The sequence below is a fragment of the Pseudorasbora parva genome, chromosome 17, assembly GCF_024679245.1.
Source record: "Pseudorasbora parva isolate DD20220531a chromosome 17, ASM2467924v1, whole genome shotgun sequence".
Lineage (NCBI taxonomy): Eukaryota > Metazoa > Chordata > Actinopteri > Cypriniformes > Gobionidae > Pseudorasbora > Pseudorasbora parva.
Genome location: NC_090188.1, coordinates 41,221,809 through 41,357,861, shown reverse-complemented (window position 1 = coordinate 41,357,861; position 136,053 = coordinate 41,221,809). Strand labels below are relative to the sequence as shown.

The 136,053-nt window shown below is 41.4% G+C and overlaps 1 protein-coding gene and 1 long non-coding RNA gene across 2 annotated transcripts; both read left to right on the top strand.

The window, feature by feature from the left end:
* The first annotated feature begins 14,018 nt into the window (after positions 1-14,018).
* On the top strand, positions 14,019-16,009 carry LOC137045223 (uncharacterized). The gene is made up of 4 exons (XR_010898720.1): positions 14,019-14,431; positions 14,651-14,804; positions 15,055-15,140; positions 15,821-16,009. It is a non-coding gene; the product is annotated as an uncharacterized lncRNA (long non-coding RNA).
* A 42,297-nt stretch (positions 16,010-58,306) lies between these two features.
* pkdcca (protein kinase domain containing, cytoplasmic a) lies at positions 58,307-113,291 on the top strand. The gene is made up of 7 exons (XM_067421872.1): positions 58,307-59,786; positions 75,739-75,861; positions 89,937-90,211; positions 90,595-90,674; positions 92,184-92,291; positions 105,019-105,192; positions 112,294-113,291. The coding sequence occupies exons 1-7, from the start codon at positions 59,061-59,063 to the stop codon at positions 112,386-112,388; spliced, it is 1,581 nt and encodes a 526-aa protein (XP_067277973.1). The 5' UTR covers positions 58,307-59,060; the 3' UTR covers positions 112,389-113,291.
* The last annotated feature ends 22,762 nt before the right edge of the window (positions 113,292-136,053 follow it).

Here is a 136,053-nt window from a genome sequence, read left to right as displayed (position 1 = left end):
CAGGCAGGTCCACCATCCGATCCGGACAGGGCCCAGATCCGGGATAAACCTCGGGATAAACAGAGAGACTAACATTAGCGTAGATGCCACTCTTTTTATGATGTAACGAGTACATCAGGTGTTATGGGAAGTGTTCCCGGTTCCGGCTGACCTAGTTAATGCAGCCTAACAATCAGTCAATTGAATTGAATAATGAAAGTTAAAAATGTTCTATGTGTATGCCATAGTAAAGAGATGTGTTTTTAGTCTAGATTTAAACTGACAGAGTGTGTCTGCTTCCCGAACAATGCTAGGAAGACTATTCCACAATTTAGGAGCTAAATAGGAAAATGATCGACCGCCTGCAGTTGATTTAGATATTCTAGGTATTATCAACTGGCCAGAGATATACTAGTAAACATATACTAGTAAACTTCCCTAAGCACTTCCCCTCGGGGGAATCCCTGCCACCATTTTGAAGTGTATTCAACTTTGTTAAGTGGGCAAGATAAGTTTATTAAGACTATCGACCCCTCAATTGGAGAAAAAAAAAAAAAAAAAAAAATATATATATATATATATATATATATATATGATATATTTTTTTTTTTTTTTTTTTTTTTTTTCTCCAACAGCCCAAGCATACATACTGGCCTATAAAATGGTGTGTAAAACAAATTCATAGGGAAAAAAGCGAAATAATAAATCAGCTCCATTGCGGATTGCAAGTGAAGAGGGGCTTAGTGCATTCCATTTAAACACATTTGAAGGGTTCTTCCAGTAATGGGCATTTGTGCAACGTAAGCAATGGCGTACTCCGTAATCTGAGTGAATGAGCCAGAGGGAATTTAGGATAGGCATAAAATTTGACTTTAATGCAGCCTTGCTATGAAGCACACTCCTCAGTCCTCACTTCACTTACATCTACTGAATCATCAAACTGCTGGTCCAGTCAGTGAGTACTATTTCTCCATACCCAATCGAATACGTGTTTCCCAGCATGCCATTCTCTCTCTCTTCTCTGTCTGCCAAATTGGACTTGGCAATGTCAGAGGCAGTTTGAGTCGTCGCACAGATCACAAACACACACACATGCTTTCACTCTCATGTGCTTCCAGACTCTTTAGTCAAACTAAGCCTTTGCGACACATAGGAAATTGGACTGTGACGCCCACAGATTTTATGCATACCATTCAAATTCTCACCAGTTAGTCTGTTAGGTTCTCAACTGGTTTAGCTTCAGGACCCAGATTTTTTACATTGGTGGTACCAAAATTGTTTATTGTTCTTTAAACTTGAAACCCGAACCGCTCTAACCTTTTGTTTTGATTTCCATTTAGGAGGTTCAAGCCTTAAATAGGGATATCAATCCACATAATTTGCACTTTGTCCACATAAATGCCATATCAATTCCATAAGTCCATAGTGATGATTTAGCATAAATGTCCTCAAGCAGATCCTTATACAGATGGATGAGTGGTGAGTTAGTTGGCTTGACTGTGGACAATGACTGGCGTGGTCTCAGAAGCCCCTCAGTGCTCTCACAGACATGCTTCATAAACACTCGCAGGAACTGGATGAATCACTGTTTGCTTTGGGTTTTCTTTTCTGTTTGCTTGCCACTGCTCAAATCTCTATATAGTCATAACAATGATAAACTAATGAACAAATGCACTGGAACTGTGGAAAAGAAATAGTGTAATTTTTCAATCCATTCTGTTTTAATCTCTGCCCCTGATCTCCTTTCTGTTTTTGTTTTTTTAGAAAAGTGACCAATTATTTAACAAACAACAAGAACAACAACAAAAACATCATTGATGCAAGTTATTTAATTTAGCTTGTTTTTAGTCTGCCTCCATCTAAAGTGCAGCGAACCAGCAGGTGAAGGGTTCCCAGGCCAAACAAGGCGAGCGCTGATAATGCTGGTGGAGGAAACATTGGATGAAATTGAGGAAAGTTTAAAAGAGGAGAGTATGCAGAGTGCTTTAATGAACTTCTGTGTTTCACCGAGTCCCTTAAGAAACCAACTGAACTCCAAGCATCACCAGTAACCCATTTTGAGATAGAGAAGCTAAAAAAAGAGTATGCAGAACTAGAACATACACATGCAAATCTTCGCAGCGCATTAGAGGGACAGATCGGGCTACTAGAGAAAAAACTTTAGGGAGGAAGAGCTGAAACAAAGGATAAAGAGCAAGCCACACATCACAATTGAAGACCTCAGAGCAAACATCATGGAAATTACTAAAGTGTTCAGAGAGACAATGGAAGCGAACAGATCATAGTTTCATCCACCTGTGACTCCACTACGAACTGAAAGGAGGCCTAAAGGCTGCTGTTCATGCCACAGAGGCCCAGAGAGGTCAAGCATGCAGGCACTGTTATCGCTGCGGACAAGATGGACATCTGTCATGAGGCTGTCGACAACAGAGGCCAGCATCGGGAAACGAGAGGTGATTGCTGAACTGGACCTCCCAGTAGTCCATTCTGTCATTTGGTCCCAAGTGAGCTTAGAAGTGCAACAGACATCCAGAACTGTCAGAGGAAAGCAAGGGAGTAAAGAAAATAACACCCAACCTATTATTCTTACTGATGGAACGAACCACTTTTGTTGACAAGTCACTGTCCCTAACCCCGCCTGAACTCTTGAACATCATTGGAAAAAGGTGCCTGGTCCACTGTCAGCTCAATGATGGCACAATTGAAGCCTTATGGGACACAGGAACCCAAGACAGTATTATCAACGCTGACTGGATAAAAAGCTACTTACCACATGTCACCGTCAGGCCGACTAAGGAGCTCCGGGGGCAAGGAACATTGACAGGACTGGCTGCCAATCACACAGAGATCCCTTTTGATTGCTGGGTGGAAGTGAGTTTCCGACTGAGTGATGATACAGACACAGAAGGGACCCTGCAAGTACCTATGCTCGTGGCAAGTGATGCTGGTGTGGCTGAAAACCCTATCATCGGTTATAATATTATTGAAGAGATAATCACCAGGTGGGAAGAACAGAAACCAGAATACTGTACCGTCTGTAAGGTAAGCAAAGCTTTCTCTATATCAATAAATAAGGCAAAATCAATGCTTAACCCTCTAGGCGCCACAGTCGAGTTTGAAATATTGCAGTAAACTAGCTTGTGTCAAACACGCTCGTCTGCACACTAACGCTGTGTGCGTTTACCCCTGTGGACTTGCTCACTGGCTTGCGCCGTGGGTACTCTACGTAGGTTGCGCCCACTACACAGTGCCCACCACTGCACATTATTTACAACGACACACAAAAGAGATTTTTCTATGTAGGAAATGTGCCCACTTTACTGTCACGGTTGGTAAATCCGCTGTCTCATTCTAGTCTTGTGTGTGTGTATGTGGTGCAGGTGTATGTTGTGTGGGTGTGTCTCGTTACGTTGTTTGTTCTGAGGGGCGTGGTCACTGGTTGGCCTGATCAGCGGCAGCTGTTCATGATCATCACAGCCTACTTAATGTCTTCTCTCCCTCTCCATGTTGTCAGATCGTTGTTTGAGTTCCCCGTGTCGCGTGCCTGTCCCATGTTCCTCGTGTTTCCTGTGCACCGGACTCTGGACTCTTCTATTGTCGATCTCACCAACTCACCATGGACTTATCCTCACTTTGCACACAGTCATCAGGATCCCATCTCAGTCCCTGCGTCACGATCTCCTGCTGTCTGTGTTCCCGCTCTACGGCTTCATCACAGAAGGATCTGTGCAACGATCTTCCATCACTTTACTGAGTATCTGTTCAATAAACATTGTCTTTTGCATTGCAATTGCTTCCGTCCTGTTTATCATTACAGAACGATCTGACCAATCATGGAAGCAGCAAGTGCATCTGCCTTGAAGGATTTCGTGGAGCATAGCATTGCCAGGATGGATCAGCAGCAGGAGAGCATTTCTTCCACCGGACGCGCTGTCCAAGCGCTCGTGACGCAGGTGTCCGGGCTCACCCAGCAGATCCAACGCCTGAGCGCTCCCACTGTGCCACCCACACCGGCCGTTTCCCCCGTCATACCAGAGAGGAGCCATCATCCTGAACCACGCCTACCCGTTCCTGAGAGTTACTCTGGTGAGCCTGAGTTTTGTAGAGCGTTTCTAACCAAATGTTCTATGAATTTTTCGCTACAGCCTATGACATTCGAGAGAGAGGAGTCTAAAGTGGCATTCGTCCTGACTTTACTTAAGGGTAAAGCGGCTCTGTGGGGAACGGCGGTGTGGGAGAATAAGGAACCATGCTGCGCCTCGTTCCATGCACTAGCCGCCGAAATGAAGAGAGTGTTCGACCGGAAGGTAGCGGGCAAAGAAGCGGCGAGAAGACTCGCCGACCTTAAACAGGGAAGCTCCTCAGTGGCCGACTACTCTATCGAGTTTCGCACTCTGGTGGCTGAGTGCAAATGGAACGAGGAGGCACAGTGGGATATGTTCCTGCATGGGCTGGCCGACCGTGTTCAACAAGAGATTTACATGCTGGATCTGCCTCCTCAACTCAACGACCTCATCGATCTGGCACTGCGGGTGGACGCTCGCATTAGCCGACTGGGCCGACACGTTCAATCGACCCACGACCACGGAGGCGCCAGAGGTCGCGGCAGCTTGGAGGAGAACACGGTCGGTCCCATCGATCACGAGCCCATGCAGGTAGGGAGAGCCCGGCTTTCCCGGGAGGAGAGAGAGAGGCGGCAGTCCCAAGGACTATGTTTGTACTGTGCAGGCCGGGGACATTTTCTACACTCATGCCCGGTAAAAGATCAAGCCCGGTAGTAAAGTTGAGGCTACTATCGGGTGGGATCTCCGCCGGGAAGACCTCACCATCCACTCTCCTTCCGGTAAGACTGAGATGGGGGAACAACAAGACTCACGACGCACGGGCACTGGTGGATTCCGGAGCTGAGGGCAACTTTTTGGACATTCGACTGGCGCACGAGTTACATCTTCCCATCTCATCTCTTCCTCACCAGATCTCGGTCAGTGCACTCAACGGACAACCACTTCCCAACATCTCCCTTTCCACTGGACCCATAACCCTCATCACCTCTGGCAACCATACTGAGACCATCTCCTTCCTCCTCATGCACTCACCCGTCGCACCCATTGTGTTAGGACACCCCTGGCTGGTTAAGCACAATCCCCGGGTGGACTGGGGCTCCGATTCTGTGTCCATGTGGAGCGAGTCCTGCCACGGCTCTTGTCTTGTCTCTGCTTGTTCTTCTGTTTCTGTTTCTGTGTTTCAGGAGAAGGCGACGGATTTGTCAAACGTGCCCGCGGAGTACCGGGACCTGAAGGAGGTGTTCAGTAAGTCTCGAGCTGCTTCTCTTCCTCCGCATCGTCCCTATGACTGTGCTATAGACTTAGTGCCAGGTAAATCTCCGCCTAAGGGCAAACTTTACTCTCTTTCTGTTCCTGAGAGGGAGGCCATGGAGAAATATATTTCTGATTCTCTAGCGGCCGGGTTCATCCAACCTTCCTCTTCTCCAGCGGGGGCGGGGTTCTTTTTTGTGGGTAAGAAGGATGGTTCTCTGCGACCTTGTATTGATTACCGAGAGCTGAACAACATCACGGTAAAGAATACATATCCTTTGCCGCTGATGTCTTCAGCTTTTGAGAGGTTCCAGGGAGCATCCATATTCACAAAATTGGATTTACGCAATGCATATCATTTGGTTCGCATCAGGAAGGGGGATGAATGGAAGACCGCGTTTAACACCCCCAGGGGGCACTTTGAATACTTGGTCATGCCTTTCGGCCTTTCCAACTCCCCAGCGGTCTTCCAGGCACTCGTCAATGACGTGTTGAGAGACATGGTTGACCAGTTCATATATGTTTACCTGGATGACATATTGATTTTTTCTTCGTCTCTCCAGGAACATGTGCAACATGTCAGACAAGTGCTTCAGAGGCTATTACAGAATGGGCTTTTTGTCAAGGCGGAGAAATGCGATTTTCATGCACAGTCTGTTTCCTTCCTAGGTTACATCGTCTCTTCCGAGGGAGTGCGCATGGACCCTGACAAAGTGAAGGCTGTGATAGATTGGCCAAGTCCAGATTCCCGTAAGGCCCTACAGCGGTTTCTGGGATTCGCCAACTTCTATCGGCGTTTCATTCGCAACTTCAGCCAACTAGCCGCACCTCTGACTGCCTTGACCTCCCCCAGAACGACGTTCAGGTGGTCGAATACAGCTGAGGCTGTATTCTCCAACCTCAAAGGCCGCTTCGTTTCGGCTCCCATCTTAGTCGCCCCTGATCCCACACGTCAGTTCGTGGTGGAGGTCGACGCGTCAGAGGTGGGGGTAGGTGCAGTTCTCTCCCAGCGCGCTTCCTCGGATGACAAGATGCACCCCTGCGCGTTTTTTTCCCATCGTTTATCACCCGCCGAACGTAACTATGACATTGGTAACAGAGAGTTGTTGGCCGTCAAATTAGCGTTGGAGGAGTGGCGTCATTGGTTAGAAGGGTCGGGGGTACCTTTTATCGTCTGGACCGATCATAAGAACCTTGAATATATTAGATCTGCCAAAAGACTCAACTCCAGGCAGGCTCGGTGGGCACTTTTTTTCGGACGTTTTGACTTTACTCTCTCGTACCGCCCGGGTTCCAAGAACATCAAACCCGATGCTTTATCTCGTATTTTTGATCCATCCGAGCGCCCGGTTACTCCCGAGTGTATTTTACCGGAGAAAGTAGTTATCTCCACACTCGTATGGGAGGTCGAATCGAGGGTCAAGACGGCCCTAGAAGGGGTAACGCCTCCGCCCGGTTGCCCACCGAATCGTTTGTTTGTTCCGGAGGGGTTACGGTCCGACGTTATCCGATGGGGTCATTGCTCCAACGTGGCCTGTCATCCAGGGATAAGTCGCACTAAGCACTTAGTAAAGCAACGGTTTTGGTGGCCATTAATGGCTCGCGATGTCCATGATTTTGTTTTGGCTTGCTCTGTTTGCGCGGTTGGTAAGACGTCTAACCGACCTCCAGATGGGTTACTCCAACCGCTGTCAGTCCCTTCGAGACCCTGGTCCCACATTGCGCTAGATTTTGTCACCGCCCTCCCACCCTCTAAGGGTATGACGGTTGTTTTGACTGTTGTGGACCGATTCTCGAAGGCGGCTCATTTCATCCCCTTGCCCAAATTACCTTCAGCCAAGGAGACAGCGGTCACCGTCATTGATCACGTCTTTCGGTTACATGGCCTCCCGATGGACGTGGTTTCTGACAGAGGTCCCCAGTTTGTGTCCAAATTTTGGACTGAGTTTTGTAGATTATTAGGAGCTACAGTCAGTCTGTCTTCGGGTTACCATCCCCAGACCAACGGTCAGTCTGAGCGAGCCAACCAAGATCTTGAAAGGGTGTTGCGATGTTTGGTTTCCAAGAACCCTTCTTCCTGGAGTCAACAACTTTCTATGGTTGAGTACGCTCATAACTCGTTACCAGTGTCATCTACGGGCCTTTCCCCGTTTAAGTGTAGTTTAGGGTACCAACCACCAATTTTTCCTAGCCTGGAATCCAAGGTCGCGGTCTCCTCCGCCCACGCCTTCGTCCAGAGGTGTCGCCGCGCATGGACTAGAGCCCGCGAGACTCTACTCCAAGTGGGGGCGCGCACCAAGGCTAAAGCCGACCGCCACCGGTCTAAGCCACCCGTATACGTCGTGGGTCAAAAAGTGTGGCTTTCTACCAAGAACATTCCACTCCGCTCCGTCTCTAATAAACTTGCTCCCAAATTTATTGGCCCATTCACTGTTACCAAGATCATTAGTCCGGTGACAGTCCGCCTCAACCTTCCTCCGGCGTACAGGAGAATTCATTCCGCCTTTCATGTTTCCAAGATCAAGCCCGTGTTTCATTCACATCTTAATCCGCCTGTCCCGGTTCCCCCACCGCCGCGACTCGTAGATGGGGAACCTACTTATTCGGTACATCGTATTCTGGACTCGAGACGGAGGGGACGCGGATTCCAGTATTTGGTGGATTGGGAGGGTTACGGTCCAGAGGAGAGGAGTTGGGTGCCTGCTCGAGACATACTGGATCACTCCCTTATCGATGATTACCGTCGGCAGGTAGGGTCGTCTGGGAACGGCAGGAGGCGTTCCTAGGGGAGAGGGTACTGTCACGGTTGGTAAATCCGCTGTCTCATTCTAGTCTTGTGTGTGTGTATGTGGTGCAGGTGTATGTTGTGTGGGTGTGTCTCGTTACGTTGTTTGTTCTGAGGGGCGTGGTCACTGGTTAGCCTGATCAGCGGCAGCTGTTCATGATCATCACAGCCTACTTAATGTCTTCTCTCCCTCTCCATGTTGTCAGATCGTTGTTTGAGTTCCCCGTGTCGCGTGCCTGTCCCATGTTCCTCGTGTTTCCTGTGCACCGGACTCTGGACTCTTCTATTGTCGATCTCACCAACTCACCACGGACTTATCCTCACTTTGCACACAGTCATCAGGATCCCATCTCAGTCCCTGCGTCACGATCTCCTGCTGTCTGTGTTCCCGCTCTACGGCTTCATCACAGAAGGATCTGTGCAACGATCTTCCATCACTTTACTGAGTATCTGTTCAATAAACATTGTCTTTTGCATTGCAATTGCTTCCGTCCTGTTTATCATTACATTTACAGTCTGCACTCCTGCACCCAAGTACTTTTCACAAAGCGTACTCGCGCCACGAGCACTATAAATGTGAGGCGCGCTCCCACTGCAAAGCCTGCGCTGCCAAAACCTAAACATTATCCCCACAGTGTTACAAGTTCACATTGTTACAGCACAAGCAACCGGGTTACCAGGTCCCTATTACTAAGCAGCCCACCCCTGAATCTAAATTAACCTCTAGCTTCGCGAGCCCAGGCCTGGCAGGCCATTCCTGGTATATCAAATTGGTTGTTGAACATATAAAACGAGGTTACTCGCTACATTTTTGCTCACAGACCCCCGCGATTCACGCCGTGGTCGAGCCCTCAGTGAGAAGCCTTGTCAGTTACGTGCTTCTCGCTGAGGTGTTAAAACTGTAAAGGAGATAGCGTTGGAAACAGTGCACCCGACGCTAGCGAGTCCGGTTTTTACTGTCGCTAATTCCTCGTCAAAGCACTTATGACATGCTCGTTCAAAATGCTGACGGTGAAACAAATCCTCATGCACATTCGCCTCGAGGATTGGTTTTTCACAATAGATCTGAAAAATGCATACTTTCTCGTTCAGATAGCCCCCACTACAGGCCATTCTTGAGATTCACCTTCGAGGGGCAGGCTTATCAGTACAGTATCTTTCTGGGCACTGTCATAGACTCAAGACTCATGAATGAGCGACTTATGTCATAAAGAACCAGCAGGTCTTGGTAACGTACATAAAATCGCCAGGGCGGCCGAGATCAGACTCTCTTCACCGCATGGCTAAGTATCTCCTTTTATGGGCAGAGCACAATCTGAGCTCCCTAAGGGCAGCTCACGTGCCAGGTATTCTGAATCAGGGTCCGGATATGTTATCCAGAATGGTCTCTTCACCCGCAAACGATTCAGTTAATTTGGAACACCTTTGACAGAGCGGAAGTAGACCTCTTCGCCTCAGAAGACAACACTCGCTGCCCAAAATTTTTCTCCAAACGCAGGGATGCCCTGGCCCATTTTTGGCCCAGACTCCCTCTATATGCTGCCTCCGATTGCGATGCTGCCGCAAACCATCAAAAAAGATCAGGGAGATAGTATCCACAGTTCTTTTAATAGCCCCACTATGGAAGAACTGCACTTGGTTCTGCGAACTGCTTCAGCTGTCAGACACAGCCCCATGGCCCGTTCTGCTGAGGAAATAACTCCTCAGGCAGGCGAAAGGGAAGATCTGGCATCCCAATCCCGAGCTATGGGCCCTCCACATATGGCCAATCAATGGGTATCCGGAAACCTCTCTGACAAGTTATGAACACTATTTCGGAAGCTAGAGCGCCCGCTATCAGGCGGCTCTGCTTTGAAGTGGTCACTGATTTTCTAATCAGTGTGCTGCGCGAAACATCGACGCACACTCATGCGAACTGGCGGAACTGCTTGCTTTTCTCCAAGAGCTAATGGACACGGGTCGTTCCCCCTCCACACTCAAAGTTTATGTTGCCACCGTAGCAGCTAACCACAACTCAGATCGTGGGACATTCACTAGGAAAAAGTGATCTTATTGTACGTTTTCTTAAAGGAGCCAGGAGATTAAACCCGCCTCGCTCTTCCTCAGTCTCTTTTTGGGACCTCGCCGCTCCGCCCCCTTCAGGCAGTCGGATCAGCTCTTCATTGCTTCGGTTGCCGCACTAAAGGTTGTGCTGTCCTGAAACAAAGACTCTCACACTGGATAGTGGATGCGATCTCACTAGCATATAGGTCTAGAACCACAGGCATTAAAGCCCACTCCACTAGAGGCATGGCCTTGTCTTGGGCTTGGTCATGTGGCACGTCCATGGAAGATATCTGTGCAGCGGCAGGCTGGCCTCTCCGCCCACTTTTATTAGATTCTACAATTTGGAGGTCCCAGCTTTACAAGCAGTGCTTTTCTCTGTCTAAGGGCTCTATCTGCAGCCCTGGCAACACAATTACTTATATTGCGTTCCGCTTATACACAATCGTTCATAAGCACCATTACCCTCTACCATAGATCCCGGTCAGGTGTTCAAACGAACCTACTCTTCCGGTTCTTTTCATTCCCCTTATGAAGCCCGCCTGTGTTGGTCTCTTTAGAGGTTTTTTGACTTTCCCTCATTTAGTTGGGGATTTTGGGTCAGTCAGCACGCATGGCATTTTCCATTGTGTTCCCATACGCATTATGAGAGACCTCTTGATAGGCAACGTACTCGGTTACTTTTGTAACCTCGGTTCCCTGAGAGAGGGAACGAGTATTGCATTCCGCGCCGTGCTTGTGCTTCTCAGGTGTCGCTTCAGTCGATTTTTAAAACCTAATACCTATGGCGAAGCAGGGTCCTATATAGCTTCCAGTATGCTAATTTTAGTCCCTTTTTCGGCGGTCTCTCTAGAGCGCCCCCATTCGCTCGCTCTCCTCAGCCACCTCTCCATAGGTTCCTGCAGTTGCCGCAGCTCGGCCATTCAGAGCGCTCCTCGCGCCGTGCTATTGCCATGCAGCTGCACTGCGCTTTACATAGATACCTTTATATAATAAAGTTTTGCTTCATATTCTCGAGAAAAGGAGCTTTTCCCATACGCAATACTTGTTCCCTCTCTCAGGGAACCGAGGTTACGAAAGTAACCAAGTACGTTTTCTTTGTTGGTTGATTGTTTCTATTTTACTATATTTTTACTTGTTATTAATTTTTTTGTTATTTTTTTCCTTTGTTGCACTTTGAGATTCTTTGGAATGAAAAGTGCATTATAAATAAAATCTATTATTATTATTATTATTATTATTATTATTATTATTATTATTATTATTATTATTAAGTGTTGGGTCTTCTATTTGCGGACCCTGATTCTGAAGGTAAATATTTGCCTTCAGAAGATGAAGGTGATTCTGAAAGTGAAAGTATGGTGAATCCTTTGCCCAATGTCGATGGTTCTTTGCCCAATGTCAGTGGTGGGAACAATGTTTTCTGGGGTCAATGTGTTCATCGCGAAGTTAGCAGGCGTGTTAGTGCTGTGGGGAATGAGGCGGCCGCAGAAGATTTTTACCACGCCAGCCTGAAGCTTTTTTTTCTGAACGTTTGCCTCTCCGCAATCGCAGCGACAATACTGTGTCGGAACATTCCAATCAATTGCGGGTGGATGAGAGATAAATCATTATGTTTGTTTGATAATGCCGTTTTTTTCAAGCCCTGTGGGTGATTCATTCTGGTTGCCTTTTGTAACTGTTCGTAGATATAGGAAGGAAAGTGGCGGGAACTGGCGAACATTTAAAAAACTTTAATCAAATAAACAAACTGAAAGTAACGCGGGCAGCCCCTCATGGACAACTGCAGCGCAAACACATAATAAAACATAAACAAAACACTATGTAAAGTCGAGGCCTGGTGATCTCTCGTTCTTCACTGGTGATCCCGGGGGGTAATTAATAATGAGATGGTTATATCGATGTCTACGTGTATCCAATACACTTCTGTGAGGTCCGGCATGACTGTCGGGCTTAAATAATCCTGTTTTAGATCATGTTAGTTTTGCTAATGAATGTTATGCATGACATTTGGACTCCGGCAGAGAGAGACACAATGTTATCGGCCTGCATGATAATGGCTCATTAATATCAGGAGAGTCGCGTCAACATCACCCCCACTGAAACAAAACCTATAGCTACATTTACATTACTGTCTCTTTTATCAACTTTTTCATTATTTTATTTTATTTTATCATTTATGTTTATTTTATTTATAAGAATATGGATGGGGGGGGTAATAATTTGGTAAATTTTATAACAAATTCTATAATAACTTTTGTTAAAAATAGTAAATTGCTCAGAAGTACAACAGAAGTTGTAATACAAGTTATAGTAGCCTAAATGTGTGTTTATAATAAACTATTATTTGTATAATCGATAGGGAGAACAGGGCACAATCTAACGCTTTTTGACTTTCTCAGTTTGTGTAAATCCACTTGTGGTTAAGAGTATTTATTTTTTCCCACATTAATTTCACACGTCTAGTAAAAATGTGTGTTTTTTTTTTCATTAATGCAGTGTATCCTTTTTTTTCTTGATTTAACCTGAAAGAATGGAAGTTAAATGTGACAACATGCCCCATGGGTTCATGATAACATGACCAAATGACAGCTTAAAATGTTACCTGATATAATCAAAGAAATATCCAAGACAAACTAAAATATTTTGTAAATAAAATACAATTATTAACTTTTTCAAATCAAATTATGGAATTTATTAATAATTAAAAATTAACACATGTTTGGATTTGACAACTAAACATAAAACCTAAAAATACATACAGCATAGTTTGTTAGGTTGTGCCCCGCGCTCTTCTAGTAGAGGATTTCAGTTAAATACAAATATAAAGTTATGAAACTATGCCAAACTTAGCCCAATCGGTTTGCTCTGGAACAAGTAATAGATTAATAAGACCAAAGATTGCCTGTTTGTTATACCCAAAATGAATTATACCTGTTTACCTGACATTGTCTCTGAAAATGTCTAAACAATTTGTCAAATAAGCGCCGTTATATTTGTCACATATTTGCAGATCTAAATAACCGCATAAAAAAAATTCTGTTTTATCACACAACAACATTAGCATTTGTACAATCTTGGTGGCTTTGCTCGTCTGCTGTGACACTCTCTGTGAGAGAAAACTGTAATGGTTCCAGTGGTGATACTGGTAGAAAGTCACATGAAAAGGCTCTCAGCCAGTTCGAATCGAGAGCCAGTACAAACTGTATTCAATGTTTTGAGTTACTGTTGATAGTTCAAGGAAATGTCTCAAGTATAGTGCTAAATTCAGAAAATAACTGTTCTCCCTTTAATGATTTGGTTCAGTAAGTGGTAAATAGTGTGTTTCTGCTCAGCCAGAACAAATTAGAAATCAGAATGGTAACAAAAGTAGGTCTAATTCTTACACACTTTAGTTGAACTACACTGTAAAAAGTAATTCAGGGTGTTGTCTGTAGGAATTTATTTTAAAAAGTATATTTATTCCAATAAATTGATTTTCTTTTATTTTTGAATTAATTTAAGTTTTACATAAGTAAAAAGTGTGAATGTTTTTGCAACTTATTATTACCTATCAAAAAAATGATTTCCCTGACCTTCACAATAAATTGTTTCTACAAAACTCTATTTAAGTGTTTATATCTGAAGTAAAACGTCACGACACGCCCACATGCTGCAGCAGAACAACGAACGAGATCGTTGCGCGTTGTCACCTGGCTGTACCGGACCAGTTTCGGGTTTCTGTGGAGTTTTTGAGGATCTTACAACGCGCAACCGATGTAAGTATAGCTATTTACATTGCAAGTTAGGTTTTAGCCGAATGAGCACGCATTTTTTAACTAAAATGTAAAAGCGTCGCCTGTTTCAGACAGCATTAAGTGTGTCAGTTTTGCTGGCGCCGCATGAGGCCTACCGAAGGTCGTGAAATTAACAATAAAAGTTACGTTAACTGTTAGGTTTGTAGTTACTGTTATCCCCGCATGGCTGAAAAATATGAGGACATGACATAATATATTCCTGGTGTCTCTCTGCAACGTGGTATCATGAAAATTCGTAAATGTGTTGTTGTGTTGCAAAGCAGCTGTTTATGGACCTAACGTTAGTCCGCTTCAACATTGTTTAATCAGTTTTTAAATGCTTTAACTTAATCTGTTGATATATTTGTCTGAAATATTTTGAAACCATTTGATCTAGTAAAAAGATTATATATTTATTTTGCGTTGCATTAACATCAATGATCCTGATATTTTCCTAAATAAACTTTTGTTTCATCTGTGTTGCTTCTTTAGAAGACCATCAAATCTATTGGGAGGAAAAGTTCATGGAGTAGGTAAGCTTTTTAGTAGGTTGAATTGAGATAAATGTTTCAGAGGTTTATTGTTATCTGTCATTTAAAGGAATTAAGGTAACCAAAAGTCAGTTATTGAGTGTCAGGAAAAAAGGAACGGAAAAAAAAGTATCATCCCTTTCTGATTTTTGGATTGCATTAAAATGAAAGGTTGTCAATTCTTGTGTTCCAAATAACAGTTAAACAATTGATGTATTACAGGTAAATGAAGAATTCCGAAGGTGTGCTGCAGTTCCACTAGAATCAGTGTTTATGTCCCAGCTGGACAAGTACTCCAAAACTTCTCGACCTGTTTAGTGCGAAGGGTGGAGCGGTTGGTCAACGCATCAATAACTTGTTAATGGAACTGATACAGGTGAGGCGAAAGTGGTAACAATGTTGCAGGGGCATATTCATACAATAAGTACTTTATTCTCTTGTCTTGCCTATAGATGAATATTGCAAAAAACATTTTTGTTTACAGCTGCTAATTAATTTTAAATATAAAAGAAAGAAATATGCCGGTAAGCTCTGTTAAATAGGTAGTACAGACCCACACTGATAATTGCATTGTAGTTATATTGCCTGCAAGATTCAGTTTTTCATTATTCATTTGCCAACTATAGGATCCAAGTACCTCTGTGGTGAATGAGAGACTCTGAGATGTGAAAACATGGGAGAGAGTGGGCAAGAGCTCATCTCTGACTACTATGTAAGTATTGTTTAAAAAGCATAGTTTTAATTTTTTTGGGGGGGAAGCATTTATTCCTCAGATATCAATCTTATGTCTGTCTGAGTTTAATACGGAGCTGGAGTTGAGGATTGGTTAGCTTGTCTAAGAACAAATACTATAATTGGGTGGAAATGGCTTGTCTGATGGCTCAGTCAAAAGTTCAAAAACACACCTACAAACAACCAAATGTCTGCACAGGAACCAGTTATCAAAATTAATCTTTTGGTCTTCCAGTGGCTAGTAAACTTGATTTAAAATATACTGTCATATTTTTCAACTGCAGCTTCACAGAAGTAAAATCCTTGTTTACATGAATGCAGGAGTCATTATTTATCTGCTGATATAACTGTAAGAGTGGCATTTTCAGATACTTTTACTTAACCACACCTATGTGTTACCAGCTGAACCCCTCTCCCCTTTAAGGATTTAGGCCTTGGAGGTGACTTGTGTATGTGATTTAGTCTCGCAGGTTTGTTGTGTCAAGTGAGACTGTACTGAAAGTTGTACTATGAAGCCAGTTCAACAGGCCAGGCTTACTGTGCAGGAGCTGGCTCGTCCAAACTTAAAACCTATTGTGAACTTTTAATGTGTGATTTTATTGAAGGCTTTTGAAGATTGTTCTCTGTTGCCATTTATTGTTCTGTTTATGTCTCATACAGGGAAAAACAGAGAGCAGTGTGCACAAGGACTTGCGCAATATGCAGATATATGTCTGTCGTGAACCAGATGCAGTGGGCATCATCGTTGAGGGAATCCTAGGGCATGTTGCCTGCTTCTGGGTATGACATATGCTCTGAACCTGCAGTATCCACCACAACTCTGCAAAACATCTGAGATGTTCCAAAGACTTTTTGTGGGAACCTTCCTCTTGATTCATGACATTAAAAAACAAACTTCTGATTTAGTTGGTCAAATGCCAGCCTCACACTCATAAATGGCAATCTTGTGTTTTTCAGAAGATTGTTCTGAATGTTTAATTGTTAATTGGCTAGTAGAATATGGCACAGATTGTACTTAAAATGTGTTCTTGTATTAATTTATTATGTTTTAATAAATATGAAAAGGTAATGTACTGTACATTTTATGTATCGCTCAGGTGAAGAGTCACTGTATTTTAATGTCAGTGTTAAGAGTACACAGATTGAACTTTGAAGGTGTTCAATGCTGCACTTAAAGATGAGGTCAGAAGTTTCTGTAATTTTTTATGTTACAAATGTTTACATTACCATTATTGTTACATTAAAATTGATTACAGAAAATGTACCCAATTGTTTATGACAGCTGTTATAGAGCAATAAACGTTGGAAACGAATACATCGCTTTCCTTATTTATTAAAGTTATGGCAATGGTAACTAATTATTTAAAGTGGATTAAGAAATAATTTGTCTAAATTAATAATAATAATAATAAATTAATTAATTTGAGTAAATTAATTAATTAAAATAAAAACAATTTTTATTTTAAATTTTACTTATTTTAACTAAGTATGATTTGGTAAATTAATTAATTAAAATAAAAACAATTTTTATTTTAAAATTTACTTATTTTAACTAAGTATGATTTGGTCGATATGCTGCTCATTAACACAATGGTTAAACTCAAATGTTTTACTTTATCTTGTAGACTCTACTTAATTTTTTAGCATACAGTAAAATAGATAATACTGATTTTTACCAACTCAAAAAACCAAGAAGTTCACTAAACTTACAAAAAGTAGTTGGAAAATGTTGCCTTAATTTTTTTGAGTTTTATTTAAGTAACAGTTTTTACAGTGTACATTCTTTCTTATTCTGTCTGTCTCCATCCCTCACACACAGATGAGGCATGTGCTGTCCGGAGTCAAAGGAGGGCAGTGTGGTGTCAGTAGGGTGAGAATCAGACGGCTACTGTGTGTTTACTCACTCATAGTTTCCCAGCAATACTTCCTCACTGCAGTCGGCCACAGGAATGCAGAAAATAAGTGATTCTCCAGCGTTCACACACTCCTGTCTTTAAACACACACATGTACGAGTCTAAATGCCACAGCATACATTGGAAAACACACTAGTCTCGCGAGATACAGACTTGATAGGTCAATCGTTCAAGGAGAACGCCTGGCAATATTTACACAGAAACCCAGTTGTTAGTTGTATGTTAGTTGCCATTATAGAACCTAGTGAAACATCAACAGAGCTGAGATAAATCGACAAATTAAATTGACAAGAAAAACTTTTCATATTGTCATTATGGGGTATTGTTTGTAGAATTTAATTTAATCCATTTTAATAATAAGTGAAGCATGATTACTTTCCAGATGCACTGTGCCTAAGCATTGCTGAGACCATGTTCAGCCTTTCATGGAAACGGTATTCTGGTGGCTGTGGCTCTTCCAGCAGGATAATGCTCCTGACATAAAGCACAAATGCTTCAGGAATGGTTTGAGGAGCACAACGAGTTTGAGCCGTTGACTCGGCCTCTAAACTCCCCAGATCTCAATCCAATCGAGCATCTGTGAGATGTGCTGAACAAACAAGTCCGATCCATGGAGGCCCAACCTCACAACTTACAGGACTTAAAGGATATGCTGCTAACATCTTGGTGCCAGATACCACAGCACACCTTCAGGGGTCTAGTGGAGTCCATGCCTCGACGGGTCAGGGCTGTTATGGCAGCAAAAGAGGGACCAACACAATATTAGGTCATAATGTCATGTCTGAGCAGTATATAGTGCAGTGGTCCAATAACAACTTGATCAACTAAATTAATAATCAGTTACAACTTTATGAAACATTTGCAAAACATAAAACTGCGTGTTGCATTATAGCTTTGAGTATATATATATGAACTCCAGCTCATCATCAGAATCACTGCTGACACTTCGACATGTAACAGATGGTCTGTTGGACATTTATAGGAGGATCCGCTGGAGGGACTATCCAAATAAAATGCTTCCACATCACAGTGTTATGAGACCGGCCCGTGGACACACACACACACACACACACACACACACACACACACACACACACACACACACACACACACACACACACACACACACACACACACACACACACACACACACACACACACACACACGCACACAAGGATCTCGTATAATCAGGCTTACCCCAGGTCAGCTGGCAGTGCTGATTATTGCATTCTGATGTGGTGGTGAAAGAGATCCTTCATGTCTTGTTATATAGAAAACTAAAATTAAACACATCTGCAATGTTAATCAGATGCTCAGCTCATACAAGTCCTGAGCCAAACACACTCTATCACTCATGAATACACAAAAATACTCCTCTTTAAAACACACTAGCAGGACTCTGGGGTTTTATTCACAGGCATATGGAGTGTGTGTTCGTGTTGACTGAACTTTAAGTGTGTTTCCACTTATCCAGCCTGGAGGAGACTTCGAGATGAGTCCTGTCAGATCAGACCGCTTACTGCAGTCAGTGTGTAATGATGTGAGCCAGCGAGAGATCTTACAGCAAATCACGAGGAACCTAAAAAAACCACCTTCATATTCATATGCATTTTTTCAACTTGAAATGAAAAACTGCATATGAAAAGCTTTACAAATTCAACTTCAAATGAAACAGAATCTGCAGAATATCCAATTAAGTATGTCAACACAATGACTACGTTTACATGAACAACAATACTCCGATATTAATCTGATTAAGACAATACTCTGATTAAGAGGCTAGCATGTAGACAGCGATTTCTAATTACCTTAATCTGATTAAAGTCATAATCTAACTACACATAAATCGGATTAAGACATGTGGAGTATGCCTATTTTAGTCGCATTATCAGAGACATGTACACACCTTAATCTAACTATTAATGTCATGTCGGAGATTTCACCGCATTTTGTGTCAGGACACATAACGTTTCGCACAACAGGGGAGTGCAGAGGGGAGGCTTTGTGGGTTCGAGCCTCTGCCCTTTTTGAAAATTAATCAAAAGTGCCCCTTTCAACAATCATCGATAATATTGTGGCCAATAAAACAAAATTGGAATTATACTTAATATAACAACTTGTACCTACAAAACAGTAACAAATGGTGGAAAAGTCGCGTTTATCTTTTACGGATCTGTCAGTCTGAAAAGTCGTTGCCATAAACGTCGTTGCTATGGGCGGTGTGTGTTTTACTTGACTGTTCATTGTGAACACTGCGTCCTCTCTCTCTATTTTTATTTTTGTTGTAATTATTATGCTCATTGTAAAAGTAAAATACAATAAGTTTGTATCTGTAATCGCAAACCAGATGGGTCATTCAGTGAACGCCTGTGGCTCGACGGCAGGAAAAACAATCCAAAGAGTCATGATTTTTAAACCTTTTTCATAATTAATCAAAGCTATTATTCTAAATGTATTCTGTCAATAAGGAGGAAAGAGGGGCAGTGTCTCTTCAAAAAAAAACAAAAAGGGGCAATACATAATATTAAAAAAATAAATCAACGTAAATGTAGATATAAAACATTATAAAAAACGCATGTTTTATACTTCTTAATGTAAAGTAACACTGTCCAACAGCGACACCCGCAGGTGAAGTTAGCGGGTTTACTGAGCCCATAAAATTAACACACCTGCCAAAGTCACGCTATGATTGGATGTTGGAGAACATAGCGTGTCATGGGGACGTAATGACGTGCCATAATCGATCTATGTTCTATCACATGTAAAACGGGAACATGAACGGAGTACTCTAAAAGCAACTCATGTAAACACCTTAATCAGAATATTGTCTTATTTAGAATAAGGTCAATAATTAGATTACTGCTGTCCATGTAAACGTAGTCAATGACATGACTCTCATAACCCAGTTAAGCCAATATTCTGGTTTCTGAAATCTATAAAAGATAATTAGCATATAAGTTATATGTCTTAAAAATTTACTGACCTACCAAATTCAGGGAATCTAGTACTGTAAAAAAATCCCCCTACTGTATTTCAACTTAAAAACTTAAAGGTACAATGTGTAATTTCCGCCACTAGAGGTCACTAATTCAAAACAAAGGCGTAGCTTGATGACTCCATGATTTCACAAAATCCTGGGAGTTTTTGTCTTCACCTCAAAAGAATCTGACGGGACTCGGGCAGCAATCATATTCATGCATGTTATTTTTTTAAAGATGTATTAACGTTACTGTAGTGTAAAGCCGGCGGAGCAGAACGAGGAGAGCAATTGCTAATGAGACATAAGCCCAACACACACAGAGCTAGAGCTTTTATTCTGCTGCAGTCGAGCGCTTCTTCTTCTGCTCATGCGTATATGTGGGGTAGCACAGCTCTGTTTTACCATATTTCATACATTTGAGTGTGTTGAAAGTAAGTTATAATGCTACTCTTGGCGTTTGCTCAGCTACTTAATGAGACACTTGTTCACAATGCAGTGAGAGATCCATATTAGGCATGGAAAAAATTAGCCTGACAAGCCAGACCCACATCAAGATGTTTGGTCTGGAAACTCACCATTGGCAGCTCAATCCGAGGGGCGGATAAACGGCTGTCTTTCAAACTCCTTCTGCACGCGATAGGATAGCGCTACACCCACCAGAGCAACGAAGGTGAAGCAGAGCTTGTTAATAAATTAAATATTCGCCGTATCCGGTCAGCAAAACTTAGAACACATCTTCCCTTTTTAAGAATGACCTCAGTGCCGTTCTTTGTTCTCTTCTCAGAGAAAAGCTTAACTCCAAGTCTTCCAGAGTCGCGGTCAAAGCTGATTCGAAAGACCGCCGTTCTCCAGTTTCTGTGTTTATTAGAAGCACGCAAACGCAACTCAGCTTCATTATGTTAAGCCCCGCCCACCGACTCAATACACGATGTGATTGGCCTGACAAGAGTTTGGTTTCTACAGCTTGCAAGTATATGGAGATTTGCTAGACTACACTCGCTGCAGATTAGATTTGCTGCCGTTAGGGTACATATAGATTTCTAAGCTAAAACATGGTACTCGTGGTAAATCGAGAACTCCAGATTTAGTCACTCAGACTAACTGTGTTGAGCTGGACAACAACGATTAGTTTTCTGTCCATCGATGATCCAAACAGTGGCTCACCTGTCTAATAAAACACATCATATATTAAAGCGGCTTTAGTGTTTCTGTGGTTTCTACAAAATAAAACCGGAAATTGAGGGTAACGCGGGTATGATGTCATTGATGGGTCATAGATGTCCTGGTTAAAATCACTTATTTCTCTGGATTTAAACATTCTTGGAAACGTGTGGGATTATTTAAGTACACAAGACAACAAAATATATTGAACACTGTTCTAGCAGTGATGTTAAATGATATATTGTGTTGAATCTCATATATCTTATAAATAAAAAAGGTAAATTTGCTTAGAATTTTTTGATAAATTGAAAGTTGGCACGATTTACTGATCTTATGATATGCTGCTTTCACCTTTATTCTTTAAACTGTATGATATTCACTATTTTGCTAAAAAAAAAATATATATATATATATACAGTCTTGTTCAAAATAATAGCAGTACAATGTGACTAACCAGAATAATCAAGGTTTTTAGTATATTTTTTATTGCTACGTGGCAAACAAGTTACCAGTAGGTTCAGTAGATTGTCAGAAAACAAACAAGACCCAGCATTCATGATATGCACGCTCTTAAGGCTGTGCAATTGGGCAATTAGTTGAAAGGGGTGTGTTCAAAAAAATAGCAGTGTCTACCTTTGACTGTACAAACTCAAAACTATTTTGTACAAACATTTTTTTTTTTCTGGGATTTAGCAATCCTGTGAATCACTAAACTAATATTTAGCTGTGACCACAGTTTTTTAAAACTGCTTGACATCTGTGTGGCATGGAGTCAACCAACTTGTGGCACCTCTCAGCTGTTATTCCACTCCATGATTCTTTAACAACATTCCACAATTCATTCCCATTTCTTGGTTTTGCTTCAGAAACAGCATTTTTGATATCACCCCACAAGTTCTCAATTGGATTAAGGTCTGGAGATTGGGCTGGCCACTCCATAACATTAATTTTGTTGGTTTGGAACCAAGACTTTGCCCGTTTACTAGTGTGTTTTGGGTCATTGTCTTGTTGAAACAACCGTTTCAAGGGCATGTCCTCTTCAGCATAGGGCAACATGACCTCTTCGAGTATTTTAACATATGCAAACTGATCCATGATCCCTGGTATGCAATAAATAGGCCCAACACCATAGTAGGAGAAACATGCCCATATCATGATGCTTGCACCTCCATGCTTCACTGTCTTCACTGTGTACTGTGGCTTGAATTCAGAGTTTGGGGGTCGTCTCACAAACTGCCTGTGGCCCTTGGACCCAAAAAGAACAATTTTACTCTCATCAGTCCACAAAATGTTCCTCCATTTCTCTTTAGGCCAGTTGATGTGTTCTTTGGCAAATTGTAACCTCTTCTGCACATGCCTTTTTTTTAACAGAGGGACTTTGCGGGGGATTCTTGAAAATAGATTAGCTTCACACAGACGTCTTCTAACTGTCACAGTACTTACAGGTAACTCCAGACTGTCTTTGATCATCCTGGAGGTGATCATTGGCTGAGCCTTTGCCATTCTGGTTATTCTTCTATCCATTTTGATGGTTGTCTTCCGTTTTCTTCCACGTCTCTCTGGTTTTGCTCTCCATTTTAAGGCATTGGAGATCATTTTAGCTGAACAGCCTATCATTTTTTGCACCTCTTTATAGGTTTTCCCCTCTCTAATCAACTTTTTAATCAAAGTACGCTGTTCTTCTGAACAATGTCTTGAACGACCCATTTTCCTCAGCTTTCAAATGCATGCTCAACAAGTGTTGGCTTCATCCTTAAATAGGGGCCACCTGATTCACACCTGTTTCTTCACAAAATTGATGACCTCAGTGATTGAAAGCCACACTGCTATTTTTTTGAACACACCCCTTTCAACTAATTCAACTAATTGCCCAATTGCACAGCCTTAAGAACGTGCATATCATGAATGCTGGGTCTCATTTGTTTTCTGAGAATCTACTGAACCTACTGGTAACTTGTTTGCCACGTAGCAATAAAAAATATACGAAAAACCTTGATTATTCTGGTTAGTCACATTGTACTGCTATTATTTTGAACAAGACTGTATATGCATGCTCGTTATAGCCAAAACCAAATTAAGACCAACACATTTCTATAAACCAGAGATGTTCTAAATGCTTTTAAAGATATTTCATATCCATATTTTTATCAGGAAAAAATAAATAATATAAATTATAATTTTAAATTAAATTTGAAGCAGATTTGTTACATGACATGAATATCCGTCATCTCTCAAATTATTGCAGGGCTAAGACTGATGTTGCAGCATGTGTGTAAGGCACCAATAAAATTAGGAGGTAATTATTCCATCACAAATAAATCTCTCAAACAAGTGGTCTATAGTATTATACACTTTTTATTCAAATTATAATATGTTTAAATACATTATTATTATTATTATTATTATTATTATTATTATTATTATTATTATTATTATTATTATTTAACAGATTATTATTTAACAGCTGGGACAGATTTGAATTATCATCTCAAAATGCAATCTAATCCTGATATAAGCCGCTCCCGAGCAGGCTTAAGTTTAAGGACCTGTTGCTATGACAACAAGTCCAGGATGAGCGTTGAAGAACCAAACAATCTAAAATCATGCCAAATCGTCAACAATCAAATCCAGCTAACTGAGTTAGCGACTTTTCCACTCAGCAAAACAAACTGGGTCAGATATCATATATTATACCCAACCTAAAAAGCCTCATCATCCATCTAAAAAATAAAAAAGCACATTAAAACGCAGATAAATCAACTCAATTTTCAGTGTGTAAGATTCCTCGCCTTCCATTGTCAACTAAGGAGGAGGAGGCGGGGGAAACAATATTTGAATTTGGACTGCAGTACCCATTTCAACCAATAGCTGTCATTCTTACCAGCACCTTTAACGTAGTGAAGAAAGAATACACAAACATGGATGTCTTTTTTCGATTTCTATAGCAGCATTTAGGCATTTTATTTTATATTGCATTTTTATTAATCTTGATTTCTCACAACTTGCTTTTTCTGGGTCGGTCGGAGTGAACTGTGGCAGTAATGGAGTCTAATAAACGTGAACGTGCACAGAAGACCAACGGCCAAGGGCATATTTTTGGATTTACGACATATGTTGCATGGGATCATTCTGTGATATTTTTGCATTTTTAAAAGCTTGATGCTGACCGCTGTCAGTGTTGGGTGTAACTTATTAATAAGTAAGGGATTACTCTTAATTTTTCTGTATTTTAATTGCAGTTACTTGTGAGAGTTACTATGCTGTTTAGACTAAACAATTCTATATAAATCATTTTTTAATGTCTAGTGTTAAATGTATGTTTTTAAGAGCCCGATCAGTCAATATTATGAGTGTGCAATGTCATGGAATGTATACGCCAAAATGAGTTTTGGCGTGCATATGCTACCCAGTTTTTTACATGCATATGATATGCACTTTTTGGCATATTATATGTACGAACGCTCCATCCCCATCCTACACGCAATAAAGTGCGTATCATATGAATGCGAAAAACTCTGTAACAAATGCATGGCAAAACTCATTTTGCCGTATACATTCTATGACATTGCACACTTGTACTATTGATACGCATTCACATGTGATTGGGCCTTCTTCCTTCAAATACTTTAGTCAGTTTAAGAATAATGTATGCAATTTTATATTCTTTATTTGACAGAATTAAAAGTGCAGTTTCATGTCTAATTGGTAAAACAATACTTTTAAGAGAGAGTAATTAGAACATTAATACTCGACACTTGTCCTTATTCAGTGCCACTAAATAGACAAGCATGATTAAAGATGGCGCTGGTGTATCTGGCATGCAGTCTAGCTGCTCTGTATTTGTTCTGTCACTGCTTGTGATATTCTGTCTCACAAAACATATGTCCTCGTTGTGTATTTATGATCGGACTCAGCTTATAACCTTTCAAGCGACTGTGGAGGCTGTTTTAAACAATGGTTTTAAAGGATCTGGTTTTATCCCTCCACACCTGTGCACCTGTGACGCTGTAGGAAGCGTGGAGGCATCATTGAATGTAAAACTGAAACAGGCTATGGGTGGCAGAAAACTCCATGCCATACTTCTACAGAAAAATCTATGGGCATTTCACAAAGGGCCTGTGTGGCTGGATTCACCCGGTACTTTCCCATAGGGTCAGTCCCGTGTCTGTAAGAGAGGCATTGATGTGTGAAATCTCCACTCCATTCGCTGGAGAATTTGATTAAAGAGGATGTCGTGATGAAAATAGCGCCGCTCAACGTTCATTCTGTAGCAAAAGAAAACGTCTCGGGTTACGTGTGTAACCCATGTTCCCTGAGAGGGAACGAGACACTGCGTCGTCGAGTGACGACACTCTGGGGAATGCCCCCAGCGTGTCGGCTCTGAAGTATGAATGAAATCAGTCACCAATCCGGTTGGTGCAACGTCATGACGTAGTAGGTGACGGCGTACACGGAAGCTATTAGAAGGCGCCGTCTCATACAACAGACAGCCTTTGCGATGAAGCTAGCGCTCTGCGTGAAGGTGTGGCGACGAGACGCAGTGTCTCGGTCCCTCTCAGGGAACAAGGGTTACACACGTAACCCGAGACATTCCCTTTATCGAGGGAACTCGCACTGCGTCGTCGAGTGACGACACTCTGGGGAACGAATACCCACTAGGCCACACCGAAACACGTCCGTCCTGGTGTGAAGCTGACACTTCAGGCACACTCAGGACACAAGCACCCTAGCACCATAGACCCAGGTCCATCTTATAAAACCTGATAAAGGTGTGAGGATTAGCCCAGCCTGCTGCCTCACAAATCTCGATAAGTAAAGCTCCCGAAAGGAGGGCCACTGAGGAGGCTAAGCCCCTCGTAGAGTGAGCCCTCACGGCTATGGGTGAAGGCAAATTACGCACCCGATAAGCCGTGGCTATAGCCGGACGATCCAATTACTGATAGTCTGTTTCGCCGCAGGCAACCCTTTCTTGGGGGGGCCAAAGCACACCAAAAGCTGGTCCGACTTCCTCCATTGGGCTGACCTGTCCATATAAATCCTCAATGCCCTAACAGGGCAGAGCAGGTGCAGCCTAGCTTCCTCAGCCGTCGCGTGTGGCGGAGGATGAAATGCCTGAAGAAAAACTGACCTCATCCCCGTAGATGGAACCTTGGGCACGTGACCGCCAAGGCCTGGAGGTCCCCCCCTCTCCTCAGAGAAGTGATAGCGAGGAGAAAAGCTACCTTAAGGGTCAGGTTTCTCGCCTCGGCCGACTCCAATGGTTCGAAGGGGGCCTCGACCAGCCCTTCAAGAACCACTGCCAGATCCCAATCCGGGACTCTGGGATGAGCCTCAGGCCTCAACCTCCTAGCCCCACGAAGAAACCGTACATCCAAGTGGTGCCTACCCAGCGGACCCCCATCTAAAGGCAAGTGGAAAGCCCCTATGGCAGCCACATACACCTTCAGTGTGGATGGGCTCAGACCGGCGGAGAAAGGGTCTTGGAGGAACTCCAGCACTGAGGCCACGGCGCAGTTAACTGGGTCCACCCTCCGTTCTCTACACCAGCTAGAGAAGACATTCCACTTAAGGCTATACAGTTTCCTCTTAGAGAGAGCCCTAGAGCTGAGAATGGTCTCTACAACCTCTTGTGGCAGGCCATCCTCTAGGTACTGCGCCCCCTCAAGGCACAGACCCAGAGGTCCCACAGCTCGGACCTGGGGTGGAATATCATTCCCCCTGTCTGAGACAGCAGATCCCTCCTCAGAGGGACCTGCCACGGGGGGCCGTCCAGAAGTGCCACAATGTCGGAGAACCAAACCCGAGTCGGCCACCGGGGTGCTACTAATAGGAGGCTGATGCCCTCCCGGCAGACCCGCTCTAGAACTCCCGGGAGCAGAACGATCGGGGGAAATACGCAAAGACGCCGCCTCGGCCACGTATGTGTCATGGTCCCTGTGTCCCTAGCGGGGCCGGATGCCTGAGGGAGAACCACAGCGGACAGTGGGTCGTTTCTAGTGATGCAAACAGATCCACTTCCACCGGGCCGAACCTCTTGCACATGGCCTCCACCACCTTGGGGTGGAGCTGCCACTCCCGGGCCTCAGCCCCTGCCTCGACAGGACGTCCACTCCCTGGTTCTGGTCCCCTGGGACATACATCGCTCTGTGAGACGAAAGTTTCCCCTGGGACCACAGGAGGATCTGATGCGCCAACCTGCACAGTGGGCGCTACCTCAGACCCTCCTGGTGATTCAGATACGATACTACTGACATGTTGTCGGATCGTATCAGGACATGGTGGCCGTGGAGGTCCGGGAGAAAGCTCCTCAGAGCTTTCTAAACCGCCAACATTTCTAGGCAATTTATATGCCAAGAGGAATGCTGGGGTCCCCACAGACCTCTCGTAAACCGGCCTTCCATGACCGCGCCCCAGCCCGTGAGGGAGGCATCTGTTGAAAGGATCTTCCTGCAACATGACGCTCCTAACACTTGCCCTTGGGACAGGAACCTAGGATTTTTCCATATGACAAGGGAACGAAGGCATTTGCGCGTTACTCTGATCATACGAAAAGGTTTTCCCCTCGAGGAGAACCCCCTGGTCCCCAGCCACCACTGGAGGGGCCTCATGTATAACAGGCCGAACAGAATCACGTTGGACGCTGCTGCCATGAGGCCTAGCAGTCTCTGAAACTGCTTCACAGTGCGGCTGTGGCCTAGCTTGATACCTGAGACCTCCGCCAGTATGGTCTCGACCCGCGAGGGAGACATGCCCGCCCGCATCGTGGTCGAATCCAATACCACTCCGAGGAATGTAGTCCTCTGGGTGGGTACTAACACGCTTTTGCTCGTGTTTAGTCTCAGCCCCAAGCACCTGAGATGGGCCAAAACGACATCTCGATGCCGAATCGCCAGCTCGCGCGACTGAGCCATTATGAGCCAGTCGTCGATGTAATTCAGTACACGGATGCCCTGGAGCCTCATCGGGGCCAGAGCTGCATCCATGCACTTGGTAAAGGTGCGAGGGGAAAGAGCTAGACCGAAAGGAAGAACCCGATATTGGTACGCTTCGCCCCCGAAAGCGAACCTCAGGAACTTCCTGTGGGCAGGAAGGATGGAGACATGAAAATATGCGTCTTTTAGATCTATCGTGACGAACCAGTCCTCGAATTGGATCAGAGTCACTATAGCTTGAATTGTGAGCATCTTGAACCTGAATCTCCTCAGAGACCGGTTCAAGTGCCTCAGATCTAATATTGGATGCAAGCCCCCACCCTTTTTGGCAACTATAAAGTAGTGGCTGTAAAGCCCCGACTCCCTGTCTGGCTAAGGAACTCGTTCTATAGCCTCCTTGACCAGCAGATAGTGCACTTCCTGTTCCATAACCTGCCTCTGGGCCAGGGGGACCACGGTCCAGACCACACCGTTGAACTTCGATGATGGAGCTCTGAACTGCAGTCTGTACCCCACTGTACTCAGGACCCAAGCAGAGATATTCGGGAGGCATGACCATGCGCATATATATTCTACTAGGGGAACCAGCTTCTCGAGGTCTCTGGTACCCACCGAACCTCCTGCCCTGCTGGCTACAGGAGGCCCCGGGCGGCGAGGGAGATACTGCCGGAAAGCCGCCGACTGCTTCCTCAGCTCCTGGAATCTCTCGACGACACTATTCACTGCGTCGCCGAAGAAACCCACAGGGGCTATTGGGGAATCTAGGAGGAAGGATTTCTCCTTCTGCTTTTTGAAGAAGCGTCCATCCAACCTGCTCACAGGCTGAACTTCCACCTCTTCCTGTGGCCAGTCGATGTTGAGTTTGGCCACAGCGCGTGTCAGCACATCCACAAGCTCTGTTTGAGCAGGGAAGTGAAGAGGTGAATTCACCTGCACTCTGCCCGCCTCCAGGCTGAACTGGTCTGATCCCTTGGAATCAGACAGCATCAGCACTGGGTTATCGACCTCGTGGGAAGATGCCGCAGCACGGGCTTCCTCACAAGGCGGAAGAGCTTCTGAATCCTCGGATGAGGAGTGGGAAGATGCCTCAGCATGCCCGCCTCCCGTTGCGAGATCCAGTTGTGAGCCCCAAGATCTACGCCGCCGCGCTGCCTCAACAGACGCGGGACCGGATCCACGGGGCTCGCGAGCCTGGCCGATCTCGGTGAGCACGGCCAGCTGTGAGCGCAGCACCCGGAGCGGCAGGCTCTCACACTCACTGCAGGCGGCACCCTCAAGCGCCGCCTGAGCGTGCTGCGCCCCGAGACACTGCACACACAGCTGGTGTGTGTCCGAGCCCGTAATGAAGTGCGGGCATGGGTGCACACACACCGTCTAAACTGCTCGCTTGCCATGCTTTTTAAAGATATTGGTGACAGACAGTTTTACAGTAAATAGACAAACAATATCACACAGAGCGCCTCGCTGAAGAGCAAAGACTGTCTGTTGTATGAGACGGCGCCTTCTTATAGCTTCCGCGTACGCCGTCACCTACTACGTCATGACGTTGCACCAACCGGATTGGTGGCTGATTTAATTCATACTTCAGAGCCGTCACGCTGGGGGCGTTCCCCAGAGTGTCGTCACTCGACGATGCAGTGCGAGTTCCCTCAATAAAGGGAACTCATAATTTCAATGATGACGAACAACAAGTTGGATTTCTTCTTCCAACTTGTGGCTGAACTTCTACCACGGCGTTACTCCTATTTTAACTCCCCACGGTTAACTGGTCGAGGTGGAGGTCATCAATTTTTAAATATAACATTGGATGTCGGACAATATCTTGAACAGTTTTGAATTACAGACTTTTCAGATAATGCAGTCTAATCATGTGCTGGTTGCACTTGTGTGACAGAACAATCCATCTCAGACTCGCGGTAAAAACCCTCTTCATAGAAACACACTTGCAGGAATGTTTGGCTCCGAAGTAGGGTTAGAGGATGTGGTATTCCACTTCCGTATTTATACCCGCACGGCGGGCAAGCTAAAAGAGACCATTTAAAAGATAACTTCTCGGTTACGTATGTAACCCTCGTTCCCTGAAGGAGGGAACGGAGATGTACGTCCCGTCGCCAGGTGCTGTGCTTTCGATGAAGAACAGAGTCACTAGTTCGGTTCCTTGGCAGAAAAGCAAGGATGCAGTGTTCCACTTACGTACTTACACCTGCACGGCAGGGAGAACTTGTACAACTTGCAAATGTCATTGGCTCGCTTTTAAATACTCAAAGTAGATTGGTCTCTGAAAAAAAAAAAAAATATATAATAATAAAAATTATATATATATATATATATATATATATATATATATATATATATATATATATATATATATATATATATATATATATATATATATTTTTTTTTTTAGTTTTTAGTTTGTGATTGGGAATCACTTTGAGCAACCTGTGTTGTTTTAAACTGTGCTATAAAAACAAATAAACATTAGCGGGACATTTTTTAAATATTTCCTTTTGTGGTCTGAAAAAGAAAGAATGACATACTGGATTATAACAAATCCAATGTGAGTAAATAATGACTTCATTTTCATTTTAGGGTGTACTAACCCTTTAACTGGAGTACGGACCGTAAAATGCACATATAAACTTGCTTAGTGTCTGTCTATGTAATGAAGGTAATCATGTGTAACGACGCCATGTATAGCATGTATTGAGCCCTGAGCTACTGTGGTTTTCATCTGACAGACGTGACCCCTGTCTGGGTCAGTGGTTATCCATCACTGCTCACCCCAGCACTGAGGCACTGTACCCAGTCAGAGCATGTAATTTCACCCCTCTGGGTTGTGGATGCAGGGGACAGTGTAATTGAGCCCCTTACAGAGTCTAACAGAGCCACTAATCCTCCTTTTCTGAAGCCCGTCTTCACCTTCCCCTCTCCAGCTGTGTCACATCCATCTATGTCCACTGGCCCATCACATGCCACCTTCTTGTGTCCAGCAACTGTCTGGGAGTCCTGTCCACAGATGTCCAGATGTATCCTTTCCTCACATCTTACGGTAAGGCTTGTAACATGCATGCCTTCACTTCCGAAAAGATAATTTTTTGTCTTGCATCTCATAAAAAACTCAAACAAGCTCAGTGCCGGCTTATTTTCCATCAGTTCTTTTTTTGTGAATTGGAATGTGTGCAAAGTATTGTGGGTGATTTAATAATGCAAAGGATACATTTGATGCATTCTTCAAAATGAGCTGAATGAAGGATGCGAAACAAAGCCTACCTTCCAAGGATCCTTCATATCCAGACAGCCTTCAGCTGTGCTTGATGACGTGGCAGCTGAAATATGCAGCCTTCCATTTGAGAAGCACCCTAATTCTCTGGAGCCGTCACTGGGCTACGGTCAGGGGCTGGAGCCGTCACTGGGCTCCGGTCAGGGGCTGGAGCCATCACTGGGCTCCGGTCAGGGGCTGGAGCCGTCACTGGGCTCCGGTCAGGGGCTGGAGCCGTCACTGGGCTCCGGTCAGGGGCTGGAGCCATCACTGGGCTCCGGTCAGGGGCTAGAGCTGTCACTTGGCTCCGGTCAGGGGCTGGAGCTGTCACTGGGCTCCGGTCAGGGACTGGAGCCATCACTAGACTCCGGTCAGGGGTTGGTGCCGTCACTGGGCTCCGGTCAGGGGCTGGAGCTGTCACTGGGCTCCGGTCAGAGGCTGGAGCCGTCACTGGACTACGGTCAGGGGCTGGAGCCGTCACTGGGCTCCGGTCAGAGGCTGGAGCCATCACTGGACACTGGTCTGGGGCTAGAGCCATCACTAGACTCCGGTCAGGGGCTGTGGACTCTGGTCAGGGGCTGGAGCCATCACTGGACTCTGGTCAGGGACTGGAGCCATCACTGGACACTGGTCTGGGGCTAGAGCCATCACTGGACTCTGGTCAGGGCCTGTGGCCATCACTGGACCCTGGTCAGGGGCTGGATCCATCACTGGAATCTGGTCAGGGGCTGGAGCCATCACTGGACTATGGTCAGGGGCTGGAGCCATCACTGGACTCCGGTCAGGGGCTGGAGCAGTCACTGGACTCTGGTCAGGGGCTGGAGCCGACACTGGAATATGGTCAGGGGCTGGAGCCGACACTGGACTCTGGTCAGGGGCTGGAGCCGTCACTGGACTCTGGTCAGGGGCTGGAGCCGTCACTGGACTCTGGACGGAGACAGGAGATGGTTCTGTCCAGAAGTCTATTAGCCAGTTTTCTCCCACTGGATGGGGACTGGAGATGTCACAAGACTCTGGATGCGGACAGGAGACATCATGGGACACTGGATTGGGAATAGCTGTATTCAAGATCGGGACGCAATGCTCTCAAGGCCTCGAATGACAGCTTTTCTTCAGTTTAGTCCAGAGCTGGGAGGTCGAAAGGGTGATACATAATATTTCCCAGATCTGGAACAGGGTCTTTAATGTCTCGTCATACAAGGAGCTGGTGACAGCCAAACAAATTAAGTTTTTAACAAAATAAAAAAGGTTATGGCTCTCCAGAGCCAGGATGATTTTTTATCCCTATCATCCATTTCAGGCGGTCTATTCATCTTTCATGGGGTGGTGTAGGCAGAAGAAGACTTAAGTTCAAAAACATGTACTTTTACTCAAATATCCAAAAACGGGTAGAAGGTACACTCACAGGGTACACAACGTAGAACAGACAAAGACTGACTGAAGAGACGGAACTTAAATGCAATTGTTCGATTTCAGGCAGTAATGCGCAGACTGATTGGCGACTGACTTGAATGGTTTGGAACAATATGAGGGTGAATAATTAATGACAGAATTTTGGGTGAACTAACCCATAAAAAATCACATTGTTTTAGTAGTTCACATTTTTATATAAAGTATTAGAAAAGGAAGGATGAAAAATTAAAATAATACAATGGACGTTTTTGGTGATAAAATAATAAGTTTGACCAATACATCCAAAACCATAGTTGACCAGTGGATTTCATTGCACTGGATACTAGTTTTCCCATAAATCAGAACTCCACCCCTCCACCTGTTGTCTCTACAACTCCACTGTCTTCCTCGTCTCTCCAGCTCCACCTTGGTCAGTTATGTGTACAGGGTGTACAGCAAATCCGTAAATTTTCTGAAATGGTGATGTCATCACACTACGCCCAGCACGGTAAAAGAGTTGAGGGATACAACTGCGGGCTCTGGGCATGCGCACATCCATATCGTGTCATTTAATTACCGTATTTGCATTATTGTAAGGGTAGGTTTAGGGTTGGGGTAGGTGTAGGTGTAGACATTAATAAAACCTATCTGTTCAGTAGAAAATGTATTTATTGTTATTTTATCGTGAGATTTTTCTTCACCTCATACCACTGCTATACCCCTTCTAGCCACAACTCTTCTTCTCCATTTTTAGTGTATTTCTGTGGGAGAATTACAGCGCCACACATTGGCCTGGCGTGTATACTACATTGTTTTGAGTTGGTTTCGGTGATCTTGTGTGGACACAGATATTTCTTGAAATGAGAAAAAAAAAAAAAAGATTAGATTGGGAAAGCTCTGGCTTCGTGTAGACGGAGTCTTAGTTCATTGCTAAATTCGACACTGCTGCGCTTAGATCCATTTCTCCTCATTTACTTTCAACCCAGCCGTGATAGGACTTCAAATAGAAAACAGCTATTTTAATTTGTAATAATATGTCACAATATTATCAAATGCAGCATTTGTGAGACTTTATTTAAAAAACCGTAACAATTATTCCAGAAATCGGTATGGTGTACATATACATTTATCACATATTTAATAAACACTCTGCCCTTATCATGTAACAAACAAGTCAGATAATCTAATCACACATTCAAGGATAGTCCAGTGCCAGATACAGAAGGGGCTCTATCCAAGATCCATTGTAAAAGTTTTCTGGAACAGGAAGTAAGCATACTAAAAAGCTTTTTCTTGTGCCTGCTAAGACCTATGGAAGGAGGTATTCCCAGTAGATAAGACACTAGATCTGGACCAGCCTCTTTGTTAAACTTTAGCTCTTTGTGGAACATGTAGTGGAAATGGGAATGGGAAATATCGAGTAGCCTAAATGAGTGTGTGTTTGTGGACATAATGTGTGGATTCTGATCATCTGTCATCGAATGTGTTTATGTTAGTGTGAACATGTGTGTCATGAGCGCTGTCTGTGCATCTGTGTGACTTCGCAGTCTGTGGCGCCGGCCGATATGGCAGGGGAGCCCCGCAGCAGGGAGCCTTCATCACGTGCACTTAGGGAGAGAGTGAGTGAGCAGCCGTAGAGTAAACTGAGCTTAGCTCTGGCACCAGACGTGTATAATGCCCAGAGCAGGATGATCACTCTGTGCTTAGGATGGCTTAACAGTGGGCATGATGGAACTTGGGGGTGAGGGGGAGAGGAGTATGACAGTTTATTGACTTAGTCTCATCTGTACTGCATGTTGTAGCCAGATGTTCAGATTGGCCAGATTGTAGCATCAGATACAGATTCAATTTGAAGAGGCCCATACCCACTGAAGTGAAGCATGATGTGGCCTGATCTCTTTCATTTAGATTTGACTGCTTCAACAAACCATATTGCCAATAGCAAACCAATAGGACACAGGTGAAGAAAGTTCAACACTCTTCTGCATTATTTTTTGTGTGCTAATTTCTATGGTTGAATATGATCATTAATCGTTAGTGTTAGTGTTAAATTAATGTCAGGGTCAAAGATTTTGGTTCATAAAGTGATATTTAATTATATTTGTGTTATAATTATATATAATTGCATTATATAATCATGCATTTTATTTATATAGGTGCATTTCTCTGTTTTTATTAATTTTGAGGAATACTGAATCTGTTTTTGTGCAAGTGAGATGAGTAAATGCTCACATTTATTCTAAAACTACAATAAGCATTATGTTCACAGACCGTTCCTACGCTTTGCTTCGCAGGTCAAGCATATCAATACAAGGTTCTCCCATTTGGGCTGTCCCTGTTTCCCTATGTCTTTACCAAAGTCACGGATGCTGCTCTTTTCCCGCTAATGAACGTGGGCATTCACATCCCCAACTATCTCGATTTGGCCTATTACTTAGATCAATTATGCAAACACGGGCACCTCAGCCTTCTGGGCCTTTGGGTCAACTGGGAATAGAGCAACCTCTCCCCTTTGCAGGACATCTCTTTTCTCTGTGTGGAGTAGGACTCTGTCAACATGACAGTGCATCAACGGACATGCTCAGTCAGTGCTGAAATGAAAGTTCTAACGTAAAGTTCTACCAGGAAGATTCAATGTTGTGTCACTCATCACATTCAGACCTAACCAATCATGTCCTAATTCTCAGAATATAAAAGATGGTCACTTACACATGTCTGAGTTTGCAGATGCTGATGCCAGCATTTACCTCCATTCTCCCCCCTCCACCACCAGGATGGTCCCCGCCTATATCTCCCAGGGGGCTGGCTATGCCCCTGCCTTCATATTCAAGGCAAGGCAAGGCAAGGCAAGGCAAGTTTATTTGTATAGCTCATTTCATACCCAATGGCAATTCAAAGTGCTTTACATAGAAATTAATTAAAACAGTGGTAACAAATGAATGAGAAAAAAGAATACCATATGGAGGAATAAAAAAAATTAAAACAAGCATAGTTAACACAGTTGTAAAGATAAAATAATAATAATAATAATAATAATAATAATAATATTCAGGCAGGAAATGCAGAGTCCATTACCCTCGAGACGAGAGCTATGGACGGGACCTATTCCAAATAACCTCTAATTATAATACTTGCTGGTCTGTTAACAAACTTGTTACTTTATTGTACTTCATCTGGACTCCCATTATTTTTGGTAGAACTGCCTGAATACCACTGAAGCAATTTCAGAAGCTCCTGGGGTATATTGCATCTGGAGCCACAGTCACGCCACTCAGATTGATACATATGAGACCGCTTCAGCTCTGACAACCCAGCCCCGAGATGGGTATGGCACCAACGCTCACTTGATGTGGCCATTACACCAAGCTGTGGCCAAACATTCAGGCCATGGTTGGACCTTGCCTATCTACAGGCTGGAGTGATCCTAGAATCCTAGAAGTGTCCAGGCATGTTGTTGTCACAACAGATGCCTCCACCATTGGCTGGGGAACCGTAATCAAAGGGCATGCTGCCTCAGGCTCCTGGACAGGACCTTGACTGCAGTGGCATATCAATTAGTTAGGGAGGATAGCAGGTTTTGTTAGTTGCGCCATACTGGCCCAACTGGACCTGGTTCCCAGAATTGATGCTCCTCTTGACAGCCCCTCCGTGGCAGATTCCCCTGAGGAAGGACCTGCTTTCTTAGGGATTGGGCACCATATGGCACTCATGTCCAGACCTCTGGAACCTCCACGTGTTTTCTCTTGATGGGACATGGAGGACTCAAGTGGCTTACCGCCAGTGGTTGCTGACACTGTCACTTCAGCTATAACCCCCTATACGAGGTGCGCATATGCTTTGAAGTGGAGTCTGTTCACTGATAGTGTTCTTCCCGAAGGGAAGACCCCTGGAAATGTCCGGTCAGCTTTGCGCTTTCCTTCCTTCAATATTGCATGAAGTGTAGGCTGTCTCCCTTCACCTTGAAGCTCTATGTTGCGCCATCGTAGCACATCACGATGCTGTTGATGGCAGGTCACTGGGAAAGCACAACCTGATCATCAGGTTCCTGAGAGGCGCTAGAGGTTTAAACCCCCCTCAACGCCTTATCCCCTCCTGGGACCTTTCTGTCATCCTTTTGGATCAAAAAAGAGCTCCCTTCGAGCCCCCAGAGGACCTGCAGGCTATCCTAAAACACCGGCCCTGATACATGCCCAAAGTTCCCACCACTCCCTTTCGAAACCGGGTGGTGATCTTGCAAGCACTGCCCCTAGGGGAGCCCCCTCGTGCCGCTGTGTCTCTTTCACATACTGCGCGTTTATGTGGACCACACGCAGAACTTCAGAAGTTAAGAGCAGCTCTTTGTCTGCAAACAGGTAATGTGCAGGAAGACTGGCAGAGGGATATCTTGCGGTGCCATTTCCCTCTAACAGAGAGATATAAGCACCTACCTGCTACCTGAGTTCCCCACTTGTCAAACCCTGTTTCATTTCCTTCATTATCCTTTGGCAGTCAGACTCCAGGCCCAGTACTTGTGTGTAAGTCCGGTTGGTAAGTTATTTTACTGGACTAGATGCCCATATGATGTGATTCCCTGATTGTTAATCCCATATGTGTCCATGATATGTTTTCCCTGATGGTAAATCTGTGTCTTTCACTGGGTGGCTCTTCTCTGCCCTGTCTCTGTGCTGGTAGCAGTTCCTCCCTGGCTAGTTAGGATTTACCCCAGAGAGCTTCCATAAGTAGTCCTTCCCCATGGGTCAGTCCATATTTGTAGCCTCCACACTTCGGGCAGGGTGTGGTTTCTGTAGCGTTCCCCTCTTTTGGGATTGGGCCCACTTCCCCAGTGTTTTAGTCATTGCTGAAAAACGATCAAATCAAATCACCTTTATTTATATAACGCTTTTTACAAGTCCAATTGTTTCAAATCAGCTTCACAGTGTTAACAAGAAGATAATGCAACAGAATTAGATTCGGCTGTGCAGCCTCTCTGGTGAAAATGGTGATGTTATCCAGCAAATTTCAATGATCATATAGTGTCAATGCGGGCAGGTCGGTAATATAGTTGAAATTTAGGTGTCCCCAACTGAGCAAGCCAAAAGCCAAAGGCAACGGTGGCAAGGAACCAAAACTCCTTGAGGGCCAGAATGGAGAAAAAACCTTGGGAGAAACCAGGCTCAGTCAGGGTACCCGTTCTCTTCTGGCCAACAAACAAACTGTGTATGATTATATTTCTGGCAACATTGAAGTTCTTAAGTCATATTAGGTAAATAGATATTCGTAAGATTATTCGAAAGATTGGAGTCGTCATGCCAGAGAAAGGGTTTATTATAAAAACAATGGGAATTGAGTTCCGAACCACTCTTCCCTGGGGTAGGAACAGCAGCTTCGACCTTTCCCAGAGTAAGACCTGAGTAAGACCAAGACCCTTCCATGCCCTTCAGTAAGGAGGACTTCCCTCGGGTTTACATTGGGCGCTGGGTAGGTTACGACATTTGTGCGAGCAAATTCCAAAAGGTCACGCCGTGGCTTCTGTTGGAAACTCAGAAGTGAAGACCAGGAGAGCTTGGGTATATCTTTCGGGCAGGCGTTCCTCTTTATTGAGAAACACACGTGCCGTCTGTGTCTGCAGTCGTCCAAGTCTAATTCTAAACAGTATACATTGTAATTTATCCACATTTCAGGGGGAGGGATTTACACAGTAGAGGAGGAGACAATCTAAACAAAGGAATGCACATGTTGTTTAGGTAAAAGGGACACACCCCATACATTTCCAGGTCACCAGTCCTAATCCTATCAGCATAACAGTGCCAATCAAACCACCAATCCAAATCCTATCAGCATAACAGTACCAATCAGACGAATAGATGCAAATGTGATCACTCTGACAATGTTGCTTATAGATCAGGAAGTGCATAAAGACAAAAAGACTGATTAGCTTGATCTCCCTAGAATGTAGTCAACCTGAAACCTCCAAACTGTAAAGCATTATGTACATAACAAACTGTCTGTATACTATTACATTGGAACCTTGATATAACAATTTATACATTTGTAATCCCACAGTCCCCCCTTTGAGAGTTCTAATAACTCTCACATAATACAAATTTAAACCTTTATAAGTCCATTCTATAGCTTATGTTTGTTAGCATAAGCCCCATCTTCAATTCATGTAACTTGAAAAAGTTACAGGCACATATCACTTGCTCTGTGTTGATTGTCTGTAGTGACGAATGACATGCTGACACAGAAACAAACATGCCACTAGGGTCCGTGTAGTTCTTACGGGTAATAGTCTTTCGTGGTTGGAACAGTCCTTTCCTTGTGAGTTATTGGTTTAATAAAACACTTGATACTTTGGGCGCATAGGTAGTACAGTAGTAGGAAAATCAACAGGAGAATTGCTATTTCCTTGATCCACAGCCAGGGTTTGCCTAACAGGTTTACGAACCATGAAGAACTATCTTCAGTCATCTGATGTAATTTTGTTGAAAGATCAAGAATGTCTTGTTGGATTTTGTTCAAGTTCTCTGTGGGGTCTATTAACCCAGTACAGCACTCAGGTCCGATAATGGTGCATACTCCTCCTTGCGTTGCAAGAATGTAATCCAAGGCCACTCGGTTCTGTAAAATCATTATCTTGTGCGAAGCAAGAGTGTCTGTGATGTTACCTAGGGCCAAAACCGTATCATTGGCCAGTTTCTGTACAGAATTTGATAAGCTTCTAACTTGATCAAGGGCCTGCATGACACCATAAGATGGGATTAATGCTCCAAGAGTTCTTGACCACCATGTTTGTGCACAAGTGAGTCCTGGAATACAGCCATCTTCCCTATTTGTGGTAGGAGCTGAATTATGTAACTGTGGAGATCTTGGGGTAGAGTGTGTATTTTCTCTGATAGCCGGTAGAACATAAACCAGGGTGCACCTGCCGTTGAATTGACTCGGTAAGATGTTGTAGACAGAAGTTCCACATAACCAAAAGGTGCCAGTTGGTGGAGGAATCATACACCACTGATTTATTGCAAAGAGTTTCTGGAGAGATGGTGTCTTGTGGAGACACCCTTCTAAATCCTTTTCCTCTCTCCCTGCTGATGGAGTAATGTCCACATGGGATTCTGTTCTCATTTCGGCCACAAGGTTGCAACGTTCACGAGGAATTTCACCCAACGGAGTAGAGGCTGGAGCATAATTTTCCACGCACCACGGAAAAGGAATTGGCAAGAGTAAGTCTGTCATGATGGGAGCAGCTGAAGTTAGGTTGCAGGATGGCAATCCAGGAATACAACACGGAGAAGCTGGAGGAGTTGTGATGTTGTTACAGGTACTCTTGTTGAAAGTTCCACTGGTATGAACTTTGAATAAGGTACATGTGTCACAGTTGGAGATGGGGTGTGCCACCCATGGGATTCCTGCTCCTACTGAAGGCGGATGTGGCATGCAAATGTTCTTTCCGGCAAACAAGGTGTTTCTTGACATATTCATTAGCTCTAAGAATATGTTGTTTCTGGAGTCTACTCTTTGGGCGATGTCCATGATGATTAGTAGCAAGGCAATCTTGATCATGTTGATGGATGACTGAAGTTCCCGTAGGTGATTCTCTGCGTTGTGTTTTTATTTTTATTTTTTATATGACCGTTGGCTTGGTAGTGGGTCTAGATGTCCTCTAGAAGTTGTGGCTTCATACACAGGTGAGGAGATCAGTGCGTATGGGTCTGAGGACAGCCATCAAATGGTATCTGCACAGAGTAAGAAAGAAAACAAAAGACAGCAGAGCAGTATTTGTTCTAAAAGACTGCAAACATTGGGGTTGTTTCCTTTGTTCAATCTGAGTCTGCTATTCTGCTATTGTTGTTCCTTCTTTCCCTATTTCTTAATTCCTGTGACACCTAAAGAACAGTGAGGTAAGGATGGACTAGTGGGTAGGGGAAGGCCTATGAGGGAATCTTCACCGCAGGATTGGCCCCCGATGCCTGTTGCATTCGGTTCTTTCCTGGGCTCCTCACTGGTCCGTGTGTCCTAACCTATCCCTGTCGGTGGAGGAACAACTTTACAGTGTGACACATGCGTCCAAGCTTTCCTTCCCTGACACAACACTGCAGCTGCTGTAATCAACATCACTTGATGTGGTCCATGCCACTTAGGCTCTAAGGGCTTGTTTTTGAATGACTTTATCATCACCCACTGACCTGGGATGATCGTGTGTCCACCTTCTGGTGGCATCTGCCAACATGACTCAACTCTCTCTCTGGCACTCTGTACTGCCTTTGTGGGGTTATCAATGATTGAACCATCAACAAACAATTCCAATTCTGCATTCTCAATGGGAGTTCTACTATTTCACTTGTAGCTGCGTATGTAAGCGTAACACAATCATGAGTCATTTCTCCTTCATCCTCTAACAAAACTTCAGTCATTGCAGACATCATACATGAGGATGGGTTCGTGACAGGTGCACGCTGTAAATCAATGTTCGGGGCTGTGAGGATTGTTAACCAATTTCCCCAACGAGAAGAGGTGACAGAAGTGACTTTTGCTTGACTCATTAGTGCGGACACTGCATGAGGGCATCTTAAGTTTACAGTCTGTCCTAACACCATTCCTGATGAAGCCTGAAGGGCTGGATCATTGTTTAAACCTTCAGCCAATTTTGTAGGAATTACTGTAATTTCTGCACCTGTATCAAGCAAAAAGTCAATCTCTTTCTCTTTTATGCTACCTTTCACAAATATTCTCTTGTCATTGTGATGGATTACAGGGGAAAGGTAGCTACTCACAGCCCCAACAATTAGTTTTTTGCCTGTTCTTTTTGTGCTTTTAGAAGAGCCTGAGCAAGCTGTCCTAAAGTTTCAGTGTACCCTGGCGGAATTACTTCAGGATTGTAGGCTGGCTGAGAAGGAACAGAATTATGCATAGCATTTCTTTTCCTATCTTGCAACTTCTTCCTACACTCTTTCTCCCAGTGACCTGATTTTTCACAGTAGTTACATTTGCCTTCTCTCTTAGGCCATCTGTTGTCTTGATTTCTTGTGCTAAACGTAGCTGCTGCTACTCTTACTTTTGCCTTAACATCCGCATCTCTTTCCCATGTAGCTAACCTTTCTAGGTTACTTCTGAGAGTATTGTTAGACCAAGTTAGATCTAGGAATGGCAATGCTTTTCTGTACTCGGCTAAAAGACCATCTGACCAGACGCGAACAAAAGCTCCCTGGTCATCTAAAACACATTCAGAATCATCAACTATTCCACTGTAAGTTACAGCTGACTGACAAAATCTTTCAGTGTATTCGCTGACAATTTCTTCTTTCCTTTGCACACAGTTAGTGATTTTGGACCAGTCTACTTTGGGTCCCATGATATTCTTTAGAATTTTCAAAACACCTTCTCTCATATCGCCTTTACTGACATGTTGTAGTTCAGAAGTAACAGCAGACTCAAAACTGTTGAATTCAGATTCAGTTAGAATTTGTGACATCAGCTGTGTGACTTCTGTTAACGACATGTCGTAGAGACGCATTTTGCATAACAATGTCCTTCTAAATTCAGAAAAATGTGTGCGTGCTGAGGGTAAGCTCTGGGATAATCTTTCTATGTCTTTAGGTGCTAGTCCTTTAGCTATAGTTTGTACTTGTTCAACAGAGTTATGAGGAACACTTTCAATCCCAGATCTTTTCCTTGCACCACATACCTTCACTGAATTGTCAGGCACATCAGTTACTGTTTGGATAGCTACATCTGTTTCAAACAAAGTTTGTAAGTCAGGATAAGTGTTATCAGTCTGACTAACTTCATTCACATCAGTTTTCTCTGCAGCTTTGTTGCGGTTCAATTTCTTTGTCAAAGATGCTACCCTAGCACTGAACTCTTTGTTCTGTTTCTCTAGCTCTGAGATACGCTGAGACTGTTGTCTAGCTAGCGCTAAACCAAATTCTCTATGACAACAAATAATGCCTTTCACATTGTTCTTGCGAATACATGCTCCTAAGACTTTTTTACATTCATCAATGGACCAAGTCTTGTCTGGATGGATCTCATATTTCTTTGTCAAATACAATCTGACTGACTCAGTCACAATTGAGTCCATGTGCTCTCCTAACAATGACTTAAATTCACTATCTGTCCACAAAGGCGTCGCAAGACCACCTTTTTCAATTGTGGAGAACAGTCTAGCATTCTTTCTAAACATGTTTCTTTGTAACCACACAATCAAAACACTAAAACTCTAGTTAACAGAGGGTATACTTGTTAACATAGATCAACTACTGTTAACCTTCGTTGGTAAAACAGAGGACAACACAAATATTAGCCTGCAATGCTAATCTTCCCTGCTGAAAAACAGAGGCTGAACAACTATTAGCTGGTGATGCTAATTCTTCCCTGTCTGGAACAGAGGCAAAACAATTCTTCCCTGCTTGAAAAACAGAGGCAAAACAATTCTTCCCTGCTTGAAACAGAGGCTTAAAAACAATTCTTCCCTGCCTGAAACAGAGGCTTATAAACAATTCTTCCCTGCCGAAACAGAGGCTTACAAACTATTAGCTTGTGATGCTAACCTTCCCTGCCTGGAAAACAGAGGATAACTTTCATCTCTAAAACACATTTTTTAGAGGATAACTTAGTTAATCAAACCCTACAGCTGTCTGATAACTCTTCTCTGGCTGTGCAGAGGATAACAAATTTGTACTGGTCTTAATGGTTCTTTTGGATAGAGTGACTCACCAACCCTTGGTTGTACAGAACAATTCAGCTGGATTCAGTCTGGAACGAAGTCAGAATCTTTGTTGAGCTGGATTCAGTCTGGAACAAAGTCAGAATCTTTGCTGAGCTGGATTCAGTCTGGAACGAAGTCAGAATCTTTGCTGAGCTGGATTCAGTCTGGATCTCTATCCGGGTCACGGCACCAAAACTGTTGGAAACTCAGAAGTGAAGACCAGGAGAGCTTGGGTATATCTTTCGGGCAGGCGTTCCTCTTTATTGAGAAACACAAGTGCCGTCTGTGGCTGCAGTCGTCCAAGTCTAATTCTAAACAGTATACATTGTAATTTATCCACATTTCAGGGGGAGGGATTTACACAGTAGAGGAGGAGACAATCTAAACAAAGGAATGCACATGTTGTTTAGGTAAAAGGGACACACCCCATACATTTCCAGGTCACCAGTCCTAATCCTATCAGCATAACAGTGCCAATCAAACCACCAATCCAAATCCTATCAGCATAACAGTACCAATCAGACGAATAGATGCAAATGTGATCACTCTGACAATGTTGCTTATAGATCAGGAAGTGCATAAAGACAAAAAGACTGATTAGCTTGATCTCCCTAGAATGTAGTCAACCTGAAACCTCCAAACTGTAAAGCATTATGTACATAACAAACTGTCTGTATACTATTACATTGGAACCTTGATATAACAATTTATACATTTGTAATCCCACACTTCCCAGTATCTGCATCTCTCATAACACAGTTCAGTGGCTATGGCGTTTCAATAGGGACCCCATAACGTCAGTCCGACGTAACGTTGTTACGTGACTGACTGAATGGGAACACCTAGGTTACTAATGTAACCCCATTCCCTGATGGAGGGAACAGAGACGTTACATTCCCCCTGTATTGCCCTGAACCACCGCCGAATGCCGGGATCCCTGTCTTGGCTCCTCAGCAAAACTTGAATGAAGTGAGTAATGTGGGTCATATTTATTCCTGTATGAATGAGTAGGTGTGACTAAGCATGTAAATCTAACTGGCCAATGTCAATGGGCTCGTTTTCTTACCACTTGGAGGTGATTGTGCATACATAACCGAGATGCTACTTGTAATGTGTTGCCCCCTACACTGTTATTAAGTTAACCTAGAATTGTATTATTGTGAATAAATATAGATACTGCAGTTTATCATTATATTTACATATTTATCTGACACTTACACTACTGTCAAAAGTTTTGGGTAGATTTTATCATTTGAAAATGAAGACTCACCAAGGCATATATAGTCCAGCTCTGCCTGGTGGTTTTTAGGTGAAAGATTGGATCTGCCGCTGACAAATTATTTAGGTGCACCGAAAGAAATCCACAGAGAAAGAGACAATCAGCATGGGGAAGTCCCAGAGCAAGTGCAGATAAAAGAGACAAACATAAATTATTCTGATATATTTTACCAGATAAGAAGTTTATATATGTATCATCTTTTACTCTTTTAATTCCTTTTATAACTGTTTTAATTTTCCCTTACTTTTATTTTGTGATTATTTGAATTCTGTTTCCTGTGTAAAGCACTTTGAATTACCATAGTGTATGAAATGTGCTGTATAAATAAACTTTCCTTGCCTATATTTGATCAAAACATATATTTGATTACAATCTCTCAACCTTAACTATTACTTTTATGCTGATGATACACAGATTTATATCCATACTAGACCAGGTCAGCAAGTGAACGTTGGGCATTTTTCTAACTGTATTGCTGAGATAAAGATTTGGATGTCCAATCATTTTCTGTCTCTAAACGGCTTAAAAACAAGTCATGCTCCTTGGATCTCCCCATCAACTGTGAAAGGTTAGGTCTCCTACTCTGTCTGTTGATGGCGTTGCACTGGAGCTTAAGTCCAAATAAAAAAAATTGGGTGTCATATTTGACGCCACACTTCATTTGAGCCGTTTGTCCAGAATACAGTTAAGACATAATTTTATCACCTCAAAAATATAGCCCGGCTACGTCCTATGTTATCCTTTTCGGTAGCTGAAAAGTTGATTATCTCTTTTGTCTTTTTGCGCATTGACTACGGCAATGGTCTTCTAGCTGGGGTATCTAAATCATCATTGGATAAATTGCAATATCTTCAAAATTCAGCTGCTAGAGTACTATCTGGGGTCAGGGCTAGGGACCATATAACTCTGGTCTTGGAGTCCCTGCACTGGCTACCTGTTAGGTACCGTATTGATTTTAAAATCCTTATGCTGGCCTATAAATCTCTGCACAATCTGGCACCTGAGTATTTAACTGACTTATTAATGCCCTACACACCACGTCGCAATCTGCGCTCCTCTCAGAGTGGTCGTTTGGTTGTTCCGAAGACACGGCTTCATAGGTGGATGACCGAGCATTTTCTGTCTATGCTCCTAAGCTCTGGGATTCTCTCCCGGCCGATATGTGTAGATGTGTAGCATGAATTGTTGAGTTCAATAAAAAAGTAGCCTAATTAATATTAAGTTACATACATTTTAGTCTCAAACTACTTTTTTTGTTCCATTTCACCCATGATTTCACCGACGAAAATAGTTCTAGAGGAAAGCAACACTCAGCGCGGTGTTTTGTTACTGAATGATTCAGCGTTTTGAATGAATCATTTGAATAAACGACTCAATGACTCACTCATTAAGACGATCACTTGCTGCTCCCTATTGACGGTTTAGTTTCATGTTTAAAAGTATGATTGCATTTTTTTTAAATTTAGAACATCAATCTTATAACATATTTTTTTGCAGTTAAATTTTTTTTTAATTTGATTGGTAACAGCCCTATAGTGTCTTTACTATTATAACTGAATGTATTAATCAAATGTAAGAATTTAACATGAAAGATGATTCATACATTTAATAAGATTTTGTTTTTTGAATGGCCTTTATAAAATTAAATAACGCCCTGGGGTGAATATCACAAATATGCAGATTTAAGAAGGCCTATGTAAAAGCTGACAGAACACTGGTGAGAATATTACTTCAGAATCAATATATGGATACCCCCCCCCCACCCCACACACACACACACACACACACACACACACACACACACACACACACACACACACACACACGTTGTACAGTACATAACATTTGCTATGTATTCTACCTGATAGGCCTGAGTTAATCAATATCAAATCAAATTGCAAAATTTGTGACAATGCCCAGCACTTTAGTGTAATGTTTTTTTTTTACTTGAAGCAAATGTTATTTTTTTTTTTACCTTTATCTTCTTGTCAGAGTGAACCAAAATGTTATAATGTTATGTTTGAGGCTCTAGACATAACCGGGTTTTTTATTTTATTTTATTTTTTATTATTTTTTTATACCAAACCAAACGTTAATGCCCTGGCAGTGACAAATACTTTTGGTTTTATATTTAATTTGATTAAATTCATTTTTAAGTCGATATTTACAATAAATATTGTAACTGTTACTAACTTTTAACTGCTTTAAAAAAAAAATCACCTTATTTGTTTACAGTGTTTGCAAACCATAATAATAATAATAATAATAATAATGTGTTCGATTTATATAGCAGTACGTTATACCATATACCATATGTTATTGCACTTTTGTTCATATAGCAGCACCTTTAAAATAAAAGTATACAATACACTACTTTTGTATTTATTATTTAATTTTGCGCATACTGCGATTAATCACATAAACTCTTGCAATTAATCATGATTAAACATTTTTATCGTTGGCCAGCACTAATATATATATATATATATATATATATATATATATATATATATATATATATATATATATATATATATATATATATATATATATATATATATATATATATATATATATATATATATATATATTGTGTGTGTGTGTTATATTTTAATATATTGTGTAATTGTGTAATATAAAATGTCATTTATTTCTGTGATCAGAGCTGAATTTTCTACATTATCACTACAGTCTTCAGTGTCACATGATCCTTTAGAAATCATTCAGATATGATGATTTGCTGCTCATTAAATATTTCAAAAAAGTTCAAAAGAACGTTTATTTAAAATGTAATTTTTTAACCAATGTCAGTTTTTGTCCATTTAACTGCTGCATGAAAAAAAAAAATCATTCTTTCTTCTCACTTTTGGCCAAACTTTTGAACTGTTTATGCATTTATATACATTTTATCAGTTCATGCATTCCCTGGGAATCAAACTCATGACCTTGGCATTGTTTGCATGTTTTATTGTTTGAGCTTTTCAATCAACATTCGTTTATATCTTTATACTCACACTGTGTTTTTAATTTGTTTTACTGTATATTTTTATTTCTCCTAAGAAAGTTTAGAAGAAACTTCTCCAGTCTCCAGAGCGATGAAAGAGCAATAAAATGTTCTCTCTTGGTACAGTTTCAAAGTAGCTTCCCCGGCTCTGGAAAGCTCTCATCGGTAAGTCTGAGTGTAGAGAATTCAGCTTTGAATTCCTTCCACACACACAGATGAACAAAATGTGCTCTCTGTATGGCCTCTGTAAATGTCCACTGCCCTCACAAATAGACATAACCCATGAGAAATCTCTATTGCTCTTTCTTTTAGTTCTGTTTTTCACTCTTCTAACCTGTGTGATGACCTACAGGTGTGCTCCTGGGCCTCGTCCTGACTCAATACCTTCAACCCGGACATCTGTGCGGTGACAACAATACTCCCATTCCTCGCTCCTGCAGCCCCCTCTCTGTCCTTCTCATTCCCTCTGTGTTGCTGTCTGGGTGCTGAGAGGCCCCATTGTGAGCTGTTGCTCCCCAGGCGCCCATTCTGCTGCTGCAGGCCGCCGGTCTTTGCAGTCATCCCCCCACCGATCAAGTTCCCCGGGCTGCAGGACACAGACCCCCCGGTCCCCTGAGCATCCTGCCGTGGCGGTCACAGCCCAATAATCCTGCCATCTAAAGTGGCTACATGGCGGTCTGTCAGTGGCCAGGCCAGATGGCTGTGTGCAGTCTAAAACATCCAGCTTTTTTTGTTGACCAAAGGGACTGATAGTGTTTCAACGGGCCAGATGTTTGACAGTGACCTGAATGCTTTCTTGAGATACCACACTTTATATTTTACAATTTTACTAACTGGGTCCGAAAATATATTTCACCACAAAATCAAACAAAGGAATGTTTTTAACAAAAGAAAAAAATATGTTGTTTTCTTATTTAAAAAAAATGCTGCCTAAAATGTTTAAATACAATCGACTTGGATGTTTAAGCCATTTCCAACTTAGATTACGTTACAAATACTTACTTTTTTTCTTTTCTTTTTTTTTTGAAAACTTATTTTGATGAATTAAAGCAATATAAAAACGTATTGATCATATATATATATATATATATATATATATATATATATATATATATATATATATATATATATATATATATATATATATATATATATATTAGCTCTTAATTAAAGGACAACTCCGGTGAGAAATGAACCTAGGGGTAATTAACAGATGGTTACCGAGTAGATCGTTCTCTGGGATGCGTTTTAATGAAAATTTAATGTAAAGAGTTTTATCTCTAAAAACAGATTAGCTTATAACACTAGTCTATGGGGCACAGGGTAGACACAGGGTGGTAAAATTAAATCGCTAGTTAATACCACTAGCAAGGCTCAAAATAGCCTCACACTAACACTGTAGCATAATGATGGTCCCTACATGCAAACCGAAGCATTGAGAACTTTGTAAGAGTACAAACAGTTTAATAAGAAGACAATTTATAAACATAGTGCCTTACGCGTTCACGGACAGGCACCATCTTGGAAAACAGTCTCGACTAATCAATCCACGAGCGCTGTTCTAAGTGAGCTGGTCGATAGGAATTAAGTTTGTGAAATGTAATAACATGGACATTTTTAGTTTTATTTTATTTATTTTCTCTGTTGTGTTCAGTGTTTTCTTCCGGAAACAACGGACCATATGAGATTCCAAGTCACAGTTCATCACTTAGCAGAGCGCTCGTCGCTCGATGAGTCAAGACTGTTTTCCAAGACGGCGCCTGTCCGTGAACGCGCAAGGCACTATGTTTATAAAGTGTCGTCTTATTAAACTGTTTGTACTCTTACAAACTTCTCAATGCTTCGGTTTGCATGTAGGGACCCTCATTATGCTACTGTGTTAGTGTGAGGCTATTTTGAGCCTTGTTAGTGGTATTAACTAGCGATTTAATTTCACTACTGTGTGCCCCATAGACTAGTGTTATAAGCTAATCTGTTTTTAAAGATAAAACTCTTTACATTCGATTTCCATGAAAACGCATCCCAGACACAATACTAATGTTTTAACTTAGGAAGAGTTCAGAAATCAATATTTGGAGGAATAACTCTGATTTTAAAATCACAGCTTTCATGCGTCTTGGCATGCTCTCCACCAGTCTCTCACATTGATGTTGGGTGACTTTATGCCACTCCTGGTGCAAAAATTCACTCAACTCGGATTTGTTTGATCGCTTGTGACCATCCATCTTCATCTTGATCACATTCTAGAGGTTTTCAATGGGGTTCAGGTCTGGAGATTGGGCTGGCCATGACAGGGTCTTGATCTGGTGGTCCTCCATCCACACTTTGATTGACCTGGCTGTGTGGCATGGAGCATTGTCCTGCTGGAAAAACAGTCCTCAGAGTCAGGGAACATTGTCAGAGCAGAAGGAAGCAAGTTTTCTTCCAGGACAATCTTGTACTTGGTTTGATTCATGCATCCTTCACAAAGATAAATCTGCCTGATTCCAGCTTTGCTGAAGCAGCCCCAGATCATCATCCATCCTCCACCAAATGTAACAGTGGGTGTAAAGGGGGTCGCACACCGGACGCGGAGCTCGGCGGCGCGCCACGCAGCGTCTCCGGTATCGCACACCGGATGCGCACATTTTAAAAGGCTACGTTTATTATACATTTCCCCAAAATATGTTTAGACTTTATTCAAGCTGTTGAACTCAGAATGTAAAACAAATGTGTCTTGTAGCAAAGGTTGAAATCAGTATACCTTAATGATAATATACTTTTAATATAAAGCCTTGAAATGGCGCTCTGTGGCGCGGCAGGATTTAGAACAACTTCCTGAGTCGCCGCGGACAGGCGCCGAATGCCGCCACCGGTGTGCGTACACTCATTGAAAACAATGTGTTCGAATTTTAAAGACGTGGCGCGCCGCTGAGCGCCGCCGAGCTCCGCGTCCGGTGTGCGACCCCCTTAAGACACTGTGGCTTGTAGGCCTCTCCCGGCCTCTGTCTAACCATTAGACAACCATGTGTTGGACAAAGCTGAAAATTGGACTCATCAGAGAAGATGACTGTGGCAAGCAGCGGGGCGAGGGACCGCGAGAACGGGCCGGTGATGAGTGGTAATGAGTGGCAGCTGCGTGACACACTGGTCTCGTCTCGCGGCCGAGGGACGGGAGAATAAAAGGAGGAGCGAAGGCAGCGGAAGAGGAGAGAGGACCAGGCCTGGATTTTATTTTATATTCTGTTTACGTTTTGTTGTGTTTGTGTGGGCAGTCGTCCGTGAGGGGCTGCCCGCGTTTTATTATGTGTGTGTGTATGGGCAGTCGCCCGTGAGGGGCTGCCCGCGGTTTACTTTCGTTTTGTTTATTTATTTAATAAAAGTTGTTGAACGTTCGCCGGTTCCCACCTCCTTCCTTCCCATCTAAGAACCTCATTACAATGACCTTACTCCAGTCCTCTTCAGTCCAATCCTTATGGTCTCTTACAAACCTCAGCCTGGCTCTTCTTTGCTTCTCATTAATGAAGGGCTTTTTCCTAGCTTTGCACAACTTCAGCCCTGCCCCTACACTCTCAGAAAAAAAGGTACAGTACTGTCACTGGGGTGGTACCCTAAGGTACAAAAGTGAAAAGGTGCATCCTTGTATGTATCCTTAAATGTACCTTACACCCCTAAATGGTACATATCAGTACCTTAAAAGGTACATATCAGTACTTAAAGATTGCGTATTAGTACCTTAAAGGTACATATTAATACCTTAAAGGTACATATTAGTACCTTTTTGGTTTTGTACCTTTTTGGTTTTGTACCTTAGGGTACCACCCAAGTGACAGTAATGTACCTTTTTTCTGACAGTGTAGGAGCCTGTTTTGAACTGTCCTCGCTGTGCACTTCAGCCCAGCTGCCTTTTGCCATTCTTTTTGTAGGTCACTTGATGTCATCCTATGGTTGTGGAGTGACATTGAAATGAGTTGGCGGTCATTCAGGTCAGTTGAGAGACGTTTTCTGTAACTTTGTTGTCCCCAATGTCTGCTGCTTGACCTTGTTCTTATGAACCGCCGTCTTTGAAATTTTAAGGATGGAAGCATCCCGATGCCCACTGTATCCCTCTGCCAGTAAAGCCAGGATTGAACCCTTCTTTTCCTCACTCAAAACTTTCCTTTACAACTTTCCTGGCATGGTCAATAGTTATTCATTGATTCCAATCACTTTTGAGGTAAAAAAAAATATGTTAAAATCTTTAAATAGGGATTGATAAACATAAATATTAAAATAAAGTAAATATAATTTTAAAAAGTTGCTGCCTACATAGTTTAAGTGCAATCAGAGAGACTTTTAGTGGCCCTTTTTGTGGGCGGCAGTGGCTCAGTGCTTCCTGTAGGTTGTCTACAAGCTGGAAGGTTGGTGGTTCGATCCCCGGTTCCACCTGACCAAGTGTCGAGGTGTCCATGAGCAAGACACCTAACCCCAGCTGCTCCCTACGAGCTGGATGAACCCAATGCTGACAACGCCGTCAGTGTGTGAATGAGTAATTGTAAAGTAATATGTAAAGTGCTTGGTGGACATGGGTCTGTTGAAAGCGCTTTATAAATGCAGTCCATCTTTACCATTAATTTGTACGACTTTAAATGTAATTTTTTTAATGTTTGAATATTTTTATTTTTATTTTTTGCACCCTCAGATTACAGATTTTCAAATAGTTGTATCTCAACCAAATATTGTCATATCCTAACAAACCACACATCAATGAAAACGGAAAATATTTATGATGTATAAATCTCAATTTCAAAAGATTTACGCTTATGTGGTCCAGGGTCAAAATAAGGCATTGATAAACTCCTAAAACTAAATATTTAATTCACAACCATTGCGGCCTGATGACAAACTACAAAGGACTTCTTTATTTTCTACTGTTTTTGGAAACCATCCATGCGGTGCCTCAGAGAACCCAGAATCTCATTCACTGATCTGAAGAACCTGTCATTTTTCCTAATCTCCAAAGAACGATTGAACTTACTGTGAACCTAATTAAACCCTGAAGAATTTTATTTTTAAGACTGTGGCTCATTAAAGCTGTCAGATGTAATAGATCACAAAAAAGGCAAGAAACTGTGTGCGTGTGCTTAATAGCAAGGTTTGCACACCAATCCTTTAACTAGTTTTCACTGTAAAAAATATTGCTGGTTTAACTTAAAAAAGTAAGTAACCTTGTTGCCTTAACATTTTGAGTTTATTGGAATTTTAAAAAATTGAGTTGATTCAATGAAGGAAATTGATTTAATAAAAAGAAACCACATAAAAGATTTTTATAAATCATAAAAACAGCTAAATTTGGTATGTTTCACTGCATCTTCACAACAACAACAAAAAAACACAAAATGAAAATCGTTTAATAATATTTTAATAAAGGTTGTCGATTCTCAAAAATGTTCATTGTATTAACTCAAATGTTTTATTTCAATGAACTCAAAATTTTAAGGCAACCAGCTAACTTAGTTTTTTAATATGTTTTACAGTGTACAGTGCATGTTGTTTTGTGTTTGCAAGATCAGTAATAGTAAAATGCATTGTGATTTACCCATGATTTTTATTGCCTCTCCGACATTTAAAAAAAAGAAAGAAAAAAAGCACAAGATCCTCAGAGATTGTGGGCCCATGATCCCAGAATATGCCCGTAAAGCCACACGGACTGATAGGATGATACCCGATTAACTGTAGGGTGGAGGGGAGCAGAGACGGAGCATCATCCAATTTTCTGCCTCACTGCCCGAGCGAAGCGATGCCGTGTGTTGATACAATGACCTGAGCTAACCTCTTTATTAGACAATCCTGATTGAAAACATCTGAATTCAGCGGCTCCTTCTCGCGCTCCCTTACTCGGGCACAGCCCATGTTGAGATCTAACAAAGTCCACTGTTTTCCTGAAACATAACTGGTAAAATATGCATCGTTATAAGACCGGAAGTGCGTATGTCACAAACTAATGTGGTTTAAATAGAAATATAATAGACTGACCTGGGTCATATGTCTCATTAAACCAGTGTGAGGTAAGGTCACCGTTTAAAGCATTGCATTATGTATGGACTGAAAGCATAAAAATATCATAACACACACTTTCGCAGTTTCATAAATCTCATGTTGACGTCTGACTTATTTCGCCTCATGCAGGCTGGAAAATCACTCTGGTTCTGGTTAATGTTTGTAGTGTTGTCGGCTGATTCGCTCGCTGACCGACTCTGTAACTTTGATCAGGAAACCTGCTGAGTTTTACAGCAAAAATATGTTCATTCAGATGTCTCAAGGAGAGCTTCAAACTGATATGTCACAGTCTACGCTGACATAGGGAGAAACAAGCACTGTATAAACCTAAAGATGGGAACTTGTTTGCCGTTTGAACATGTTTCCCGCTCTTTTTCTCTCTCCATCTCTCCTCATCGGTGCTAACATTAGCAATAAAGCACAAAATCCAAACAAAACAAATGTACACCAGGCAGATTGACCTTAAGTCACTGCGGTTTCAGCAGCTATGAATCGTAAAAAAACGTCTGGTCTTCACCGTTTTTAAGCCCTGTGTGGAAAAATGAAAGCTCTATGCATGACCGTTTTGTATAAACATAAATGAAAGTTCATGTTGAGGAAAGCCAGACACGCTCTCTGGATATTCACAGGACGCACTTCAGATATTGCTGCTCAGCATATTTCATTATAAACACAGTAATACTCTATTTTTCAAAATGCAACTTGCTGTCACAAACTGCTGTCTTGCTTCATTGAGTGAAAGGAAGGTTTATGCACGCAGCAAGTTGTTTTTCATTTGCTATTTTTTATTTATTTACATTTGCTGACAAATGTTGGTAAATCGTGACAAATTATTAAACCCTTTAAAATAATGTCTCATTTGTTAACATAATGCATTAACTAACATAAGCAATACATTAGTTACAGTAATGTTAGTTACTATAATCCAGCTGTTCCTTGATTGTTTATGTTAGTTCACAGTGCAGTTGGGCTACTAATGTTAACAAATACAACTTTTGATTTTAATAATGTAGGCCAGGGGTCTTCAAACTGGGGTCCGGGGACCCCCAGGGGTCCTCCAGAAGGTTCTAAGGGGTCCCCAGAAAATTTCAGAGAATAAAAAGACAAAGCAATAATGGATAAAGTCTACTCTACTGGTTAGTTTCTAAATGTTTCTCTCATTTCTTGTCGTATACATACTTTCCAGAATTGTAACCGTTTGCTTTGCATCTTTCCCCTTTAGAAAAGTCTCCTTTATCTCGCTCACTGGGTTGTAAGGCAAGAACATAAACTGCTTACATACATTTATTGTGAAAGTTGAAATGTTGAAAACAAAAATGTTTTATTGAAAATGTTTTTCAGGTTTATACATCCAACATTATGTATAGCCAATTTAAGTTGGGAAACAATATGTTGTATTTATAGACGTCGCACTTATTATATATCTAACAGTTAAACTGTTTTTTTCTTAGATAAAAATAGATGGATTTTAGGAAGGGGGTCCCTCATAAAGGTTCATCATATTTGGGGGTCCTTGGCATCATAAAGTTTGAAAACCCCTGATGTAGGCTATTAGTAAATGTTGAAATTAACTATAAATGCTGTAACAAATGTATTGCTCATTACATCGTGTTAGTTAATACATAAACTAATGTTAACAAATGAGAACGTATTGTTAAGTGTCACCTAATGATCATTTTTCAAATGTACAAAAGCCAATCATTTTTGAGAAGCGATGTAATTTGCTGTAAAAATAGAACCGAAAGTGTCAACACCGATGATTAATTAAGCGAGGCATTCTGATTGATCTTGATTGACACGTCTCTCTGATATTTGCAGACACACAAATGTGTCTCACACCTCATGAGATGTTTCACACCTCCGCGTGGTTTACTAAAGGTGGCGTAAAATTGATGTCAAAGGAACCGTGACGGATAAACTCCACAATAATCCACTCAATCACGAAAACGTCCGTCAAAGGGAAACTCTCCGTGCCTGCGGTCACTCAAAATGAATGTAGTCTATATGCAAACATGCGCTGTAAACGCGCAGTGGGTTTGGGGAGCACAGTGTTTGCTCCATTGTCTTGAGAAACCCCCAGGAAAACGACATTTTCTGAAGGCGGATAAATGCGTCTCCGCCCCAGGGTCAGCAATGCTAATGCTCTCAAATATTACAGCAACCCAAAGTAAAATCCCGCTCATGTGACTTTAAATAATGATAATGATGATTGATGACATATTCTGTCTGACTACAGTCTAACATAGCAATAGTTTGAATTGGCATGACATCCGTAAATTTGCGTCAAATAATAATATTTTGTTATAAATACACATTTAGGCTCCCAACACATTTTTCTTTATACCCTCAACACAAAAGCCATGTTGTATTATAGGACGGAGGCTATAATGTGCAACCGAATAGTGATATTTATTTCTGTTCCAAAAACTGTTCCAAAAATGTAGGCTACTCATGCACGCTAGTATTATTAAATATGCAAGTACCATTTTTCTCCCCCAGTCCATATAAAAATGAAATGAAATAAAAGCTTGATAAAAGAGACAGAAATGTAAATGTAGGTTTTGTTTCAGTGGGGGTGATGTTGACGCGACTCTCCTGATATTAATGAGCCATTATCATGCAGGCCGATAACATTGTGTCTCTCTCTGCTGGAGTCCAAATGTCATGCATAACATTCATTAGCAAAACTAACATGATGATTATTTAAGCCCGACAGTCTAGCTGGACCTCACAGAAGTGTATTGGACAGCTACGCTTAAACACGTTTGATATTTATTCAGCCTATTTATTTTATTTTTCTGAATGCATATAGCATATCTTACGTTGTCATCGCCAGGTTGCATTTTAATATTTGTAGGCTATAGCCTTGGGAAGTCAAGTTTTATTTTTACATCGCCTTTGTAGGCTACGTCATCGCTTTTGATTGTAACTATTTACGTTATTATTATTTATGGGCGTGATATTATTATTTTAACGTCCATAAGATGGAGCTATGTGTCTCTTTTTCGCGGTGTAGACCCCGTCTACAATAAATAACCAGTTTTGTTCTAACATTGACAACAGATGATGACTACAATTATTTGTATTATTGTCAGTAGGCTATGTTGTCCTTATGTAAAGATAAAACGTGTCAGTGCAAGTTAGCAGTTTAGTCCCGCGTCGCACGCACACCGTTTCCCTCCGGTTCAGTTTTTGACGGTAGATTTAGACTAACATCACCTAATTACATTAGCTTAATTAGTGCTGTAAATAAAAGTGGGCGCATGGCAGCAGTAAAGCGGCCGGGCTCCTGCTGATCTGCTCTCATTGCTCCAGTTTCCAGGTTGATTGTATTTGTTAATTAGTTGCTAACAGCATGGTAATGCGCGTGTGATGGATAGCCGTGTGTGTCGCTGGCATTCGGCCTGTTCACGAGCCCTTCACGAGAGAGAAAATCATTGCATAATAATTATAATGGCAATGGATCATGAAGACTGCTCTTATCAGAAACCGCTGTAGTTTATGAGTTCGTGTTGAACGTCCACGTATGAGGTTTTAGATGGGTTTTGTCGTTTATTTACTCCCATATAAACATAGCATTAATGTTAGTGTGGAATGCCTTATCTCGCGCGAGTTTAACAGAGCTTACAAGTGCCATGTTTCCATCATATCCCCCCCCCCCCCCCCCCCCGCCCGCCCGTGTCTGTTTTTCATTTAAACTTTTACTTCTCTGACCCTAGAGACATAATTATACACATTTTTCTTTCCGAAAGTCAGAGGGACTTGCAAACTGAGCAGAGTCTAATGCGGTGAAAAAACACAATTAAATGCTTGCTTAAAACATTTGGTAAACACATAGACATGCAACTAACTGTATCGCGTGGATGTGTAGCCATGTGGGATAAAGAGACGAAACCTCAAGATGCTTTATTTGTAAACATTTAAATATATATTTCACAAATGATGTGGTTCGTGGAAAACTAAAGGCCTTAATTAAGACTTTTACAAATACAGTCCAGTACTGTTGTCGAAAAATGTGTTCACATAATAGATGTGTGTGTGTGTGTGTGTGTGTGTGTGTGTGTGTGTGTGTGTGTGTGTGTGTGTACTTGACCATATTGGGAGCAAAATTGTACCCAGAAGTAAGCAATACCTGACAAAATCTATAACATAAAAAAAAAAAAAAAAAAAAAAAAACATTTTGTGGGATTTCCTCATTTGTAAAACTGAAATACAAAAACCTCCTGCCTTCAATTTTTAAGTACAATCCACTTGACTGTGAAGTAAAAATGTGTTGAATCTTGTCTTGTATGACTTTAAAAAATAAAGTTTCAATGTGGCTTAACTTATTTTGATGAGTTGAAGTATGTTGTAATTTTTTACAATGTGTGTGTGTGTGTGTGTGTGTGTGTGTGTGTGTGTGTGTGTGTGTGTGTGTGTGTGTGTGTGTGTGAAAACATATATGTGTATGCATGTAGGTACATATCTAAATGTTTGTCATTATTTACCCTCCTGTTGTTCCAAACCTGCACAAAAAAAAAGCAATCGCGAAGAACGTGTCTGTCACTCTTATTTGTGAAATGCCAATGAAAGTGGACTGAACAATTCAAGATCTCCATCAAATAGCTTATGTAGCAAACAAAAGCAGTCGATAAAACGCATAAGCTTTATGTCTTAATTATCGGTCTGCTCCTTACACGAAGCTATAATATAGCTTCAAAAGACTTAAAAATAGCTGAACGCATGATGTTTGAGTTCCGTTTTGAGATTTGATATCAGGTCACTGTCAATTAGAGAGACATTCTACAACTGACCCTTTACTTTCCACAGAAGAACGCACGTCGTACGCGTTTGGAGCGACTTGTAGGCGAGTAAATGATGACAGAGTTTTTTTATTTGGAGGTGAACTATTCCTTTAAGTCTGAACCGCAGCTTTTCCACAGCAGCAGGGCCGAGTGAGCTGCCATTCAAAGTGACGTCAGTCTCGCTGGAGTCGCGCAGAGGCGAAGTGCTGCTGGTGCGCGCTCGGAGAGACGGAGACCCCTGCGCGCACACGCATGTGTCACCATGATCAGCCTTATATGGGGTGGATCTTAAATCATAACTGCAAGATGAAGATACGGCACATCCTTCTGAGCTCAGCATCATAACCTTCCTTCGCGATCCTGAAGCCCTCACGCTGCACGATACTGCACGCCGGCACGGCCAGACTGCCTGCAGCTGCCAGGCGGGTAGGCGGAGGCTGGAAGGGGGAACACATCTATTTTCTGCTAATAATAATAAGCAACAAAATGAAGCGGAGAAAAATGGTGGTAGCGGCGGGCTTCTGCATTTCGTTCCTCATGGGCACGCTGATGAATTTATTGTTCATTCCGGGATTCGAGCACCACGGCGAGCGTGTGCATCGCTACCACCACCACCACCACCACGAGAAACAGCAGCAGCAGCAGCCCGACGCGGAAGCTCCTGCCCGGCTTCAAGTCGACGAGATGACACCAGTCGAAACGGCCGTCGTGGGGCGACTCCCGGAGCTCCAGCGGCAAATACGCGAGAGACTAGACGAGGTTCTGCGGTACCGCCAGAGACGCGCGCACTGGGTCGGCACCGGACCGCTGGAGCGCAGGCGGCTCATGGACCTGGAGCAACGCGGCGACTGGGAATCATACAAAGGAATCGAGAAAAACAATCATTATGATCACTCTCAACCAACTCCCGCTGTAACCATAGCAACAAAATCACACCGGGAGTTTACGCGCGAGTCGGTGCTCGGCTGCAGCAGCATTGATAACGTTACCAATGTCCAGTATCTGGGCTCAGGATACACAAAGGCGGTTTACAAGGCAGCTCTGAACAGCAGCTTCTCCGTCGCGTTAAAATCAGTCGATTTTGGGGGTCACGATATGGAGAATTGTGTGAAGAAATACGGGTCGTCGACTGACTGTTACAAACTCGCATCCTTCAAAATTGTGAAGGAAATGACGCTGATGGAGAGACTGCAGCACCCGAATATTCTCAAGGTAAATGTAATTCTATTTTAAACAACGCACAGAGGAATTGATATCAACTAAAAATTACGAAATTACAAAATTGCAGTGCAACTTTTAAAACGTTTTCATGTCGGTTTCCATTTATTTTCAGCACATGAGTAACATTACTAAACAACATTTAAATTTGGGTTAGTCTGCTCGCTGTTATCTTTATATAGTTATTGCTAAAGTTTTTAATTGTTGAAGCTTAATTAATGTGTAACAACACTTCAGTAAGTTGAGCAATTAATGGACTCATGAAAGAAATCCTAACGCAATATATAAAGGGGAAAACGGGAATGTGCATTAGCGTCCATCATAGGCCTTTGTAATGTAAACCCGCGTTTAGTTACTGTGTGAGATCTCGAGTGTGAATGTTTACGCGTGGAGTATCAAAATCAACACAAGCCCGTGGTGTGTGTCTTAGTAATTAGCCTATCATCCAATCAACAATGGCTAAACATGGGCATTGGCTCATTGTCTGCGTATTTTAGTTCCCGGCTCTGTGCGTCATTTATTTGACACAAGCGGTTGTGTAGTTGTTGAAGTCGTAATCAGCTCTTGTAAACATAAGCGAACGAGACGAGAAATTAACAGCCCTCGTTTATCTTCGGCCTCTGTCTTCAGTGCAGCAGCTCAGAAATTAACCAGGCTTTCAGCAAGAATACATTCATGAAAGAAAAAACAAAAAAACTTAAATATACATAACATAAACACAACTATAAAGTGAAGAAAATCTGTTTTCTGAATGTTGTATTTCAGAAAGGGCTATGGTAAAACGCTTTCTAGCTACGACTTTAGTATTTCTGCAGACCCCGTGCATTTAATATGAAGTGAATATTGATTAAAATATCAATCAGATCATGTTTAAATATAAATCCTAGATACATTTTAGCAATCAGTCCAACCACTGCAAAATCCATCCATAAATGTTTTTTTTTAAGATAACACTTTTTTACAGTGTCCTACATGTTACATGTAATCTTTATATAGTAATAACTATAAATTAAGCACAATTACATACAACTAACCCCAACCAAAACCCTATAGTACATGTAGTTAATTATTATTACTCAGTTCTTAAATGTATAATTACTCTGTAACACTGACTCCTTAACATAGAGTATAACTGGATTTAATTCTGCATATTACGTCTATTATCCAAGATAGTTTTGTTGATTTATTATAAGCTTGATATGTATTTGACCTATCAAACAGATCCCCCATAGATTAATATGACGGAGAGATGGTTCATGTCTGTTACCGTTGATGATTTTATCAGAAGCTGTATGTAGATTGGGGCCGCCGAGCTGATTTCTTTCTGTGCGCTTACAGCAGGGGCCCAACGGTGCAAGACCTGCTTAATCAGCGCACACAACAGACACGGTTTATGGGGAAAAGAACACTGTTATTATATCACAAATACATAATGCTCTATAGCTATCACAGACAGCTGCCATAAAAAGTATTAATTCATAATTATTCAAATATCTTAGAATAATCAACTTTAAACATTTGAGAATGATTTCACAAATCAGACTGCAATGGCAAGGCAAGTTTATTTATAGCATATTTCATCCTCAATGGCAATTCAAAGTGCTTTACCTAGAAATGTATTAAAATAGTGATAACACATGTATGAGAAATAAGAATACCATGTGTACCAGTCTGGTTTTTGAAATGTTAGCTCAACATTGTTCAAAAAATATTTTTGGTTATACGTTATTTTTTAAGTAGTCAGAGTTACAGTGTAAGTAAGTAATATGAATGAACATGTACTTACTATATGGTTATGATTAGGGTTTACCTGAGGGTTAGTTGCATGTAATTATGCATAATGTATTGTTATTACTATAGTACTGTAAATACATGTACAATCTAACAAGGACACTGTAAAATAAAGTGTTACCAGATCTATATATTTGTGTATTTGTGACAGTCTGAGCTGTGTAAAATATTGTGAAATGCATTAACATAATATTCAGTTACACTTTATTTACGGTGTCATTGTTACAGTGTTATTATATATTAGGGTTAGGGTCTGGGGTTAGTTGCATAATTTACTGTTATTACTATGGTAAGTACATGTCACATTTGTAACAAGGACATTTTTGTATGAAACCAAATGATATGTGGCCAAAGTTTGGTCTTTTTATTTTTCTTGTCTCTTCTTAAGGCGTTGATTTAAACACACTTTATGAATATGCAAAATATTTAATATTTTTGATTATTTAAGAGGCATATTGAAGCTTATTTTCTTTAACTGTAATATTTTATTACTGCTATTATCTCATATATCAACGAAATAAATTGTCTTGATTTAATTAAAGAAACATATAAGCATTTTCTCTAATGTGAAGTTTCTTGATCTATTTGCCCATTTATTTTAAATTAACATTGTTAAGCATGACATCAAAATTGTCATTTTTATGTCATGCTTAACAATGTTACCCAAGAATATACTGGGGGATATAAGGCAACGACATGGGTTAAGGTTAGGGTTAGGAGTTGGTTAGTACCTAGTTATAACCCAGTTATTGGAATAACTATAATAATGGGAAACAGGTTTGTGCAATAAAGTGCTACTACTGTGTAGTAGTTGTTATAAAGCACAAACGGATTTTCAAGTCTTTTACTATCAATATGTGTAAAAGTTGAGCTGAATATGGGCGTCAGCTCCTCTAGTGCCACGTCTCACTTTCTGCCAAGAGCTTCAGAGCAGACGGTTGGCTGCGATCAGGCCCTAGTTCTTAAAACGTTCATAAATCAGCAAATGACACAAATAATACCTCTCTCCATAAACCTATAATGATGGAAGACATACACAGATATTCCTCGCATGTAAGTATTAATAAACATCCCGCGTAGTCGACATCTTCGCTGGTTCTTCGCCTTCGCACCTAACCAATCAGGCCCAGAAGTGTTGCTTTCCATTTGTGTTGGCAGCCGCCACATCAGACAGAAATAAATGGCTGTTATTTTATAAGTTGCGAGGTCAAAGGTGAGAAGATATGATACAGCGGGCTGATTAGCAGCAGGTTGGGTTCAGCCAGAGTGCAGGCGGTCAGGATCTGCACAGGTCACACTGAAGTCTTTAACTAACATGTCTGTCAAGCAGATCCCCGTCTTCCTCTTACAAGCGAGGGCAACACCTGTTATACAAACAGCCTGATTGGTGGTGGTGGTGCTGGATCTGTGTGGACAGGGAGAGTAGGCTCATTCATGTCCATGTCAGCACTGACACCAGAGCGAGATGTAAACTGTGTGTGTCTGATTAATGACCGCTGAACGGCTCTATGGAAGCTTGTTTCCACAGTTTTTACAAAAACTCACAATTGTGTGTTTTTATATGTTTTTATTGTATTGGTCAGGTCACATTTTAGATTAGTGTCCAGTTCTCACTATTAACTACGACTTTTGCCTCCTAATTCCTGCTTTATAAGTACTAATAAACATCCAATATGCTAGTTATATGCATTATAATAAGCAACTAGTTAATGGTGAGAACTGGTCCTTAAACTAAAGTGTTAACATTTTATTTAAAGGAACAATATGTAAGAAATTTATTTCAATTAATCATAAAATGGCCCTGATATGTCACTAAACATTAAGAAATCATGTTAATTTCAAATACTTATATCACTGACAACAGTAGTCCAGCCAGGATATTGTCATTATAAAGTTGTTGTTGCAGCCCTCAACTGATGTTGATGATGTCATGCTGTGTTTTGGCCTGAAGCTCCACCCTCCACCTATCGACCAATCACGAAGTCCGAAGTGGTTGGGCATCCGGGTTGTCAGATCTCCTCTTTTTACCACAGCTGCAGATCTACAAACGTTCCTGCTGGTCCTCCAGCCAATCTGGCAGCCTCGAGTCAGGGGAAGGGGGGATAGTAATTGCAGTACCAGTTTTGGCCACAATCTTACTTACACTTCCTTTAATATTTCACAATTCTGAGGAAAAAGTCCCAACTGCAAGATATAAGTTTTTCCCTTATATCCCACAATTTCTCAGATATGTGATTTATAAATTTGCAATTGTGAGTTATAAAATCAGAATCGTAATGCTCTATATGTAGGAATTAGCCAGTCTCTTATCTTATTAGTGGTCGATAGGAATTAGTCAATCTCTTATCTCAAGATTGCAGCTGGTTCAAAACGCTGCAGCGAGGCTCCCGAAGAAAAGGGAGCATATTACACCTGTTTTGAAAAGGCTTCATTAGCTCCCTGTGAAATATCGGATACAATATAAGGTTTTGTTATATGTTTATAAAGCTGTTCACGAGATGGCCCGGGAATATATATCAAGGATTTGGTGCTTATGAACTCTGGTAGATCTCAAATGTCCTTTAATTATTTACTGCTCGTTGTTCCAAGAACTCGTCTTAAAACTAAAGGGGATCGAGCTTTCTCAGTCGTTCCCCCTGATATAAGATCTGCACGTATTTGTATTCTGTTTCTTTTAATTCTTGACTTTGTCATTCCATATTTTGTTCTTTTTTGTTGTGGTTTTCTTGCTTTTAGATGTACAGTCCTTTGGTTTATGTTGTAGTAGAAAGGGCTATATAAATAAACGAGACTTGAGACTTGACTTGAGAATCGCAAGAGAAAAAGGTGCAATGACATAGTCCTTTAATTAAACTAAAGTCCCACTGAAGTGGCTTGACACGCGCAGCATTATTTAATGTTTTGATGTCATTTCCACTCAAACAGGAAGACAGGGCGGGACATATCCAACAGCTCCTCCCCTTTTTACAAATAGCCAATAGCGTTTAGTTTATATCACAGCTCGGCCATTGAGCTCTGTAATGCCGCAGTTTCCTATTAATCTCTAACCGTTTCTCATCCTACTCTCCTCCATATCGCTTTAAAATACAGCATTCTGTGCAGAATTCAAATGGGTCGGAAACATTTTCTGGTCTGCGCCAACTCAATCATATAATCTGCTCTGTACTATTTCAGTGTCTGTTTATAATGTGTGTGGGGGGGGTGGAGCTTCAGATTCTAGAGAGCATTTGATTGGACAGAAAATCATTGATCCATTTAATGGCTGAAGTGAGAGACTAAGTTTTCTCATAATATAGATTACTCATTTTATCAGTCTGAAGACAGTTCTTTCGAAGATTCAGCACTTTAACAAGCACTTCTTTATGCTTGTTAAAGTGCCCCTTTTTAACTAGCATATAAGGAGCACTTTAAAGGAATAGTGCTTACACTGGACAAGCAGGAAGCTGTTTTGTGTGACTCTCTCAAGCGTCTGTGTTCATGCAAGCTACCAAAAGAAGTATATTATGAAAGGCTGTGTTCGACTTACATGTTCACATCAGAACTGAAGAATACATTGGGCTTTATACTGCCAAGCTCCAAACAGCCCTTTCAAATGGTACCTGTAGGCTATAAGTTATCTCAAGCCATTCTCAGAACAGTGAATGGTTTTTGTGTGTTACTTTTACAAAGCTATCATATGACTTCAGATGACTTAAAATATAGAAAACGAGTCATATGGACACATTTTAAGGTCCTTTTTTGTCATTTCTGGAGCTTGACGGTTAAAAAATGTCCATGCCTTTCATGGAAAAGAGCACCTCTGATATTCTGACTAAAATTGTATCTTGTGTTTCATGGATGAACAAGTAATACAGTTGGAACCACATGAAAGTGAACATACAATGCCAAAATGTTCATTTTTATGCGTGAACGATTCCTTTAAGTTCTCCAGAGTGTTTGTATATGGAAAGGCATTTGAAATGGTGTGTCGGGCAATCTGCAAAACAGCTTGGGGGCCTGATTAGGGTGGTCTTGCTGGGATTATGTTTACATTAGCATGTCATTCTGTTAACTCTTCAGATTCTAAGTCAAGGCCCAAAATACACTCACACACACTACAGGGTAATCAGTAACCTGCTAATGTGAGCATGTAACATGTGAATGTGAAAGCCGGGTGTCCTAAACACAGAGGCCCCCAGGGTCATTTTTAAGATGGGAGTGAGACGGAGAGTTTTAGTGCTAGACGCAATTAAACACGGGTTAATACTTTAACCTCTCAGTTTGTCAGGAAGGAGAAGGCGACTGTGCTCCAGTTGACAGCAGGGTCACAGCCATTGCATATCTACGTTTAGAGGGATCCTATTATGCCCTTTGCCCATGTTCCCATGTGCAATGTTGCTGTTTGAGAATGAAAAAGCTCTGCAAACTTCCAAAGCACAAAGTCCCTCCAATCAGTGTGACTGTTTCTGAACTCCCTAAACGCCTCCATTATAGTCTTGAACGTTCTTCCGGGAAAGGACATTATTCCTCATTTAAAAAATGGACTGTCTATTTACACTAACTCAGCCCACTGACTTCTGATTGGGACAGACAAAATTACGGAAGATGCTAGATTGTCAAAAGCAGGGGTAAGGCACGTTGCAGAAAGTTTGGACTCAAAATGACACAAGTTCAAAAACGCCTTTTATCGAACTCACTCTACTCCTTTTCCCCTGATCGAAAGGCATTTATTATATTAAAAGGTAACTTAACCCCTGGTCAAAGCCTAACTCCACCAACTGGCAATATTTAGAAAAATGCTGAAAATGCACCTGAGACCCGCAGTGACAGACTGATTGACATCTGTCAAAATGGTGAATGACTGGAGTGACGGCCGTAGCCTTGCAACAAAGCGGCCATTTGAAGTAGAGGACTTTCCTTTTCTTCCCCAGCTTTACCTGAAGTGGAGAGGGGGAATGTCTGTGGACACGGGGCGAGAGCCTTATCAAACTGCGTTAACTCCCAATGCCGGCAATGCTAGCGAAGAAGCAGCGCAAGAGAGAATGTGACCATTATCCCAATCTATGAACAGTCAAATCCTTTTACTGAATGCCACTAAAAGTAGATATAAAGTATATCAATAAGCAGCACAGGACCAATAAGTTCAAACCTAATAGCCTATTATAAACAGATTTTCTCAAATAAAAGTTTGTTTATATAACACGTTACAGTATTGCTGTCCGTTACCACGGCAACCACTTTGAAAGTGCGATTCATATAAAAAGTATCTGTACACATTACGGACGGCAAAAATATCACAATAAAAGCCTGATGTGCTTACAAATGCGTTATTGAACCGTATTTTCTTCATTCATAATGTTTCCACTTCATGTAACATGAGTCTTGTAAAGCCGTTCTCATCATGTGATCAGGAAAACATTAGGGCGTGTTGAGCTCGTGCCCGCTGGAAGAGCCAACATACCAACAACGTCCAATAGGAAAATTCAACTGTAGCCACCGTTCAACCTTAAGAGGGCAGCACTCAGACATTTTTACACCATATATTGTAGAATTAACACTTTATACCCAAATTTCGAAACATTTACTCGAATTAAAGGTCTTGCAGATCATTAACTAAAAAATAAAATAAAAAAGTAGTTTTAGGGTTTAGTTAAGTAAATATGCGAAAAGTGAAAATAAACTGTCTAACGTGTACTTAATCAAAAATTGGTTAGAGGGAGGTTTAGGGAGGGCTTTATTGTCCCAATAAGGTGCATCCATTTAATAGTTTTAATAAATATAACAATTTACACTATAATAATTATTGTATACCATTTAATGTTTAAAACAATGAGGTGCAAATAGTACAACCCAAAATCAGAAAAAGTTGGGACATTATGGAATGTGCAAATAAAATAAAAAAGAAGTGATTTCTAAAATTACTTTGACTTGTATTTCATTGCAGACAATATGAACACAAAATATTTCATGTTTTGTCTGGTCAACTTCATGTCATTTGTAAATATGCATCCTTTCCTGTCATTCAGACCTGCAACACATTTCAAAAAAAGTTGGGACAGTAAAGCATTTACCACTTTGTAATGTTGCCATTCCTTTTCACAACACTTAAAAGACGTTTAGGGGCTGAAGACACCAAGTGATGAAGTGTTTCAGGTGTAATTTTGTCCCATTCTTCCTGCAAACAAGTCTTAAGGTGGGCAACAGTACGGGGTCTTCGTTGTCGCATTTTGCGCTTCAAAATGCGCCACACATTCTCTATTGGAGACAGGTCGGGACTGCAGGCAGGCCAGTCAAGTACCCGTACCCTCTTCCTCCGCAGCCAGGACTTTGTAATGTGTGCAGAATGTGGTTTTGCATTGTCTTGTTGAAATATGCATGGACGTCCCTGGAAAAGATATCTTCTTACCTTTGCCAAGGGCACTGACACAACCCCATACCATGACAGACCCTGGCTTTTGGACTTGTTGCTGGTAACAGTCTGGATGATCCTTTTCTTCTTTGGTCCGGAGCACACGGCGTCCATTCCTCCCAAAAAATACCTGAAATACTGATTCATCTGACCACAGTACACATTTCCACTGTGTGATGGTCCATCCCAGATGCCTCCGAGCCCAGAGAAGTCGACGGCGCTTCTGGACACTGTTAACATAAGGCTTCCTTTTGGCACAGTACAGTTTTAACTAGCATTTGTGGATGTAACTACGTATTGTGGTACTTGACAAATGTTTGCCAAAGTAGTCCTGAGCCCATGTGGTGATATCGCTTATAGATGAATGACGATTCTTGATGCAGTGCCGCCTGAGGGATCGGAGATCACGGTTGTTCAGCTTAGGCTTGCGGCCTTGTCCTTTACGCACTGAAATTCCTGCAAATTCCTTGAATCTTGTAATTATGTTATGCACTGTTGAATGTGAAATACCCAAATCTCTTCCTATCTTTCTTTGAGGAACATTGTTTTTAAACATTTCAATAATTTTCTCACGTATTTGTTGGCAAACTAAACTGGCGATCCTCGGCCCATCTTTGCTCCTAAAGGATTAGATCTTTCTTGGATGCTGCTTTTGTACCAAATCATAATTTCAATCACCTGTTGACATCACCTGTTTCAAATCACATCATTTAACCCTTTTACCTCATTACTAGCCCTAAATTGCTCCTGTCCCAACTTTTTTTGAAATGTGTTGCAGGTCTGAATGACAGGAAAGGATGCATATTTACAAAATGACATGAAGTTGACCAGACAAAACATGAAATATTTTGTGTTCATATTGTCTGCAATGAAATACAAGTCAAAGTAAATTTAGAAATCACTATCTTTTTTTTTTGCGTTTTCCAAACTGTCCCAACTTTTTCTGATTTGGGGTTGTATATGCCACTATTTATAAGTATAAATCGATGAATAGGGGCGGGGCCTGGATGTGTTTGTTAGTAGTGTGTTGAAACTCTCGATTATGATAAGGGGCGGGACATTTTTAAAACATGCTCAAAGTAAACGAACAATCACAACAACACATTAGTCCAGCCGACCAATCAGATCACTTTGTGCTTTTCAGAAGGAGTGGCTTGAAAGAGACAGGAAGTAAACGGAGCGTTAATGACAAACTGGGAAGAGAGTAATAATGCAGAATAAGTGGGGAAAATTTGTTTTCTGAACACATATACTAGTAGACGGCAAAACAAAATCAAAACTTTGGAAAAGGGCATAATAGGTCCTCTTTAAATGGATAGTTCAACCAAAAATGAAATCCTCTACATTATTTACTCACCCTCATGTCATTTTGAATTATGGAATGCATATATTTTTGCAAAGTTTTCAGAATCTCTCTTGAATTTTGGGAAACTTTCCAGGATTTCTTATTTTATTTTGGAATTTTTTTATTTGGAATTTTGGTGAACACTTCACTATTAACTACGACTTTTGCCTCAATAAACTCCTAATTTACTGCTTATTAATAGTTAGTCAGGTAGTTTTGTAGTATTTAAGTTTAGGTATTGGATAGAATCAGGGGTTGTAGAATATGGTCATGCAGAATAAGGCATTAATATGTGCTTTATAAATTCTAATAAACAGACAATATCCTAGTAAGATGCATGCTAATAAGCAACTAGTTAATAGTTAATAACTGAACCTTAAAATAAAGTGTTACCAAATTTTTTAGCCCCTTTGCAACCTTAATATAATAAAAAATATCACAAACAAGACTAGTTTTGAACTTTTTCTTCTGAGCAAAATGCTTGTATGGAAATGTTTATCCCATTGTGTGTTTAAGGAAATAAACCCACTGAAGTGTGTGTGGGGAGTTGTTGACTGTGGGTCAGGTTGGGAGTGCTGTGTTAATGAGGAAGGGCTCAGAACAGGAGGATTGTGGGAGGAAATGAGTCTAGGATGGGAGGAATTCCAGTGGAAGGGCTCAGAACGGTCTGTCCTCCTCATCCTCCATGGCTCTGCTCTCTGTTTATTTTACTAGCCAGGAACAGGTTGATGAGGAAATCAACTTGTCCCTTCATATCGCGTGATCGCTTTACTAAAAATACGCATGTGACATTCAGAGTGCAGATTCACAGATTCAGAAACTAAATTAACAGTTCAAGGTGAATACATTTCATTGCACTTCTGTCATTGAGTTTATTGGAATTTAGATTAGAGGTGTTAGTCATTTCAACCTTGAAAGTTCTCAAACTCATCAGCCTCCACAACTGCTGAATCACGTCAAACACCAGGCACGCAATAAGGCGTTTGAAAACTTTGGCAGGAAGATTTAACAATTTCACATTTTTTTAGGAGGCCCTTAATAAGTCTCAACTCTGTTTAATGTTCACTGATCAATTTTAGAGGCAAGGGAAAATGACTCAGAACTTTTTCCAGCGGCATTACTTCAGAAACTTTGATTAAAACAATGTGGTTAAACTCATTCCCTGAACCGTTTATTCACTTTAGCTTTCCCTCTCAGAAACCCTCCACACACACACACACACACACACACACACACTCGCACGCGTTTGAATCTGATCCCAGCTATAACTCAACACGCGGGCTGTAGGTCAGTGTCAAGCCCCCGTTACTGAGCGGCTCTTGTTCGGGTGGACAGTCCTGTCCTCACTGACCGTAGACGTTGGCTTCCACTGCCCACTGCTATTTCATCTCTGGGCAAACATGTCCGTCTCCGTGGCCATTTTGATTTGCTGCCAGGGTGTCCTCATTAAACGATCGCGGTAGGGTTGTGAGTGAACGTGTGTTAGTTTTTGTTAATGGCTCCTAACCTAACAAAAAGCCCTTTGAGCATACGCATATCGGCACACGTGGCACCAGTGAGGAGAGGTTTGGAAGAGCAAGACCTGATAAAGATGCTAGTTAAAGTCATAAGATGAACATCACCCTATATGTTATTGACCTTATTGTGAATATATTGTGCATAAACTTTATTTACCCCCCATTTAGTGCACTTAAACTCTACACATTTCTTTCAATTGCCTGCAAGCTTGTATACAGATTTGGGTCCATCGTTTTAACCAATGGGTAGAACCAAGTCCCGCCCTACAGTTTGATTTGAATGTACAATATATCGCAATACAGTACAAAATATATGTTAATAATTTGGTTTATTGCACCTTTTTTGCACTTTAAGGGGCATTCCACAGTGCTGCTTTTGCATTGTTGTTCTATCTAAACTATGCGGGAACCGGCCCTAACAACTCTTATTATCACAACTATGACTATAGGAACTTTTGGTAACACGTTAGGGTAACACTTTATTTTAAGTTTCAGTTATTAACTATTAACTAGTTGCTTATTAGCATGCATATTACTAGGATATTGGCTGTTTATTAGTTCTTATAAAGCACATATTAATGCCTTATTCTGCATGACCTTATTCTACATCCCTTAATCCGACCCAATAACTAAACTTAAACACTACAAAACTACCTGACTAACTATTAATAGGCAGTAAATTAGGAGTTTAGTGAGGCAAAAGTCGTAGTTAATAGTGAATATGTGTTCCCCATGCTAAAGTTTTAGGCTCCAATTCTCACTGTGAACTAGTTGCTTATTAGCATGCATATTACTGGGATATTGTCTGTTTATTAGTACTTATAAAGCACATATTAATGCCTTATTCTGCATGACCCTATTCTTCATCCCTAATCCTACCCAATACCTAATATTAACAACTGCTTTACTAACTATTAATAATCAGTAATTTGAAGTTTATTGAGGCAAAAGTCATAATTAATAGTGAGAATTGGACCCTTGTGACTTTATAGGTGTTTTCCTGTGCCTGTTTTCATGCTTTTGAGCATAAGGTAAAACATGTTTTGTTTTTTGTTTTTACATTTTATGTGCATTTAATTTAGGGAAATATAAATTTTAGACAAAGTTAGAATATTAGAATAGAAAAATATGTATAATATAGATTCTGATGGGATGCGAACAAAACATTAAAAAATGAAATAAATGTCTTCATTTAATCAGCCTACAGTTGAACTTACCACAATATTATGTATTCTGATTATTATTATTGTTATACTTCCCTTACTTTGAAACCAACTAACTGTGTAATATAAATTAAGTTAATTATTATAATTAAGTGCCCAACCAAAGTGAACACAGATCACCATAATAATAAAAATAATAATAATACATTTTATTTATAAAGCACTTTACATTTTAAAGAAAATCTTAAAGTGCTAATATAATGGTGAGTTCAAACCGTTAAACCATTTATAAAGTACTCTCAAATATTTACTCTCAAATACTGTACAGCCAAATCTAATTTTTTTTGCAATATTATCCTGTTTGACACTGTGAAGCTGCTTTGACACAATCGTGATTGTAAAAGCACTAAATAAATAAAGTTGATTGATTGATTGAAATATTTCAGTTGTATTGACAGTTCAGCATCCAGGATGGGAAATGAGTGAATGCAACTAGAGAAAGATAATACAGAAGTGGAGGAAATGAGTGAAAAGTCTATTAAAGGGATAGTTCACTAAAAAATAAAAACGACCCCATAATTTACTCACCCTCAAGCCATCGTAGGTGTATATGAGAATTTTCTTTCAGACGAATACAATCATAGTTATGTTAAAAAATGTCCTAATCCAGGCATTATAATGCCAAGGAATGGCAGACCAGAATTTGAAGCCAGAAAAAGTGCATCCATCCATTATAAAAGTAATCCATACGGCTCCATGGGGGCTTTTGTTAGAAAATATCCATATTTAACATGTTATAAAGTAAAATATCTTGCATCCAACAGACCACCTTCCCTATTCAAGTTGCGCAGTGTAAAGTGTAAATGGTGCGCCAATGAGGTTGGATTTAACAGCATTTTGAACTGCGTTGCACTTTGTGTGTAAGTTGAATATGGAAGGCGGTCCGCCGGAAGCTAGATATTTTACTTTATAAAGTGTTAAATATGGATATTTTTCATACAGAAAACCATTGATGGCTTGAGGGTGAGTAAATGGTGGTTGAGGGCGGTACCATGGTACAGTCATAATGTCAGATGGTACCGATGATTACTGACGAGAACACCATGGCGCGTGTTCATGAATAAAAGTGGAGAACCAGACCATGAAACATCTAGCTAATTTCTGTTGGCCACTTCCCTTTACCCCTCCTATAATGATCCTGCTTACTCACTCTTTCCTGAAAATTGAGAACATTTTCCAGGGGATATTATCGTATGGTCCAAACAGGCAATATACACCACCTTCACCCAGCTCTTTTATATTGCTTTCATGAATGAAATAGCTGAGGAATTCAGTCCCTTCTCAAGAGTAAACTCTGTGATTAGTATGTACAACTGGATGTAAGCTTTCAGGCCATAAACTAGTTGAAATGAGGAAAATATTGCCCTTGGTGACATTAGCATCTGGTGCATAGCAGCTCTGGACAGATACAAAGCCTTCGCAGTAAATGAAGCGGACAGGCAAGTTGACCTTTGAGCTGGTGTCAGTCAAAACGGCTCCGTGTGGCTAGACGGACAACAGCGCTCCTCCATCTGCAGGTCTGTTTCATTACCAGCAAGCAGCCGAGAGTCTGAGCCCAGGCAAACACTCAAACGCTCTGGTTTGAGATGAATCGTGCTGATAATACTCATTATGGTGTGTTTAATCTCAGATAGGGCCTTTGCTTTCTTGGAAAGGCTTGTCTGCACACAGATCTTAGATCAGATCGGTCCTGTTTCTGCTTCATATCACAGGCTAAACTTGTTCAAGATCCTCCCACGGGGAGAGTTATAAAGATCCAGAGCTGTTGTCCTAAATTTGACATTTGAGAGAGCCAGGTATCTGGGGACCTGTCAGACTGCACATGGCTGATTTATACGTTTTACACCACGGGCTAAAACTGAATGAGAATTCAAGCATTCAGCACTCAGCTTCCAGTAGTGAAGTGTCCAATTTTTTCTCATTCCAAAAATGTCCCATTTGTATTCACGGTCGGACTGAGATTAATGCCCGCATTAATAAAACACAAGCAGAAAATAAACAGTTGGTAACACTTTATGTAATGCATTATTAAAGTATTTTTAGTGCATTAATTATGCCTTGTAATGCACCTTAATAATCCCCATTGTAACACACTATAATACTTAATACCGTTAATACTATAATAAAATACTGTTAGCCCTTTAGAAAGTATAATGCGTTAAAACTCACGACACAGAAACTGCAAATATTATAATGCATTTTAACTTTAGTTACATTTTTATGTAATATTGTAATTATATATTCACTGAGAAATATTATTTAACAACATGTACTTACTATAGGGTTAGATTTGGGGTTATTACTTTGGTAAGTACATGTAACAAGGACACTGTAAAATCAAGTGTTACACTGTAAAAAAATCAAATCAAATCAAATCAAATAAAAATGTCTCCAAATGAAAATGTTCTAGTGACTGATCACATCTAAATTTTTCCGTTGGCCAGATTGAAATTCTGTGAATTGATGCAATTTAATTCACAGAAATTCAATTCGGCCAACTGAAAAATGTAGATTTCTGCTTGTGTTTTATTAATGTGGGCATTCAATTGGAGACCTGAACTTTTTACAGTGTACCTAGATTTTTTGTCAAGACTTTTTTTCCCCAAATAAAAGCGTCTGATATTAAGTGTTTTAAGATTCATAGAATAACTCCAATGGCCTATTGCCATTTTGTTTTCTTGTTTTAAGCATTAATGTCCAAATAACTTTATGATTAAAAAAACAAAAACAAATGGGGAACAACAATTGTCTTAATTACAATCTTTTTATTATTAATAATAATAATAAATATTATTTTACACAATTTTTTTTTTGCAGTGTGATAAATGTATTTCTACATAAATTGTCATATTGAACTGTGTGCAGCACTTCACAGATATGAATGTGTTTATGCAGAAATGCTTGTGTGTGTTTTTAGGAATAAGGCCCAGCGTGCTTGCCAGGCAACATAACGTCCAGTGTGTCGTCACCGGACAAATTTAGCATTGCCAGTGTATCAGTCTGAGGTGTAATGCATTATTAGCAAGTGTGAATGATGTGACTACATGGAGTAATACTGGAATAGAAGTCTGCATGTACTGACACACACTCAGAAGGTTATAATTTCAGCATGGATGAACGTGGAAACTTAACATACACAACGGACACGCCATGGGCTGTGCTGGGATATAATGGGCCGTTTTCTCCCGGCTGGCGTCTTCTCTTTGATGCCCGTGATGTCTCTCGCCGTACAGCCAGTCACACAGCCATAGGTTGTTTTCTTTTTAGATGAAATTTCATGCTGTTTAATTTTAACTAGCTTCTTTGGCTTGAATTAGCTTGGGAAAATGTTTCTGTAAGCAAAGAGCCAAATTCTGCAGCGCTAAGAGCGGGCCGGCCGAGGGAAACGTCCTGATAGCAGCGGCTCTAACGCTCAGACCTCCCCCACAAAACTAACAAACACACGCCAGTGCGGCGTTTCCGGATTACGTGCTGCAGTATGTCTGACTGTCTGCTCCCATAACGGCTGATACAGTGTCAGTTCACTCAGAATCATTTCCCTTTATCACACAAATGCATGGCTTCTCCTCCAGCGAGAGCTGAATTTGGGGTCTGGGTCAAAAGAGTGAGATTCAACACGGTGCTGTTATCTGCCGAGCGCAGCGTGCTGACGGATGCTCTCGTTTCTCGCTCTCTCTCGCAGCTCTACGGCTACTGCTACCAGGACAGCAACGATATAAGGGACACGGTGACGGCCATTACGGAGCTGGGCCGTCCTCTGGAGATGATCCAGCTGCTGCAGACGCCCTGGGAGGAGAGATTCAGGGTGAGACTCATATCACACATTCCATCTCTAGTGTCTGTCTGGAGCTGGAGGGCTTGAATCAAGCTTACCTGCACTTACAACTGTCAACAAATTGAGTCTGTGATTCTATAACAGTGATATGATGCCACTATCAAATGATTTAATGAAATAAATTACATTTTAAACTGCTACCGGCTTTAGACTGCACATGCGTGTAAATGAACACACTTCCACTTTATATTAGGTGGCCTTAAGTACCATGTACTTATATAAAAAAATAAGTACAATGTACTTATTGTGTTCAAATTGTATTGAAAAGCGCCTTTGCTGATATTGAGGTGGTATACAGGTAGAGTTAGGGACAGGTGTGGTGGTGTGGGTCAGTTTAAGGTTAGAGTTAGGGACAGGTGTGGTGGTGTGGGTCAGTTTAAGGGTAGAGTTAGGGTCAGGTGTGGTGGTGTGGGTCAGTTTAAGGGTAGAGTTAGGGACAGGAGTGGTGGTGTGGGTCAGTTTAAGGGTAAAGTTAGGGACAGGTGTGGTGGTGTGGGTCAGTTTAAGGGTAAAGTTAGGGTCAGGTGTGGTGGTGTGGGTCAGTTTAAGGGTAAAGTTAGGGTCAGGTGTGGTGGTGTGGGTCAGTTTAAGGGTAGAGTTAGGGTCAGGTGTGGTGGTGTGGGTCAGTTTAAGGGTAGAGTTAGGGACAGGTGTGGTGGTGTGGGTCAGTTTAAGGGTAGAGTTAGGGTCAGGTGTGGTGGTGTGGGTCAGTTTAAGGGTAAAGTTAGGGTCAGGTGTGGTGGTGTGGGTCAGTTTAAGGGTAGAGTTAGGGACAGGTGTGGTGGTGTGGGTCAGTTTAAGGGTAGAGTTAGGGTCAGGTGTGGTGGTGTGGGTCAGTTTAAGGGTAGAGTTAGGGTCAGGTGTGGTGGTGTGGGTCAGTTTAAGGGTAGAGTTAGGGTCAGGTGTGGTGGTGTGGGTCAGTTTAAGGGTAAAGTTAGGGTCAGGTGTGGTGGTGTGGGTCAGTTTAAGGGTAGAGTTAGGGACAGGTGTGGTGGTGTGGGTCAGTTTAAGGGTAGAGTTAGGGTCAGGTGTGGTGGTGTGGGTCAGTTTAAGGGTAGAGTTAGGGACAGGTGTGGTGGTGTGGGTCAGTTTAAGGGTAGAGTTAGGGTCAGGTGTGGTGGTGTGGGTCAGTTTAAGGGTAGAGTTAGGGTCAGGTGTGGTGGTGTGGGTCAGTTTAAGGGTAGAGTTAGGGTCAGGTGTGGTGGTGTGGGTCAGTTTAAGGGTAGAGTTAGGGTCAGGTGTGGTGGTGTGGGTCAGTTTAAGGGTAAAGTCAGGGACAGGTGTGGTGGTGTGGGTCAGTTTAAGGGTAGAGTTAGGGTCAGGTGTGGTGGTGTGGGTCAGTTTAAGGGTAAAGTTAGGGACAGGTATGGTGGTGTGGGTCAGTTTAAGGGTAGAGTTAGGGTCAGGTGTGGTGGTGTGGGTCAGTTTAAGGGTAGAGTTAGGGTCAGGTGTGGTGGTGTGGGTCAGTTTAAGGGTAAAGTTAGGGACAGGTGTGGTGGTGTGGGTCAGTTTAAGGGTAGAGTTAGGGTCAGGTGTGGTGGTGTGGGTCAGTTTAAGGGTAGAGTTAGGGTCAGGTGTGGTGGTGTGGGTCAGTTTAAGGGTAGAGTTAGGGTCAGGTGTGATGGTATGGGTCAGTTTAAGGGTAGAGTTAGGGTCAGGTGTGGTGGTGTGGGTCAGTTTAAGGGTAGAGTTAGGGTCAGGTGCGGTGGTGTGGGTCAGTTTAAGGCCAAAGTTAGGGACAGGTGTGGTGGTGTGGGTCAGTTTAAGGGTAAAGTTAGGGACAGGTGTGGTGGTGTGGGTCAGTTTAAGGGTAAAGTTAGGGACAGGAGTGGTGGTGTGGGTCAGTTTAAGGGTAAAGTTAGGGACAGGTGTGGTGGTGTGGGTCAGTTTAAGGGTAAAGTTAGGGACAGGTGTGGTGGTGTGGGTCAGTTTAAGGGTAGAGTTAGGGTCAGGTGTGGTGGTGTGGGTCAGTTTAAGGGTAGAGTTAGGGTCAGGTGTGGTGGTGTGGGTCAGTTTAAGGGTAGAGTTAGGGTCAGGTGTGGTGGTGTGGGTCAGTTTAAGGGTAAAGTTAGGGACAGGTGTGGTGGTGTGGGTCAGTTTAAGGGTAGAGTTAGGGTCAGGTGTGGTGGTGTGGGTCAGTTTAAGGGTAAAGTTAGGGACAGGTATGGTGGTGTGGGTCAGTTTAAGGGTAGAGTTAGGGACAGGTGTGGTGGTGTGGGTCAGTTTAAGGGTAGAGTTAGGGTCAGGTGTGGTGGTGTGGGTCAGTTTAAGGGTAAAGTTAGGGACAGGTGTGGTGGTGTGGGTCAGTTTAAGGGTAGAGTTAGGGTCAGGTGTGGTGGTGTGGGTCAGTTTAAGGGTAGAGTTAGGGTCAGGTGTGGTGGTGTGGGTCAGTTTAAGGGTAGAGTTAGGGTCAGGTGTGATGGTATGGGTCAGTTTAAGGGTAGAGTTAGGGACAGGTGTGGTGGTGTGGGTCAGTTTAAGGGTAGAGTTAGGGTCAGGTGTGGTGGTGTGGGTCAGTTTAAGGGTAAAGTTAGGGACAGGTGTGGTGGTGTGGGTCAGTTTAAGGGTAGAGTTAGGGTCAGGTGTGGTGGTGTGGGTCAGTTTAAGGGTAGATTTAGGGGCAGGTGTGGTGGTGTGGGTCAGTTTAAGGGTAGAGTTAGGGTCAGGTGTGGTGGTGTGGGTCAGTTTAAGGGTAGAGTTAGGGTCAGGTGTGGTGGTGTGGGTCAGTTTAAGGGTAAAGTTAGGGTCAGGTGTGGTGGTGTGGGTCAGTTTAAGGGTAAAGTTAGGGACAGGTGTGGTGGTGTGGGTCAGTTTAAGGGTAAAGTTAGGGTCAGGTGTGGTGGTGTGGGTCAGTTTAAGGGTAAAGTTAGGGTCAGGTGTGGTGGTGTGGGTCAGTTTAAGGGTAGAGTTAGGGTCAGGTGTGGTGGTGTGGGTCAGTTTAAGGGTAGAGTTAGGGACAGGTGTGGTGGTGTGGGTCAGTTTAAGGGTAGAGTTAGGGTCAGGTGTGGTGGTGTGGGTCAGTTTAAGGGTAAAGTTAGGGTCATGTGTGGTGGTGTGGGTCAGTTTAAGGGTAGAGTTAGGGACAGGTGTGGTGGTGTGGGTCAGTTTAAGGGTAGAGTTAGGGTCAGGTGTGGTGGTGTGGGTCAGTTTAAGGGTAGAGTTAGGGACAGGTGTGGTGGTGTGGGTCAGTTTAAGGGTAGAGTTAGGGTCAGGTGTGGTGGTGTGGGTCAGTTTAAGGGTAGAGTTAGGGTCAGGTGTGGTGGTGTGGGTCAGTTTAAGGGTAGAGTTAGGGTCAGGTGTGGTGGTGTGGGTCAGTTTAAGGGTAAAGTTAGGGTCAGGTGTGGTGGTGTGGGTCAGTTTAAGGGTAGAGTTAGGGACAGGTGTGGTGGTGTGGGTCAGTTTAAGGGTAGAGTTAGGGTCAGGTGTGGTGGTGTGGGTCAGTTTAAGGGTAGAGTTAGGGACAGGTGTGGTGGTGTGGGTCAGTTTAAGGGTAGAGTTAGGGTCAGGTGTGGTAGTGTGGGTCAGTTTAAGGGTAGAGTTAGGGTCAGGTGTGGTGGTGTGGGTCAGTTTAAGGGTAGAGTTAGGGTCAGGTGTGGTGGTGTGGGTCAGTTTAAGGGTAGAGTTAGGGTCAGGTGTGGTGGTGTGGGTCAGTTTAAGGGTAAAGTTAGGGACAGGTGTGGTGGTGTGGGTCAGTTTAAGGGTAGAGTTAGGGTCAGGTGTGGTGGTGTGGGTCAGTTTAAGGGTAAAGTTAGGGACAGGTATGGTGGTGTGGGTCAGTTTAAGGGTAGAGTTAGGGTCAGGTGTGGTGGTGTGGGTCAGTTTAAGGGTAGAGTTAGGGTCAGGTGTGGTGGTGTGGGTCAGTTTAAGGGTAAAGTTAGGGACAGGTGTGGTGGTGTGGGTCAGTTTAAGGGTAGAGTTAGGGTCAGGTGTGGTGGTGTGGGTCAGTTTAAGGGTAGAGTTAGGGTCAGGTGTGGTGGTGTGGGTCAGTTTAAGGGTAGAGTTAGGGTCAGGTGTGATGGTATGGGTCAGTTTAAGGGTAGAGTTAGGGTCAGGTGTGGTGGTGTGGGTCAGTTTAAGGGTAGAGTTAGGGTCAGGTGCGGTGGTGTGGGTCAGTTTAAGGCCAAAGTTAGGGACAGGTGTGGTGGTGTGGGTCAGTTTAAGGGTAAAGTTAGGGACAGGTGTGGTGGTGTGGGTCAGTTTAAGGGTAAAGTTAGGGACAGGAGTGGTGGTGTGGGTCAGTTTAAGGGTAAAGTTAGGGACAGGTGTGGTGGTGTGGGTCAGTTTAAGGGTAAAGTTAGGGACAGGTGTGGTGGTGTGGGTCAGTTTAAGGGTAGAGTTAGGGTCAGGTGTGGTGGTGTGGGTCAGTTTAAGGGTAGAGTTAGGGTCAGGTGTGGTGGTGTGGGTCAGTTTAAGGGTAGAGTTAGGGTCAGGTGTGGTGGTGTGGGTCAGTTTAAGGGTAAAGTTAGGGACAGGTGTGGTGGTGTGGGTCAGTTTAAGGGTAGAGTTAGGGACAGGTGTGGTGGTGTGGGTCAGTTTAAGGGTAGAGTTAGGGTCAGGTGTGGTGGTGTGGGTCAGTTTAAGGGTAAAGTTAGGGACAGGTGTGGTGGTGTGGGTCAGTTTAAGGGTAGAGTTAGGGTCAGGTGTGGTGGTGTGGGTCAGTTTAAGGGTAGAGTTAGGGTCAGGTGTGGTGGTGTGGGTCAGTTTAAGGGTAGAGTTAGGGTCAGGTGTGATGGTATGGGTCAGTTTAAGGGTAGAGTTAGGGACAGGTGTGGTGGTGTGGGTCAGTTTAAGGGTAGAGTTAGGGTCAGGTGTGGTGGTGTGGGTCAGTTTAAGGGTAAAGTTAGGGACAGGTGTGGTGGTGTGGGTCAGTTTAAGGGTAGTGTTAGGGTCAGGTGTGGTGGTGTGGGTCAGTTTAAGGGTAGAGTTAGGGGCAGGTGTGGTGGTGTGGGTCAGTTTAAGGGTAGAGTTAGGGTCAGGTGTGATGGTATGGGTCAGTTTAAGGGTAGAGTTAGGGTCAGGTGTGGTGGTGTGGGTCAGTTTAAGGGTAAAGTTAGGGTCAGGTGTGGTGGTGTGGGTCAGTTTAAGGGTAGAGTTAGGGACAGGTGTGGTGGTGTGGGTCAGTTTAAGGGTAGAGTTAGGGTCAGGTGTGGTGGTGTGGGTCAGTTTAAGGGTAGAGTTAGGGTCAGGTGTGGTGGTGTGGGTCAGTTTAAGGGTAGAGTTAGGGTCAGGTGCGGTGGTGTGGGTCAGTTTAAGGCTAAAGTTAGGGACAGGTGTGGTGGTGTGGGTCAGTTTAAGGGTAGAGTTAGGGACAATGAATATTTTTTTGAATAATAATTTTATAATTATATTTAGCTAGCTGGTTAGTTAGTTAGTTAGTTAGTTTATCCTTGAAAGAATTTTTTAGAATTGTCCTATATTCATGTTATCTTTTTTTAAGTGATGTGAATAATATAATTTGTAAGGGGAAAAAACTATTTTACAAAAAAAAAAGCACTGTCATTAGTGGGCTCAGACTTTTGGACACCACTGTGTATTTATATATATATATATATATATATTGAGAAAGATGAATAGATTGGACGAGGCCCGAAGGTACAGCTCAATTACCCAGAGTACACAAACATGGGGACAAAATTACGTTCATTTCATAAAATGACTGCCATTTCATAATGAACTATAAACATTGTTAATGACTTCGACCCAGTCGGCCAACCTCTAACTGTGTTATCTTTTCAAAATCACAAGCCAGTGGTTCATGCATTTGCCTCATGTCCAGTTGAGGTGCTCGATTGGGTAACACAGGATTGAATCCTGCCTGCGACATGACCAAATCCAATGCCTCCTCTCTCCGCCCCGATCACCCTCTTCCCTTACCATAGCAGAACACACAGAGTTGAACCTGTGTGGGACGTCCTGCGCTCTTCTCTCGCTGAACTTCCTGTTAGGTAGCACAGCTTTTGCCTGATAGACCCAGCTGATTGCTATCGCCTTGGCAACCTCCCATAATGATTTGCTATGACTTCCTGTGGCTGAAGCATATCCTGTTCAGAGAGGATGAACCCGAATGAAATCCCAATGCATGAGCTGTTCCTCTGATAACTGGCTGCTGTTGACATGGATTTGTGTAAAAAAAAAAAAAAAAGCGATAATCTGTGAACACGGCCTTTAAATGCAAGATGTGTCATGTTATGACATAATTGCAGACTCACGTCTCAGCTAAACAGTGCTGGGTAGAAATGGATTATATGTAATCATAATAATAGTAGGTTTAATAAAAAAATCTGGATTATGTAATCAGATTCCAAAAATTAGCTATTTTTAATTAGATTATACAAAATGTTTAAATACTTGTAATCAGTGTTGGTACAACATAAATCATATGGTACAACATAATCCTTTTAAAATCGCTGTGATAGGTCAAAAGTAATCCAAAAGTTGCCTGAATACATTACCTCAATATATTGTTACCATCTACAACTTTGTCATGTTTTGTAATCAGTAACTTGAAAGTAATCTACCCAGCACTGCAGCCAACACACACACACGCACGCATGCACGCATGCACACATGCACACACGCACACACGCACACACACACACACACACACACACACACACACACACACACACACACACACACACACACACATGTTGGTCTATGTGGTTTACAGGGACTCTCCATAGGCGTAATGGTTTTTATACTGTACAAACCGTATTTTCTATCCCCTTACACTGCCCCTGTCCCTAAACCTACCCATCACAGGAAACATTCTGCATTTTTACTTTCTCAAAAAAACATCATTTAGTATGTTTTTAAGGCCATTTGAATTATGAGGACATTTGATATGTCCTCATAAACCACATTTATAGTGTAATACCAGTGTAATACCCATGTAGTTATACAAATTTGTGTCCTCATAAACCACATAAACAGGCTCACACACACACACACACACACACACACACACACACACACACACACACACACACACACACACACACACACACACACACACACACACACACACAAACACACACACGCGCACATGCACACACACACTGCCCCTGCCCCCAAACTTACCCATCACAGGAAGCATGGTGCATTTTTTTCATTTTCAAAAAAACATAATTTAGTATGTTTATAAATCCATTTACGTTGTGCGGACTGCTGGCTTCATGGTCTCCAATGTAGCTGATCACAGGTTTATATTACATTGTGGGGACATTTGGCAATGTAATATAAACAAGTACACACACACGCAAACACACACACACACACACACAAACACTGATTCACGAACACAGACCAACGCACTCACCACACACAAGCGAAGCCTCTCACTAAACATGTCATGTTTAATAGGAAACACAGCGCACTCGTCCGCGTGTCAACACGGCCGTACACAGTTCAGCAGAGCGATTCATAACCCCACTTTAGTTTCAATGGACTTTCAGCATTACCAGTTCCAGTCCGTGGCAGCCTCTCCTTTTCCATAACTCATACCTACCGTAGTTTTCTGCTAAATATATTTATTAGGCTCGCGTTTCAGAGTCATATTCAGTCATATTGAATGAATTTCCAGTGTAGAACAATGAAAGCCTTTTAATGAGAATGAGACAAGTTGTGTCTTTATGTTCAGTGGATTAAGAGTTCCTGCTGTTGATTTTCTCATGGTTTTTACGGCCTCTTTATGGCTTTTCTTGGCTTTCTCTTTTCATTTCTTACTATTTATAAACATTTTATGTATTCCTTTATACATTTTACACAGCTTAGAGGTTTTGAAAGTGTGTGTGTGTGTTTCTGCCAGCTCTAATTAATTTCAGTCAGTCCTTTGACAAAATGTGTGCAGGTTTTGGACACAATATGTGGAGTTCCACAATTCCGATTTATCAAATATGTTAGGCTGTCATTTTGCAAGTGATGAATTCTGGTAGTATTTAAAGGGATAGTTTATCATGTTGTTCCAAATTGTGTATGATTTTCTTTTTTTCTGTTGAATGTTGGTAACAAGACATTCGACAGCCCATTGACTTCCTTAGTATTTTTTTCCCTACTATGTATGCCAATGGGTGCCGTATCAGTGAGAAATTCACCACAGAATTAATAACATCACTACTGCGAGATCTAGTGGAAGCGGTCAGTGCAGAATTCTCTGTTAAAAAACCACAGTTATCAGATCAAACAGAGCTGACGTGGAGACTAGGAGAAACACTGAGCCATGAGCGAAGGTCAGGGGTTTCAGTCCAGCATGATTTACTGTAGTAACACTACATATGGTCTTTTGTATCTTTTATTACATTTTTTATTACATTATTCAGCAATTTAAAGCTCTAAATATTATCCAATTTATATTTTATTTATTTTTAATGTGATAATTTGTAAAACTAAATGTTTAATGGTGTAAGAAAACTAACACGGTGGCAAACAAGCACTTTTATTTTTAAAAAAGACATTAAAATGACCACTATAACCAGTAGATGACAGCAGAGGAGCACGTATTGACTTATTAGCCAGCTCCACTCCCCTTTCCTAATATATGGAAAAAGTAGGAAGTCACAAAGTCTCATGATATTCTTCAAATTGTGACTTAATTACACAGAAGACATGTAAAGAGCGCTCCTTATATAATCACTGAAGCTGTCGGTCAGTTTAGTGTGATAATGTAAAAGAACAATGGTCCATTTCATAAGAACAGAATATAAAAATCTTCCCTATAAATATTAGGTTTTTGCCCGTTGCTGTTGGTAATAAAAATCAATTTTATCCATTCAAGCTCAGTGCTTCACTGTTAAATTTCCAATAAAAAAACATGTATACAATGCAATACAATACAATAGTCATTTTATTATTACAATTTATGATACATTTGACCCCGGTCCCTCCAGATCAGTTGCTGGCCCCTGCATCTGTAGAACATCTGTCAAATGTTAGTCTGGAGCCATGATTAATGTTTTACTGACGCCTTTGATCAATTTAATGTATGCTTCCTGAATAAACATATTAATTTATTTCAAGAAAAAAGTCATTTGTGCAAGTGCCACAGTAATATGCTGTGTCTGAAATCTCTCAGTAGTTCACTGTTTACTATTTACTGAATGTGACAGTTTGCTAAATAGCTATGGGTGAGGAAAAGTGTGAATTTGGACAGTCCTGAGCACAGCTGTGATGCTCTGTAAACACTACGACACGTTGTGTATGAGTTTGCCTAAGTGCTGCGTCCCAAATGAAAAGCGCTTGAATTCCAGTGTGACAGTTCAGACTGAAGCATTTCCAAATATCAAGAATTATTTTAATCGGATCAGAAGTTTTGGGATTTCCTGCATTTTTCCAAACAACAGATTTGAATAAACGGATTTGAGTCAGATATGCCCCGAAAAAAAGATTAGCTGCTTGTCTGAACAAAGCCAAGTAGCTAAGTTCCATCCACGTGTTTCTTAATGCTAATGCGTCCTGTCTCTTTAAGACTGTCCTCTACAGTCGCACTCCCTTTGCGTGTCTGGCCTCCTCATGTGGAACAAAGCAGAAACACCCCAGCAATGCTTCAGCGACATTTGAATTGCGTATGAGGCACTAATAGACTCTGGGGAGACTGTCGAATCCGTTGACTTCCAAACAGCTCATTTAGGTCCAAAGCCATTTCCTCTGCGCGCTGACGAAGGCTTTTATGCCCTCTACATAATGCCGGGGGCGAAGACACACCTGTACACACACCAGGCCCTCCTCGCCAGCTAAACCACATCTGTGACAAGCAAGCAAACCTTCACACTAGGGCTGCTTGATAAATCAAAATAAAATCGATATTGTGAAATGGCTTAGTGCCATTATACAACCGTGCAGGCTGTGATTTAATGATATAAAGATATGCGCTACCGGTCTCAGAGTGAAGCGTCTTCAGACTGGACATGCGTGTAAATGAACATGTGTGTCGCATCATTCTGAAACCGGCAGCCCATCAATTTATTTGCTTTTATTTAAAGCTTGATGGTTTACCGTTTGAAAATTAAGAATTTTATATTTAAATATTAGTAATGCTATTTTACAGTAAAATACAATTTTATTACTATTTTTTTCAGTACTGTGTTATATTAAGATTTAAATATTAGTGTTGCAATTTTACAGTAAAATTCTGTTATTACTCTTTTACTGCACTATAGTATTAAATTAAGGTTAAAAATATTAGTACTGCAATTTTACAGTAAAATATAATTATTGTATTACTCTTTTCACAGTACTGTATTATTAAATTAAGATTGAAATATTAGCATTGCAATTTTACAGTAAAATACAATTATTGTATTACTCTTTTTACAGTACTGTGGTATTATATTAAGATTGAAATATTAGTATTGCAATTTTACGATACAATTCTGTTATTATTCTTTTACAGCACTATAGTATTAAATTTAGATTGAAATATTAGTATTGCAATTTTTACAGTAAAATACAATTATTTTATTACTCTTTTTACAGTACTGTGGTATTATATTAAGATTGAAATATTAGTATTGCAATTTTACAATAAAATATAATTATTTCATTACTCTTTTTACAGTACTATTTTATATTAATATTGAAATATTAGTATTGTAATTTTACAGTAAAATTCAATTTTATTACTCTTTTACAGCACTATAGTATTATATTAAGATTGAAATTTTAGTATTGCAATTTTACAGCAAAATAAAATTAAGTATTTTATTTCAATTCATATTTTAATTAAATATCGAATTTAAATGTAATATTTTTATTTGATAATAATTTTCAAGCAACTTATCAAAATAAAAGGTCTATTGTTTACCGTTTAAGAATTTAGGACTTTAATATTAGTATTGTAATTTTACAGCCTTTTTTCAAGTTTTCCCCAAATCTTTCAGCACTCAAAAAGTTCCTCAGAGTAAAAGTAATATTTTTGCTTTTTAAATAATTTGTATTTTTATTTATTATATATTACAGAAAAATAAAATATAGCTACTATACTTCCCCCCCCCCCCATATCCTGCAGCCCTAGTTCACACGCTTGCGTTTGTGTACGGATGTTAAAAATGCTTGAGCAAACCAAATGTGTTGTGCTGTTCTGGATGGCCTCGCCTCCCTTACAATGGCTTTCTCAGTGGATTTACCAAAGCTACCGGTTGTCCACCACGTTAAGCAAGACACAAACACACATGCAGTCACATGGTGCGAGGGGGCTGACCTTTCCCAGTAGTTGCTAATCCGGAGTGTATTAAAAGCAGCTTTTGTCTGTTGTGAAAGGCACGGGCAGTGTCTCCTCCACCCCCTCATCTCCTCTCTGTTTGCTTCTCTTTTATGTTCTCCTCTCCTTCTTTGGGTTCTGTTCACCCCTCTCACTCCTCTTTGCATCTCCATCCTCCTCTTCTTTCCCTACGGCCGTCTAATCCTCTGAATTCTGCCCCTAAGAACGTAGTAGATGAGGGTGTTGCTTGAATGCGAGGTGTACCAGCTGCCAGAGCTTCAGCCTCACCCCTCGTACCCTCACACACAATAAGAGAACTAATCCTCAAGTAACACACTCGTGTGCGCGCAAACATGCACATACACAACAGGCCTCGCACACTCAAGTGGCTCTTTCAACGAGGGCCTTGCAGTGCCTGGAGACAGTCCATTTTGACTGTCGGTTTCGGGTAGACCTGATGGTCTCAAACAAGCAGCCGGTTAGGCAGAGGCGGGGCGTAATGTCCTAACTTGGTATTTGTTCACACTTCTGCCGGTGCCTCACTTTCTAAGGAAATCTAAGATATCGTGGCCACGATTCTTCCAATGACTTTTATTTATTTGTTCCCTAGTTCTAGTGTAGTCACCAGTGTTGTAGTCAAGACCACCTAAAGCGAGACCAAGATCAAGACCGGGCGAGACCAGACCAGCACTCCTTAAATTCATCTAAAAGATCCATATCTACTATCCGAGAAATTACTTATATTTAGTAAATATATAAAATTAGAATAGTAAGACACTATAGTGCTGTTACCAATCAAACCACTGACAATAAAATTAATGGCACAGAAGTTGCATCTGAATTGGTACAATTACACCTTCATAAATAATGTTAAAGGTCCAGTTTTTTGTGTGTTTTCGAAGCTTTGATTGTGTTTACAGTGTGCAATATAACAAGTAAATTTTTCGCGTGTAAAAAAAACGTGTTTTTTTCACACAGTTGACTTATCTGTACAGCGCTGTTTCCTCTGTCCTAAAATGGCCTGATGATTTCCTTGTTCTATGAAGTCCCTCCTTCAGAAATACGTAACGAGTTCTGATTGGTCCAGCAGTTGCCGTGTTGTGATTGGACAGCAGTTTAGCGCACGTTGCCCGGAAAGTTCCCGCCTCTTACCATGACGGGGCGATGCACGTGCTCAATGCGTGCTCTTCTCCACGTGGGAGAGCAACGAGACCACGCCCCCTATTTTGCATGTTCTTGTGGGCGGAGCTTTAGTCAACAAACGGTTCTAGTGACGTCATCACAGCAGTAAGTGCAGCGGTGTAGTCCAAACCGGCCGTTCGCTGTCGGCTTTGAAAGGGAACTTCTGTTAAATAAAATATCTCGCTTGGCATTGAACTTTGAGCTTTATAATTTTACAGGTATTATTTATGCTCTAACAGCAACATTACACACTAACTAAAGTTTGAAAGATGGGATTTCGAAGAACAGGACCTTTAAGATTAATTTATTTGAAACATTGAAACATTAACATTATTTAACATTCACAGGATCATTTATTCAACCGATTTGTTCAAAGCAGCTGATTTAAAACAAAGCCAAATTAGCAAATAAATGTGTCTATTAATTTTAACTTCTGGTTTATTGAACGTTTGTATGAATCAATATAATTTGCAATCACAATTATATTAATGAAAACAGCTCTCTGGCTCTTGTGATATTGCTTAATTATATTCTATGTTAAATACATTTTTTGTCATTTATATAAATGTCGGGCATTTTTGAGACAATTCAACATTGCTTTTGAACCTGGCAGCACAGTACCACAAGAAATTACATTACAAAGAAGTTGCATTTTAAGCAGTAAGTTTAACATCATATCGCATTAATGATGTTAAATTAGACAGTACACCAGCGATTTAGTGAAATCGGTGCAGTTGTGGTCTTGACTGGTATTGAGATAAAATCCAAAGTCCTTTAAGTCCGAGACAAAGACAAGATCATGACCGGTCTCGAGTACTACAACACTAGAGCCCCTTTCACACTGCACGTCGGACCTGCAATATTCCCGGAACATTGCCGGGTCGCCTTCTGTGTGAAAGCAACCACGTCCCGGGATTGATTACCGAATTCGACCCGGGTCGGGGACCTAGTAATATTGCGGGATTCGACCCGGGACGAGCGCTGTGTGAACAAAAGCCGAAACTAATGCCGCAACGTGTACCTAGTTATCGTGCGACTCCTAGAGCTTGTTTTTCAATAATACAACCCTGCAGTGCCAGAAGAGCTAGTCGGTGTTTTAAACGCAGAGTGCTCGTATACAAAAGAAACTAAAATTAAACAAGCAGAAATGTGCGCACACTGGACACAAGTGGAGACCACTGAGCTCCTTACTATCCGCACTGAAGCTGAGATCGCTCGCCATTATACGTCACATCAGGATGTCACGTGTCAACTCAACCCGGGACCGTTAAGCGTTGTGTGTGAAAGCGCACATATTACGGTATTTCGCTGGCAGTGTGAATGGACCAAATCTAGCGGCCTGGGAACAAATGCCGGGTCGCATTATCCGTGTATTTGCCGGAATCGCAGTGTGAAAGGGGCTTAGTAGTCACATTGTATTCATTCATTCCCTCATTTTATTTTAGTTAAATTGAACTGACAATAATGTAAACATGTGTACCTTGAATGCAATGTAAGTCGCTTTGGATAAAAGCGTCTGCCAAATGCATAAATGTAAATGTAAATTGTGGCCATAATACGTTTTTTTTTTTTTTCCTGCATCTCATATGTGGGTTAGAGTTTACGAATATACAACCTTTCAGTAATATATTCCATAATATATAATAGTAATCATATATTGTTTCTGCAGATCTGTTTGAGTCTGATGAGGCTGCTGCATTATTTGGCCCACTCCCCACTCGGCTCCATCACCCTGCTGGACTTCAGGCCTCGGCAGTTCGTGCTGGTGGAGGGAGTGTTGAAAGTGACCGACCTGGATGACGCCAGTGTTGAGGAGACGCCCTGCTCCCCGTCGTCTCCTTCAGACTGTCTCATGGAGTTCCCTGCTCGTAACTTCACCCTCCCCTGCCACAAGGGCTGCTGTCAGGGTATCAATGAAAAGAGAAACCTCTACAATGCCTACAGGTGTGTGTTCATTGCCTAAGATCTGAGATGACTTCTGCTTTATTTCTGCATTTTAGGGTGTTTAAGGTGTAGTGAAATATTTCCGGTAACACTTTATTTTAAGGTTCAGTTATTAACTATCAACTAGTTGCTTATTAGCGTGCATCTTACTAGGATATTGTCTGTTTATTAGTACTTATAAAGCACATATTAATGCCTTATTCTGCATGACCATATTCTACATCCCTTAATCATAACCAATACCTAAAGTTAAATGCTACATAAACTACCTGACTAACTATTAATAAGCAGTAAATTAAGGAGTTTATTGAGGCAAAAGACGTAGTTAATAGTGAATATGTGTTCCCCATACTAAAATTTGACCATTTTCCCATATTTTCTAGATTTTTCTTCACCTACTTGTTACCTCACAGTGCCCCCTCAGCACTGAGACCCCTTCTGGACAAAATTGTCAACTCTACAGGTCAGTTTGGTTTCACTACCCAAGTTCTGCTCTTTTCCCTGCTGAAGAAAGCAGGTCATAACAGTTTAGGGTGGTCAAGCTGGTTTTGGTAGCTGTTTTCAGCCCAAAACTTGATCCAGCATTTGGTAGTTTAGCTGATCAACCACCTAGACCAGGTGTGTCCAAACCGGGTCCTGGAAGGCCACAGTCCTGCAGAGTTTAGCTCCAACCCCAATTAATCACACCTGAATCAGGGAATACTTGCATACCCGAAACTTCCAGGCAGGTGTGTTGAGGCAAGTTGTAGATAAACTCCGCAGAACAATGACCCTTCAGGACCAGGTTTGAACATCCCCTGATCTAGACCATCATGGACTAACTAATGACCATAAATGACTAGCTGGGACAAGCTAGAAACCATGCAAACCCACCTATGGAACCACCTGAAGCTGGTTTCCCAGTAAGGATATAACAGTGCCAAAACACATCCCACTTACCAGACTTACATGTCTTTTTTATGCGTTTTGGACATTAATTTACTGCGTTTTCGGGCCAGAAAAACTTTTCTGGTTTCAAAGTGCAAGTTTTTGAATATAATGACATTGTCTCGTAAACTGCAAAAATGTGACGGTGAAAATAGTGTTTCATTACAAAGTGACATCGACAACTAATGGCCTATTTTATTTTAATAGTTTTCGCAGATCAGTGTGAACTGAGATCGTTTTGAGAATGTTCATTTTTAGTAACTACTTACAAATGACCTAGTCTCATTAAATCAATTAAATCATGAAATAAATATGAGCGGTGCAAGTCTCAAAGTAGAAACACTGTGTGTTTGTGTGTGTGTGTATATATATATATATATATATATATATATATATATATATATATATATATATATATATATATATACATATACAGTTTGTACAATTTAAAGTTTAAAGTACAGCTATGTATATTATTCCCAAATTATTAAAAAGTATTAAATGCAGTTTGAATCCGAAATATTTCAAAATCTAGTGTACTTTTTATTTTCTAAATTATAATTTTGCTTATAAATGTCTCCTTCTATCCCTAAAAAACACATGATTTGATCATTTTTATTGTACATGCATGTGCTCGCTGTAAAGAAAGCAAGTATCAAGGTCCTTTTGTTGACTCCTTTTTATGGAGGAGAATACATTTGTTCAAACATCCTTCACAAATTCCTCCTTTTCCCATCCCAACATTTCTCTTTCAGTCCCTCCCAGCATGCCCTTTGTCTCTGGCCTTAATTCCTTTCCTTATGCGCTCTATCATCATGTTCATCAGCATAATGGCATGTCAGATAGTGTTTGAAATCTGTTTTTCTGGAACACAACAGTCCGTGAAGCCGCCGCGGGTAGCGTGGGTGGCCCAGCCTCGATCCTATCTTTCTGTCCCAGTATCACAAAACGCCCTCTTCAGCATCACTCCGAAGGAATGTTTTCATAATGACAGAAAGTAAACTGCTAATAGTTGAGGTGTTTATGCTGTATGAATGTGTTTCAGGAGAGCTGATATGGGACACCGACGAGACTCTGGTTCACCTGGAAAAAGTGCTGGATATCTACAGGAACGGACTTTACCTCAAGAACAACACGCAGACACAAAAAACAGGTGAGCGACCCGGACAGATACCAAAACACCTTGACATTTGACATGACTGAACACTTTCAACTGACCAAAGCTCAGATGCTCATTCACAAAGGCAGTTCGGTAACACTTTGTCCTTGTTACATGTAGTTACTACAGTAATTACTATAAACTGCATAATTTCATGCAACTCTAGCCCTATAGTAAGTACATGTAGTTAATTATTATTACTGTGTACTTAAATGAATAATTGCACTGTTAAACACCTTCAAATAAAGTGTAACTGGCAGTTCTTGCTCCGGCTCTGTTCCAAACACTATCTAGACAGCCTTTTAACGCGTCATGGGCACTTCTAATACTGTGGGGGGCTAAAAAATGATGATACCTTGTAAGATACAGTACCTAACTTGGCAGCATATGTCCTTCACAGAGTTATGCATTCCCAGAATGCACTGTAGTGAGCTCATTCCCTAATCCAAGACAAGCAGAGTTGAGACAAATGTTTACTATACATTAAATATCTTAGATTTGCAATTAATTCAGAACCCTTTCATTTTATTTAAATAGTTGAATTAAAATTACTTCCAGTTATTAGGGCCCGAGCAGAGATGGTGTGAGGGTTAGGTACTAACCCTACTGGAATTACTCGGGTGTATTTTTATTTTTCTCTGAAATGAATCACATTTTTGAGGGCCTAAACATGTTTGAAAACTGATGAGACTTTGCACAAGTGTCAGATGTGGTGAAAATGTACGTCTGATATGGGCATTCAGATATCACAAGAAATCTAGACGCACCCTAGCGGCAGCAAATTTAATCTGCCCTGTGTCGTCTAGGAACTCTCAATACCCTTCTGAGCTGTATTCCTCACAATCTGGACGGGCCAATCAGGTCGTGTATAGAGTCGGCGGGCGGGGCCATAATGACGACGGCCGAGTTGCGTTTGCGTGCTTCTAGTAAACACAGAAACTGGCGAACGGCGGTCTTTCGAATCAGCTTTGACCGCGACTCTGGAAGACTTGGAGTTAAGCTTTTCTCTGAGAAAAGAACAAAGAACGGCACTGAAGTCATTCTTAAAAAGGGAAGATGTGTTCTGAGTTTAGCCGACCAGAGACGGCGAATGTTTAATCTGTCAGCTTGCTCTGCTTCACCTTCGTTGCTCTGGTTGGTTGTAGCGCTATCCTATCGCGTGCAGAGGGAGTTTGAAAGACAACCGTTTATCCGCCCCTCGGATTGAGCTGTCAATGGTGAGTTTCCAGACCAAATATCTTGATGTGGGTCTGGCTTGTCAGGCTAGGTTTCAGAATTAGATGTGGCAAAATGGCCCAATAACGCCACCTACAAATTTTCAGTGAAATGCTGTTTGCGCTACATTTCACGTACGCGTATGAAATTCTGTAGACACATGTAACAGCTCAATAACTACAAAAAAGACCCAGAGTACAAAATCTGAAACCCAACAGGAAGTCAGGTATTTTGAATTTTCTCTGCAAAATGTTTTTGCTATTTCCAGACATTGTACTTTAGCTAAATCCGCCAAGAGATTTAACCAGAACAACCTCATATTTGGTCAGTCTAATCATAAGGCCTAAGTGATGTTAAATTGTGAAGATCTTGAGTTTTCGCTGAAGGCCGTGTCCGTGGCGGTCTGACAGAATCGGATGTTTTCGCTGTGAAACAGGAAGTTGTCGTAACTCAGGCATATAATGTCCAATCTGCCTCAAACTTCACATGTTTGATAAGAGTACTCTCCTGAAGACATCTACAATGCAAAATGTAGTTATAGTCATAACGCCACCAGCTGGTGGCAGGAAGTGTGCCAAATACAAATCACTGACGTAGTCCTCCTATTTTAATATACTTGAGTGAATATTGCCCACTATGCTCTGTTTTCCTGTAGACACCGGGAGTGAGGGACCTTTATCGCTGCTTGCAGCTTTCATTTCATGATTGATTTTTGTCACTTTTTTAAGCTTTGCAACATGTGTTGGCTCCAAATCTACTGGAATCTCATCTGTATCTTAAATGTATAGTCTAAAGTCAGTATCAACTTTGTACAGATCTTTAGTGACACTGTTGATTTCATGGTCTGAAACAAAATGACAGCGCTGCCGACGGCTCCTGTAACCAAATGAAGCTCGATGATGGACTCGCTCTTGCTCTGGTTTGCGCTGGTGCAAGCTGTCATTAAATCTGGCCCTTAACATCTTAAGTAATTTTGCTTCTCAAGTAAATGGATCTTGATTTAAGAATGTTTAGAGACAGTGCCGTCGCTCCTACCACACGCAGCACGTAGGGCACCAAATGCTGACGGGGGCACCACAAGAACATACAAAAGAAGAATATACACAAAAGAAAAGCCTGGGTTTCCCACTGGTGATTGTGGTGTTGTTCATGTGCTAATCTCGTAAATACGATCATTCTAAAATTACTAGAAGGCAGCAGAGTCCTGGCAGTGAATGGGTTTCCTCAAATCTCCCCCGAATTAACCAGCTGTTTAGTGAGGATAGAGAGAGAGAGAGAGAGAGAGAGAGAGAGAGGGGAGGGAGGGAGGGAGGGAGGGAGGGAGAATGTGTGTGTGCATGTAAGGACAAATGAGAGGAGATTTAGAAGATTAGAGTTTATATAACTGGTGAGCAGAGGGGGAAAAACAGCCATTTAAGCACTGAGAAGCACCTCCGTCTCCTGTCTGCTCGCTTCACCTGTTTTTACCATTTTGTCCCTATTCGCTTTGTCTTTCTTTGCTAACTCTCCTGCTCTTCTCCATGCTCCATTGGCAGTCTAAAGCAGACACTCGTTGACTGATGAGAGCGTTAAGCAAGTGAGGGCCATCTTCTCCAGAGACATTTAACTCTTTCCACTCTCATCGCACCAGCTGTCTTTAGACTGTACATTTCACTGTGTTTTGTGATGCTGTAAGCACACCGTTATGGCATTTAACTACAGCTAACTACAAAAATCATGCTTTATACCAAGTTTGAAATTTTTATTTTATTTCATTACTCATTTGCAGATTATTGGTACATTGTTTAATCTTGGTGAAAACCATTCCAAATAATTTAATTACGATGATGAACATTCAATATCATATTTGGTATAAATAGTTTTGCACTGGAAAAATAACAATTGCAAATATTTAAGTCATATTTCGATAACCACTGGGCTGATATTTGGTCATTTTTAGATTATTAGTCAATTTAGAAGTGCTGAATTTTGGGTAAATGTGTAAAATACACTATAGTTCAAAGTTTTGTGATCATCAAAGAATCCTGAAAAAATGCATCACAGTTTCCACAAAAAATATTAAGCAGCATGGCTTCAATATTGATAATAATAATAATAATAATAATAATAATAATAATATATATATATATATATATATATATATATATATATATATATATATATATATATATATATATATATATATATATATATATATATATATATATATATATATTTCTTAAGCAGTTCTGAAAGATCATGTGACACTGAAGACTGCGGGTTATGATGCTAAAATGTATACTATATATACTATTAAATATATATAATATTAATAATATTGATATTAAAATATAATTATTTATTTTTTTAATTCATATTCATATTTTTTAACAGTGTTTGTGTTTACTTAAATTCTGCAATTTGTACAGGTATTATTTGCCATGATTAAGTATTTTATATACATATATTTCGACTTTCTATCAGCTACTCTCTGGATAATTGGAAATAAACAGGATTGGCTAATATTTAAGACTTACTTCCCTTACGAAAGGAAAATATATTTACCAATATATTACTTTTAAATATATTATAATATATTGTAAATTCATGGAATAATATATTGATGGTATTGTACAATATATTATATATTCCTGTAATATATTGCAAAATTAAATCCCATATATGTGAATATATTGCCTAATATATTATATGATATTTTCCAATATACTGCAATATATTTTTTGTTTCGTAGGGGTTGTGAACAGGCCTTCGTAATGTCCATTGTAGTCCAGCGGGCAGTATATTGATGGGACACTGTCTGGTGTTTTAGCTTTTCTTGTAAAACAAGGCCCTCTGGCAGCACTGTGGGTTCGCATGGATACAGACAGGGCTTCCCTACGGAATTCACTCCTGCCCAACACGCATTAAAAGCCCAGCATGCCTCTGGCTGACTTCATCACCTTCCCTCTCATTCCTCCTGCGCCTTACACGAACATTCAAAGAAAGCGAGAGCTCCATAAAGCATTAATTAGGGCAATAAAGAGTCTAATAGTTGCTCTTATTTACTGGCTTCTTGCTCCACTTAGATGCCACGTGCGGCCCTCCCTCTCAGAAAGACCTCATCGGAGGCAGCTTGCCCAGTGACCTTCATTCAAAGCTCTACTTTCGAGGAGAAACAGTGAATCACGTCAGTAAAGCCCATCCAGGCATATCCCTGAAGAGCAAGACAGGGAAAATGAGACTCAGAGATTCCGACATTTATGGCCCAGTAGTCAAGACGTTTGTAGTGCACAGTTAGCTCGGGTCTTTTAAAGGCTCTTTTCCTTTTATCAGGCCCATTGTCACAGGGCTGTGAATGAGGTCTTGAGTTTACGTTACAACCTTCACGAAGAGCATAAAAAACAAGTAAAACTCTCCATAGACACTATCCAGAAACATTTGCAAACCTCACAGCGGTGCAGCAGTGCCATATTGACAGCTCTATACCGATGTATCCTGTCCACAAAATGGATTACCATGGGATCACTTTCGAATACATGACCACATTGTCAGTATTTTATCCAAAAGCATGCGGTCCATGACAATGTATCCATCGCCATTCCCCTTCCAGTCAGCACAGTGTCAAAGAGTCACGGTTGGATTGTGAAAATGCAGACGGGCTGTATTTCAGCGCGGTTGGCCAGCGCTTGGCGTGTATTCAAAGCCGTCCTTCAACGGTCTTTAGTGATCATATTAATGCATGAAAAAGAGGAATGTCACAAAGTACTTTCGTCAACTCGGTTTGATGATCTTATATGAGTAAGCAATGCAGGTTTGCTTGCTGGGTCTTGCACGGGCTTTCTAGCAAAGGTCCTGCGTTCAGATACTTTTAGAAGAAGAGTGAATTTCATTTAAAATAAGATAAAATACAGACATCCTCCCCATCTAACAAAAACATGCTCTTTGAACGTTTTGCTAATGTTCCAATTAAGTAATGAATACATTATTCCTATAGGCTCTATAGACAGAAATGCAATATAATATACATAACTATGTTTTCAGTGGTGTAAAAAGACCTTATATGAGCCGTTATGGGTTTATTACCTTAGAATGAGCCATTTCTATCTCTATACACAGCCATTTTGTGCAATCATGTTTCTACAGTAGCCCTAAACGGACATACTTCTCTACAGAGCGCTAGTCACTCTCTGCTATCTCAGACAACAACATTTTTGTCCTGTGTCGGCCACCATAGCTTCGATATGTGCTTTGAAAGGAAGGGGTGAGCGGTGAGCTGTTGCAATTCACCATTAGATGCCACTAAAATTTACAGTGCAACTTTTACTTTGTTCCTGCCACTGACAGAATTTTATGTCTTTCTGTGTGTTCACTATTATATGGTAGGGGGCGCTATGACACATCTTCTGAAAGAGTAATGAATCTCCTGATCAAAACACATGTGAAGAAGAAGTTGAAACAAGCAATATCATATATAAGATGCTTATGTAAAATAACGCGATCATCATTATTAAACTGAATATGAATCTAAACCTAATGTTACTATAGGACTTTGTGGGTGTTGATGGACTCCATTAGCTCCATCTGTGTTTTGATCATCGTTCTGAATCCCATCTGGATGTAGTCTTAGACAAAAAAAAATTATCCGCTTTTTACTTAAAATCGTGGACTTCAGGAGCAATCCCCCTGTTCTTACCCCACTCACCATCACGGACAACACTGTGAAAACAGTGGTGTCATTCAGGTTCCTGGGCACTACCATCTCTTAGAACCTAGAGTGGGACATTCACATTGCCTCCATTGCAAAAAAGGCCCGACAGAGGTTCTACTTCCTCCGCCAACTGAGGAAGCTCAACCTGCCACAGGAACTGCTAAAACCTGCCATCATTGAATCAGTCATATGCATTTCAGTTACCGCCTGGTTCAGCTCAGCTACCAAATCTGACCTCAGAAGACTACAGAGGGTTGTCCGGTCAGCTGAGCCAATTATTGGTCACTTATCCAGAGTACACAAAAGGGCTGGCAAAATCCCTCTGAACCCCTCTCATCCAGCAAAAGTATACCTAATATACGTGTACATAGTAAATTGCTTATCTAATTTGTTTATTTTAATTTAAATATTGTGTCTTGTATTTTGCCATTGTCTGTATATTTGTGTATTGTTATTTTTATTATCTGTGTCATTCTGTTGAACCGTGGAGTTCCTGTCACTACAACACATTACTTGTATGTGTTAACATACCTGGCAATAAAGCTCATTCTGATTCAGATTATTTTTAATGAAACTTACTCACAATCAAGTGTTGATGAAAAATATTTATCTAGAATAAAATGGGTTGTTTTGTTTAAAAGCAGAGAGTGTGTTTGTGGTGTGGCAAACAGTGGGGCGAGGGACCGCGAGAGCGTGCCGGTGACGAGTGGTAATGACTACCAGCTGCGTGACACACCGGTCTCGTCTCGCGGCCGAGGGACGGGAGCATAAAAGGAGGAGCGAAGGCAGCGGAAGAGGAGAGAGGACCAGGCCTGGACTTTATGTTGAGTTTTGTTATGTGTTTGTGGGCAGTCGTCCGTGAGGGGCTGCCCGCGGTTTACTTTCGCTTTGTTTATTTTGAAATTAAAGTTTGTTGAACGTTTGCCGGTTCCCGCCTCCTTCCTTCCCATCTACGAACTTTATTTAATTGGTGCTGAAGCCCGGAAGGAAGGAGGCGGGAACCGGCAAACTTGTCATCACCACTCGTCACTGGCCCGCTCTCGCGGTCCCTCGCCCCGCTGCTTGCCACACCACAGTGTTCTTTCTTTTGATGAATTGCATATTCATACATTCACTCAACCAAATATTCTGGGGGCCTTGAAAAAGTGTAAGAGGGTGGAAATAATCAAAAATGCTGTCAGTGGCTGGCGACTTTTAAAATAATTCTGGCAGGGAAAGAGTTAAAGAAGAGTTTAACACAGTTTTTCTTCGGTGTGCTTTGAATCATTGGAACTTTAAATGTTCAAATGTCAGACCAATATGGTCCAAGTAAAACATTTAAAATATATCACTGATGTTTGTTGTTGTTGTTGTTGTTGTTTTTGTAATGTTTTAATAACATTATTAAAGACCAGATAACTTTGAACAAACATTCTGATAACTCTTTCCCCAGCTGCATTTTTTTTTTTCCGGTAAGTTGCCAGTCAGCACCAGCATTTTTTAAAAATTATTTTCAGAAAAGTGTCCCCCAGAATAATTAGTTGTATGACTATCTAAACTTGCAAGATATCAAAAGAAAGAGCATACCCTCTGTTTTCAAACAAACAAGCTAAAGTTTTATTCTAGCTTCATGCATTCCTTTTTATAAACACTTGAATGTGGGTACCTTTCATAAAAAAGCTAAATTTTGACCAAAAAGCTTAGAAATTATTTTTTGTTAGTTTTTGCAAAGACTACATCCGAATTGGATTCAGAACGGTGATCAAAACACAGATGGAATAGAGAGAATTTTTCACTGCGTCTTTAGTAATTCCTGACGACAATAGTTTTTAACTCCGAAAGAGGGTTTGCTTTGGCACAAGCTGTTATTAAATAAAAAGTGGGGTCAGCACATGCTGAGGCGCACAGTGCACAGAAGCCGCCAACTTTCTTTTAGAGCAAAGACTGAGAGCCAGGCAGAATGGTCAAAAATCCCCATAAACACACTCCTAAACCTTGTGGAAAGCCTTCCCAGAAGAGCTGAAGCTGTTAGAACTGCAAAGGGTGGGCAAAATCCATATTAATCTCTATGAATTACATTAAAGTTTATGTGCATGTAAAGGCAGGCGTCCCAAAACTTTTGGCAGTATAGTGCATGTTATCACTAGTTTCTGCTTCTTCTTCACCTCTGTTTTGATCCTGAGATTCTGTACTCTTTCAGAAGATGTGTAATAATAACCCCTACCGTATAACAGTGAAAACATGGAAAGTTCCTGTTAGCTGGGTCAATTTTATTCGTGAAATCCTACTATAGTTATTGTCTGTTTACCAAATCAGTTAAAGGCAAAAGGGACATTGTATTATTAATATTCTTTTTACTGAATAATGTGCCTCTTCCACACACATTTTTTTTTCAAATTGAGCTGCTCGCAGCTGTTGTATTCATACGGACAGCTACATATATTCTTTCTCTCATCTGAGACAGAACAGCTGCCGCTGTTCACTAATGTAATGTCATACGTTCAGTATTACAAACAGCATGTTGTGTTAATGTGAATCATGTCTTGTAATGTTGACTTGATACAACGTGACCGAGATGAGGACAGCTGCACATTTTTATGACAAAAAGCACACGTAAGATCTGGCCATCATAGCGGCAGTGAGGAGAATGTTGACAGTGTTGCACATTATATTCATCACAAGTAAAAATATCCCCCCTAATTATCATTACTGTAACTTAACAAATCTCATTACTGTAATGTTATCATGAAAAAAATTATACTGTATTGATTGATTGATTGATTGATTGATTGATTGATTGATTCTTTATTAATCCTGAAGGAAATTCAAAGCATCCAGTAGCTTATAAACAACACAACACATAACACATACACTCATAACAGCAAAATATAAAACTTTACAGCAATAATACCAACAATCTCAAATCTCCTGCATAAATAAAATTCTATTAAAGTAAAGATAATCTAATGCGAATCACTATTGAAAATAATAGTAATTACATAAAAATGCATGTTTATAGTTTAGATTATGGTCCAAGTCTCACTGTAAACTATGATAGTGCCTCAATTTTTTGCCTCAATAAACTACTAATTACTGCTTATTAATAGTTAGAGAGGTAGTTTTAAAGTTTATGATGAAGGGTTGTAGAATACGGCCGTGCAGAATAAGGCATTAATCTGTTTTATAAGTACTAATAAACAGCCAATTTCACAGTAATATGCATGCTAATAAGCAACAAATAGTGAGATTTGGAGCCTTAACTAAAGTGTTAGCAGATTTTCACCTTCTAACATCCTTCCCTTGTTTGACTGAAATGTTCATTGTCTTTATCTCAGTGTTGAAGAGCCGACGGGCAGCTCAGAGATAGTGACAGGGCCAGATGAATGTGTGGGAGGGACGTGTTAGTTTAATTTTCTTTAGGCCGTCACCCCTCACGTCTCCCTCTATTTATCTGCCGCTTTCTCTTTTTATCTGCTTCCCTCTTTCTCCTGGCCTTCGCCTGACTGTGACTGCCCGTCATGGACACATTTATTGCGGCCGGGGTCACGCCGAGTGCTGTTTGAAATGTGTTTGACTGAATTTTTGAGGAAGCAATAGATAAAGCCTGAAGACTACCTCCGTCACAGAACTGAGGCCTGTTGCATGAAGCTAGCTGAACAAACTCTGAGTTTCAGAGCAGGTTTAGAGTTGACAAATCCAGATAAATCCAATCTGGTTTAGATCAAGTTCAACCGTTTCTTAAAGCTCGGTGTAAACTCTCTCTGTCCACTCAGGTTTAATCCAGAGTGAGCGATTAACTCTGAAGCGCGTGCAACTGAAAGTGCATATGAACATATTATATTAATTCAAAGTGATTATAATTCATGTAATATAAATATAATAAATAATTAGCTCACAAAGATGCACAATTTTATTTCTAAAGTTTTTTCAATATAAACTTCTTTAATCTGGAACGAGAGATACAGGGGGCGTGGCTTTAGTGCGTCTTTACTTGCAGCTGATTGGTCCAGTTTGGGTTTGCGATCTCTAACCCAGAATAAAAGCGGCTCCAGAGCAGGTTAGCCGTGCAGTGTGAGTTACCATGGTGATGAACCTGATAAAAACCAATCCACCTTCTTGAGCCCCAAAAACCAGAGTTTGCTCAAACTAATCTTGAACTCACCTGGGTAACAACTGAAACCAGCTTTGAGGAACAGGTCACTGGACGCCCCTGTGTTAACACACTCAAGGAGCTTGTTTGGCTGTGTGTTAAGCTCCTACGTGATCGCTCAAACACACACTATGCTTTTCTTGGACGTGTTTGATTTATTGAGCAGTGTGTCAGTGCTGTCCTGGGGGCTGTCAGCTTTTGGCCAGAAAACAGTGATTTACTTACTGAAAGGGGTCATGAACTGTGTTGTTTTATTGTTTTATGATGTTTCCTGGGGTGCACTTATAATGTTAGAATGAATTTTACATCAAAAATGGTCATAATTTAGAAATAAAGGGCCGGATTTTAGCCTCCGCCCACTGCTGTGATTGGCTGCTGTGAGTGTTCAGTGTAAACGCCCACTGCTGTGATTGGCTGCTGTGAGACTTCAGTGTAAACGCCCACAGCTGTGATTGGCTGCTGTGAGTGTTCAGTGTAAACGCCCACTGCTGTGATTGGCTGCTGTGAGACTTCAGTGTAAACGCCCACTGCTGTGATTGGCTGCTGTGAGTGTTCAGTGTAAACGCCCACTGCTGTGATTGGCTACTGTGAGACTTCAGTGTAAACGCCCACTGCTGTGATTGGCTGCTGTGAGACTTCAGCGTAAACGCCCACTGCTGTGATTGGCTGCTGTGAGTGTTCAGTGTAAACGCCCACTGCTGTGATTGGCTACTGTGAGACTTCAGTGTAAACGCCCACTGCTGTGATTGGCTGCTGTGAGACTTCAGTGTAAACGCCCACTGCTGTGATTGGCTGCTGTGAGACTTCAGTGTATACGCCCACCGCTGTGATTGGCTGCTGTGAGACTTCAGTGTAAACGCCCACCGCTGTGATTGGCTGCTGTGAGACTTCAGTGTAAACGCCCACTGCTGTGATTGGCTGCTGTGAGACTTCAGTGTAAACGCCCACCGCTGTGATTGGCTGCTGTGAGTCTTCAGTGTAAACGCCCACTGCTGTGATTGGCTGCTGTGAGACTTCAGTGTAAACGCCCACTGCTGTGATTGGCTGCTGTGAGTCTTCAGTGTAAACGCCCACTGCTGTGATTGGCTGCCGTGAGACTTCAGTGTAAACGTCCACTGTGATTGGCTGACGTCTTTCCATTTGAAATAGTATTACTCTCTCTTTAAGTCTGTTAAACTAATTACAACTCTCATGCTTCACTAATCGTGAAAAGTTTTGCATTAGATTTAGATCTATGGCATGAAAGGTTGCAGTGATGATCATTGTAGCCAATCACAGACACATGTTGAGCTCATGAAAGCATTGATCTCGTAATTGCAGCTCAGTTTCTGTACACTAACGAATGCGCTCATCTTCACTAACAGTGCAAATGTGATTAGTTAAGAGATTCGTTGAATAAAACGAGTCACTGATAAACTCTTGCTGTTTGATTGACAGCTCCAAGGATGGCAAAAAAGATTTCTTTGATCCCTTTCTTTATAGAATATAATCTCTGTTAAATAACAGATTATTTTCATCCTATTAAAGGGTTACTTCAGCGACTAGCATATGGATTTGTATCAGTAGAAACCCTGGAGTATATTCAAATAAATTAATGTATCAGAGCAACAATGTTGGCAGATCAGTATTATAGTTTGCTTTTCTTTGACTAACAATGAAGATTTCAGCTCTGAAACGTACAGGATATTCTTATTTCACGATGAACTTTTATATTTCAAAGGCTGAATGAAAGTTGATTCCTCAGTTTATGACCTCTTTAGTAGGAGTGACTTTCAGAACAGTAGCGATGAAGTGCAATTTAATTACATTTGGGTGATGTTGGTGGTTAACCATCTGTCCATTTCCCATAAATAACAAATATTGGTAACACTATATAATAACGTTCAGTTGTAAGTCATTTATAAGTGGTTTGTTAATGATGAACTAATCATTTACAAAACAATCATAAATGATTATCAAGTGATATGCTAACATTTTATGTATGTTTTGTAAATTCGGTTACATTTCATTTACAAGAAGCGATTAGTAAATAATTAACTAATGATTTATGAAACATGACTATGCGTTCATAAATGATTGAGTGATATGTTAATTCAGTTATAAGTCATTTACAATTAATTAGTTAATGATAAACTAATAATTTACAAAAGATGACTATGCGTTTCATAAATGTTAATAAATTGTTACTTTTTTGTGTTTTGTAGATTCAGTTATAAATTATTAGATAAATAATTATAAGTTGTTAGATAATTATAAACTAATCATTTACAAATCATGATTATATGTTCATAAATGATTAAGTATTATGCTAATAATTTACAAATCTGTCATAAGTTATCTTTAAAAAAAAATAGCATATCATAAAATAATCAATCAGATCCTTAGTAAAGGGTTATTAACTGGCTAGTTAATATATTATTAATCACTGAAATGTCAGCGTGCCATTATCTCAATACATTGTTAATCATGAACATGATGATCAAACCCTTAGTAAATGATGAGTATATAATTTATTGAGAGCATAACACTTGATAATCATTTATGAATATTTTGTAAATGATTAGTTATTCATTAACTAACCACTTATAAATGGCTTACAACTGAACATTTTTATAAAGTGTTACGCAAATATTTATAATTGTAGTATTTTGAAGAATGTCATTTTTACAGGACTTTCTCTCTTTTAACAGAGTACAAGCGTGTGTCCGATGCCTCAATAGTAGCAGAGAACTACCGCTGCTGGCCGTCCTATCAGCACGACGGATGCCTGCTGTCAGTCTTCAGCGTCCATGAAGCTATCGACGTGTGTGAGAGCCACGCCCAGTGCCGGGCCTTCGTCTTGACCAATCAGAGCACGTGGACAGGTAAAGTGTCGCACTGTTTAAATATCTTAGTACTTAGTACATTTCATACTAACTATCCAACGCATTTTGCAATAGGAAATATTTTCTGTTAGCCTGACAAGCCTGACCCACATCAAGGTGTTTGGTCTGGAAACTCACCATTGACAGCTCAATCTGAGGGGCGGATAAACGGTTGTCTTTCAAACTCCCTCTGCACGCGATAGGATAGCGCTACACCAACCAGAGCAACGACGGTGAAGGGAAGCTCGCTGACTGATTAAACATTCGCCGTATCTGGTCGGCTAAACTCTGAACACATCTTCCCTTCTTAAGAATGACTTCAGTGCCGTTCTTTGTTCTTTTCTCAGAGAAAAGCTTAACTCCAAGTCTTCCAGAGTCGCGGTCAAAGCTGATTCGAAAGACCGCCGTTCGCCAGTTTCTGTGTTTACTAGAAGCACGCAAGCGCAACTCTGGCGTCATTATGTTAAGCCCCGCCCACCAACTCTATACACGATGTGATTGGCCCGTCAAGAGTTTGGCGTTTACAGCTCAGAAGGGTATTGTATAGTTGCTAGACGACACTCGCGGGTAGATTAGATTTGCTGCCGCTAGGGCAAGTCTAGATTTCTAGGCTAATTTTCTGTGAATGTGCAAAAGTTCTGCTATAACTAGAAATAGAAGAATAACAAAAAGCAGTAAATGGTAAAAATATTTTTGTAGTGGTAATCGGCTTGATTTATGGCGGAAATCAAGCGTATAGCATCAGTTCTGACAGGGCACATTAGTCAAACTCGCATCAGCTGACTGTCAGCTAATCATGTCTATCTGTAGGAATACGACGTCTATCAAAGCATGCATATATATATATATTTGTATAGCAAATTACCCTCCTTCATCCCCAGCTCCTCCTCTCTAGTGTTAATTTTGTCACCTATTTTTAATTTAGTCTTAGTCTTATGCCAAATTTCTTTGTTAGTTTAGTCATATTTACTCATTAACATATCTCTTTTTGTTAGTCAAGTTTTCATTGAATAAAAGTATTGTCATTTTAGTCTACTTTAAGTCAAAATAACCCAGTATATATTATATATCTTAACATTTTAGTCGTTTTTTTTAAATAACACATTTTTGATAACCATTTCAGTCAAATGGTATTTCACACATCTCAAGTATTGGTTAAATGTCATAATTACCTGACAAAATACACTTGTTGAATGATTTTTTTTTTAAATGCAACTTTGTTAAACGTGTCTGGTTTGCTGATTTAAGAGACACATTCACAAATGATGAACTTGTTCTGAAGAGTATCTTATTTTGAACCAACACAATTTAAAAGCTGGGCCCCAACATACTCCGACTGACAAGTTACAAAGATTATATGTTACATATAAGTTATAACCTGCATAATGACACCATAGCTAACTGGTTGATTTACAGCGTAGATGCCGAAAATCAACATTAGCTTATGAGACGTTAATTTAAGTTACCTTACCTGAATGTGTGTGTGGTTAGCTTTTAGATGTTGCTTGAAGTTGGTGGTGTTTTTCCCCAATATTTGTTTGTCCGTGGTGCTTCCTGTCAGTTAAAATGACACATTTTGACTTTAATTACATTGTACGCAAAATGCGACCAAATATCGAGCCTCTTCCTTCTACCTAGCTTGTCGCTCGTGTTAGCTACTGTCTATGGGTGTGTTCTTGCTCCATGTCGTTACGTGTTGCAGCCTCAGGAGGGTTAAGGAGACCTGTACTTGAGCAACAGCGCAAACTCATTCACAATATTTTGAAGGCATAACAGCTGAATATTCTATCTCATAATGAAAAAGTAAAGATGATTGTAGACAAAAAGGAAGAGAGATTTTATCTTATTTTTTATAAAGATAATTTATCTTATTCTCGTCGTTTTTCATCAACATAATGCATGTCAATTTAGTCTTAGTCATTGTTTTTGGACATTGGTGCTGTCTCATCATTGAGAAATCGTCTTAGTCATGAAAAAAGGGTCATTGACTAACATATTTAGTCTCATCTTGTCTAACAAAATGAACACTACTCCTCTCGTCCAATCAAGATTTGGTATTTTGATTCCCCTGAATCAGACTGAATTCCTAAATTATTTTGTACATTTATTATCAACATTAATGCTATCTGCAATACATCATGTTGGTTCTTTTCTGTTTACCCTAAGGTAAACTGAAAATTGTTTTTCTCAAATTATTACTGCTGCTTCTTGCCCAGGACAGAACCACACCGCCAATCCAACCTATATGCTAATCATCTTTAATGCAAGTGCACCTGAAATAAATAATACTTCCGGACTGGAACCAACTTAAAGGGTTACTTCAGCGATAAGCATATGGCTTTGTATCAGTAGAAACCCAGGAGTATATTCTAATGATTGTGACCAAACCCCCCCCCCCCCCCCCCCCATATCCCCCTGAGACGAGAGATTTATGCAGTTTATTTCTGGAAAAATTCCTCCTATGATGCAAATTGACTGTATTTGCATCATAGGAGGAATGTTTGGCCAAAGGCTAAAGACTACAGCCAGCAGAGGGAGCTATTTCCGCATGTTTTGAATCCGCGAATGGGGGATGGAGATCACACTCACAGCTCAGCTCGCAGCTACAGGCACTCATTTAAACAGAGCTATGCTGAGCAATGTAAGTCTTTTAACTTCTCAAATTAATTTCTATGAAAATTAAGCTTGCCAAGGCATGAACTGAAACGCACCAGACTGAACTCGCGTTGTGAATGAATGGCGCGAGTGTAGTCCCGATTACCTCAGCTCTCATCACGAGAGCTCATCAGCTCATTTATCTCACTCCTGCTCCTCAGTGCTGTGATACTCACGCGGTGACTCACTCATTATATTGAACAGACACGTTCAGTTTTTAATTGTAGTGTCTTCTCCAACTCAGTCACAGTAATCCAGTAGCGGTGGCTTTGGGAATGGCCCCACAGGACAGCGAAGCATTCTGGGAATTGTAGTAATACAGATTCATCTTCCCAGCACTGAAGTACCCCTTTAACCACTCGAGCTCTGCAGCACATTTTGCATTTTTAGGACAATTAGGACTATCTGAATTTAAAAGAGCGCCCTACCCACATGCGTTGAAGTAAATTGATAAAAATGGTCTCATTTTACAGAAAAAACTGCATATATTATATCGTATCTATTCACAATCTTATGATAAACATAGATAAAAAATAAATATTTTGATTTATTTTTAATTAATTTGTTATTTAAAAATCTATATTTTTGTATCATTTTGGGATCCAAGCTTTTTGGAAGTTTCTGTTGATTCTATAAATTGGCACTAAACAGGGGGAAAAAGAATTTTCGTGATATCTCCTTGCAAATAAAAGTTATTGAGATTTATCTGACCAAAATGTCTAACAACTCCTACTCATCCGCATTGACATAAACTGGCCGCTAGGAAATCGAAAAGAAGGCTCCACCTCTTCAACTTTGTAAAGGGAGATCTCGGGCTCTGATTGGTCTAGAATCATGATCCACATGTCTATAAAGAGCTGAGATTCTCAGCTTTTCTGTAGCATGATGCAATATGTGATGACATCATCAAAAATTGTGGCTAACATCGACAATCAAAACTAGCAGTGTCATTTGGCCATACTTGCTCACAGACATGTAAAAATAGTCTCATTTTGAAGCAAACAACCTAAGGAACAAGCTGATATAGGGTTTGAGGCTAGTAGCTTTACAACGAGTTTGTGATCCGAACAGAAATATGACTTGTGTGTTTGCTTGTTCAAAGGAGTCTTTTCCATCTTTGTGATTCTTTTCATAATAAATGTACTGTAAATTATTGGATCGGTGAAAGTAACTGCTCAACGATATTCCTGAGGCCGATAGCTTTCATTTGATATATGACTTGTCTATTATAGGTGTGTTTGTGTGATAAAAATATGAAATTTTATATTATTTGCATGATTTTCTCAAGGGGTGGTCGTTGCGGGGGGGTCGAATTCAGACCGTATTATTTTCTTCTATGTAATATAAATGCAGAAGTTATTGGGTTATTAAGAAAGCTGAGGTTCTAATCTTTCAAATTATATCATATATGTCTAGTTTTGTGGTGCGCGAGTTATAGATTTTTAAAAAAGATTATGATGATGCAATTTTGGACCCACCGGTGGGTCCAAGAGGGGGTGCAGAGCTGAAGTGGTTAAATGAAAAAGTGGATGGACACTAAAGGGCCTTTGATGCTGAGTGTGATTAAAGGGCAGGAATATATGTCACAATCCTGAAATTTTGAATATTCCAATCTAACATGATTTCTGACCTGTAAGGTTGCCAGAATAATAATCATACACCTTGTGTTAATAGTCCAGAGGAGAACTGGCACCCCGACTGAGTCTGGTTTCTCCCAAGGTTTATTTTTCTCCATCATGCGCTGATGGAGTTTTGGTTCCTTGCCACTGTCGCCTTTGGCTTGGCTTGCTCAGTTGGGGACATTCAATTTCAATTAAAGTTATTCAACTAATTATACAAATAAAATGTATGAATTAGGTTTTATTTAATTCTATAAACTATAATACTGATCTGCCAACATTGTCGCTATATGATAAATTAAAATAAGCTGATAACATCACTGTTTTCTCCAGAACGACTGTACAGCCAAATCTAATTTTGTTGCAATATTATCCTGTTTGACACTGTGAAGCTGCTTTGAAACAATCGTGATTGTAAAAGCGCGATATAAATAAAGTTGATTGATTGATTGATATGTCGCAATGAATCTTGATTCGAAACATTAAATCCCTCAGGAGCAATTCACACCATGCGTGACCAATCACAGCACACCGAAGCAAGATTTTTTCCCCGACCAGTGTATAGATATTTTCCCCCATTGCCGACTCGATGAAACAAATCGTCCAATTAGATTTGAGCTTACCCGAGCACAAAAGTGTGAGAGTGGTGGTAATGTTTGGAAAACCTGTGTAAACAGAAAAAAAAGTATTCCGAGGAGAGTGTCTGAGCACAGATTTATTCTTACATGTTCTTTACAGATTATCATTTCTATACATTTTCCTAATCATTATACGATCTGTAAGAGCTTGAAACAGTACCAGAGCACCATTTTCTTCCGTGTGCGTCTGTTATGTGAGTCAGAGAGCTCATTCGTTCTAGAGCTGTCAATCATATCATGTTATCATGACATTGTGTTCATTTAAGTTCCACACGGTTCCGCACATAAAAAACAACTGAAAGAAACATTTCTACACATGAAACATGAAGCCAAATAAATATATGATAACAATGATACATATGTTCTGTATGTTTTTCATGCAGCTCTGTGATATTTTCTAACCATAAAGAAGGAGAAATGCTATACGTAATGTGAGTAATGCTATGAATAATGTTCAGTTTATTGTAAAACTACAAATAATGCCTTTAGTAAATGATGAATGTCCTCCTGATGTGCGTTTTAAATGCCGTGACCATTGACTCCTCACACTCGCTCTCTTCACCACATGCAACAGCCGCCTGTAGACTAGCCCTGTTCTTGAGATCTGTTCTTATAGTGGAACATTTTATGGCGGAATAAAACAGCACAAATGGGACAATAGCTGACATAGACAAGAAATATAGAGCTATAAAATCAACATGGATGACACAGCTCAGATCATTTTGTCTTGGATGAGAGATGAGAAATGTTCGAGTTCATATTGAAATCATTGACTTTTGATGGAGAATGTGAGACATGTTCGAGATTGCTTGTGAAACCTTAGAGTTTCATTTTAGATTACTGCTTAATTTTGTCATCAAAAACATCTGAGGAAGTTTTCCATTTAAACTCATTACTGTCTAAAAGAGATCAGATATTTAAGGTGCTGGTTTTAAGATGTGTTGTGCTCGATCAGCTCACACATGGACAATGTTAAATACAGCTGTAAACCGGGTCTAAAGCACTTTGAGCTTGTCCACTTTCGACCACTTCAGAGGTAGTGGAAAACTCTTTCGACCGGATTGCTTTTGTCATGTATGCACTCATGTGGTCGAATGTGTTCAAACAGCCACAAAAGACCCCCTGCTCTCTTCCTACTGACCTAATGAGTAAACATTATGGGATGTGATCTAGCCAGACAGGATTTAATCTTTGTCGGCTGAAGACCCAAGTTCGGTTTAAAGATGAAAATCATACCAAGTTCAATGTTCTCTCCCCATTCCTGATATCTAACACACACTCAGAGGTTCCAGCTGGTCTTGTCCGGTCCGGTCCGGTGTTTTTTTCTATCGTCTCTGGACGCGTTCATATGCAGGGTTGCCATGTTTTCACATCAAAACCCACCCTATTGCAAAACTAGGCCAAAACAAACCTGATCGTTTTCCAGGGGAGGTAAAATTCCCAGGGCTAAATATCACATTAATGGGGTCACTTCAACCCGCTGACATGAAAAACATCCTGCGGCAACCATGTTAAAGTAGCCCAGGACTTGACAACAATTCATATGTAAATTGTGTGAGTTTATTGTGTCCGTTAGATTGAAAGATCTGAGAAAGGCCATACATTTATCCGCCCATAGCCCCTCCTCTCGAAAAAGTTAGGACAAAAGTGGATGAAAGTGGACAAAAGAGTCAGATTGAAACACCAGGTGTAAACGGGAATGTGTTTATCTACTTGAGATCCGATGGAGCAAAACACATCTTAATACCCGGTGTAAACAGGGCCGAAGAGTTTTCATTTGTCAAAATGGACAGTATTTTGGCTGAAATACATCCAACACTGTAGCGCAGGGATGTAGAAAGCACAGCTCGCACAGAAGACGCTTTCAACCCAAGACTCTTTCTGTTGGTCAGCGCAGAAAATCTGTGTAGTTAACCTGTTGTGAAACCTGAGTGGGCAGATCTTTTGTCATCATGTGAAATTCCCAATCATGATGATTACTATTGAAATGACCGAATTTCACTCACAAAAATGTTCTGAACAATGTTAAATGTGACCGCACATTTAGACTTGATGGTGTAGATCCACAACTCTCACATTTCACTACCTCCTACTTCCTGTTTCTCACATCCTATTCATCCTGTCTTCCGTCTGCTGTTTTGTAGCAGGAAATGGCCATTCTCTCACACAGCCTGTTTTGATCTCTGCAGGTCATCAGCTTGTGCTCTTTAAAACCGGAGCGTCCAGCGTGAGCGCGGCTCCAGGGAAACTCTCGTACGTACGGCTGGGAGCAGCCGAGAGCTGAGATGAGAGAGAAGCATCGTCGGTATCTTCTGATCGGCTCCCTCTGAAGACGCTCGTGTGCTGTCTTCCCCCTCAGGATTCGGGTAGGACAGTCAACAGAGAAAGCACCTTTCAGGAAGTCGGAGACTCGTTCAGGTGGAGGTCCGCTGTGTGCAATACTGCCTCTCTGAACCTGGGATCGGACTGTGAATGTGTTTTTGTATCTGGCAGAGATGCAGAGGCTTGTCCCAACAACATATGTCAGTATTTCTTTCACTCTTTCTTTTTGTCCATCTGTCATTGTTTCTCTTTCTGTCTTTGCCCACAGGGAATCCTCCTTTATTTGCTCTGAAATCCAGCACTTTTTCTTCCATGTGAATCAGGGTCTATTTGTTGAGCTTTTAAAAGCATTTGCTTTGATTATTGAAATCTTTTCAAATATTTGCTCATGTAAAACAAGTTCTTCTGACAATTGATGTCCAAATGTTCACCGAGACCAGCCCAAACAAGTAATGTATTGGTTTAACGACTGAAAAGGCCTCTTTTAAATTATGAAATCAATTTTTTTTTTATCAAGATTGACACAAATAGATCACCAACAAATCTGGAAAGCTCTATTACAATAAAAAAAGTGTCATTTTCTTTTCTTTGTGCTTGTCATGTTCTGTTTTGCCTTTTTGATATATTATTGTGAATGGCAGAATGTAATGACCCTTTTGAGAGGTTAAATGTGGTACGCGATTGTTAGATGGTGGTTAGTCAGCCAATACGCTTGTGGTGTGATAAAGTTTCCCAAGGAAATGGCAATCTATTACTTGACAAGTGAAGAAGTTCAAGAGGTTTCTGCTTTCAGTGAAAGCACTGAGATGTACATGTTTTCCTATGAGTCTTATGGTTGTATTGTAAATGAGAGTGATATTTTTATATGGAAAAATAAAGTCATGTGACTTTAAAAATGTGTCTTAGTGATTTTTGTGTGTGATAACATATTCAGGGTCAGAGAGGATCATAAACATTTGTTTCTCACATTATAAATGGTTCACATGGGGGGACAATATCAAAGCAATGGTATCATGCGGTTTTAAGTGTTTAGGCAAGGCAAGCCAAGTTAATTTATATAGCACATTTCATACACAATGGCAATTCAAAGTGCTTTACATATAAATGAAATAAAATAGTGATAACATATGCATAATAAATAAGAATACCATGTGTAAGAATTTAAATAAAAACAAGGATAATTAAAGTAGTTGTGAAGAGAATTTAAAAAAATTAAATAAAATGATGATAAATAGATCCCTATCTGCCTGATTCTAAATTCAGGACCCCTATCTGAGATGGAAGAGATGGAGCAGGTTTGCAATGTCTCCTGGACCTTACAAGTCGGTCTAAGACCTGTAGGGGACGTTACCTTGGCCCCCAGGGCCTCTCCTTTCTTGAGTCCGCTTCTTTACACTCAAGCACGAAGCGAAGCACACTGTTCCAATATCTTCCAGTCAAATAGCCCTAACCAAAAATAATAATCAACAGATGCATACGAAATAGAAATATACAATTGTAAAGAGAATTAAAAATAACACATGTAGTCCGGTATTAAACATATCTGCAGTATTTGTATATTTATGCTACCATTCAAAAAAAAATTAAAGTCGGTAATATTGACAATAAAGTCAATAAATCTTTTTTTTATTTTTATAAATGCTGTTCATTCAGACATCTACATCAAATAATTCTGAAAACAAGTTTCCACAAAAGTATTAAGCATCAAAATGGTTTTCAACATGAATCAGAAACGATAATATTGAGTATCAAATCATCATATATGAATGATTTCTGGAGGATAAGGAAAACTAGAGTAATGATGTTGACAATTTAGCTTTGATCACAGGAATACATTACATTTAAATATATTCACATAGAAAACAGCCATTTTAAATTGATATTTCACAATATTACTGTTTTTACTGCATTTTTATCAGATAAATACAGCCCTTGTGAGCAGAAGAGACATTAAACATCTATATGATTCCACTTTTACTTTTAAATTAAGTAGTTAACTTAAGTTCGGGAGTGGGGCCATGCTTCAACCAATCACCCGACTTCTCAAAACCTACTTATATCAGGCCACCCCTCTACAACACTGTTTGTCTCATTCTGTTTAACCCTCCCTCTCATCCATTAAACCATCTTTATTATTCCCTGTTCTCTTCTCTTCCAGGTTGTATCAAGGGGTCCTATAATCGCTCTACTAATTAAACTGGGATGATGCCCTCACTCTGAGTCTCCTTTCCACCAACACCAGACACCCAGATCAGCCTGACTACCACCCCTTTCTCCCTTCGTCTTCATCCTCTCTCTATTCATCCCTAACGTCTTCATTACCTAATTCTCCAACATTCATGGTTGTGGCGTGGTCGTTGTTCATGAATTTTATTTTATTTTTCAGACTGCAAAGGCATAGACCTGTATTATATACTCTTATTAAGTGTACTTTATTAGGTACACCTGTTCAACTGCTCATTAACACAAATATGTAATCAGCCAATCATGTGCGTCTATTCTGTGACAGTTGAGCTAGAAAAAGAAAGATGGCATCTAAAATTTGTAGTTGGTAAGTTTGTGTGTAAATTGACATTTTTGACCAACGTTTTCCACTTCTGGTGTAATTTCGAGAAATCACTACCGTACTAATTAAATATTCAGCTAGTTACTACCATAGCTAGCACTATTTTGCTGTAGATCATTAAACCGCTACACTGCCTCAGAAGTCAGTCTGAAAAAGAAGTGAGGCAACAAGCCACTGCCTAGACTAGACAACGATCTGCTAAAGTTCAAACGGAGCATCAGAACGGTCAAGAATCGTGATTTAGTGACCTTTGAATGTGGCATGCTTGTTAGTGCCAGACGGGTAGGTCTGAGTATTTCAGAAACGGCTAATCTACTGGGATTTACACACACAACCATCTGTAGGGTTTACGGAGAATAGACCGAAAAAGAGAAAATATCCAGTGAGCATCAGTTCTCTGGGCAAAAATGCTTTGATGATGCCAGAGGTCATGGAGAATGGACAGACTGGTTCTGCTCATAGAAAGGCAACAGTAAGCATTCGTTACACACAGAAGACACACAGGAGACACTGCTGTCACTGCTGAGTACAGGAAACCGAGGCTACAATTCTCACAGGCTCACCAAAACTGGACAATAGAACATTTGAAAAACTGTCGATTTGATTTCGGCTGCAACAGTCAGATTGTCGGGTCAGAATTTGCCGTAAACAACATGAAAGCATGGATCCATCCTGCCTTAAATCAATGTTTCAGGCACAGTCACCAGTTCTCAATCCAATAGAGCAGATTAATAGAGCAGATTTAGGATGTGCTGTAATGGGAGATTCGAGATTGTGCAGCCGACAAATCTGTGTGATGCCATCATGACAATATGGACCAAAATCTCTGAGGAATGCTTCCAGCACTGTGCTGGATATATGCCTTGAAGAATTAAGGCTGTGAAGGCAAAAGGGGGTCCGGTACTAGCAAGGTGTACCTAAGAAAGTGGCCGGTGACTGTATGTATTTTAAGACAAACTGTGATTGGTCACTTTGAATGTCTGTCAGATAGTCTCTTCCTGTCTAAGTGGGCAGTTCTAACAAGAATAAGTAGACTAGAAATCATGCTAAAAGTCAAAAGTCTGGTTACAGGACACTGGCCCTCAGCACAGACAGTCGAGAGGAACAGAAACATTTAAGAACGTCAGCCTAGCATTCCCGTCGGTCCTCATCACCAGGGTCTGCAGGTACAGCATTAGGTCAGCTCATCTCCTGACACACAGCTGCTCTCCATATGCCACCATACAAATCCGTTTTCCACAGGGACTCGTTTCTACATCATGACTGATGGAGGAAGATGGAACCACAAAGACTTGAAAACCCAGACAGGATCAGATCTTTAGAGAGGGGTGTGTGGAGAATCAACGCTCGAGTGAGTGTTAATGTGTATGTGTCAGACTGAGAGATAAGGAGAGAAAGCGAGACACAAAGAATGAGAGAGCGAGGGACGCATCTGTCTTCTATTGGCCTGAGGGATTATGGCTTTTCCTGAGGCACGGCTCCAGGCTGTGAGAGACGGAGCGAAAGAAGGACTGAGAAATGAAGAAAGGGTGAGAGGGATTGTGGGTTAGCAGCAGCGCCACTAATGAGAGACAGACCCAGTGTTAAAAAGTCACCTCAGTGCTGTGACGTGCAGCTTTTCTAAAAAAAGAAGAAAACATCCACCTTTCTGCATTTTGGTCGTTAGTTCAACATGTTTGAGTGTTTCGTTTTGGAACAACATGAGAAAATGACAAGTTTCATTTATGAAGTAACTCCTCATGTCGCAGTGCTGCTATCCTTCATTACATCATGCCAACTACACTGACTCATTAGAGTGGAAGGAATTTCAACCAATATAAAGTAGCAATGGAAGAAATTCACTGTGTGGAGCGAATGCCAGCTGGCAGATTAGCAAAATAGTCAGGGTAGACACCATATTGAATTGTATGAGGATGAAAATAAAGCTGACTTACAGTTTTTGCATTACATAAAGATCCTAGATAATGTGTAATTTTTCAGACTTTCAAAGAAGATTTTTTTTGCAAAGATGTTTTATTAGCTGAACAACTGGCATGTTGGTAGGCTAAACAATACAATATTGAACACACATAGGGATGAAACGATTACCGGTTTCAAGATAAACCACGATCAAATGTCCTGACGGTTAGTAATATTAAAATAAGTTTAAAATTTAATTATCATTAAAACCGCCAGGGATTATCACGATTTTGAAAACTCGCGGTAAATCCTACCCAGTCTGGTGCCGGCGCGCGCAGCACGTGACGCACAGCTGTTTTCTGAATGAGAAATGACAGAAGGCAGTGACAGCACCGGGAGATTTTCCAGCCTTGTAAAAGTAAAAAATCTGAGGTGTGGCCAAGTCCTGAGGGAAAATGAATCGAAGACGCTCTGGTCACCCTGTCCGCAGCAGAACATGCCAGAAGAAAGTCGCTGTGAAGCACTTCAAATCTGCGAAGGTTTGTGAACGCAAGGCAAGTGGACTTTGATCTGAATACCAAACCTACATCTAGGAAATAATAACGTGTGAAGCTTGAGCCAAAGACGAACGGACAAGTTCAGACACGACTAGGGTGACATTTAAGGAATAATAATCAGTGCTTGACATTGACACCCGCCGTTTTTTGTGTGTGTGTGTGTGTGTGTGTGTGTGTGTGTGTGTGTGTGTGTGTGTGTGTGTGTATTTCGGCTGTGGCGTCGTGTAACACGATCGCTATAGTCACCTACTTATTATAGGCTTCTCGAAAGCCATCTGTTATAATCGCGTTGCGCATTATAACCTATCACGCGTGTTTCTATTGAGTTTATGAATGCAATGTCTAATAATCAGATGCGTTCAGATAAGCAGGAGTTTTGTTCAGAGCGCGCTCTCACTCACTGAAACCTGCACTCAAAACGGGATGAACGTGCCGTGATATACGCAGGAGGTTCATTCATCATACGGTTGAATGTTTTTGTTCTAGCCTATTTTAGCAGCGAAAATAGTTTAAAACAAACGCCGCAGAACCATAGCGCATCTGATATGACTGACATAAAGTTGGCTTAAAGGGGGGGTGAAACACTCAGTTTCAGTCAATCTCATGTCAATCTTGAGTACCTATAGAGTAGTATTGCATCCTTCATATCTCCGAAAAGTCTTTAGTTTTATCATATTAATAAAAGAAATATGGGCTGTACCGAGTCTTTCCGGAAAAAAAACGAGCGCCTGGAGGCGTATCGTGTGGGCGGAGCTAAAGAATGACGAGAGCGCAAAGCGGTGACGTCCTCAAGCGTGGAGAAACCTATCGCTATCTCAGCTAATACAGATAATGATCCACAATCAAATCTGAGGCAGAAATAAATTGAACAGGAGAAACGGCAACATCAGGACGTCCGTCTCTGTGGTATGGACTGTATTTAGGGGCCTGTCAACATTTCTGTGTCTTTACAAGCAGTTTATGAGGACATGATTCAGTTTATGGACTATTTTATGCGACTACACCTTAGAAGTAGCAAGCAAAACGGTTTTGCACGTCAGAGTCAGGGTGCGTTCACACTTGTAGTTGGGTTCGTTTGGTTCGTTTGGTCCGGACCAAAAAACAAAAACAAACATAATAGTCCTGGTCCGCTTAGCGTTCACACGGGCATTTTTAACAGCGAACCTAAAGTTACCGAACCAAAGGCACAGGGAGACGCTCACAACCTGATTGGTCGGCTTATATGACGTAGGAGCTCGCTTACCGAACATTCAGAACAATGCTGTGTGCGGATTACACGCGCGGGCATTTTATGCGTGTACATGGTATTATTTTTTACCAGAGAACTCATGAAGAGCTCATGAAATGTTCAAAACATTCAAAACAACGCTGTGTGCTGGATTAAACGCGATCATTTTATGCGTGTAACAGATTTGGCATTATTTCTTACCAGAGAACTCATGAAGAGCTCATGAAATGTTCAAAACAATGCTGAGTGCTGATTAAACGCGATCATTTTATGCGTGTACATGTGGCATTATTTTTACCCGCTGAGAACTCATGAAGAGCTCATAAAATGTTCAAAACATTCAAAACAGCAGCAGGATTCCCTCCGTTGTGCAGAACAGAGACGGCCGCTGTCGTCTGCACCTGCTAATAATGGGCAACACAGGAACTTTGATGAGAAGAGCCAGGTATGCTTTTTGTGTGTTTTTTCTAGCATTTTCGAAACATGCTCGTCTGACCAAATATTGATGAGGCTCTTCCTCGTTGCTCCACGTTTGCCCTCTAATGTTAAAGTTACTCATTTTGGATACACCGATCTTTCCGCGTCGTCAAATCAGCTGCATTATGCGTCGCATCTTGTGACATTACGTCCGGTTTTTGGTCCGTTTACATGTCTTTGGTCCGTGTTGCGTTCATATATTAATCGAACCGCACCAGAGTTCGTTTGGAAGCGGACCGAGACCCATCTGTTTAGCGGTCTCGGTCCGCTTGTTTGGTGCGCACCAGGGTTCGGATGGCAGCGTTCACATATGTTCAAATGAACCGCACTAACCGAGCAACCGCACCAGGGTTCGTTTTAATCGAACCAAACATGACAAGTGTGAACGCACCCTCAGACTAGTGTAACGTTATACAGAACAACAATGGAGTAACCGTTAGCGCATTTGAATGACGAAGCACGCGATCGTGTCGTTTACTGATGTTTACTCACGCGACGAGCCAATAGCAGAGACATTTGAAGCAGATTTACTCACCGGCTGCTTCCAAAGCAGGACCGCTCTGTCAAAAACACACTTCTTTGGTATGATTTGGTGAAGTCCTGACAGCAGTGACCGTGGAAATCCACTTTGAGACGTGACTGAAGCGATGCTTTGAAGCTTCCTGTAATTTCTGCGTTCAAATCGGTTCAAATGTAGCACTGCCTTCCCGGAACGCTGTGCTGAAGTGTTGAAGTCGCTCGACGTCACCCATAGGAATAAAGTGGAGCGCGGTGCGCGACATAAGTCTTCACGAAGGACTGGATCTGCAGCTGAGAGCAGTGTTTACGGCGTGCATATCCTCTCTCTCGCTCTAGTGACGCGCGCGCACCCTACCGGGAGAAGAGCCCGTACGGCCCATACAAGGACCTTCCGTTCTATTAACGTCAAGTGGACCCATACTCGAAAAAAACTCTCCGAAACTTGTGAGAAACCGGAAGGAGTATTTTTAACACAGAAATACTCCATCAAACGTCCAACATTAGTTTTTGAAACTTTGTCTATGTTTAGGATGGGAATCCAAGTCTTTAACAGTGTAAAAAGCTCAGTATGCATGAAACAGCATTTCACCCCCCCTTTAACGTTCGAGAAGCGCAAATTTAGGGACCGTGTCTAAAGTGATATACAACATTGGTATGCACGTTTGTATAACTGACTGTAAAGTGTTCAGAGGTGTCGGTATAATGCACACCTTTTGGATTTTTGATATGTAATAAAATAAACTGTCAAATCATATTAAAATATGGATATGATTTATTTTACTGGGAGACATTTTGAGCTAAAAATATGGTATATTTAAATGTGTCATAGCCGATAGGACACTGATGAGAATATTGCTTGAACATATTTATAAAGATAATGTTAGAGATTATATTTACACCAAATTATTATGTGCATTATGTGGTGCTATTGACGACGGCCAATATAAGGAAGAAAATCCCACAGAATAGAAACTTGCTTTAAAAAGTGCAGTATAGTGCAGTATAAAAAGTATAGAACTGCTTGATTTATTTGTTGTTTGTTGATTTTTTTTAAATCTAAAACTTGTTGACATGTTTTCTGTGTGTGCATTGGTTCTTTTTGAACACTTTATCTAATTTGAACAAAACTGTGATAATATTGATAACCGTGGTAATTTAGGTCACTATAACCGTGATGTGAAATTTCAATACCGTTTCATCCCTAAACACACATGTTCCTCAAAGCTAAATATGATGCTAAGGTCTATATAATGTGTCAAAAATGTGTTTGTATGAGTTTTTGGCTTATTTCTTTAAGATACAGCAATCAGTAAATCAGTGTTTTTAAACAAATCAGTGATTTACTGATCCATTCATAAAGAAAGTCACTTTCTTTGTTCCTGAATAAATCAGCTGTTTGAACAAATCAGCTAAATGAAAGACTCAATGACTCACTCATTAAGACTAGCATACTTCTTTACTACATTGCATCCTGAAAGTATTCACAGCACTTCACTTTTTCCACATTTTGTTAAGTGCTTTATTCCAAAATGGATTAAAATCATGTTTTCCTAAATTCTACAAACAATATCCCATAATGACAACATGAAAGAAGTTTGTTTGAAATCTTTGCAACATTATAAAAAAATTAATTTAAAAAATTCACATGTACATAAGTATTCACAGCCTTTGCTAAATACTTTGTTGAAGTGCCTTTGGCACCAATTACAGCCTCAAGTCTTTTTGAGTATGATGCTACAAGTTTGGCACACCTATTTTTGGGTGGTTTTTCCCATTCTTCTTTGCAGGACCTCTCAAGCTCCATCAGGCCGGATGTAGCATGAGAGGAGGTGTTCAATCGGGTTCAAGTCTGGGCTCTGGCTGAGCCACTCAAGAACATTCACAGACTTGTCCTTTACCCACTTCCTTTGTTATCTTGGCTGTGTGTTTAGGGTTGTTGAACTGGTGAAAAATGAACCTTCACCCCAGTCTGAGGTCCAGAGAAGCTCTGGAGCAAGTTTTCATCAAGGATGTTTCTGTACATTGCTGCATTTATATTTCCCTCTATCCTGACTAGTCTCCCAGTTCCTGCTGCTGAAAAACATCCCCACATCATGATGCTGCTACCACCATGCTTAACTGTAGGGATGGTATTGGCCAGATGAGCCGTGCCTGGTTTCCTCCAGACATGACGCTTGCCATTCAGGCCAAAGAGTTCAATCTTTGTTTCATCAGACCAGAGAATTTTATTTCTTGTGGTCTGAGAGTCCTTCAGGTGTTTTTTTTTTGGCAAACTCTAGGCAGACTTTCACTGAGGAGTGGCTTCCGTCTCGCCACTCAATCATACAGGCCTGTTTGGTGGAGAGCTGCAGAGACGGTTGTTCTTCTGGAAGGTTCTCCTCTCTCCACATATAAACTGTGAATCTCTGTCAGAGTGACCATCAGGTTTTTGGTCACCTCCCTCACTAAGGGCCTTCTTCCCTGATCCCTCAGTTTTTCCGGGGGGCATTCTAAATAAAGAAAGGTGTGTGTCTTTCCAAATCATGTCCAATCAACTGAATTTACCATGTGTACTCCAATCAAGTTGTAGATACATCTCAAAGATGATCAGTGGAAACAGGAGCACCTGCGCTTAATTTTGAGTGTCATGGCAAAGGCTATGAATACTTATGTACATGTGTAATTTTTGGTATTTTTTATAAATTTGCAAAGATTTCAAACAAACTTTTTTTCACATTGTCATTATGAGGTTTGTTGATGATTGTTTGTAGAATTAAGGGAAAATTATCAATTTAATCCATTTATGCACTGTATATAGTAGGTGCAAAACAGTATGTGACTACTGTAGTAAAAACAGTTCCCTTTCAGTCAGTACACTAAAGTTACGTCAGTACTGACGAAATGGGGGTTTCGCTTAGAAAGCCAACTGCCTTCAATCTCAATCAAAACGATCCAATGACATGCAAATGTTATGGGTCTGCGGAATTTGCCTAATGCAACCCACCCCACTGCGTGGGTATAGTTCTACTTGCCTTCCTAAGCGTTGTATCTCTTCAAGACGAGTAAAACTCCTCTCTAAAAGAGCTGCACGTGGCGCGTCTTTTTAAAGATGTTTCGCCCGTGCTCCGTTCCTGGGTGTGGTCGATATGTTAGTCCGTCTGACAGGCATGGTCGCTGTTTGGCGTGCTTGGGCCTCGCGCACGCCTATTGTGCGTTCATGGATGCGTCATGTTCTCACTGCGGGAACATGACCATCGCAGTGCTACGATCAATATTCAATGATCTCCGTTCTGGAGCGAGAGTCCCCTCTACCACACCCCAATCTACTGTCTCCTCGCGAGGCAGTACTTTGGCTAATGGTGTGGGTGATCTGAGGGTGTCGGTGTGGGCCAACCCAACGAGTATTCCTCGGGCCACACCCCCTCTTCGCTACTGCAACCCGTGGCGCTACCAGAGCACGTCCGCCGGCCGTCGGTGCCTTTTTTCCTGGAGGTGCATAAAGAGGTGTCGTGGAAGTCCTCATTGTCCTTCCGCGATCATTCGGCGGCCACTTCCGCCTTCATGACGCTCGATACCTGCGCGTTTAAAGGTTACACTGGTGTTCCCCCCGTGAAGGTTTCTGTTGTGATGCAATTGCGTCCTCAGAGTACCCCCACATGGTGCAGCAACTCAAAGCACCCATCCAGGTGCCTCAGCCCGCTCCCCATCTAGGCCACCCTCCTGCCCCTCCCGCTCGGCCGCAGCAGCAGCCTTTACCTGAGCCAAAATGTGGAGGTGACTGCTGGGTCTCCAACCCCAAAGCTGGCTAAACGGCAGGCTAAGCAGCGGCCCGGAGACAGGCCACTTGGAGGTCAACTCGGTTCTCTCCAGGAGGAGGGCCGGGTGAGGATCTTTTGTTTTCCTGAAAATCCAACCCGCTGCTGCCCCCCAAAAAGAGGCTGGTGGCACCTAATGGTTGGTTAAAGAAAGAACCGAATCATTCACCTCTGAGCCCCAAGAGGTGCCGACTGGCAGTGTGTGCCACTCTCTGTCCCCTCTGTCGCCAGGCCCCTCCAAGTCGAGACCCCCGTGGGATGCTCCACCTCCCCTGGTCTGTACTGGCTGGGCGCGGAACTCGACCCTGCTACAATTCGGGCCGCTTCCATGCCTCCCGAGTCTGGGCCGGTCGCTCCGCTTTGCTGCCCCATGCCGGGCACGCATGTGGCTCGCATGATCCCCTTGGTTCAGTTTTTGGGGGGCTGGCTAGCGCTCCCCAAGCTGTCCAACTGGCTCGCCAGCACCATCAGGCTCGGCTATGCAATTCAGTTCGCACAATCTCCTCCCCGCTTTCGGGGAGTCTGCTATACGATGGTAGGTGGCAATACCCCTGTCCTACGTTTGGAGATAGGCACCCTACTGGCGAAGGGTGCCATCGAGATCGTCCCTCCAGCCGAGATGAAGTCTGGCTTCTACAGCCCTTACTTCATTGTACCGAAGAAAGGCGGTGGGTTACGACTAATCCTGGACCTGCAAATCTTGAACCAAACCCTACACAGGCTTCCCTTCAAGATGTTGATAGCCAAACGCATTTTCGAATGCGTTTGTCCATGTGTTTGGTTTGTAGCGATCGACCTGAAGGACGCGTACTTTCATGTCTCCATACTTCCTCGACACATACCATTTCTTCGGTTTGTCTTCGAGGGAGAGCATACCAGTACGCCATTCTTCCATTAAGAATGGCCCTGTCTCCACGCGTCTTCATGAGGGTCGTCAAGGCAACCCTAGTGCCACTCAGGCACATCGGGGTTCGCATCCTGAACTATCTCGATGACTGGCTGATCCTCAGCCACTTGCAACAGCAGGTTTGCGAACACAGGGACTTGGTTCTCCACCATCTTGCACATCTGGGCCTTTAGTTCAACTGGGAAAAGAGCAAACTCTGCCCAGTGCAGAGGATCTCTTTTCTCGGTATGGAGATCGACTCTGTCGCCATGTCCGTGCAGCTTACAAGCGAGCGCGCGCAGTCTCTACTGACCTGCCTTAGTCAGATCGAACGCAGGGACGGGGTCCCACTGAAACTATTTTAGAGGCCCCTGGGGCATATGGCATCCGCAGCTGCAGTAACGGCGCTTCGGTTGCTCCAAATGAGACCGCTTCAGCACTGGCTTTGCAACCGAGTCCCGAGGTGGGCATGGCAACGCGGCACGTTCTGGGTCTAAGTGACCTCAGCCTACCGCCAAACCTTCAGGAACCTCCAGCTGCTTACATCAACCGCCAAGGTTGTCTATGCTCCTGCCAGATGTCACAACTCACCCACCACCTCTTGTTATGGAGTCAGAAGCATCTGAGTTCGCTTCGTGCCATTTATGTCCCCGGGGAACTGAACCGTGTGGCCGACGAGCTGACGCAGTTTCAGCCTCTTCCGGGGGAATGGAGACTCCATCCCCAAGCGGTTCAGCGGTTCAGCCTCCCACGACTCCTCCCATTGCCGCTGGTACTATTCCCTGACCGAGGGGACCCTTTGGCACGGAGGCACCAGCACACAGATGGCCGCAGGGCCTATGCATATATGCGCTTCCTCCAGTGAGCCTTCTCGCACAGCTCTTGTGCAAGATTAGGGAGGACAGGGAGCAGGACTAAATGGTTGCCCCGTTTTGGCCCGGCTGGACCTGGTTCTCCTGGTTACTCACACTCCTTGCGACAGCACCTCCCTGGCCTATACCTCTGAGGAAGGATGCTCCAGGAAGCATTTTCGGTTGATGAAGCATGCCTGGAATTCGGGCCGGCCAACTCTCACGTTAGCCTGAGACCCCGGCCTGGATATGTGCCCAAGGTTCCTACCACTCTCTTCAGGGACCAGGTGTTGAACCTGCAAGCACTGCTAATCGGCACTAATCTGTCCATTACACGCCTTTTGCGCTTGCGTAGACAAGACACAGTGCTTTAAAACCTCCGACAAGCTCCTTGTCTGTTATGGAGGGAAGCAGAAAGGAAAGGCTCTCTCCGAGCAAAGGATGTCTCACTGGATAGTGGACGCCATTGTCCTGGCTTACCAGGTTCAGGGCTTGCCATGCCCCCTTGGGATCAAAGCACACTCCCCTAGGAGCATAGCTGCCTCTTGGGCTTTAGCGTGTGGCGCCTCGCTGACAGACATTTGTAGAGCTGCAGGCTGGGTGACACCCAACACATTCGCTAGGTTTTATAATCTGTGAATGGAGTCTGTGTCCTCTCGTATACTCACCCCAGATGGCCAGTGACTGGACACACGCTGGTGTCTTCACTTGCTGCTCTATTCCCCTCCAAGAATGGACTGGATACGTGCACTTATTCACTCAGGTGAGCCTCCCCAAAGGCCTTAAGTTCTTCCAGCACTGTTGATGCCGGCACCAGAGTGCATGCCCGAATGGTCCCAGCCCTCGTGCCAGGCTAGGTACCTGTGTGCACGGTTCCCCTGCAGGCCAACCATCACATGTTTATTCTCCACAGTATGTCTCCTTGAGCATGTATCTTCCCTTGGCAAGACCCTTCCCACCCCTGGGGTTGAAAAACTTTTCCACCTGTGGCTGGATACTCCAGGTTCTTCCGTATGCAGCCCATACATGGGTCTAAAAGTCCTGTAGGCACTGTGATTGCACTTCTCCAAGTGGGATATTCCTCCCAGTGTACCTTGGTAGCTGAGCCTGCCCCTCGTCATGTTAAACTCTGAGGCAGGGAGCACAGGTCAGCCCAGGATGCTGGAAGACAGACGCTGTGGTGTGATTAGACTGGGACCCCCATTTTGTCAGTACTGATGTCACTCGTAGTGTACTGACTGAAAGGGAACGTCTCGGTTATGTATGTAACCCTTGTTCCCTGAAGGAAGGGAACGGAGATGTTATGTCCCCATGCCACATCCCCTGCACCGCTGGTATGGCCAGGGCGGTCGGCCTCGGCTCCTTAGCAGGTAGCATAAATGCGTGACTGCTATGCAATGCCTTTAATACCCACGCAGTGGGCCGGGGTTGCATAAAGGCAAATTCCGCAGACCCATGATATTTTCATGTCATTGGATCGTCTTGATCGAAAATGAAGGCAGCTGGCTTTCTAAGCGAAACCCCCATTTCGTCAGTACTGACGTAACTTCTCCGTTCCCTTCCTTCAGGGAACGAGGGTTACATACGTAACCGAGACGTACTACAGTATTGTAATGCCGTTATAGAACAGAGACTCAAAACCAGTAAATGGCATTTAAATAAGAGTTTATGTATAAGAAATGTATAAGAGAAGGTAAGTATTTCAGATAAAATGAATGGTAGATGAATGGAATGGGAAAACTAACAGTCTCTGTGATTGTAGATGAATAAGGAGCTCGAGGATGGCGTTGTAGAGCGAAGTGGGTGCACACACCTCAGTGACGGAATGGCAGACCGGTTTGGAGGAGGTGATGATCAGACACAGGACCAGGGAGACGAAGGAGACATGGACGAACAGGAGATACAACGGAGAACGGTAACTTCACAGCAATAAGGTAGGTAAGATCAGGTAAATGAGTCCTTACTCATGAATGAGACCAGACAATGTGACAGTGTGGTGTGTTTAAATAGATCAGTGCTGATGGGTAGTGGGGTTTGGTTGATTAGAACTCGGGTGACATTGAACGCTGTGACTGGGTATTGGTGGAGCCTGATTGATCTCTGACAAATACTGTATTTCTGAATTGACAGTACTTGCAGTAATACTATGCAAAATGTTATTGGATGACCTTCTATTCTGGGGAGATTTCTAGGGCCTCATTTATAAAACGTACATATGCACAGATTTTATCTTAGAGAGTGTGTATGCTAAAATCCATGCCAACGTTCATATTTATTACAACTTTTTTGACGTGTAAAAGTGTATTTGGAAATCTAAGCAATTCGTGCCATGATTCTTAAGTACAGAATTTGGATGTTGACTGATGCTCTTTTATATGTCAATGACATTAGGTTGTGTTTACAAAGCAGAGATCGGAAGCCATTTAGCTGAGCACTTTAATTTCAGAATTTCTTGCGATTTGGAAATGTCACTTCTGGAAGAGAGGCATACATATATTATTTGTGCATACATTCGTTCTCTGAATCACATGTATGCACATTTGAGAAATGATCATAAGATGAAATGTAGGAATGTTTCTATGCAACATACGATAAATAAGGCCCCTGAAGTGTTCATATGATGGACACTTAACTATCCCATGAAGCCACGGGGGAGAATTTGTAAATGGCAGACGCAACTAACACACGCAACTCACACGGCAACATGGCGACTGTACATCCGGATTACATTATACACATTCATACTATATAGAACTTATTCAAAAGAGAGAAAGTATGTGATTTTGGATGCAGCCAGTGATTTGCCATCACGTACTGGCCATTTTAATTTCATATTGCAACAGTAAAAATTAGGGATGCACGATATTATCGGCACAACATCGGAATCGGCCGATAAACACTTAAAATATAAAAATCGGCATCGGCCAAAATGAAAAAATTATGCCAATATGCCTTGCCGATATGCTAACGTGTTAATATGCGCCTGCAATAAGTCACGTGTGCAAGGAGTGCTACAGCGATGAGACCATGTCAGCACTGCGGTCATTCTTGAAGTGAAAACAACCTAATACATTGCATGTACAGTGATTTATATTGACTGTTTTTAAATGCTGCCTTAAATTTGTGAATGCACGTGACCGTCAGCAGCAGATTTGCCTGGTGTTCACAACAACTAGACCAAAACGAACCCAAAACAAGCCCAATCGCGTCTCCCCACTCTCTAGTGCATGCGGCAGCCTCCACAGCAGCAGAAGCTCCTCCAGGTCCTAGTGCCCGTCCCCCGGACCGCTATATATTTATACATGTAGTGGGGGCGCTGTTGTTACAGTTATACAATGAAAAGTAGAATACACAAATAAATTAAAGTTACTACTTGTTCTGAATAAACAAATCAGTAATGATGTCATAAATCACAAGCAAGACACTTGTAAATTAAATACTTTTATATACTGTGTATTAATCTGTAATAAAATTTTAAGAAATGGATGATGAAAAATAATCCAAGGAGCTCTACAATAGGTGTGCACAAATGCTAAATCCCAAAATACAATATTTAGGTTACAGCTGCATCTGGATTAAAAAAATATTTTTTTATTTTATTTATTATTGGTTAAATGTATTATTGTTATTTTCAGGGCTTTTAATATACTTTTATCATACAAAGAACTTTATTAACATTTATTTATCTTCAACAAGAATCCTTTTAGTAAGGAGACCTCAGAAATCTGAAACCAGAATGAAAAAAAAAAAGTTTTTGCTCAAAATGGTGTTTTTTCAAAACAAAGGTAACAAATAAACATATATCGGTATCGGCATTGGCCAAATGGAGCTGAAAAATATCGGCATATCGGATATCGGCAAAAATCTAATATCGTGCATCCCTAGTAAAAATATTCTTTTTAAAACACTAATTATTCATTTGATTGTAATTGCAGTATAAATGCTGCTTTAGATGCAGCTCTTGTGCTACTTCTGCAATGCAAAAATTGATTTTGTTCATACTTATTTTATTTTATTTTTAACAGCCTATAGTGTATTATTATTATAATGGAATTTTGATGACTAAATGTTCCCAGTCCCGGCTGACCTAGTTAATGCAGCCTAACAATCAGTCAATTGATTTGAATAATGTAAGTTAAAAATGTTCTATGTGTATGGCATAGTTAAGAGATGTGTTTTTAGTCTAGATTTAAACTGACAGAGTGTGTCTGCTTCCCGAACAATGCTAGGAATACTGTTCCAGAGTTTAGGTGCTAAATAGGAAAAAGGATCGATCGTCTGCAGATGATTTAGATTTTCTAGGTATAATCAAAGAGTTTAGAGACCGCAATAGACGTAAAGGAGTATAATGTGTTAAGAGCTTGCTAAAGTACTGGGGAGCTAAACCATTTAGTGCTTTGTAAGTAATAAGTAAGATTTTAAAATCTATGTGATGTTTAACAGGGAGCCAGTGCCGTGTTGACAGAACTGGACTAATATGATCATACTTCCTGGTTCTAGGAATAACTCGAGCTGCTGCGTTTTGGACTAGTTGGAGTTTGTTTATTAAGCGAGCAGGGCAACCACCCAGTAGAGCATTACAATAATCTAACCTTGAGCTCATGAAGGCATGTAGTAACTGTTCAGCATATTGCATTGAAAGCATGTGCATATATTTAGATATATTTTTAAGATGGTAGAATGCAGTTTTACAGATGCTATAAACATGGATTTCAAATTAAAGATTGGTATCAGAGAGCACACACTGACGAGGAGGGCTTTACAGAGCAGTCATCAAGTGTTAGACAATATTCTAGGTTACTACTTGTGGAGCTTTTTTGTCCAATAATTACAAATTCTGTTTTATCTGACTTAAGTTGCAGGAAATTACTATTCATCTAATTTTTTATATCAGCAATGCATTCTGTTAATCTTGTGAATTGGTAAGTTTCGTCAGGGCGTGAAGACATATGGAGTTGAGTATCATCAGCATAACAATGAAAACTAACGCCATGCTTCCTAATGATATCTCCCAGTGGAGCATATACAGGGTGAAGAGCAACGGTTCTAAAACTGAGCCTTGCGGTACCCCATACTGAACTTGTGATCGGTGTGACATCTCTTCATTTACTGCTCCGCTTCGCGTCGGGGTCCTGATCACTCTGTCGGGATTTATTCTGCGATAACAACCGGCTGGGTGTACATTATCCCGCTTATTACATGGCTACTATTCTCAAATAAATAATTATTAGACACAAAATATTGTCTTGAGATTAAATATTTTATTAGTTCTTATGCAAAGCTTCCGCAAAGAAAAACAGTTCCAACCTGCTTTAAGCCTTTATCTATTGCTGCTAAATGTTGAAAATGAATGCTGAAAGGGTTAGTTCACCCAAAAATGAAACCAAGTCTATGATTTACTCACCCTCAAGTCATTATAGGTGTATATGACATTCTTCTTTCAGACAAATACAATCGGAGTTATATTTAAAAAGTCCAGGCTAACGTTAATCCAAGCAGTAGCCTAGTTGTAGTTGTGTTTGAAGTCCATAAAAATGCAGCTGTCCGTCAAATAACGTGCTCCATGCGGCTTCGATGGGTTAATAGAGCCTTCTGATTCGAATCGATGCGTTTGTGTAAGAAAAATATCTATATTAAAAACATTATAAAGGAAACCTGCCTTGAAGTCTTCCATTGTAACCGGCTGTTTAAGCCACAAGATGGCGCCAGCGTTAAGCATAGAAGTAGTACTGGTCAAGTAACTTGTAGTACCCGTATGAGCGGGTGTTATCTGGAAATAACGTACCGCTGGAATGCGCGATTGACCAATCAGAATCAAGCATTTCACAGAGCCGTGTAATAAAACTGATAACGGTCAGATAAGTACGATTTAAACCATGCCAATTCAATTCCAATAATTCCAACATATTTTTCCAGTCTATTCAAAAGAATATTGTGATCGATAGTATCGAATGCAGCACTAAGATCGAGTAACACTAATAGAGAGATACAACCACGATGAGATGATAAGAGTAAATCATTTGTAACTCTGATGAGAGCAGTCTCAGTACTATGATACAAGCTGTCACATTTCAGAAGGCTGCATCCTCCAGAGGTCGCATTTGAAGGCTGCATACGTCATAAGGCCGTCTCATTTCAAAAAAGTGAGTAGGACACTCCAAATGCGACCTTCGAATGCGTCCTTCTTTCACAGGAATTCGGAGTGTGCACGAGGTGTAGCCTTCGCGGCTGGGGATAACCCACAATTCTTTGCGTCGCCGTTAACAACCATCATATATATTTTTTTATATTATATGTAAAAAAAACTGCACCACTGCCAGATACATGCGAGCGTAGGTGTGGTGTTTAAAATGTAAGTTCAAGCTTGTTTTTGTTTTTTTAAGCTCTATTACCTCAAACAGATAGTTGTGGTTAACAGGATTACAACGCTTTAGTGCTCTTTAAACGTTTAGAACAGTACATTGCTGTCAAGACAAGAAACATTTCATAGTCATTTTCAAGTTATTAATAATTTTCATTCATATAAACTGGCCTGAGTGCGTAACGAGGCTGAACATGTTGGCATAGCAACGTGATACTTCCTGCCTGTGTGTCCTACAAAGGACGTCTCGTTTAATTCTGATTGAGGACACTCCGTATACTGCATCCTACACAGGACGTGTCCTCCGGAGGACGCAGCCTTCAAAATTTAACCAAATGAGACACAGCTACAGTCTAAATCCTGACGGGAAATCCTCACATATACCATTTCTTTCTAAAAAAAATGTTTTACCTTTGTTCTTATCTTCGGTTATTGTTATTTTATATGTTCATTTGAGTTAAATATGATTAGTGAAAACTGGGTTTGATGGAAATAGTAAGTTTGACAATAAGGTTTCAGTATGTGTAAATCTAAGGAAAGGTATGATGAGTGAAAATGGGTTAAAAATCAGGGTAAAAATCAGGGAATAGTGATTGAAATGGATGTTATGAACGTGTTTGAGAAAGAAATGAAGGAGAGGTATTCTAATTAAGATGGTATGTATGCAGACTAGAGCCCTGCACGGGCCTCAAATCTAGGCCCTAGCCCGGCCCTGGCCCGAGACGCTGAGGCCCTAGCCCGGCCCGTGTCCGACAGCTTATCAAAAATCTCGGCCCGAGTCCGACTGGATTTAAATAGAGTTAAATAGAGTAAAGATTATGCGTATTTGGCGTGCTGTCCGGGGAGGGCTCCGGGCTCGGAAAATTTGCTCGGACTCAGAACCTATGCTCTGAACACTGTGCGAGCCATCTTGACAGTCGCGTTAGCTATTATGGTCTCATGTTGTTTCTACCAGCGCAGAACATCGGCTGCGACCTGTTGGCTCTGTCCTGGGTCCTCCCACCTTTGGTTCCTCGAGGGACCCTCTGGCTAGTGATGCCAACAGGTTCCCTCATCCCACCAGCTCCCCCCTTTTCAGGGGTTGCTCCACTTACACCACGGACATCTTTTCATCTAAGGCTCCAGCGGGCTCCTTCCTCTCTTCAGTGTCCTTGGTGTCCCCAGTCCTCGGGCACTCCTGCTCCACCTAAGACAATTGTCACCGCGACATCGCCTGGGTCACCGGCACCAACGATGCTGTTCAGCACCATCGGCCCTCAGTCTGCCTCATTGCATCCTAGGCCCTCATCTCCGTTGGTCGTCCCCCAGATGTGGGCAGCCACACCTTCTAGCCTACTACGAGGGGCGGCTTGGGCTTAGTGGTTCATGTAGATTGTCTATAAACTGGACTGGTTTGATCCCCAGTTCCACATGACCAAGTGTCCATGACACCAAATCCCAGCTACTCCCGACGAGCTGGATGACACCTTGCATGGCTGACATCGCTTTTAGTGTATGAATGAGAGAGTGAATAGGTAAATATGAGGCAACATGTAAAGCGTTTTGGATGGCCATGCATCTGTTAAAAGCGCTATATAAATGGAGTCCATTTACTACATCTAGGCTCCTCCCAACTTCATCTCCACCATGGGATGTCTACTCTGTGGAGCTCTGGGTCTGTGCTATCCTGACTCCTCCACCGTCTACATCAGGGTCTCGTCATCCCACCATCACCATCCCTTCGTCTCGCCCTGCCATCACCATTCTATTTTCGTCTGCCTCTTACGTCTGCCTCTTTTGTCTGCATTCTATTTTTCGTCTGCCATCACCTCATCCTCCTAATGTCATATTATGTTCTTTTAGTTTCATTATCGACTTTTAGTTTGTTTTCATGTTCATCATGTGTTCCGTTTTCCTGCTCCTCATTAGTTCATATGTGTCCTCTTTTGGATTTTCTGAGATTAAACTATGTTCTGAACTTTATTCATCTGTCTTTGTCAGTCTGCTTGCATGCCAACTGTGACAACCACACAGAATATGGTGAATATAAAAAACTTTGGAAGTCAGCTGGACACGACAGGCCTAAACTAAGTTACCAGCACAAAAACACTCAGCAACGTATTCTCTAGTTATTGATATTGACAAAATTCCAGGAAATATTGAGATAAAATTGTTGTCAATATAGACCACCCCTGCTTAAGAAGCTTAAGAAGGTCTTTGAGAGACTCATCAAAAACAACATCTGCTCCTTCATCCCTGACACCTTGGACCCTCTTCAGTTTGCCTATCGTCCTAATAGATCGACTGAAGATGCCATCTCTCACGTCCTCCACTCCTCCCTCACACACATCGACAGCAAGAATGGGATCTACGTAAGACTGCTATTTATTGACTATAGTTCAGCCTTTAACACCATAGTTCCCATTAAGCTAACTAACAAACTCCTGGATCTCGGACTGAACTCTTCTCTCTGTCACTGGATTGAAGATTTCCTCACTGGCAAACCTCAGGTGGTGAGAGTAGGACAGTTCACCTCCACCTCCATCACCGTGAGTGTGGGAGCTCCACAGGGCTGTGTCCTCAGTCCCCTGCTCTACTCTCTCTACACGCATGACTGTTTGTCCACACACAGCTCCACCTCTGTCACCAAGTTTGCGGATGATACTGTTGTCCTGGGCCTCATTTCCAACAACAATGAGACTGCATACTCACCAGCTATCCTGAAAACTTTCTATTCAGGGGCGATAGAAAGTTTACTGACTCAGTGCATCACAGCGTGGTATGGTAACAGCACCAGTCACGACTGCAAAGCCCTGCAAAGAGTGGTGCGCTTGTCCGAGCGCATCTCAGGGTCAGCTCTCCCGTCTCTGCAGGACATCTACATCAAATGATGCAGAGGTAGAGCTACAAAAATCATCAAGGACATTAATCACCCGGCCAACCCCCACTTCACCCGGCTGCCTTCTGGTAAGCGCTTCCGTAGCCTGATGGCCAAAACTGAGCGACTCAGGAGGAGTTTCTTCCCACAGGCCATCAGACTCCTGAACGCTGTCACTTAACTACATGTGACTTCACCTCACTTCAGTACTAACAAACTCACATACTGATATTGCACTGCACTTTATTCTTGTGTTTCATGTAACTACTCATTATAATGCTGTTTGCACATTACACTCCTGCACTTCTGTTATCCACGTATTTATTTGTATGGTCTCCAGTTTACTTTATCTCACTTATTTTATTCCACATCTCTTATTTCTTTTACTTGATTTATTCATAATTCTACATATGTATATATAGCACCCTTATCCTATTCCTATTTTATAATTTATTGTGCTTTTTTTGTTAATTGTTATTTGCTGTCCATGGAGCGGACCTGTTTACATTTCACTGCCGGTTGTATTCTGTATAACTGTGTATGTGACAAACAAAACTCTTGAACTTGAAGAAGCTAAATATTCATGTTGCTTATGTTGTGTAATACATTCCTTTAAAGGGTCATTCAGCAGTTGTTTACCTAGCATTATCAATACTGTTCTGTGTACTTTAAGTTTAGATACTGCAGTGGTGTTAGATGTTGCACTGCCATCTGTGGACTTGGATCAGCATTGTTGAGTCTGAGTTTGATATCATAATGATACTAGTTAGTTTAGATATCTCTTCCTGTCCAATTAAAACTTTTCAGGATTGTCCCACGCCATTTTGGCCCTGTTTATACGGGTATTAAGATGTGTTTTGGTTGATCAGATCACAAGTAGATGAAGGATACACATTCCCCTTTATACCTGGTATTTTAATCTGTCTCTTTTGTCCACTTTCAACCACTTTTGTCCTGATTTCTTCAAGGGGAGGGGCTATGGCCGGGGAAATATAAGGTCTTTCTCAGATCTTTTGGTCTAATGGACAAAATAAGCTCAAGCGATTTACATATGAACCCAACCGGAGATGACAGAAAAATACACCGAGAGCATCAGCTTTTGTGTCTTCTCTGACAGCCACAAGACCAGCCGAACACTGTTAGTGCGTGTGTTAGAAATCAGCAATGGTGAGAGAACATTGAGCTTGGTACGTTTTTTTGTCTTCAAATCAAACTTGGGTCTTCAGCCGACAAAGTTTAAATCCTGTCTGGCTAGATCACATCCCATAATGTTCACTCATTAGGTCAGTAGGAAGAGAGCAGGGGTCTTTTGTGGCTGTTCGAACACATTCGACCACATGACAAAAGCATTTCGATCGAATGAGTTTTCCACTACCTCTGAAGTGGTTGAAAGTGGACAAGCTCAAATCGTTACTGCTGTATTTAGCTAAAAAGCATCTTCAACTTAGACTAAACAAAAATAAGATGTTTTTTTAATGTATTTTATTTCAGTTAATATTTAGTTTACTTGTTATGGTTTAAGTTTTAAATAATACTATCAACCTTGGTTAAACTAACAATTTCCTTTCAAATGTATTAAAATATGAATTTTTCAAGACACGAGCCCTGTAAGGAATGGTGAATGTTGGTCTG

Excerpts from the sequence above, each read along its gene's own strand:
- pkdcca (XM_067421872.1), top strand. The coding sequence starts at position 59,061 with ATGAAGCGGAGAAAAATGGTGGTAGCGGCGGGCTTCTGCATTTCGTTC. Across the intron at positions 75,862-89,936 it reads CCTGGGAGGAGAGATTCAGG|ATCTGTTTGAGTCTGATGAG; the intron begins GTGAGACTCATA and ends TTGTTTCTGCAG. Across the intron at positions 90,212-90,594 it reads AACCTCTACAATGCCTACAG|ATTTTTCTTCACCTACTTGT; the intron begins GTGTGTGTTCAT and ends CATATTTTCTAG.